General features: G+C 41.8%; 3 protein-coding genes across 5 annotated transcripts; 2 read left to right on the top strand and 1 right to left on the bottom strand.

Moving 5' to 3' along the window:
- Positions 1–9,956: 9,956 nt before the first annotated feature.
- LOC117505816 (G2/M phase-specific E3 ubiquitin-protein ligase-like) lies at positions 9,957–22,546 on the top strand. The gene is made up of 7 exons (XM_034165352.1): positions 9,957–10,500; positions 10,647–10,742; positions 11,013–11,326; positions 11,635–11,816; positions 11,926–12,095; positions 18,497–18,711; positions 21,123–22,546. Exons 1-7 carry the CDS (start codon positions 10,232–10,234, stop codon positions 21,353–21,355), a joined length of 1,479 nt encoding a protein of 492 aa, XP_034021243.1. The 5' UTR covers positions 9,957–10,231; the 3' UTR covers positions 21,356–22,546.
- pex11b (peroxisomal biogenesis factor 11 beta) lies at positions 20,410–50,143 on the top strand. Its single transcript, XM_034165357.1, has 5 exons — positions 20,410–20,413; positions 29,995–29,997; positions 35,960–36,075; positions 36,145–36,346; positions 49,731–50,143. The coding sequence occupies exons 3-5, from the start codon at positions 36,057–36,059 to the stop codon at positions 50,119–50,121; spliced, it is 612 nt and encodes a 203-aa protein (XP_034021248.1). The 5' UTR covers positions 20,410–20,413; positions 29,995–29,997; positions 35,960–36,056; the 3' UTR covers positions 50,122–50,143.
- A 645-nt stretch (positions 50,144–50,788) lies between these two features.
- Positions 50,789–94,476, bottom strand: ilf2 (interleukin enhancer binding factor 2). Of its 3 annotated transcripts, none has more exons than XM_034165356.1 (15): positions 94,330–94,476; positions 94,023–94,082; positions 89,497–89,539; positions 85,839–85,943; positions 85,683–85,760; positions 74,646–74,748; positions 73,975–74,040; positions 64,178–64,294; positions 59,359–59,437; positions 59,193–59,280; positions 58,388–58,449; positions 58,198–58,312; positions 57,578–57,668; positions 57,030–57,193; positions 50,789–50,983 (listed from the first exon to the last, which is right to left on the bottom strand). In XM_034165356.1, the coding sequence occupies exons 1-14, from the start codon at positions 94,332–94,334 to the stop codon at positions 57,042–57,044; spliced, it is 1,164 nt and encodes a 387-aa protein (XP_034021247.1). In that variant the 5' UTR covers positions 94,335–94,476; the 3' UTR covers positions 50,789–50,983; positions 57,030–57,041. The 3 variants fall into 3 exon arrangements, with proteins under 3 accessions (XP_034021247.1, XP_034021244.1, XP_034021246.1); XM_034165353.1 differs by having other exon boundaries at positions 50,789–50,953; XM_034165355.1 differs by having other exon boundaries at positions 50,789–50,950.
- Between the last annotated feature and the right edge of the window lie 28,027 nt (positions 94,477–122,503).

Below are 122,503 nucleotides of genomic sequence, written 5' to 3'. Positions count from 1 at the left end.
TGTGTGTGTGTGTGTATATATATATGTGTGTGTGTGTGTGTATATATATATGTGTGTGTGTGTGTATATGTGTGTGTGTGTGTGTGTGTGTGTGTGTGTATATGTGTGTGTGTGTGTGTGTGTGTGTGTATATATATATGTGTGTGTGTGTGTGTGTGTGTATGTGTATATATATGAGCCTGGTTCTGCTGGAGGTTTCTTCCTGTTATAAATAAAATTGATTTGATTTGATATGTATATATATATTTGTATTTGTATATGTGTATGTGTATATGTGTATATGTATATGTATGTGTGTATATGTATATGTGTATATATGTATGTGTGTATTTGTATATGTGTGTATGTGTATATTTGTATATGTGTGTATGTGTGTGTATATATATATATATATATATATATATATATATATATATATATATATATATATATATACGAGGTCTGTTTAGAAAAGTAATGGACCTTTTTATTTTTTTCAAAAACTATATGTATTTGAATCACGTGTGATTTCATTGCAAAGAGGAGAAATTCGCAACGGAGCCGCTCATGGCGTGGGACGAAAGCACCTCCGTGTTGGTCTCATAGGACAAGCCCTAACATGCTCTTGCACCATTCGGAAAATTCAGACGGCTTTCGGTGGCTTTTCAGTCGTGTAATTATCCAAGAAATTGTGGACGAGCTGGACATGACACAACATGTCCTGTGAGGCTTCATCACGGCGTTGCTTTTTGTTCTGTGCCCTGCTCCTCCGTCCCGACGCGCGAATTTCTCCGCTCCTCTTTCCATTACAAAAACTCCTGTAACAGTGGAATGTGCTGAACAAGTGCTATGTCCAGCTGTCTTGCCATTTCTCTGGTAGTCAGACAACGTCCCGGATCAACAAAGCGTTCACTTTGGAAATGATCTGGTCGTTTGAGCCTGTCGATCGGTGCGCAGCGCGCCAACCGCCGCTGTGGGCCGTCTTTAATCCAGTTGTAATTGTCCTTAATCTGTGTGATCCCCATAAGATCTTCACCGAAAGCCATCTGAATTTTCCAAATGGTTTCCACTTGGCTGTCTCTCACACTTTCTGAAAACATTTTGATGAAGCAAAGCGGCAGTCGATCAGCCAATTTCCTGACAATGAAAATCCGACGAGGGGGCTGGACCACTCCTCCCACAAGGTGTGCTACAGGCGAATGACGCAACCAACAGGTGTGGAAAAACTCATGCATGCGCACGAAGGTTCAAGCTTGGCTGATGCAATCACACATGATTCAAATCCATATAGTTTTTGCAAAAAATAAAAAGGTCCGTTACTTTTCTAACAGACCTTGTATGTGTGTGTATATATACGAGGTCTGTCCATAAAGTATAGGTCCTTTTTATTTTTTTCAAAAACTATATGGATTTCATTCATATGTTTTTACGTCAGACATGCTTGAACCCTCGTGCGCATGCGTGAGTTTTTCCACACCTGTCGGTGACGTCATTCGCCTGTGAGCACTCCTTGTGGGAGGAGTCGTCCAGCCCCTCGTCGGAATTCCTTTGTCTGAGAAGTTGCTGAGAGACTGGCGCTTTGTTTGATCAAAATTTTTTCTAAACCTGTGAGACACATCGAAGTGGACATGGTTCGAAAAATTAAGCTGGATTTCAGTGAAAATTTTAACGGCTGATGAGAGATTTTGAGGTGACACTGTCGCTTTAAGGACTTCCCACAGTGCGAGACGTTGCACAGCGCTCTCAGGCGGCGTCATCAGCCTGTTACAAGCTGAAAACCTCCACATTTCAGGCTCTATTGATCCAGGACGTCGTGAGAGAACAGAGAAGTTTCAGAAGAAGTCGGTTTCAGCATTTTATCCGGATATTCCACTGTTAAAGGAGATTTTTTTAATGAAAGACGTGCGGATGGGTCCGCGCGGCGGCGCGATGCTCCGCCACAGGAAAAACACCTCTGTTGGAAGCCTTAAGGACAAGTTGGAACATGTCCAGCTGTTAAACAATTTCTCATATACTCACTCCACTGAAAGCCATCAAAAGCCGCCTGGATTTTACAAATGGTTATCAACACGGAGGTGTTTTTCCTGTGCCGCCGCTCCGTGCCGGCTGCGTGCCGGCTGCTGAAACCGACTTCTTCTGAAACTTCTCTGTTCTCTCACGACGTCCTGGATCAATAGAGCCTGAAATGTGGAGGTTTTCAGCTTGAAACAGGCTGATGACGCTGCCTGAGAGCGCAGCGCGACGTCTCGCAGCTTAATTTTTCGAACCATGTCCACTTCGATGTGTCTCACAGGTTTAGAAAAAATTTTGATCAAACAAAGCGCCAGTCTCTCAGCAACTTCTCAGACAAAGGAATTCCGACGAGGGGCTGGACGACTCCTCCCACAAGGAGTGCTCACAGGCGAATGGCGTCACCGACAGGCGTGGAAAAACTCACGCATGCGCACGAGGGTTCATGCATGTCTGACGTAAAAACATATGAATGAAATCCATATAGTTTTTGAAAAAAATAAAAAGGACCTATACTTTATGGACAGCCCTCATATATATATATATATATATATATATATATATATATATATATATATATATATATATATATATATATATATATATATATGGCATACCAAACACGAAACTGAGAATATTGAATGAAAACTTGAATATATTGAATGAAAACCCGAATATATTGAATGAAAATCTGTATATATTGATTGAAAATCTGAATATATTGAATGAAGCTTAATATTGAATGAAATTTGAGAATATTGAATGAAAACCTGAATATATTGAATGAAAACCTGAATATATTGAATGAAAACCTGAATATATTGAATGAAAATGTGAATATATTGAATGAAAACCTGAATATATTGAATGAAAACCTGAATATATTGAATGAAAATCTGAATATATTGAATGGAACTTGAGAATATTGAATGAAAACCTGAATATATTGAATGAAAATCTTTATATATTGAATGAAACTTGAGAATATTGAATGAAAACCTGAATATATTGAATGAAAATCTGAATATATTGAATGGAACTTGAGAATATTGAATGAAAACCTGAATATATTGAATGAAAATCTTTATATATTGAATGAAACTTGAGAATATTGAATGAAAACCTGAATATATTGAATGAAAACCTGAATATATTGAATGAAACTTGAGAATATTGAATGCAAACCTGAATATATTGAATGAAAACTTGAATATATTGAATGAAACTTGAGAATTTGGAACCGACTTTCAACCCACTCCTGCCACCTGTTGTTTGCACTCGGTAATGCTCAGTCAACTCAGGTGAATGAATGGCACGGCAGCAAAATGAGTGAGTCAGCAAAAAACTTCGTGGCAGCAATCTTAAATAATGAGGAAATAATTAACGCCTTAGCAAGTGCATGTGCTGCCCAAACTAACAGAGGTAACCAAACGGAATGTCATTCTACGGATGAAGAAGTTTATTCTCTCTTTCGTCGTGGAAGGCCTGTTAGCCGTGGTGTTAGCCATGTGTGTCCGGCTGTTCCTGCTTCTCAAAGTTTTGTTGGTACTAATGTCAGTGAAATGAGCATGCTTCAGCCGCCTTCCGTGGGAGCTCCTGTCTACAACCTTTGTCCTGTCACACGACGTGGACCAAGACAGAAGAGGTAAGAACATAGAAAGCATTATTTGTTAGACAGTTGCAAAACATGTGCGATTTGAGGGTCATTAAATTGTTTATATGTAGCTCAGTTGTACCCACAATATTTTAAATATTTATTCTCAATGTAATATGATCTTTATCTTTTATAACTAATATTGTCGCACTTCAAATGAGTTAAATTTAAAGCTTGCTCTTTATTTTCTGACCGGATTATTTAAGGTGGTCGCAGTGAAGTGAGCTGTGTGATTAAGCAAATTTTTGTGTTCCTGTCACTGTGTTCGTTCCTTTTAGAGCAACACTGGAAATGTAAGTAATACATTTCAAACTATAACTTCTTAATGGCAAATAGAATCCGTCTTCAATGAGGCTGAACACGGTTTGCTAGACTATTCTACCTTCAACGTGGCGTAACGCCTGCAGGGGACAGGGCTCAGTCACTTCCAATGCCTCTGATCCTTTCTCATGAATCATACAAAAGTTTGACTGTACCATATTTAGAGGACCATCATAAAAATGACTAAAAATGATCAATATCCAGATGCATGGCTTGATAGTTTTCCTCTTTTTTTTTTTTAAAGAGCACTAATTACACAGTGGTACTTTTCACTATAATGGCAGGTGATTTAAACTAGTAACTGACAGCTTTCGGTGTGCATCACAAACTGATTCCAATATGAGTTGCCTTAAATTGTACTCGCATCTAAATTTTTCAATGAGATAAGGTGAGACTATGTAAAGGAAACTTAAAGAAATTAAAATAAATAAATAAATTAAGGAAAATTGTGAGCCATACGACCTGGTCGTCTCCCTTGGGAGGTCTTCCAGGCATGTCCAACTGGGAGGAGGTACTGGGGAACACCCAGGACATGCTGGAGAGATTCTATGTCCCACCTCAATTGGGAATGCCTCAGGATCCCTGACAAAGTTGGGACTTTATAGAGTATAAGGAAGTGTGGGTGGGCTGCTTGGTCTACTGCCACCTTGACCACTTACCTGGATATCTGGCAGAAAATAAATTAATGAATGATTAAAAGATTCTGAGCAGCAGAGTAAGATAATCTTTAAACCAGGGACCATCACTAACCTCAATCATAATCCACATAGCTCCTTTTGAGTTGCAGTGTCTGCAGACAGCGGGACAGACACACAGGGATGACAACACACAGTCAGTTCCTTCCTCTGTCAGTTAGTGGCAGGAATTACATCACAAAATGAAAACAATTAATTTACAAAACTGGATTTTTTTTATTTTTTTTATTTTTGTTTTATTTCTTCTTTTCAAAGGTTTCATGGAGTTTCAAACAGTTACCATTCTGTGTCACAATCATTTACAAAAGAGGTGGTCCTTCTACCAGAACATGCACTCAACAAAAATATAAACGCAACACTTTTGGTTTTGCTCCCATTTTGTATGAGATGAACTCAAAGATCTAAAACTTTTTCCACATACACAATATCACCATTTCCCTCAAATATTGTTCACAGACCAGTCTAAATCTGTGATAGTGAGCACTTCTCCTTTGCTGAGATAATCCATCCCACCTCACAGGTGTGCCATATCAAGATGCTGATTAGACACCATGATTAGTGCACAGGTGTGCCTTAGACTGTCCACAATAAAAGGCCACTCTGAAAGGTGCAGTTTTATCACACAGCACAATGCCACAGATGTCACAAGATTTGAGGGAGTGTGCAGTTGGCATGCTGACAGCAGGAATGTCAACCAGAGCTGTTGCTCATGTATTGAATGTTCATTCCTCTACCATAAGCCGTCTCCAAAGGCGTTTCAGAGAATTTGACAGTACATCCAACCAGCCTCACAACCGCAGACCACGTGAAACCACACCAGCCCAGGACCTCCACATCCAGCATGTTCACCTCCAAGATCGTCTGAGACCAGCCACTCGGACAGCTGCTGAAACAATGGGTTTGCATAACCAAAGAATTTCTGCACAAACTGTCAGAAACCGTCTCAGGGAAGCTCATCTGCATGCTCGTCGTCCTCATCGGGGTCTTGACCTGACTCCAGTTCATCGTCGTAACCGACTTGAGTGGGCAAATGCTCACATTCGCTGGTGTTTGGCACATTGGAGAGGTGTTCTCTTCACGGATGAATCCCGGTTCACACTGTTCAGGGCAGATGGCAGACAGCATGTGTGGCGTCGTGTGGGTGAGCGGTTTTCTGATGTCAGTGTTGTGGATCGAGTAGCCCATGGTGGCGGTGGGGTTATGGTATGGGCAGGCGTCTGTTATGGACGAAGAACACAGGTGCATTTGCATATTGATGGCATTTTGAATGCACAGAGATACCGTGACGAGATCCTGAGGCCCATTGTAGTGCCAACATCCAAGAACATCACCTCATGTTGCAGCAGGATAACGCACGGCCCCATGTTGCAAGGATCTGTACACAATTCTTGGAAGCTGAAAATGTCCCAGTTCTTGCATGGCCGGCATACTCACCGGACATGTCACCCATTGAGCATGTTTGGGATGCTCTGGACCGGCGTATATGACAGCGTGTACCAGTTCCTGCCAATATCCAGCAACTTTGCACAGCCATTGAAGAGGAGTGGACCAACATTCCACAGGCCACAATTGACAACCTGATCAACTCTATGCGAGATGTGTTGCACTGCATGAGGCAAATGGTGGTCACACCAGATACTGCCTGGTATCCCCCCCCCAATAAAACAAAACTGCACCTTTCAGAGTGGCCTTTTATTGTTGACAGTCTAAGGCACACCTGTGCACTAATCATGGTGTCTAATCAGCATCTTGATATGGCACACCTGTGAGGTGGGATGGATTATCTCAGCAAAGGAGAAGTGCTCACTATCACAGATTTAGACTGGTTTGTGAACAATATTTGAGGGAAATGGTGATATTGTGTATGTGGAAAAAGTTTTAGATCTTTGAGTTCATCTCATACAAAATGAGAGCAAAACCAAAAGTGTTGCGTTTATATTTTTGTTGAGTGTACATCAACTGAGGTTCCAAGGCCTGACATGAAGGTTTGGCTGTTTGAAAATGGACATCAATCAATCAATCAATTTTTTTTTTATATAGCGCCAAATCACAACAAACAGTTGCCCCAAGGCGCTTTATATTGTAAGGCAAGGCCATACAATAATTATGTAAAACCCCAACGGTCAAAACGACCCCCTGTGAGCAAGCACTTGGCTACAGTGGGAAGGAAAAACTCCCTTTTAACAGAAAGAAACCTCCAGCAGAACCAGGCTCAGGGAGGGGCAGTCTTCTGCTGGGACTGGTTGGGGCTGAGGGAGAGAACCAGGAAAAAGACATGCTGTGGAGGGGAGCAGAGATCGATCACTAATGATTAAATGCAGAGTGGTGCATACAGAGCAAAAAGAGAAAGAAACAGTGCATCATGGGAACCCCCCAGCAGTCTACGTCTATAGCAGCATAACTAAGGGATGGTTCAGGGTCACCTGATCCAGCCCTAACTATAAGCTTTAGCAAAAAGGAAAGTTTTAAGCCTAATCTTAAAAGTAGAGAGGGTGTCTGTCTCCCTGATCTGAATTGGGAGCTGGTAAGTAATGGTTTAATTACTGCCACCTTAAAAGCCTGTGGTACATAGCCAACTAACAAAGATAGATTGATCATATTTAAGATCGAAGCATTAAATAATAGTAGGGCTTCCTTGAGCAGCCTGGTAGGAATGGGGTCTAATAAACATGTTGATGGTTTGGATGAAGTAACTAATGAAAATAACTCAGACAGAACAATCGGAGAGAAAGAGTCTAACCAAATACCGGCATCACTGAAAGCAGCCAAAGATAACGATACGTCTTTGGGATGGTTATGAGTAATTTTTTCTCTAATAGTTAAAATTTTGTTAGCAAAGAAAGTCATGAAGTCATTACTAGTTAAAGTTAATGGAATACTGAGCTCAATAGAGCTCTTACTCTTTGTCAGCCTGGCTACAGTGCTGAAAAGAAACCTGGGATTGTTCTTATTTTCTTCAATTAGTGATGAGTAGAAAGATGTCCTAGCTTTACGGAGGGCTTTTTTATAGAGCAACAGACTCTTTTTCCAGGCTAAGTGAAGATCTTCTAAATTAGTGAGACGCCATTTCCTCTCCAACTTACGGGTTATCTGCTTTAAGCTACGAGTTTGTGAGTTATACCACGGAGTCAGGCACTTCTGATTTAAAGCTCTCTTTTTTAGAGGAGCTACAGCATCCAAAGTTGTCTTCAAAGAGGATGTAAAACTATTGATGAGATACTCTATCTCACTTACAGAGTTTAGGTAGCTACTCTGCACTGTGTTGGTATATGGCATTAGAGAACATAAAGAAGGAATCATATCCTTAAACCTAGTTACAGCGCTTTCTGAAAGACTTCTAGTGTAATGAAACTTATTCCCCACTGTTGGGTAGTCCATCAGAGTAAATGTAAATGTTATTAAGAAATGATCAGACAGAAGGGAGTTTTCAGGGAATACTGTTAAGTCTTCTATTTCCATACCATAAGTCAGAACAAGATCTAAGATATGATTAAAGTGGTGGGTGGACTCATTTACTTTTTGAGCAAAGCCAATAGAGTCTAATAATAGATTAAATGCAGTGTTGAGGCTGTCATTCTCAGCATCTGTGTGGATGTTAAAATCGCCCACTGTAATTATCTTATCTGAGCCAAGCACTAAGTCAGACAAAAGGTCTGAAAATTCACAGAGAAACTCACAGTAACGACCAGGTGGACGATAGATAATAACAAATAAAACTGGTTTTTGGGACTTCCAATTTGGATGGACAAGACTAAGAGTCAAGCTTTCAAATGAATTAAAGCTCTGTCTGGGTTTTTGATTAATTAATAAGCTGGAATGGAAGATTGCTGCTAATCCTCCGCCCCGGCCCGTGCTATGAGCATTCTGACAGTTAGTGTGACTCGGGGGTGTTGACTCATTTAAACTAACATATTCATCCTGCTGTAACCAGGTTTCTGTAAGGCAGAATAAATCAATACGTTGATCAATTATTATATCATTTACCAACAGGGACTTAGAAGAGAGACACCTAATGTTTAATAGACCACATTTAACTGTTTTAGTCTGTGGTGCAGTTGAAGGTGCTATATTATTTTTTCTTTTTGAATTTTTATGCTTAAATAGATTTTTGCTGGTTATTGGTAGTCTGGGAGCAGGCACCGTCTCTACGGGGATGGGGTAATGAGGGGATGGCAGGGGGAGAGAAGCTGCAGAGAGGTGTGTAAGACTACAACTCTGCTTCCTGGTCCCAACCCTGGATAGTCATGGTTTGGAGGATTTAAGAAAATTGGCCAGATTTCTAGAAATGAGAGCTGCTCCATCCAAAGTGGGATGGATGCCGTCTCTCCTAACAAGACCAGGTTTTCCCCAGAAGCTTTGCCAATTATCTATGAAGCCCACATCATTTTTTGGACACCACTCAGACAGCCAGCAATTCAAGGAGCACATGCGGCTAAACACGGTCTGATTGGGGAGGGGCCCAGAGAAAACTACAGAGTCTGACATTGTTTTTGCAAAGTTACACACCGATTTAATGTTAATTTTAGTGACCTCCGATTGACGTAACCGGGTGTCATTACTGCCGACGTGAATTACAATCTTACCAAATTTACGCTTAGCCTTAGCCAGCAGTTTCAAATTTCCTTCAATGTCGCCTGCTGTGGCCCCCGGAAGACAATTGACTATGGTTGCTGGTGTCTCTAACTTCACATTTCGCAAAACAGAGTCGCCAATAACCAGAGTTTGATCCTCGGTGGGTGTGTCACCGAGTGGGGAAAAACGGTTAGAGATGTGAACGGGTTGGCGGTGTACACGGGGCTTCTGTTTAGAACTACGCTTCCTCCTCACAGTCACCCAGTCGGCCTGCTTTCCCGGCTGCTCGGGATCTGCCAGGGGGTAACTAACGGCGTCTAAGCTACCTTGGTCCGCACCGACTACAGGGGCCTGGCTAGCTGTAGAATTTTCACGGTGCGGAGCCGAGTCTCCAATTCGCCCAGCCTGGCCTCCAAAGCTACGAATAAGCTACACTTAATTCAAGTACCATTACTGCTAAAGGAGACCGAGGAATAACTAAACATTTCACACCCAGAGCAGAAAAGTGCGAGAGAGACAGGAGAAGCCGCCATGCTAAATCGGCTAAGAGCTAGTAGCTACGCTAAGCTAGCGGATTCCTAAAAACACGCAAAGTGAATAATGTGTAAATAATTTAGAGGTGATTCAGCAGAAGGAGTGCTTTAGTTAAGGCATGTCAAGATTACACTGGGAAACAAATCGTAATCTAGATAACTAGATCAATCTAACTGCGCAGATTAAACAGCTAACAGATACAGAAAAACACCGCTGTGCTCCGGAACAGGAAGTGATACAATACCGCAGTGAGAGCCAACCACCAGTAGAGGCAAGCCCAAAGTAAACAAAAGTACTTTTGTTCTTGTTCCTGCAGCTCTAAGCAGTGCACCTCCTGTTTCACGATGCTGTCCCCCCCAACTACACTGTAGCAACACAGCTCTTCTCCAGTGATACTCCCACACACCCAAAAAATGACCAAGTCACCTGGTATGGTGCCACCCAGGCCTTCTGTCCTACACCTGCCATGTCCCCTGGCATCCAAGTCTTGTCCAGTGGATCCACTGCCGTCTCCACTGGAGAAAACTGTGCCTTCTATAGTGACACAGCTGACCTTTCCAGTGAAAATGATTGCGTTGTCGTAACTGTGTCCACCTTGAGTAATGCTGCAAACTCCATAGCTGGCAACAGTGGCCAAACCAATCCCATCACAAATACAATTGTTGGTGCAACTGGCTGTGGTGTGTCCTTGATCTCTGAGGCACCTGTCAGCAGTCCATCCAGCACACCCTACAGGTTAAATATCTTTTCTTTGTTTTTTTTTAACTAAATGCTGTAATGTTTCAATGCAACAAAACTGTTACTACAGTGTTTATCTTATCCTCAGCTCGATGAAAAATATTTCAGTGTGTGGACATAAGTTTTATTATGTTATCCTACAGAAACTATCTGGACCTGTTTGAAGAAGAATATGATTCTGATGGTCCTGGTCTGCAGGAAGCTATTTCAAGGTCTCTGAATACTGGAACAAGTGAAAGGTTAGAAGGCAACCACATTATTTACAGAAGCATGTACAGCGTTGACTAGCAGGTATTTCAGTGACTGTATTTCCAAAAGGCTCATGCGTGTCAAGCTGTTATTGTAGGTACAACATGATCAGGTTGTGGTGTACGCATAGTGGCATGGTTGAGTTGTTGCATCCCTATGGAATGAAACTTTTACAGCAAATTAGTTAGTGTTAATGAGGCTACTTATCTAGCATTAAGTTATTGCCATGACCATTAATACATGTATTTGTATCTTTTTAGTGATACAAGGATAAGTTTACAGGGAATACTAGAGACTATTGCTTCAAGAGTAAACAATGGAGACATTGTATGCTTCAATATAATAAGAAAAAATGTCTGGGATGGAGCATCAAGGGCCATGTGCAGGTCTAATTTCTCACCAGAAAAGAAGATGGATGTCAAGTTCACAGATGATTATGGAATATCAGAGGGTGCCGTTGACAATGGTGGGCCCACCCGAGCGTTTTTCCGGTTGTGCCTATATGAAATCAAGGATAAAATTGGCATCTTTGAAGGCCCACCCAATGCCAAAGTCCTCACATGCAACTGTAAAGGTGATTCTTCTTCTTTTCATGTACATTTTTTAATGTTTTTTTTTCTTACTGAAAGTTACTCAACTAGACAGTTTGAAGTAAGCCATTATTTTTCAGATTGCCACAATGCAGCACTTAAATGCAATCGGTTTTCAACTGGAACTACTGGGTTAAACGTCTTACTTAAACCTGTGCAAACAGTGTTCTAGTGAAGAGTAAAATGTTACAAATTTTGAGCTTTAAAGTATAGTCATTCTGGAATGGATGTGAAACCTATCAAAACATTTTTATGACTAATCTTTCATGTGAATACCCCCCCCAATCCACAGCAATGAAAGAAAATAGATACTTCCATGCTGGCCAAATCATGGCAATGTCAATTGGCCATCGGGGACAGAGTCCATGTTTCCTGTCTGATGTCTTATATGAGTGTCTTCAAAAAGACCCAGACAGTGTGGCTGTAACCACTGAATGTATTACTGATGTGGAAACAAGGTCCCAGGTGCAGTCGGTAAGGAATTTTAAATGATTGCACTGAGGCACAAATCAGTAATTGGTTGTGTCATTTGCATGTAGTTAGGCTGTATTTTTAATATTCTTTCCTGTTTTAATATTTACAGATCTTAGAGGCTCAAACACAATCAGAGTTGCAAAATGCAGTGTGTCAGGCAGCCAGTTTAATCAGTCTTGCTGGTCATAATGTCTGTATAACACTTGACAACAAACAAGAGACTGCCTTGGACTTGGCTCAGTGGTATGTCCTCCAACGGACCCGTGCATCCTTTGAAAGGTATGACTATGATGGAAAACATGCATTTGTGGACCGAAATTTACATAAGCATTAGCTGAAAAATTTTACTGTTTTCCCAAAACTGAAACTATTCCATTTAATCATATATAGGCAAATAGGCTCTTGCTTGCCTCTACTGGTGGTTGGCTCTCACTGCGGTATTGTATCACTTCCTGTTCCGGAGCACAGCGGTGTTTTGCTGTATCTGTTAGCTGTTTAATCTGCGCAATTAGATTGATCTAGTTAACTAGATAACAATTTGTTTCACAGTGTAATCTTCACGTGCCTTAACTAAAGCACTCCCTCTGCTGAATCACCTCTAAATTATTTACACATTATTCACTTTGTGTGTTTTTAGGAATCCGCTAGCTTAGCGCAGCTACTAGCTCTTAGCCGGTTTAGCATGGCGGCTTCTCCTGTCTCTCCCGTACTTTTCTGCTTTGGGTGTGAAATGTTTAGTTATTCCTCGGCCTCCTTTAGCAGTAACGGTACTTGTAATAAGTGTAGCTTATTCGTAGCTTTGGAGGCCAGGCTGGGCGAATTGGAGACTCGGCTCCGCACCGTGGAAAATTCTACAGCTAGCCAGGCCCCTGTAGTCGGTGCAGACGAAGGTAGCTTAGCCGCCGTTAGTTTCCCTCTGGCAGATCCCGAGCAGCCGGGAAAGCAGGCCGACTGGGTGACTGTGAGGAGGAAGCGTAGCCCTAAACAGAAGCCCCGTGTACACCGCCAACCCGTTCACATTTCTAACCGTTTTTCCCCACTCGACGACACACCCACCGAGGATCAAACTCTGGTTATTGGCGACTGTTTTGAGAAATGTGAAGTTAGCGACACCAGCAACCATAGTCAATTGTCTTCCGGGGGCCAGAGCAGGCGACATTGAAGGAAATTTGAAACTGCTGGCTAAGGCTAAGCGTAAATTTGGTAAGATTGTAATTCACGTCGGCAGTAATGACACCCGGTTACGCCAATCGGAGGTCACTAAAATTAACATTGAATCGGTGTGTAACTTTGCAAAAATAATGTCGGACTCTGTAGTTTTCTCTGGGCCCCTCCCCAATCGGACCGGGAGTGACATGTTTAGCCGCATGTTCTCCTTGAATTGCGTGTTGTCCAAAAAATGAGGTGGGCTTCATAGATAATTGGCAAAGCTTCTGGGGAAAACCTGGTCTTGTTAGGAGAGACGGCATACATCCCACTTTGGATGGAGCAGCTCTCATTTCTAGAAATCTGGCCAATTTTCTTAAATCCTCCAAACCGTGACTATCCAGGGTTGGGACCAGGAAGCAGAGTTGTAGTCTTACACACCTCTCTGCAGCTTCTCTCCCCCTGCCATCCCCTCATTACCCCATCCCCGTAGAGACGGTGCCTGCTCCCAGACCACCAATAACCAGCAAAAATCTATTTAAGCATAAAAATTCAAAAAGAAAAAATAATATAGCACCTTCAACTGCACCACAGACTAAAACAGTTAAATGTGGTCTATTAAACATTAGGTCTCTCTCTTCTAAGTCCCTGTTAGTAAATGATATAATAATTGATCAACATATTGATTTATTTTGCCTTACAGAAACCTGGTTACAGCAGGATGAATATGTTAATTTAAATGAGTCAACACCCCCGAGTCACACTAACTGCCAGAACACTCGTAGCACGGGCCGAGGCGGAGGATTAGCAGCAATCTTCCATTCCAGCTTATTAATTAATCAAAAACCCAGACAGAGCTTTAATTCATTTGAAAGCTTGACTCTTAGTCTTGTCCATCCAAATTGGAAGTCCCAAAAACCAGTTTTATTTGTTATTATCTATCGTCCACCTGGTCGTTACTGTGAGTTTCTCTGTGAATTTTCAGACCTTTTGTCTGACTTAGTGCTTAGCTCAGATAAGATAATTACAGTGGGCGATTTTAACATCCACACAGATGCTGAGAATGACAGCCTCAACACTGCATTTAATCTATTATTAGACTCTATTGGCTTTGCTCAAAATGTAAATGAGTCCACCTACCACTTTAATCATATCTTATATCTTGTTCTGACTTATGGTATGGAAATTGAAGACTTAACAGTATTCCCTGAAAGCTCCCTTCTGTCTGATCATTTCTTAATGTTTACATTTACTCTGATGGACTACCCAGCAGTGGGGAATAAGTTTCATTACACTAGAAGTCTTTCAGAAAGCACTGTAACTAGGTTTAAGGATATGATTCCTTCTTTATGTTCTCTAATGCCATATACCAACACAGTGCAGAGTAGCTACCTAAACTCTATAAGTGAAATAGAGTATCTCTTCAATAGTTTTACATCCTCATTGAAGACAACTTTGGATGCTGTAGCTCCTCTGAAAAAGAGAGCTTTAAATCAGAAGTGCCTGACTCCGTGGTATAACTCACAAACTCGCAGCTTAAAGCAGATAACCCGTAAGTTGGAGAGGAAATGGCGTCTCACTAATTTAGAAGATCTTCACTTAGCCTGGAAAAAGAGTCTGTTTCTCTATAAAAAAAGCCCTCCGTAAAGCTAGGACATCTTACTACTCATCACTAATTGAAGAAAATAAGAACAACCCCAGGTTTCTTTTCAGCACTGTAGCCAGGCTGACAAAAAGTCAGAGCTCTATTGAGCCGACTTTAACTAGTAATGACTTCATGACTTTCTTTGCTAATAAAATTTTAACTATTAGAGAAAAAATTACTCATAACCATCCCAAAGACGTATCGTTATCTTTGGCTGCTTTCAGTGATGCCGGTATTTGGTTAGACTCTTTCTCTCAGATTGTTCTGTCTGAGTTATTTTCATTAGTTACTTCCTCCAAACCATCAACATGTCTATTAGACCCCATTCCTACCAGGCTGCTCAAGGAAGCCCTACCATTATTTAATGCTTCGATCTTAAATATGATCAGTCTATCTTTATTAGTTGGCTATGTACCACAGGCTTTTAAGGTGGCAGTAATTAAACCATTACTTAAAAAGCCATCACTTGACCCAGCTATCTTAGCTAATTATAGGCCAATCTCCAACCTTCCTTTTCTCTCAAAAAGTCTTGAAAGGGTAGTTGTAAAACAGCTGATCATCTGCAGAGGAATGGTCTATTTGAAGAGTTTCAGTCAGGTTTTAGAATTCATCATAGTACAGAAACAGCATTAGTGAAGGTTACAAATGATCTTCTTATGGCCTCAGACAGTGGACTCATCTCTGTGCTTGTTCTGTTAGACCTCAGTGCTGCTTTTGATACTGTTGACCATAAAATTTTATTACAGAGATTAGAGCATGCCACAGGTATTAAAGGCATTGCGCTGCGGTGGTTTGAATCATATTTATCTAATAGATTACAATTTGTTCATGTAAATGGGGAATCTTCTTCACAGACTAAAGTTAATTATGGAGTTCCACAAGGTTCTGTGCTAGGACCAATTTTATTCACTTTATACATGCTTCCCTTAGGCAGTATTATTAGATGGCATTGCTTAAATTTTCATTGTTACGCAGATGATACCCAGCTTTATCTATCCATGAAGCCAGAGGACACACACCAATTAGCTAAACTGCAGGATTGTCTTACAGACATAAAGACATGGATGACCTCTAATTTCCTGCTTTTAAACTCAGATAAAACTGAAGTTATTGTACTTGGCCCCACAAATCTTAGAAACATGGTGTCTAACCAGATCCTTACTCTGGATGGCATTACCCTGACCTCTAGTAATACTGTGAGAAATCTTGGAGTCATTTTTGATCAGGATATGTCATTCAATGTGCATATTAAACAAATATGTAGGACTGCTTTTTTGCATTTACGCAATATCTCTAAAATCAGAAAGGTCTTGTCTCAGAGTGATGCTGAAAAACTAATTCATGCATTTATTTCCTCTACGCTGGACTATTGTAATTCATTATTATCTGGTTGTCCTAAAAGTTCCCTGAAAAGCCTTCAGTTAATTCAAAATGCTGTAGCTAGAGTACTAACGGGGACTACAAGGAGAGAGCATATCTCACCCATATTGGCCTCTCTTCATTGGCTTCCTGTTAATTCTAGAATAGAATTTAAAATTCTTATTCTTACTTATAAGGTTTTGAATAATCAGGTCCCATCTTATCTTAGGGACCTCATAGTACCATATCACCCCAATAGAGCGCTTTGCTCTCAGACTGCAGGCTTACTTGTAGTTCCTAGGCTTTGTAAGAGTAGAATGGGAGGCAGAGCCTTCAGCTTTCAGGCTCCTCTCCTGTGGAACCAGCTCCCAATTCAGATCAGGGAGACAGACACCCTCTCTACTTTTAAGATTAGGCTTAAAACTTTCCTTTTTGCTAAAGCTTATATATATATATATATATATATATATATATATATATATATCAGGTAACCCTGAACCATCCCTTAGTTATGCTGCTATAGACTTAGACTGCTGGGGGGTTCCCATGATGCACTGAGTGTTTCTTTCTCTTTTTGCTCTGTATGCACCACTCTGCATTTAATCATTAGTGATTGATCTCTGCTCCCCTCCACAGCATGTCTTTTTCCTGGTTCTCTCCCTCAGCCCCAACCAGTCCCAGCAGAAGACTGCCCCTCCCTGAGCCTGGTTCTGCTGGAGGTTTCTTCCTGTTAAAAGGGAGTTTTTCCTTCCCACTGTTGCCAAGTGCTTGCTCACAGGGGGTCGTTTTGACCGTTGGGGTTTTTCCGTAATTATTGTATGGCTTTGCCTTACAATATAAAGCGCCTTGGGGCAACTGTTTGTTGTGATTTGGCGCTATATAAAAAAATTGATTGATTGATTGATTGATTGACTCACTTGGTGAGATTTTCAATGGGTTACATACATAAACTGAGATGACTGCCACTTTAAACAGCATTGAGTATACCAGCATAATGGAATTGTTAAATCTTCTGAATGACTTGCAGAATGAGTTTATTAGGGGAACTTTGGCTGTTTTTAAGGGCCACTCTGGAGAACCAGTGCCTCATTGTGTTTCGGTGGGGGGGAATCTAAAGGTGTGTAGGATTTAGTGTCATCCAGTGGTGAAGATGCACATCGTAAGAAACTGAAAGCAACTTGCATATCTTCCCCTTTTCAAGCAGTGGCTATCAGATTTGATCATGCTCCCAAGTGAATCATTTTAGTTTTTCAGAAATTATATATTTACAGTGTTTCCCAGATGCTTACTTTTTAAAACTTGTTTGCTGGTGCTGTGACATATTTCAAAGTAAATATTTAAAAAAAATACTGCATTACCCCCTGTTACCAGTTATTCCTGTATACTGATCTGAATGTGGTACAGTCTCACTCCTGAGCAGAAGGTGGTGGTAATGCCCCATTAAGATAGATGCCAGCTACGGTAGAACAAAAAGATCTGAATGAGAGTATTCGCTAGTGCTCCATGTTGCTGCAGCCATGACATGACCAAGCTGCCTTGTTCCCTGGATGGAAACCACCCAGGCAGACAACCAGTCCATCTCCATATCATTAAAATAACATCAATCTACTGTAGCCAGGTGAAAAAGGGGCATCCCCTTAGTTCTCTGCATGACTTCACCCATAGAGTCATTTTGAAGACCTAAATTTTCTGCTCTGGGAACCTTACTCAGCATTTGTATAAAACATGTATTTTGGTGCTGCCTAGCAGATGGCATAGTGACCACTTGTCGCTGTAAAATACCCAGATTGATTGAAAATGATTAATAGCTGGTTGCTTTTCTTCCAGCTCTTGTAGCTAATGTGACCAAGGGGCTAAAGGTAGATTTCACAGTTCTGTCTTGCACTGCATCAGTTGGGCAGTACAGTCTCATTTGAGGGCGGGTGCTAAAGGGTTAAAATATGACACAGTAGTCATACATCTGGGGACAGCCCTCATATGTCCCCATCAGAAACGTGGCACTTCCTGAGTTTTTGGGCACATTACATGCAAACAAAGTGAAAATGGAAAGAATGATGATGCAGTGGAAATCAGACGTGTTGCAGTTTGTTTGTGACCCGGAGCTCAAACATGTCGAGGCGGTTGTTCGGGTGACAGACGACAGCTACTCTGTCAAGGTGTATAGGCTAAAACCTACCAACACAAGCTCTTCAATTTGTCTAGTCTTCCCTTCTCCTCTGGGGGAACAAAAAAAAAAAAAAAAAAACTGCACTTTTTGTGACTGCTTTGGTGAGTGCTGCCAAAAACAAAACAGTACACCATCTTTCTGTGTGAAGCGATGCTGTGTTTGTGTTCCACAATGGCAGGCTGTCCCCAGAAGTGGGCACATCCCGCCATATCATGCAGAAGTTTAAACAAGACTGCACCGCCCTATTGTTTCATTGTGGTTCTAAGGTTCTGATGGCCCTTTAGAAGAGTCATTCATTAATTTCCATATTACTGCTTTCCTCAGTGATGTGACTCGTGTATTTGCTGTTGTTGCTATTTCTAGGTTCAGAGAAGGCTTAAAGTCCTTAGGTGTCTTAGATGCTCTCCAGAAATACCCTCCACAGTTAAAAGGACTCTATGTGAAGACTGAAAAGCCATTAACTGCAAGTGATGTGGAAAACCTGTTTGACACTGTTCATGCGGAAAAGTGGAGCAATGTATTTGAACAGGAATGCCGCACCCTTGCATTCTGGCAGGACTATCTTCAGGATGCTGAATGTAAGTTACCTGTGGCTACCACCTCCATACTGAATTTTAAAATAAAATGGAAATGGGTTGCACAAATCTTCAGTATACTGTGGGGAAAAAATCTTTATCTCTAAATATTTTTCAGACTAGTAGTTGGTGTTCTTCCCAGTCTACTCTTCAAATACATAAGTACATTTGTGTGATGTTTAAAGACAAACAGTGCCCTGTTCTTGCCACACTGTTGTTCATTAATTCTCTTTGCTGTTATAAGGGTGTCTGTTTGTGTGTGTGTGTGTGTGGGGGGGGGGGGGGGGGGGGGGGGGGTGTATTCTGTAAAAATAAACCATTCTGAGTCTTGTCATGTATGATCTGCTCATTAAAATAGAGCTGCAAGCAGCGATTTTGGGTGTCAAGCAGGAGGCCCTTAATGTCAGATGACATCAAATTTGTTGTGGCCCTCATAATGGAGCCCCATGATCAAGTACAGTTGTGTTCAAAGTAATAGCATTGTGTTTCAAAAAAAAAAAACAAAAAACTAAAGCTCAAAATCCTTATAATTCATTTCTACACACCCAAATGCATTGGGAATACTGTACATTTTAATTACTTTTCAGAAAGTGGGGGGAGGATTAGGATGTTCAAAAAAATAGCAGTGTCTGCATTGTACTTGACCATCTCAAACATCTACTGTATAAACTGAAAAATGAGTCATTTTTCCCGTGAATGACTGAATATAACCACTGTTTCTGAGAACTGCTTCACATCTGTGTTGTATGGAGTCGACCAACGTCTGGCACCTGTGAGCAGGTAGTTCAGGACAATTGGACTACATTCTACAATTTCTCTGCATTTCTTAGGGCCCCTTCACACACAGTGCGAATTTGGTCAATTGTAAAGTGCACATGAAGCAGGAATTGTATGCAAAACGTGTAGAATTGTACCTGCATCTAAGGCCTCGTACACCTGTTGCTGCAACTATTTGCGCACACCAGCAGCTATAATTCTTCCTTCACTTTCTGTGAAGTACTAACAAATTCAATTTTTTTTTTAATGTTTTGATTTGGAACAGAATCTGCAGTGTTCACAATGCATGTGTGTATGGAAATAAAAGCCATTACAATTTTGGGCTTTACTTCTTTTAAAACTCTGTTACAATGTTATGAGAATACATGCACTACAGTAGGAGAAGTAAGAGAATTGGATTTGACCAGATGTAGACTAACTAGATGGGGACTGGTGAGGGTTGAGAGCTGAGGGAGCCAGTGAGCTTCCATAATCCTTCAGAGCCTGTATAAAATGAAATCTTGATCCAGGATCTGGATCACCTCCAAAATTTAGTGGCGTCTTCCATGGCCTAATATCTATCTGTGGTGAAAATTTCATCAAACACTGCAGTAGTTTTGACGTAATCCTGCTGACAGACAGACTGACAAATAAATAAGCGCCAGTGATTTTAGTACGTCCTTGGCGGACATAAGTTTACTCAGTAATTCAACAGGCTGGGTATGGCTGGGGTAACAACAGGAAATCAAAATACATGGCAGACAAAATCCTTGAAGGCTCAGGCAAAAACTCACATTCAGGACAACATGGTCAAAGACAGGACAATAATAAACAGGCCAAGATCCAAAAACCAAGAAGTCAGATAAGGAACACTGGCGAGAAGGCTACAAATTTTATAAACTTGATTCAAACTATATTAATTACAAGTTTTCTCATTTAAGAAACTTGTGTTTAACTTCAGAATATACAGTAATCAGAAATTGATCTTGAGGTTAAAAAATTTTTTAAGGATTTTCACTGCTGTGTATAAATTGGTAGTTGTGATGTTCCTCTGACACATTTCTGCACTCTCTTCCGTGTTTTGGCCTGGATGCCTCGTTTCTATTGGACATGTGAAGATGCTTCACATTGCGCAGTAATGAAAATTGAATTGAACTTTGACCGGGGTGAGTTTGATTTTTGTGCGAAACTTCTCATTGAAAATAACGGGTTTTAGAGTGATGCGCACCACATTTGCACTCTTGGTATGAAAGGCCCTTTACAATCTAGCGCTGATTCACAGTAGTGTGTGTATTAAGAAGACCGAGGATGAATCAGAACAGTGACAGTAGCTGTGTAGAGAAAATGGGTACTCAATTAGTGAAACTCTGAGGCACGGAGAGAGGTTGCACCATAGCACTATTATTTTGAGCACAACTGTAAAATTTGGCTTTAGTACACCAAAGCCTTGCTGAGAATGCTGTAAGGTAGGTTCTTAGTCATCCATGTGAAATATGAGAATCTTCCTAAAGTTTAGACGAGGCAGCTGGACTTCTTGTTTAGCTGCCAAACGTTTCAGCACGCATCATCGGTCTGGGGTAATATAGATGTTCCCTAACCAGTAATTGTTCTTGCCCTAGGTTTGTAGTAGATGTAATTTCATTGTGTTTATTTCACAGTTGAAAAAAACATTCTTCTGGAAGAAATCCTGATTTTCTTCACTGGCTGTGACAACATTCCTGCGCTTGGCTTTTCCCCAAAACCAAGGCTTGAGTTCATCTCTCATTCTCAATTCCCAGTGGCCAACACTTGTGAAAATATTCTGCGTATACCTATCCATGCGGAATACAGGGCTTTCCAATCTGATATGGATTTTGCAATCCGCAATTCACCAGGGTTTGGAAGGGCTTGAGAGGACAAATTGTGATTGAGTTCAGTGCAGCAGATGCTGTTTTTGCTTGTTTTGTTTTTAGGTTTTTTTTTTTTAAGTTGGTGCCATGTAGGCCAGTGAAACATTTTAACATTCCTTCTATACATGTTTAACAATGTGGCATTGCTAAATTTTCAAGTTAAACATTCAGATTTTGTCCACTTTATTGTGTGCAGTGTTACAGGATGTGGCAACTCGAAGAACCAGTGCATGTTTCCAGACATCTTATGTGGAATTGCTGGATTTGTTTAGTGCAATGTTGACATGAGTATTATAAGTAGCATGCCAGATGTGATTAATGTAAAGGCACAAAGGTTTGCACACAGTGATTTTATTCAAGTGTGTGTGTACAGTACCTTGAAAAAGAATTCATGCATTTTAATGTTTATGAAATTTCAGATACAAAAAGTTTTCCCAATATAAAAAAAAATCTAAAGTTATCTTCCTTGAACTCAAAGCAAATCTCTACAATTTGATATAAATTAATTAATATTTTTTGCATAACCACTCTTAGCTTTCACCAAAACAGATCAGATCTAGGCTTGCATCTTAATGTACCTTCTGGTAATTTGTAGCTAAACTTTCAGGTCTTCGTTTTAAGAAACTCCTCCTCTATACCACTTCATCATGAAGTGGTATAGAGGAGGAGTGATACAAACTTTGCATTTTGTATCACAAAACTGCATTTTATAAATTCAGATTTGTAGTAGTGATTTACACATCTACCCCACTGAAGCACTGATTTTTGTTATTCCCATTTTGCACAAAGATTTATATTATGTATGATTTTTTTTTTTATGTGAGCAGCATCTGAGTTCAGACATGTTGCCGTTGTTCATGGTTTGAGAACTGAGTGTCAACATGGTGTTGGCTGGTTGCAGTGACTTTTTATATGCTGAAATGGTTTGTATTTTTGAAAGTTTCCAAAATAAAAAATATATTGTTCCATAACTGTACATGTGCTTAGTGAAAATGCAGCAGTTGTGATGTAAGATGTTAAATAACATACATCTCTCTTAAATGTAGTGTATTCTGTGACAGCTGAATAATTATGCCTTTTATGCCATGAAAAGTATTTACTGGTAGATAAGTGGCTAATTTATCTTGTACCTTTTCAGATCTTGTAGAAAAGGATAATGCTTTTTTTCATTTAGAATGCAAGATGCATACATTAAAAAAATCAAATACTCTGAACATAGATTTTAATCAATATTGCTCAGTCACAGTATATGACAAATTACATGTGTTTTTTACAAAACATATTTGATACCCAAGACTTGCTGAAAATGCATGGTCCCCACCTTCATCCTACGCTATGCCAATAAAAATCTAATGCACTTTTTTTTTCTTACTTATTAGGGTGGTACTTATGTTGCCAAGTTTTGAAATTTAATACTCTGATCCCCTAAATAGGTTCCAGTTGATGAAAAAAAACATGCTTGTAAAACTATACATTTTTAGAGGTAGCTCAAAAGCTTTGAATTTTTTCTGTTTTATGCTATATAACGCTATACAAACTGAAGCTTAATGGTGCCCTAACCCATCCTAAATAACATATCAAAAGTCCTTATGCATCCTCCAGGTGCTCACTTCGAAGTTCAAGATGACCTCCACAGGTGATTTTCAAGCTTTAGTTTGTATGAAAATGTCAAAAGGTCAATGCCTTTGAACTCTAAAAATTAATTTATTACACACAAAATTTTACACAGCATGTTTTCTCATCAGTTGGAACCTATTCAGGGGGGTTAGAGTATGAAATTCAAAACTTTGCAAAATAAGGACCACCCTAATACTTATATACTAGTCAATTATCAAGTTACAAAATTATGGTAATTAAGATTGTTAGTGTACTGCCCAGTACAGGGAAAGACATATTTGCATATTATTACACAATTGCAAAATCTGATTAAATATAACTTTAAAAATGTGAGACCAGTGATGAGACCTTCACCCAAATGATTGACATCTGGCTGACCTTGCCATGGAATTTCTGGAATATTTTTGATGCTTTGGGGTTCAGGGTCCTTTGCTAAGGGCTATCCGGTCCCTGTACGGCCGCTGTATGGGACCGTCGTGGTGAAGAGAGAGCTGAGTAGGGGGGCAAAGCTCTCGATTTACCGATCGATCTACCTTCCGATCCTCACCTATGGTCATGAGATTTGGCTCATGATCGAAAGAACGAGATCGCGAGTACAAGCGGCTGAGATGAGTTTCCTCTGCAGGTTGGCTGGGCGCTCCTTTAGAGATAGGGTGAGGAGCTCGGTCACTCGGGAGGAGCTCGGAGTCGAGCCGCTGCTCCTCCACATCCAAAGGAGTCAGTTGAGGTGACTCTGGCATCTTTTCCGGATGCCCCCTGGATGCCTTGCTGGAGACGTGTTCCGGGCACGTCCCATTGGGAGGAGGCCCCAGGGAAGACCCAGGACACGCTGGAGGGACTACATCTCTCGGCTGGCTTGGGAACGCCTTGGGGTTCCCCCGGAGGAGCTGGGAGAGGTGTGTGTGGATTGGGAGGTCTGGGCGGCTTTGCTTGAGCTGCTGCCCCCGCGACCCGACTCTGGATAAGCGGAAGAAAATGGATGGATGGATGTTTTATTATACTGCACCATGGCTGCTCAACATTTAAGATATTGTCCTATAACATACCTTGGCCTTCCTTGATGAGATGTGCTCTGTGTGGTCATCCCAGCAGCTTGCCTGGTTGTTTCTTCTTGTGTTAGTTGTAACAACCTTCCTCTGGTGCTCGATTGCTCATAATATCTAAGAACAGTGCAATTACTGAAATATGATCTTCAAATTGCCATGATGTACGTTCCAAAGTATTGACATCACCTGGAATCTGATCAGCTCCAGCCAAAAAGCTTTCTAATTCATGAAAGTACTGATATATTTCCTCTGCTGACATCTTTTGGTATGTGTCCTTTCTTGCAATGTCACAGATATGAGAACTGCTAAAGGCTTCAGTCAAAATTTCAAGTTTGTCTCCATTCCATATGCTCAACATTCATTCAATATCTTCAGATTTTCATTCAGTATATTCAGGTTTTCATTCAATATTCTCAAGTCCCATTCAATATATTCAGGTTTTCATTCAATATATTCAGGTTTTCATTCAGTATATTCAGGTTTTCATTCAACATTCTCAAATTTCATTCAATATAATCAGGTTTTCATTCAATATATTCAGATTTTCATTCAATATATTTGGGTTTTCAATCAATATATTCAGGTTTTCATTCAATATATTCAGGTTTTCATTCAATATTCTCAAGTTTTTTTTTCTTTATTTCATTCATTTAAAAGAAAACGACAGAAAAGCAGAAATGAAATTTACAAGACTGAATGAAAAGGAGCAGAGAGAAGAACAAGTCCTATATTTTCTGCCCCTTTTTACAATACAATCTTCAATTTTAAGTATCATTATTCAACATTATTAAACAGATTACATTTTTGACTTGTCACATACCACTGATTTATTTCATAATTTTAACCATTATTTAAAAGATTACATCCCTAACAGGTTACATTTTAAACTTAAAACATTCTAGACATCACTAACAGATCACACCCTAGGCTTTGTCATAGCCCACGGACTTATTTCATAGTTTCATACTTAATACATCTAATTTAATACATTTTTTTAAATAATTTGAGCGACCTTGATTCTTTGATTTCTTTGTTGAGGTTGTTCCATAATTTTACACCATTCACTGCAATACTCCGTTCCTTTACTTTGGTTCTGAATCTTGGTTTTTTAAAGACTTCTATTCCTTTCAAATTGTAACTGCTTACTCTTTTTTCAAACATATTTTGAATGTTTATTGGTAAGGTATTTTTGTTAGCTTGATACATTGTAATATTTTCAAATCAACTAAATCATGAAATTTAAGTACCCTATACTTAATGAATAATGGATTAGATGGATCTCTAAAACGACTATTACTAATCATTTTTAAAGCTCTTTTCTGCAGAATAAATAATGGTTGTGTATAAGTTGTACATGTTGATCCCCAGATTTCTACACAATAAATTAAATATGGGACAATCAATGAATTGTACAATGTTAATAAACCATAACTATTTAATGAAAATTTTACGTTATGCAAAACAGCAATGGCTTTCGCTATTTTTCCTTTTATGTAATTTATGTGTGACTTCCATGTAAGATCTTCATCAATCATGACTACTAGAAATTTCATTTCTTTTACCCTTTGTATGTCCATTCCATCTATTTTTAATGACACGTCATTATTTCCCACTCTGTCATTAAATAATATGAAATTAGTCTTATTGAGATTTAGTGACAATCTGTTTATATCAAACCAACGTTTAACTTTTTCCAACTCTGTATTTATCACTTGTACTACTTCCTGTATATCTGATCCAGAGTAAAATAATGTATCATCAGCAAATAATATGCTGCCAAGTACTTTAGATACATTCACAAAATCATTGATATACAAAATAAGCAGTTTGGGTCCAAGTACCGACCCTTGTGGCACACCATAAATAATGTTACACAATTCTGATTTAGTATTATTTATCTGAACAAACTGTTTTCTATTTTCTAAGTAGCCACTGATGTGCAATACCTCTACTTCCATATTGTTGTAACTTGTGAAGCAATCTTGAGTGGTCGATAACGTCAGAAGCTTTTTTCAGGTCAATAAAGATACTTACAAAATAATCCTTATTATCTGTTGTTGATATTTTCTCTGTTAATTCCATAATTGCCATAGCTGTTGAATGTTTTGTTCTGAATCCATACTGAGCATTATTTAAAATGTGATGTTTCTCAATGAATTTGTCCAACCTTGTCACTAAAACTTTTTCCATAATTTTAGAAAACTGTGGAAGCAATGACAATGAAGTCTCTGTTCTCTCACGACGTCCTGGGTGAATTAAGCCTTAAATTAGGATGATTTCAGCTCGAAACAGGCCGACGATGGCGCCTGGAAGTGCTGCACGACGTCCCGCTCCGTGGGAAGTCCTTACAGCGACAGAAACACCCCATAATCTCCCATCAGCCGTTAAACTTTTCACCGAAAACCAGCTTAATTTCTCAAATAGTGTCCACTCGGATATTCCTCACAGGTCCAGAAAAAATTTTGAGAAAGCAACGCAGAGCAGCGTGTGAAACAAAGGAATTCAGCCGAGAGGGCGGGACCACATCTCACTCAAGGCCTGCCCACAGGGAAATGACATCACCGACATGCGTGAAAAAACTCACGCATGCACACGAGAGTTCAAGCATGATTGGTGTAATCGCACGTCATTCAAATCCATATAGTTAAAAAAAAATAATAAAAGGGTCGGTTTATTATCTAATAGACCTCGTAGTTCTGTTCACCTGATATTTCTTTTTCAAATTCTCCCATTTTTTGCATCCAGCCCTATTTCCTTTAGAAATTTCCTTGACAAATAATATCAGTCTGTCAGGACGTCAGGTTGTGTTACACATGTACATGTGTGTGTAGATATTTTCCAACTTCTCATTTTCTGCCTCATTTTCTTATTAGGAGTCGAGTGTGTTCAGGGCTCCCTGTTTGTTTACTAAATACACACACGTGTTACAGACCTTGAAGTCCAACAGCAGGGGGCGCTATTATCCAAAGATTTATGAACATATAAATTAACCTGCTTATCCTTTATCATGATTTTCTCCGTTGTGAGATATAAAAGTGTCTTATTGTAGCGTTCGTGTGTATGTGCATTATAACGCCTCAGCGCACGAGCAGTTACGATATTCTTCAGAACGACAATATACACAACATGCATCCAGCAGCAGACATGTTACTGTCATAGACAACTGCCTGTAAAGTTTTTTGGCAAGTTATAACTTTCTAAATTGTAATTTGTAATGAAAGCCGCTTCATTTGTGCGGCTCTTTCGGCGCCATGTTTGTTTCTGTGGAGACAGCGGTAAGCTCCTCCTACCCCTCTAAACGGAGTGTGCATCCAGATTCACTCCGTTTGGAGGGGTTTGAAGCCCTCCACCTACCCCTCCACCTCGCTCCAAAAAGAGAACTGAGACACCCCTCTGTCTCTAGTGCCTGCGTAAAACGGAGGGGAAGGGCCGAGGGGTAGAATTGAGGTTCAGCCTAAGTATTCAGTCTTTGCCATGAAGCTGTCAATTGAGCTCAGGTGCTTCCTGTTTTCACTGATAATCCTTGAGATGTTTCTACAGCTTAATTGGAGTCCACCTGGGGTAAATTCAGTTGATTGGACATGATTTGGAAAGACACACACCTGTCTACATATAAGGTCCCACAGTTGACAGTCAGAGCACAAAACAAGCATGAAGTCAAAGGAATTGTCTGTAGACCTCAGAGACAGGTTTGTCTGGAGGCACAAATCTGGGGAAGGGTACAGAAACATTTCTGCTAGAGTGTCCAGACAGAAGCTCCAGGGTTCTCCCCAGACAATGGGATAATGGCGTTGTGCTATTCTGCTGTCATTATAGTGCTGTTATAGTGTGCCCTGCTCTCAGACAGGGATGGGGAGTTTTCCAGTCCTGCCAAGCCGCCTGTTCTCCTCTGCACGCGGCCCACAGCGCTGTGTGGCTGCAGCTCAGAGCAGAGCACAGCGTCTCTCAGTGAAAGAAAAGAACTCCATCAAATCTTTCAATAAATAATCCAGAGCTGCTCCCATCTGCAAAATTAATGGTTTATTTTACAGCTGAAAGTCTGTGTGTTTCGAAAAAGCTCACAAGTTTGCTTGAAGAAGCCGCAAAGACGGTGTGAGTGACGAGGGGAGGGAGGGAAAGAGAGAGAGGAGGAGGGGCATGACGATCATCTAGGACAGGGGTGTCCAACCTTTTATGAACCAAGATCTATTTTAAAGTCGACAGTGTATCAAGATCTACCGAGCCATATGGAACGCCACAGCGCAGCCACAACATATTGTGCACCAATATAATAACACAATAATAACACAATTTTCTGGCAGGTTTTACCAATAATAATGCATCATTGAAGTAAATGTGCATGGTGGAATAGAATAAGCACAAGTAGGCCTAGGACTGGCCACAAGTTAGAAAAGTTGTTCCCTACCTTAATGGGACTTCTGGCCCCGAGAGGAGGAAGCTGGTCTCTCATAGTCCGGACAGTAGGAGGTACTCAGACACTCTCTGTCTGCATTTGAGTCCAGATTTGGACATTCATGTCAGGTGTTGTTCTGGATTTGAGCTCAATGTCATTTTTCAGTGTGAGGATCCAGGTTGAAGAGTGATGCCACTTTAGATGATATACAGTCCACAGTTCAATGATGATGTTGAAGTGCTTGATTCAAAACAGTACTGTGCAGCCCTTTTCTTTTTGGATATGTCCAAAGCTGTTGACACAGTCAACCATGAAATGTTGAGTCAAAGGCTTAAGGACATTGGTTTCACAGACCAGGTTGGTTTTTAAACTATTTGACTGGTCAAAAACAATGTGTACAACTCGGTGGCCAGACATTGGGTTATTTGGATATAACAAAAGGAGTCCCCTAAGGATCAATTTTAGGACCTACTTTGTTCACCAGTTACATGAACAACCTGGGTCATGGTCTTAAAGATGCAGCTATACATCTTTATGCTGATGATTCTGTGATATACTGTCATTCCAAATCCATTGATTGTGTTTTTGAAAACTTGCAGTCTTCTTTTGACATGTTGCACAGAACGCTGCTGCATTCATGTCACAACATTCATTCATAACATTCATAACAGGACTTTTTTTGTTGTTTCAAACTCAGCAGTTGCTTGTGGCAGGAGCGTGGTTTTTGTTTTATTTTTGGTAAAGTTCATTGTATCCACACAAAAGATTAATTCTGGCCTATATAAGGTCTGAGCCCGGTGAAGCTGACCCCCCCCACCCACCCACATAAAAAAATCCAAACAAACGGGCTATAATTTGCAACAGTACCTGAATGCAGCAGCAGCAGCAGTGATCTGCGCGGTGTTCACACAGACTGATCAATTTACTGCTCTAATGATGATGATGATGATCTTTACACTTCTATTTATTCCCCTTTTCACAGTTTTGTGTTATAAATCAGTATATGTGTCTTAGTAAAGTAATACAGTGATACAGCAGCCACCACGGCACACCAGCATTTTTTGTTTTCAGGCCTCTGTACACACGTGTGATATTTTTGGCTCCTGCGCCTTTGAGCGAGCAGAGGGGATTTAGCCAGGTTAGCATTAGAAGTTAGCATCGTATTTCTTGTGAATCGTCTGAAATGCTGCTCCAAATTCCCTTTCTTCAGTAAAGCCACATTTACACTGCAGGTAAGACATATGGATTTGTCATTCGAATAAATGAAAAAATAATGCAAGATGAAAATGATCATTTGTCTTATCCACCACAGAAGAAGAGCTCTTCTTCTACTGTGGTGTTTAATGGCAGACGGCATCCTTGCTGCCACCTGCTGCATTTTCAGCTTGGGACTTCGATGAGGGCGGTCGCATCTCCTCCACTCTCCCTTATCTCTGTTCTCTGCTTTAACCTTCAAGTCCCTACTTCACCAGACTGTGAATTCCTCAAATTATATTGGAATCTGGATCTATTGGACTACTATTGGATTAACCATGGAATTGATCAGCTGGTTTCTGAACGTTATTGACACCATCTTTTCTACAAGAAGGTCAGAACCGGGGGATCCTACCTGCCCAGATGGAATGTATCCTGCGGGCTATGTTCTCGACTCCTGGGGGTCTTGGCGTGTTGCATGCTTGGCGCCTTTCTCCGTTGAGGATGTCGAGGATTTATTCATTTTTGGTCTTATGGTAGCAGGGCTGGTACTTTCTGGCTTATGTGCTGCCCTGATCTACCGGAAAATTGGAAAGACGGCGGCATCAAGAACCACGGGCCCTCGCTTGTCCCTCATGATTAGTGAGGTTGGCAAGGCAGTGCATTCTCAGACTGCGATGACTCTTGAACTCAGGCACAAATTGGATCACATCTTGGAGCATATGCGTGCCTTGCAGATGAAGTTGAAGATTTCGGAGGCCAGTGAATATTCTTAATTCATAATTGGGATTTGGTTTGTTCAAGTGGAACTGTTAAAAGTGTTTTTCACTGCTCAAACCACAAGACGGCGGGCTTGTCAAGCCTGAAGGACAAATTGCCTGACTGTTTTCCTCTAGAGGAATTTCTTCGGCCTGGGGATCATTTGGCTGTTTCTTATCTCAACTCACAAAGACAATAAACTGTTTTCATAGGACTGAAGCATGCTCAATAAGTATGTATGTGCTGTCTTTAATTCTGATGTGTGCCATTATTACGGTAAACTGTTGGGAAGGTGTCGTGACACGGACCCACAACAGGGGGTGTTAATGAACGGACAATGGATAAGCCAAAAAGTAACAATTTAATGTTGTGAATCGCACAATGAATTACAGACAATAACAATATTGTGGATTGTCAATTATACACAAGGTGACGTGTGGGCAGGCTCGAAGACGTCTGGCGAGAGAAGACGCACACAGCTTCCACCACCAACGGATCTGAAGAACACCGGAGCCGCCAAGCCCTGCGCCCCAGGTGGCCACTGTCTTCAGCAGTCAGACCCGGTACTGCTGGCAGAAACAGAAACAGTTAGTGGTGGGTGTGTGAATACACACCCAGCAATCCTCCGGTGTTTGAATCCTCCAGGAGGGAAAACCTCCACCTCCAATCACACACTCTTGCAGCTCCTGTCTAACCACTTATCTGGTTGGGGTGTGAAGCGAAGCCGTCGCTGATCACACCAAACGCCAATCCCACAGATAAGGCAAACACCACAGGAAAACGGCTGCAAAAGAAGTTCAGACTATTACACAATGTTTTGTTCAGCAGAGAAAATTAGCTGAATGGTAGCTGATTTCTCGGCAGGGAGGTGGAGTTGCAGTCCGGCTTTTATGGAGGATGAAGGTGATGAGTGACAGCTGGTGTTGATGATGTGTGACAGCTGTCACTCCAGTGGTTCCGACGCCCTCTCGTGCTTGAAGCCCACACTCCAAGCAGGGCGCCATCTGGTGGTGGTGGGCCAGCAGTACCTCCTCTTCAGCTGCCCGCACAACAGTAAACAAGTAATACTTGTGGACTAATTGCTGTCTGAGTTAACTTGAGTGTAAATGTCATTTCTCCACTGTGAAATCAATAAAGTATATCTCATCGGTCTGTTGTGGCAGCACTAAATCCTCTCGAGTCTAGGGACAGATTTCTTTTTTTCTTCATACGATTGACTGGAACTCGGTCGATTGTGGGCTAAGTCGACTGGATGGTTACACCAGATCTACCACCAAAGTCTGTATTCTGTCAGTCACTTGTTCATTTGGGCTTGCTGATGGCCTACCAGAACTCTGATTTGTGTTATGCTCATGGCATCATCAGCAAAATTTTGCAAATAGTTTGGGTATCACCAAACCTTTGGCAAAATTTGATGCAATACCTTTGCAATATAAAATAGTTACAGCAATGTTTTAAAAAAATTCAGTTTAATAAATAAATAGAACATAAAGGAATCGGGCTGTCACTGTGTTTCCGTGGTTAGTGCCGTTGCCTCCCAGTGAGAAGGTTCCAGGTTCCCACCTGTGACCTTTCTGTGTGGAGTTTGCATGTTCTCCCCACGTTCACTTGGGTTCCCTCCGCGAGCTCCGGCTTCCTCCCACAGACACAGACATGCAGCTTCAGAGACCGTTTGTGTGGTGCTGTGAGAGAGAGGAGTCCTGTCCAGGGGGAACCCGACCTCTCACCCTGTGACCCCCCCCCCCCCCCCCCGATCATCCTTGATTGGAACAAGCAGGTTTAGAAAAAGAGTGAACTGAAGCTTTGAATTGAAGGTGGGTTTTTTCTCAGCGCGTGGCAGAGTTGATTTTGATGTGCTTGAAATGTTCAGTATCTCGAAAAACACAGGTGGTGGATCAAGACTCTGTGTCATCAGATAGTGGATTATAACTGGATCAGGACTCTGTGTCATCAGATAGTGGATTATAACTGGATCAGGGCTCTGTGTCAGCAGATAGTGGATTATAACTGGATCAGGGCTTTGTGTCAGCATATAGTGGATTATAACTGGATCAGGGCTTTGTGTCATCAGATAGTGGATTATAACTGGATCAGGGCTTTGTGTCAGCAGATAGTGGATTATAACTGGATCAGGGCTTTGTGTCATCAGATAGTGGATTATAACTGGATGAAGGCTCTGTGTCAGCAGATAGTGGATTATAACTGGATCAGGGCTTTGTGTCATCAGATAGTGGATTATAACTGGATCAGGGCTTTGTGTCAGCAGATAGTGGATTATAACTGGATCAGGGCTTTGTGTCAGCAGATAGTGGATTATAACTGGATCAGGGCTTTGTGTCAGCAGATAGTGGATTATAACTGGATGAAGGCTCTGTGTCAGCAGATAGTGGATTATAACTGGATCAGGACTCTGTGTCATCAGATAGTGGATTATAACTGGATCGGGGCTCTGTGTCAGCAGATAGTGGATTATAACTGGATCAGAGCTTTGTGTCAGCATATAGTGGATTATAACTGGCTCAGGGCTTTGTGTCAGCAGATAGTGGATTATAACTGGATCAGGGCTTTGTGTCATCAGATAGTGGATTATAACTGGATCAGGGCTTTGTGTCAGCAGATAGTGGATTATAACTGGATGAAGGCTCTGTGTCAGCAGATAGTGGATTATAACTGGATGAAGGCTCTGTCAGCAGATAGTGGATTATAACTGGATCAGGACTCTGTGTCATCAGATAGTGGATTATAACTGGATCAGGGCTCTGTGTCAGCAGATAGTGGATTATAACTGGATCAGGGCTTTGTGTCAGCATATAGTGGATTATAACTGGCTCAGGGCTTTGTGTCAGCAGATAGTGGATTATAACTGGATGAAGGCTCTGTGTCAGCAGATAGTGGATTATAACTGGATCAGGACTCTGTGTCAGCAGATAGTGGATTATAACTGGATCAGGGCTCTGTGTCAGCAGATAGTGGATTATAACTGGATCAGGGCTTTGTGTCAGCATATAGTGGATTATAACTGGCTCAGGGCTTTGTGTCAGCAGATAGTGGATTATAACTGGATCAGGGCTTTGTGTCAGCAGATAGTGGATTATAACTGGATCAGGGCTTTGTGTCATCAGATAGTGGATTATAACTGGATCAGGGCTTTGTGTCAGCAGATAGTGGATTATAACTGGATCAGGGCTTTGTGTCAGCAGATAGTGGATTATAACTGGATGAAGGCTCTGTGTCATCAGATAGTGGATTATAACTGGATCAGGACTCTGTGTCAGCAGATAGTGGATTATAACTGGATCAGGGCTCTGTGTCAGCAGATAGTGGATTATAACTGGATCAGGGCTCTGTGTCAGCAGATAGTGGATTATAACTGGATCAGGACTCTGTGTCATCAGATAGTGGATTATAACTGGATCAGGACTCTGTGTCATCAGATAGTGGATTATAACTGGATCAGGGCTCTGTGTCAGCAGATAGTGGATTATAACTGGATCAGGGCTCTGTGTCAGCAGATAGTGGATTATAACTGGATCAGGGCTTTGTGTCATCAGATAGTGGATTATAACTGGATCAGGGCTCTGTGTCAGCAGATAGTGGATTATAACTGGATCAGGACTCTGTGTCATCAGATAGTGGATTATAACTGGATCAGGACTCTGGGTCATCAGATAGTGGATTATAACTGGATCAGGACTCTGGGTCATCAGATAGTGGATTATAACTGGATCAAGGCTCTGTGTCAGCAGATAGTGGATTATAACTGGATCAGGACTCTGTGTCAGCAGATAGTGGATTATAACTGGATCAGGACTCTGTGTCAGCAGATAGTGGATTATAACTGGATCAGGACACTGTGTCAGCAGATAGTGGATTATAACTGGATCAAGACTGTGTCAGCAGATAGTGGATTATAACTGGATCAGGACTCTGTGACATCAGATAGTGGATTATAACTGGATCAGGGCTCTGTGTCAGCAGATAGTGGATTATAACTGGATCAGGACTCTGTGTCATCAGATAGTGGATTATAACTGGATCAGGGCTCTGTGTCAGCAGATAGTGGATTATAACTGGATCAGGACTCTGTCATCAGATAGTGGATTATAACTGGATCAAGGCTCTGTGTCATCAGATAGTGGATTATAACTGGATCAAGGCTCTGTGTCATCAGATAGTGGATTATAACTGGATCAGGGCTCTGTGTCAGCAGATAGTGGATTATAACTGGATCAGGGCTCTGTGTCAGCAGATAGTGGATTATAACTGGATCAAGGCTCTGTGTCTGCAGATAGTGGATTATTACTGGATCAAGGCTCTGTGTCAGCAGATAGTGGATTATAACTAGATCAAGACTGTGTCAGCACATAGTGGATTATAACTAGATCAGGACTCTGTGTCATCAGATAGTGGATTATTACTGGATCAAGGCTCTGTGTCAGCAGATAGTGGATTATAACTGGATCAGGACTCTGTGTCATCAGATAGTGGATTATTACTGGATCCAGACTGTGTCATCAGATAGTGGATTATAACTGGATCAGGACTCTGTGTCAGCAGATAGTGGATTATTACTGGATCCAGACTGTGTCATCAGATAGTGGATTATAACTAGATCAGGGCTCTGTGTCATCAGATAGTGGATTATTACTGGATCAAGGCTCTGTGTCAGCAGATAGTGGATTATAACTGGATCAGGACTCTGTGTCATCAGATAGTGGATTATTACTGGATCCAGACTGTGTCATCAGATAGTGGATTATAACTAGATCAGGATTCTGTGTCAGCAGATAGTGGATTATAACTGATCAGGACTCTGTGTCAGCAGATAGTGGATTATAACTGGATCAGGACTCTGTGTCAGCAGATAGTGGATTATAACTGGATCAGGGCTTTGTGTCATCAGATAGTGGATTATAACTGGATCAGGACTCTGTGTCAGCAGATAGTGGATTATAATAACATACATATACTTGGATTAATTGGTTAAATTAGTTTACTTGCTGTGCAGTAAGAAAATTTGACCTCCAACTTGCCCGGAATGGTGAGTGACCTCTAGTGCCAGGTGTGGAGCCCGGTGTTCCCGTACTGTGACCTCAGACGTGAAATGAAAAGCAGCTTAGAGGAAATCAAAGCCCACAGTTCAGTTAAAGATTTAAACAGACCACACATTCAGATCATTTGTTCGAGTTGAAGTGCATCACTTCCCACTTGAGAACATCTTGAAGGCGACGCCTCGCTGTGGGGTTGACCTGTGTGACCTTTGTGACTGCTTCACCTCTGACAGCAATGTTTGAATGGTCTAAAGTTATCAACAGCATCATTGGCAGAATTGAGTGATACTCACTGAACTTTGACCTTGACTGATCAATACATTAGCATTAAGTATGTGGGCGTGGCAGACAGACAGGATGGAAGTTTGGACATCCTCTGTCCCATTCCTGTCTTCATATTGAATCTGTTGTTACTGTTCCTAAGCAACAGGCCAGTTATCATTTAGATAAGTGGACACACACGCACAATGCATTTTATGTACATGCAACTTTTATTTCCTAAATAAAGATGACCTCAAACAGACATTGGTGCTTTGTTTCGGACAGAGCGGCTCAGTACGCCTGCACCTTGCTGGGCTACACTCTGCAGAGGGGCGGCACAGCAGCTGACCTTCGAACGACCATTAGTCAGCTGGAAGGTCACATGAGCCTGACAAGGAAATGTGAGTAATGGTGATTATTCCAGTTTCATTTAGTGAACTTTGTTCAAGTATTGTGTGTTTTTTGTTCAGTGTTGCGCCTGGGGAACTCTGTGGAGGCGCTGGAGTCAGCCAAGCGGACCATCCACCTGTCTGATGGCGTGCTGAGGCTGTGTCTCACCATCAGCCACCTCAACAGAGCCATGTACTTTGCCTGTGACAACGTGCTGTGGGCTGGAAAAACTGGCCTGCTCTCCAGTTTGGACCAGCACAAATGGTCTCAGAGATCTTTCAGGTATTTTTACCAGTGTGAGCAAAAGGAGGAGGGACGGAGGTCCTGAGCAGGTTTATGTTCCACCTGTTCCAGTGGTCTGCAGTGACATCGTTCACTGTGATTTGGTTTCTGTGGTAAAGTCCTTTACTCCAGGGCCCCTTTACAAAAAATCAGGTTCCCACTGTGGACTTGGCTGAAATACAAACTAATACCCAAAATTATAAGTTGACCCTAAAAGGTCAGAGTGCGTTCCACCGCTGTGTACAGCTGTCTGTCTGTCAGCAGAATGCAGCATACTGTATTTGTGCATCTGAGGGCCGAGGGACCGAGCATCAGCCTGCCCCCTTTTTTGAAGAAAGTTTGTTAAACACCCACCTGAAATTATATTATTCATTTATTAAATAAAGTTTATTAAACTTCCACCTATAATAAATTTATTTAGCATATTGTAAATCAATCAATCAATTTTATTTATATAGCGCCAAATCACAACAAATAGTTGCCCCAAGGCGCTTTATATTGTAAGGCAAGGCCATACAATAATTCCGTAAAAACCCCAACGGTCAAAACGACCCCCTGTGAGCAAGCACTTGGCGACAGTGGGAAGGAAAAACTCCCTTTTAACAGGAAGAAACCTCCAGCAGAACCAGGCTCAGGGAGGGGCAGTCTTCTGCTGGGACTGGTTGGGGCTGAGGGAGAGAACCAGGAAAAAGACATGCTGTGGAGGGGAGCAGAGATCAATCACTAATGATTAAATGCAGAGTGGTGCATACAGAGCAAAAAGAGAAAGAAACACTCAGTGCATCATGGGAACCCCCCAGCAGTCTAAGTCTATAGCAGCATAACTAAGGGATGGTTCAGGGTCACCTGATCCAGCCCTAACTATAAGCTCTGTCTCCCTGATCTGAATTGGGAGCTGGTTCCACAGGAGAGGAGCCTGAAAGCTGAAGGCTCTGCCTCCCATTCTACTCTTACAAACCCTAGGAACTACAAGTAAGCATGCAGTCTGAGAGCGAAGCGCTCTATTGGGGTGATATGGTACTATGAGGTCCCTAAGATAAGATGGGACCTGATTATTCAAAACCTTATAAGTAAGAAGAAGAATTTTAAATTCTATTCTAGAATTAACAGGAAGCCAATGAAGAGAGGCCAATATGGGAGAGATATGCTCTTCTAGTCCCCGTTAGTACTCTAGCTGCAGCATTTTGAATTAACTGAAGGCTTTTCAGGGAACTTTTAGGACAACCTGATAATAATGAATTACAATAGTCCAGCCTAGAGGAAATAAATGCATGAATTAGTTTTTCAGCATCACTCTGAGACAAGACCTTTCTGATTTTAGAGGTATTGCGTAAATGCAAAAAAGCAGTCCTACATATTTGTTTAATATGCTCTTTGAATGACATATCCTGATCAAAAATGACTCCAAGATTTCGCACAGTATTACTAGAGGTCAGGGTAATGCCATCCAGACTAAGGATCTGGTTAGACACCATGTTTCTAAGATTTGTGGGGCCAAGTACAATAACTTCAGTTTTATCTGAGTTTAAAAGCAGGAAATTAGAGGTCATCCATGTCTTTATGTCTGTAAGACAATCCTGCAGTTTAGCTAATTGGTGTGTGTCTTCTGGCTTCATGGATAGATAAAGCTGGGTATCATCTGCGTAACAATGAAAATTTAAGCAATGCCGTCTAATAATACTGCCTAAGGGAAGCATGTATAAAGTGAATAAAATTGGTCCTAGCACAGAACCTTGTGGAACTCCATAATTAACCTTAGTCTGTGAAGAAGATTCCCCATTTACGTGAAGAAATTGTAATCTATTAGATAAATATGATTCAAACCACTGCAGCGCAGTGCCTTTAATACCTATGGCATGCTCTAATCTCTGTAATAAAATTTTATGGTCAACAGTATCAAAAGCAGCACTGAGGTCTAACAGAACAAGCACAGAGATGAGTCCACTGTCTGAGGCCATAAGAAGATCATTTGTAACCTTCACTAATGCTGTTTCTGTACTATGATGAATTCTAAAACCTGACTGAAACTCTTCAAATAGACCATTCCTCTGCAGATGATCAGTTAGCTGTTTTACAACTACCCTTTCAAGAATTTTTGAGAGAAAAGGAAGGTTGGAGATTGGCCTATAATTAGCTAAGATAGCTGGGTCAAGTGATGGCTTTTTAAGTAATGGTTTAATTACTGCCACCTTAAAAGCCTGTGGTACATAGCCAACTAATAAAGATAGATTGATCATATTTAAGATCGAAGCATTAAATAATGGTAGGGCTTCCTTGAGCAGCCTGGTAGGAATGGGGTCTAATAGACATGTGATGGTTTGGATGAAGTAACTAATGAAAATAACTCAGAACAATCTGAGAGAAAGAGTCTAACCAAATACCGGCATCACTGAAAGCAGCCAAAGATAACGATACGTCTTTGGGATGGTTATGAGTAATTTTTTCTCTAATAGTTAAAATTTTATTAGCAAAGAAAGTCATGAAGTCATTACTAGTTAAAGTTAAAGGAATACTCGGCTCAATAGAGCTCTGACTCTTTGTCAGCCTGGCTACAGTGCTGAAAAGAAACCTGGGGTTGTTCTTATTTTCTTCAATTAGTGATGAGTAGTAAGATGTCCTAGCTTTACGGAGGGCTTTTTTTTATAGAGCAACAGACTCTTTTTCCAGGCTAAGTGAAGATCTTCTAAATTAGTGAGACGCCATTTCCTCTCCAACTTACGGGTTATCTGCTTTAAGCTGCGAGTTTATGAGTTATACCACGGAGTCAGACACTTCTGATTTAAAGCTCTCTTTTCAGAGGAGCTACAGCATCCAAAGTTGTCTTCAATGAGGATGTAAAACTATTGACAAGATACTCTATCTCACTTACAGAGTTTAGGTAGCTACTCTGCACTGTGTTGGTATATGGCATTAGAGAACATAAAGAAGGAATCATATCCTTAAACCTAGTTACAGCGCTTTCTGAAAGACTTCTAGTGTAATGAAACTTATTCCCCACTGCTGGGTAGTCCATCAGAGTAAATGTAAATGTTATTAAGAAATGATCAGACAGAAGGGAGTTTTCAGGGAATACTGTTAAGTCTTCAATTTCCATACCATAAGTCAGAACAAGATCTAAGATATGATTAAAGTGGTGGGTGGACTCATTTACATTTTGAGCAAAGCCTATAGAGTCTAATAATAGATTAAATGCAGTGTTGAGGCTGTCATTCTCAGCATCTGTGTGGATGTTAAAATCGCCCACTATAATTATCTTATCTGAGCTAAGCACTAAGTCAGACAAAAGGTCTGAAATTCACAGAGAAACTCACAGTAACGACCAGGTGGACGATAGATAATAACAAATAAAACTGGTTTTTGGGACTTCCAATTTGGATGGACAAGACTAAGAGTCAAGCTTTCAAATGAATTAAAGCTCTGTCTGGGTATTTGATGAATTAATAAGCTGGAATGGACGATTGCTGCTAATCCTCCGCCTCGGCCCGTGCTACGAGCATTCTGACAGTTAGTGTGACTCGGGGGTGTTGACTCATTTAAATTAACATATTCATCCTGCTGTAACCAGGTTTCTGTAAGGCAGAATAAATCAATATGTTGATCAATTATTATATCATTTACTAACAGGGACATAGAAGAGAGAGACCTAATGTTTAATAGACCACATTTAACTGTTTTAGTCTGTGGTGCAGTTGAAGGTGCTATATTATTTTTTCTTTTTGAATTTTTATGCTTAAATAGATTTTTGCTGGTTATTGGTAGTCTGGGAGCAGGCACCGTCTCTACGGGGATGGGGTAATGAGGGGATGGCAGGGGGAGAGAAGCTGCAGAGAGGTGTGTAAGACTACAACTCTGCTTCCTGGTCCCAACCCTGGATAGTCACGGTTTGGAGGATTTAAGAAAATTGGCCAGATTTCTAGAAATGAGAGCTGCTGCATCCAAAGTGGGATGGATGCCGTCTCTCCTAACAAGACCAGGTTTTCCCCAGAAGCTTTGCCAATTATCTATGAAGCCCACCTCATTAAAAGAATGAGTTTTCATGCTTTTGTTGTCATCCGTTTGTCCTGTGCTCTTATTGTGAAAGACTCTTGTGCAGGAAGTGTTCTGTGACAGTGTGGCTAGCTTTGTGCAGGCAGCAACAAACTGATTACTTAAGTGCAGAATTGCCTGGATTTAAACATGTATCTTTTTTAATCTTCCATGAGAGCCAGAGTTTTCCGTTTTAATATAAATGCTGTGCAAAATGTTTCACCGAAGTAAATTATTGTCTGTGTGTCACTTTTTATGTTGCTCCGCCAGACATCAGCTGACAAAGAACACAGTTAATACAAGGTCTGTTACAAAAGTATCCGACCTTTTTATTTTTTTCAAAAACCTGATGGATTTGAATCACGTGTGCTTGCATGAGCAAACCTTGAACCTTCATGCGCATGCGTGAATTTTTTCACGCCTGTCGATTGAGTTAGTTGCTGGTAAGCAGAGGTGTCAAGTAATGAAGTACAAATACTTCGTTACTGTACTTAAGTACACTTTTTAGGTATCTATACTTCATTACTTATTTTTCTGCCTACTTCCGACTTCTACTTATTACATTTTCACACAAGTATCTGTACTTTCTATTCATTACAGTTTTAAAACAAACAGCCTCGTTACTCTTGGCTTCAGCGCCGGTGGATGTGCGCAGTGCAGTGCAGCGCAGCGCACATCCACCGGCGCGGCTTTACCGAGGTGCCAGCGCGGAGTTATCTGACCATGGGTCCGAAGAAGGCACTGACGGCGGAGGAGGGAGACGATATCAAGAAGTCCCTGGACTTTTTGTCTGAGGAAATCTCTGTTGTTAAAATGTAGCAGAAATCCATTATGGAGCTGGTGGAAGAAGTGAAGGCTCTCCGGATCCAGAATGCAGAGAAAGACCGGCGTCTGGTGCACCTGGAGAACCATGTTGCGGAGTTGGAACAGTACACAAGGATGAACGACGTTATTATTACAGGAATTCATATTAAACCTCGATCCTACACACGGGCGGTGTCAGAAGACAGCGGAGGGGAGGCCAGTGAGCAGGAGGCCAGCTCAGTGGAACAACAGGTGGCTGACTTCCTGCAATCTAAAGGTATTCAAATGGACTGTAATAACATTGAAGCGTGCCACCTCCTGCCCAGGAGAGAGGATGGAGACAAGCGAGCAGTTATAATGAGGTTTGTCAACAGAAAACATAAAATGGCATTGTTAAAACAGGGACGGAAACTCAAAGGAACAAACGTATTCATCAATGAACATCTGACCAATAGAAACGCAGACATCGCCAGGAAAGCTCGTCTCTTAAAAAAGCAGGGAAAAATTCAACAGACATGGACATCCAACTGAAAAACATTCATCAAACTGAACGGAACACCAGAACAAGAGAAGGTTATGGTAATCAGGAACATCGAGGAACTGGACAAATACGATCAATAAGGTATGAGGACACAAACACATCACAACACCATGACACAGACCAGAGGAACCTATTCATCTACTACATCATCTACATCTGGAGACAAGAAGGATATAACTCAAAGGATTGATGATCATGGAAAAGTAGAACTGAGAACATTTAAATACACAGACCACAATGTACTGGACTTGGAGCACGATATAGACCCGGACAATAATTTCTTCTCAAATATTAATGACAGTTGTTGCTATTATACAGATGAACAGTTTAATTGGATCATTAAAACGGATAACAAATTATCAATAATCCATTTCAACAGCAGAAGTCTGTATGCAAACTTTAACAACATTAAAGAATATTTAAGTCAATTAAAAAAAATTTTTAACATAATTGCTATATCAGAAACATGGATCAATGAAGATAAAGGAATGGATTTGAATCGATCAAAGCAGTGGTTCACAGATTGAAGCAATGCTTCGACCTATTTCGTTTATTCTTTCTTTCTTTCGCTTAATTTTCCCCCGCTAAAACCCTAAAGAGCATACTTCTGTGAGTATTATTTACCTTTTCTATGTTAAACCGACCTGTTATGGTCTTCTGAAACAGTTGATAGATTGATAGATTTTATAACTTAAAAACGGGAGCGACGCTAACGCGTTAGCATGTCTATGGCATTTTCAATGTTAAAAGTTAGCATGAAGCAGTTCCAGCTGTCTTCACGTTCGGGTGCATTTGTTTTCAAATTGGAATATTTCTTAAATTTATTTTTGTTTATATATTAATAATCAAATGATTATTATATACAATTTCAGAGAAAGAGACAAAAAGAATCTGAATAGAAACACAACAGAAAATAAAATATAAAAGCAACTAACAATGAACATACATACAGAAATAAATGTTTCCTGTGAACACCTAGTGACTCTTACACCTCCATTTCATCCCTGTTTAATGACAGTTTGTTTCGGTCAAACCATATTTTTAGTTTGTTAATTTCTTCAGTGATTTCCTCCAGAACTATCTGACAAACTAGAAAACTGCTGCATCCTAGTAAGAGCAGAATACTACTGGAATGAATCTGAATAAGGAAAGTTGTTTTTTTTTTTTTCCTTCACTAAATGGATGCTGCACTCACTGCAGTTTATTGTCTGGAATAGTCCCAGATTGCATTTCAGAGCTTCTAGAATTGAAACATTTTCATGCAGGTGGTGTTGGGGGGTAATTTTGGGTTTTGGGCCACATGCAGAACGAATCAGTTTTTAAATTAAGCTTTCAATTCATATAGTGGCATCTACCTTTTTTTTTTTAAAGGTTACTTTATACTTTTATACTTTAAGTAGGTTTTGGAGCACATACTTTTTCACTTTTACTTGAGTAAAGAGGTCAAGTTGATACTTCAACTTTTACCAGAGTGTTTTTAAACTGCAGTATCTATACTTCTACTTAAGTAACAAATGTGTGTACTTTTGACACCACTGCTGGTAAGCAGCCTTTGTGTGAGGATGTGTGTTGTGCTCTCGTCGGATTTTCATTTCAAGGAAAATGGCGGAACGACTGGAGCAGCGCTGCATCAAATTTTGCCAGAAACTAGGCGACAGCCAGGTGGAAACCATTCACATTATTCAGACGGCTTTCGGTGAGGATGCTTTGGGCATCACACAGAATAAGGAGCGGTACAACCGGTTTAAAGACGTCTGCACAACAGTGGAGAGCGCGCCGCGCTCCAGTCGGCCATCAACATGCTGAAATGACCAGATCATTGACAAAGTGAACGCTGTGGTGATGTGGGACCGTCATGTGACTATCCGAGAAATTGCAGAAGAGGTGGACATCAGCACTTTTTCGGCACATTCCACTGTGACAGAAGATTTGGCCATGAAAAGAGTGGCGGCGAAATTCATGCTGCTGCTGATGGCGGTGCAAAAGCACCTTCGTGTTGAAGTCTCACAGGACATGCTGTGACATGCCCACCTCTTCCACAATTTCTCGGATAGTCACACGACTGAAAAGTCACCAAAAGCCGTCTGAATCATCCGAATGGTTTCCACCTGGCTGTCGCCCAGTTTCTGGCAAAATTTGATGCGGCGCTGCTCCAGTCGTTCCGTCTTTTTCCTTGCAATGAAAATCCGTCGAGAGCACAGCACACGTCCCACACAAAGGCTGCTTACCAGGAAATGACGCAATCAACAGGCGTGAAAAAGTTCACGCATGCGCACGAAGGTTCAAGGTTTGCTCATGCAAACATGTGATTCAAATCCATCAGGTTTTTTAAAAAAAATAAAAAGGTTGGATACTTACTCTAACAGACCTCTTAAATGATAGGATAGGGGGAAAAACAGACACAGACAGGTGGTCTGACAAACAATATTTGGCCATGTTTGTGCAAATGCCCACCCCCACTTCAAGAAGAACTTCGTGTGGAGCGCCCAGGTCACTGAGATGCACGAATACAATTATTATTCACTGTGCAATAATTCTGATCAGAAATTACTGCCCATTCACTTCGTAACTCCTGCTGGCCAGAACTTTATTTAATAACTCCATTAAAAAACCAGGTGAAATAATTAAAAAACAATGGTGAATATCCTTTAATTTTTAGTACATTTATTTTAACAGTCAGAGATTTGGAGGCTTCACCATCTTTCCACTAGTTTAGAAATGTCATCTATTGTTGGACTATAGTTATAATTTACCACAAATCAAATCAATTTTATTTATATAGCACCAAATCACAACAAACAGTCACCCCAAGGTGCTTTATATTGTAAGGCAAAAGCCATACAATAATTACAGAAAAACCCCAACGGTCAAAATGACCCCCTGTGAGCAAGCACTTGGCGACAGTGGGAATGAAAAACTCCCTTTTAACAGGAAGAAACCTCCAGCAGAACCAGGCTCAGGGAGGGGCAGTCTTCTGCTGGGACTGGTTGGGGCTGAGGGAGAGAACCAGGAAAAAGACATGCTGTGGAAGAGAGCAGAGATCAAGCGATTTAAATTCCTAAATAAGTAAAATGATGAGGCGGGTGTGTTTCGGGGTATTCGCCCTGTCTGAGTTCAGAAACATTATAGAGGATTTTGAATTATTAATTTTGTAACTAGATATATATCCAAATTTCTCAATTAAGTCTAACAGACAGATGTTCTCAGATTTTTAAGAAACAGAATAATATCATCAGCATAGAGAGCTTTTCAATGGTCAAGCTTTGCAATTTTTCTACCCATGGTCATAGCATGGTCCTTTATAGTGATTGCCAGTGGTTGAACAAATAATGAGTGTTTGAGTTCAGTGCTGTGATTATTTCACCAAATGACATATTTGTATGTCTGTATCTAACGCTCTGAGGTGTCGGGGTGCTCCACAGGCTGATTCACTGAGCCCTTTGTAGGAATAACCTTGACTTCAGCATCAGGATGTCTAGTGCCTTCAGGATCCAGGTTTCAGGAAAGTAGTCTGCACTGTCTGTCACCCACCATGTTCTCTGGTAAATCCATTAGGTTGGTTCTTGTGGACCTGGTTTCCCAGTCAGTTATCTTGTCCTCCATGTCCCTATTAGCTCTCTTCGATCAGGGTTTCTGCCTCAGGATATTTAAATATGCCAACAGTTGAATATGCAATTACAACAGTTTGAGAAGGAAAGAGCATCTTCTCATGTTTGACTGACATGAACAAAGCGCACAGCTGTAGTCAGGCCTGGTATTTTTCCGGCCTGAGCCGGATTTCCGACTTTTGGCTATAATGCCGCGGAGGTGACAGGTTGCCATGTAATCCCTATGGAAGGACGCATTGTGGATATGTAGTGATGTGGAGATGTCTGTCTGGAGTTTATACTTGATGTGGACATGTCTTACTGTTTAATTGCTGCGTGTACGTATTTATCTCCGACGTGAAAATGTGCCGGTTGTGGATCACTGAAGCAGCAGCCTTGTGTCAGTAGTTGTGAGTCATGTGGACTTTGGGGCTCATCTCAACATGACCAATGGGCATGAATGTGGGGGCTTTTACTTTTTAATTCGGGAGAAATCTCACCTCCACACTTCATTATTTTTTGCTTGTAAAAACGTTTAACGGCGCCTTTCGAAACTAAGTAATTTGTCATTTAAAAAGTATAATTTCTATCATTTTGTGTTCAGACACATTGTCAGGCACAGTGTGTATCATTCTGCATTAGAAGGGCTCCAGCCAGATGCCAGGAATGACCCCAAAGTGACGCAGAGTGTTGTGATCCAGAACCGGGCAAAGTGATCCATTTCTGGAAAACGTTTGCACCACACATAATGTGGCTTCACACTTTAAGTAGAAGGACTACTCCATCCAGACTGTTTCAGCTAGATAACATCCACATACACAATACACAATAAAGGATATTCAGCTGCATTACGGCTCTGTATAGCGGGACTTTAAAAAAGGTGATCCGGAACTGGGCAACTGACTGTACCGGTTGTTTAATAAGAGCCGTGAAATAGACCCTGTTCTTTGTTTAATAACACGATTTTTCATTGGTCGAGCTCGATGTGATAACCAATCAGTGAACATGTTTTAATGTGGCTCGATCTGTATCAGAACAAAAATCTTTTCTTAGCATTTTGCAGGCGCCTGTTAGACTAAGTGATCAAATTGAAGAAAGAGATTATTTAGTGCCAATAACTGCTGGTAATCTCATTCACATAAAATCTTTGGAAGATTGCTTTGTATCAGTGAAATTTGGATGTCTAGTAACTTCCTAATTTTAAACTCTGATAAGACAGAAGTTATGGTTCTTGGTCCAGCGAGGTATCGGCATCAATTTGATCAGCTAGCACTTAGCATAGGTTCGTGTGTTATACATCATACGGACAGTTTGGGGACCTAGATGGCCCCCAAACCCCTCCACAAATTAGTATCAGGCTTAGCCATATTGCCTCAATGCCAGCCCTGTGTAGCGCAAGTGTATGTGAAACGCGTGTGAGCACACCTCTCATACTGGATTACTGAACAGGGTTCATGCACCAAATGCAGGTATAGGCTAAACATTCTCTAGAGTCTGTTTGTGATTGTTACCATCTGGACACAGAACTCACATCCTGCATGAGTGACGGTGAAATTCATTGTTTTCTTTCACTCTGCTGTTCTAGAACCCTCCGTGGTCCTTGATTAAAGAAATGCTGTATATCCATCTGAGTTCAGAATAGTTTTTTCACTTCTCACTGTCCTTCACAGCTGAGTCCAGTTGTTACCGAAGCACATTCACTGGATTAAAAAAATAGATTAGACACCTTATCTTGTAATTAATGAGATCAGGAAAGGTGCCACATTAAGTGAGTTCCGCCACTTCGCTCAGAACCACTTACCGCACGTCCACCAGACAAACGTCCGCGGCACGCTCCATTTACTAATAAAATGAATTAAGAGTAAAAAGCGTTGTAACATACTGTACCAGTATGCTAGTTATACGAAAGGGAAAATAAGTGCATCTTAAGTCTGGACTTGAAAGTCTCCACAGAATCTGACTGTTTTATTGATGCAGGGAGATCATTCCACAGAACAGGGGCACGATAAGAGAAAGCTCTGTGACCCACAGACGTCTTATTCACCTAAAGCAGTCCTGCACCCTGAGAACGCAAAGACTAGGCCGGTACGTAAGGTTTAATTAGGTCCGCTAGGTAGGGAGGTGCCAGTCCATGAATAATTTTATAGATTAGTAGCAGAACCTTAAAATCTGATCTCACTGGGACAGGACGCCAGTGAAGAGACACCAAAATGGGTGTAATGTGGTCAAACTTCTGCCATGACACCACTTTTTCCAGAATTTTAGAGAAAAACGATAGATTCGATATTGGCCGATAGTTTTTCAATACACTAGGGTCAAGATTAGGTTTCTTAAGTAATGGTTTAGTCACTGCAGATTTGAAACATTTAGGAACAGATCCAAAGATTAATAACTTCCAGCACAGTCGGCCCAAGAGTGGACCACAGGTCCTTAAACAGTTTTGTTGGTATGGGATCAAATAAACAGCTCGTAGTTGTAATGTGAATTTGTGTGCCAAAAGGTGGCGTGTGGCCACTAAGATCTTAAGGCTTGTATGAATTATATATAAATATATAATTATTCAAAACCTTATAAGCTTATAAGGTTTTGAATAATCAGGTCCCATCTTATCTTAGGGACCTCGTAGTACCATATCACCCCAATAGAGCGCTTCGCTCTCAGACTGCAGGCTTACTTGTAGTTCCTAGGGTTTGTAAGAGTAGAATGGGAGGCAGAGCCTTCAGCTTTCAGGCTCCTCTCCTGTGGAACCAGCTCCCAATTCAGATCAGGGAGACAGACACCCTCTCTACTTTTAAGATTAGGCTTAAAACTTTCCTTTTTGCTAAAGCTTATAGTTAGGGCTGGATCAGGTGACCCTGAACCATCCCTTAGTTAATGCTGCTATAGACTTAGACTGCTGGGGGGTTCCCATGATGCACTGAGTGTTTCTTTCTCTTTTTGCTCTGTATGCACCACTCTGCATTTAATCATTAGTGATTGATCTCTGCTCCCCTCCACAGCATGTCTTTTTCCTGGTTCTCTCCCTCAGCCCCAACCAGTCCCAGCAGAAGACTGCCCCTCCCTGAGCCTGGTTCTGCTGGAGGTTTCTTCCTGTTAAAAGGGAGTTTTTCCTTCCCACTGTCGCCAAGTGCTTTCTCACAGGAGGTCGTTTTGACCGTTGGGGTTTTTCTGTAATTATTGTATGGCCTTGCCTTACAATATAAAGCGCCTTGGGGCGACTGTTGTGATTTGGCGCTATATAAATAAAATTGATTTGATATGTGGCATCAAACTGTGTGTGTGATGCACTGGCATAACAAATTGGGTACCGCGGTCTTGTTTGAGGGCGGGTGCTAAAGGGCTAAATTTTTCTACACCAGAGGACAGCCCTCGTATGTCCCCATCAGAAAAACGCCACTTTCTCTGAGTTTTTGGCCAAATTACACAGCAAAGTGAAAATGCAAAGAAAAAGTGACGATGCGGCGGAAAGTGAACGTATTGCAGTTTGTTTATGAGCCGGCGCTCAAACATGTTGAGACGGTTGTGCAGGTGAGAGAACGTAGCTGTTCTGTCTACGTGCTTATCGACACAACCTCTCCCATTTGTCTCGTCTTTCCTTTTCCACTGCGAACCGAAAAACACTGCACTTTTCACGACCGCTTCTGTGCTCGCAGCCGAAAACAAAACCGTGTACCATTTTTCTGTTAGAATGCTGTTTGTGGGGACAGACTAATCCCTGGGCGGAGTGACGGATTGTCAGCCCAAACCATTCGGAGGATGGCGGTTTCAGCAGAAACCATTTTAAAGCGGCAGATCCGCTACGTGGCAGTGAGTGACAATACGATGTGGTCTAATCCCACGATAGCGCACAGGGATTCAAATGAGACTGAGGGCCGCGCAGTCAAATTTGTACAACTGTCAAGGTGCCTTTCATTGGCCGAGATGTGATGACAACCCTCCCACCCCACCTGTCTCTAAGTGTATTCGGAGTCAGTGGACTACAGGCTTTCAGAAGTCCCCCCCCCCGCTAGTCCTTTTCCATGCGGCCGCCACACCAGATTTGAGGTGGATCTGCACATTGATTTGGCTCAAGTTTTAGGCCGGATGGCCTTCCTGACGCAACTCCACATTATAAGGAGAAATGTGGCAGGGTGGGTTTTGAACTGGGAACCTTCCACAAACCAAGTACACTAACCACTTGTCCACCACACAAGGAAATAGTAATAGTTGTTCACTTGCCCAGCCTGAATTATAGATCTAAAAGCCTGTTCAAACGAGTCAAACCATAAAGTAGCAGCTTGAAGGTTTTTGTTGGGAGCACTAGATTGGTTTTAATGGTTCTAAGGTGCTTCTGTGCAAGTCCAGGATCACGATCCTGGATCTGCAGATACTTGTGTGTATGTCACGGTCCAGTTTAACCATCTGTACCCTTGTGTTCACGGTCTAGGTACTACCTGTTTGTTCTGATCCTCAACCTGACTCGCGATGTCTACGAGCTCCGCCTCCTCATGGAGTCAGAGGCGCGGTCCCGGGCTGCAAAGTCATCGTGTCCTGTCATCGCCCTGCCTGAAGAGAACTTGTCTTTGCCATCCTCACCTGCTGGTCCACCAGCTGTGTCCGTGTGGTTCCACAGACAGCTCCACCTTGTGGCCACAGTGCTGTACAACAACCCGCCGCTGCTGTTGGACCTGTTGAAGAACAGCTGCGACATCTTCATCCCTCTGGACCGGTTGGGGATTTACCCCACAGGTTCTGGTTTTGTTGGGGCCTGTGGCCTGGTGTCCTCCATCCTGTCCATCGTCACCATCGCCCACCCCTGGCTCAAACTCAAACCATGAGCCCTCCGAGGGAACGCCCCCCTCACCAGCTCCGCCACCACATAGAAGCAGCAAACTGAAAATCCTCTTGTCACAGGCAGCACACAGGTAGCTCCGCCCCCTCAGTACCTGCAGTTTGAGACTCCAGAAACTGGTCCTGATTGATGTGATCATGTATATTGATTAGTTGACAAAAATGAGCATGTACTGATGAAGTGGACAACTGAAGCTAGCCTATGTCACAGCAGGCTGAAGCACCAAGTGCTGGTTTTTGCAAAGCGCAATGCTAACCCAGTTTTAACAAAAGTTTCCAAACTATACAAACCTAAATCCCAAATGTACACAGTGTGAGAAGAACTAATACTGGGACATTCTGGCCCTGCATCTCTTGTAGCTGCTGCTAATCGGGCGCGTGGCAGACAGACTGGCTCCGTGCGTTGTTACCGTGTGGTGATCTTGCCGTCCGTTCACAGCAGCATGTTTGTAAATGTGGTGCTGAGGATGTGGATCCTCGTTGGCCGCTCTGGTCCCCTCCTGAACTGCACGAGCCCCTGAATGCTGAGCATTAAAGACTAAAGATGACAAAGATACTGAGTCCGGGCATCTGTACGTTTCACTGCTGAGCTCAGCAAACCCTCAAGTTCTGGCAGTGACGATTTTGTTGACTCACTTTCCAGACAAATGACAATCCAGAGAAAAATCAAAGACACACTTTAATTCAGATTATTACAATTACAAAAACATGAGTCAACAACGTAGAACTAGACTTCAGGTTCTGGAACATCTGTGGCATTTTGGTCCAGGTCTCATGATGGTTTGAGTGAAGGTGTCTCAGACGCATCAAAGGGAACTGCTGAGAGAGAATTTAGAACATCAGTGACACCTGGTGGTGAACACAGGAAGTCCTGTTTAGGATCAGGCATGTATTGAGACTATAACACAAAAAAAACTACAGTATGTATACACCAACCACACGTGGCACCCAGAAGATCCTTGGTTCAAATCCCCATCAGATGAATGGCTGTTGGGCAAAGACCTTAAAACAATTTGCTCACTGTGTGTGTGTGTGAGATCAGTGTAAACTTCTGCTCGAAGAAACAACAGAAATGAAGAATGGAGTCAGTTTACACGCTACACTTCCACGGCCTTCTGAAGGCTCACATCCGCCAAAGTCAGATTTGAGGATAAAACACTGACAGCAGCTTCTCGCTCCATCTGAGTAAAATAAAAACTCCCACATCCTTGAATAACCCACTTCTCCTCCCGTGTCCATAGCTGCTGATAAATTCAGAAATTATCTTCAACTTAAAGGCTTTCTATTTCCAAAACGTTCACCGTTTTCTCAGACAAGAAAACAGTAGTTTGAAGCGGCAGGTTCACATAAAAACACAAGTTATAGCTTCCATGTAACTATTGTTTAAACTCTTTACAAATGACCGTGTGATCATTTATAAATGGGGGACTTCAGCGCTAAATGCTTGTTAAAGCAGCACCTTAATGATCTTAAAGGCTGAGTCCCTCTGACGGACAGGAGGATTACAGGTGCTGGTCACATGATCAGAATATCATGAAAGTTTTTCAGTAATTCCATTCAAAACGTTAAACTTGTATATTCATTCATTACAGACTGATTTTGACACTTTTTACTGCAGGCAAATATCAGCCTGCAACATCTGTACCTGCCTCCTAACCTTGTCAATAACCAGTACCACAGATGCACCGTGTGTCTCAGTGCACTTTTAGTCATGTTTTTATTAAGTGGTGGAGTTTTCACTTCCTGAAACTACAAATTGAGCTGTAAAAGCCATCTCTCCTCTACATGATCTCTGATTGGTGCTGTGAAAAGCTGAACTCTGCTGCTCAAATACACCACAAGCAGGACACAGCAGGTGAGGCTGGGGAGCATCACATTCAGCACTGACATCCCTCAGGGGTGTGTGCTCTCCCCACTGCTCTTCTCCCTCTATACAAACGACTGCACCTCAGGGAACCCCTCTGTTAAACTCCTGAAGTTTGTGGATGACACCACCATCACTGGTCTCATCCAGGATGGTGGTGAGGCTGTAGACAGGAGGAGGAACATTTGGTCCTCTGGTGTGTCAGAACAACCTGGAGCTGAACCCGCTCAAGACTGTGGAGAGGATAGTGGACTTCAGGAGGAATCCACCATCACCCCCCCCCACTCACCCTGAACAACACTATCTACTGTGGACACTTTCCGGTTGCTGGGATCTGAAGTGGACCTCCCACAGAGTCCATCAGGAGAAAGGCAGAGGATGTACTTCTTCAAACAGCTGAGGAAGTTCAACCTGCCCCAGCACTCATTTTGGTGAGGGAAAAAAAAACCCACTTTCTTTAAAAAAAAAAAAAAAAAAAAAAAATCACTCCTAGGAGTATTTTGTCCTCAGTAGGACTAGAAAATCAGGTGGAAACCACACATGAAATATATATACAAACCAAACGATCAAGAAGCATTTCAGTTTCTGGATCATAAATCACTCTGCACTGTTCCACCGTCTGACCGGATTTCAAACTGTGGAATTTGACTCATATTGGAACAAAATATGGCTCAAGTCTCAATTTAATTCAAATTTATTTTCTATCTTGTATGTTTTGTCAGACCAGAAACAAAACTAACTTTTTTTGTCTTTGGGCTTCAGGGTCAAACGTCACCCCCCCCACCAAACGTCCCTCATTTGTTTCATGCTGATTCATGGCAGCACGTGAATCCAGGCTACTTTTTGTATTCAGAAAAAAAAAAAAGGCCTAAATAAGACTAAAAAGAACAAAGTGATGAATACAGTGTGTTGAAAATAGTGTTTAAAAAAGTGAGTAAAGCTCAAAATCCTGATCTTTTCTTTCCATTCACACAAATCCAGTGTGAACACTGAACATTAGAAATCAACACATGAAGACAAATGATCAAATCTGTTCTTTAGAAAAAGTAACTGTTCAAAAAATATCAGGGTGTCATTTTCTTTACAAACTGATCCATGACCCTGGCGTGTGATCAAAAGACCCGACACCAGTGTGAGATGCTCCACAGTGGACTGTGGCTTCAATACACTTTTGGGGTCGTGACCCAAAAAGAACCTTTGGTTCATCAGTCCACAAAATGTTGCTCCATTTCTCTTCAGTCAGCGTGTTCTCTGTCGAACCTCGTCACCACACGTGGTTTGTTCCACAGTGGGAACAGGACTCAAGTCTGTCTGTCCGAGTCTGTTCTTTGATCCATTTGAATGCTTTTGTTTTTCTGTTTTATTCCACCTCTTTCTGGTTTGTTTCCATTTTAAAACATTTCAGATCATTTTCTGCACTAATTTGTTTTCTCTTCTCCAATCAACTCTTTAATCAAAGTTCTCTGTTCTTCTGATCGATGTCTGAACGACCCGTTTTACTCAGATTTTCAGAGAGAAAAACACGAGAACCAGCCAGAAGAACATTTACCTTCTTCATCCTTAAACAAGAGTCACAGAAAGAAAAGAGTCAAACTTTTACTTCACTTTCTGTAAAGAAAAAATTTATTGATTTCTAATAGAAGTCTTAGTCCAGTCAATCTAAGCCATTTTGGGGCTGGACCTGGACAAAATTGCAATAGAAATTATTTCTGTTGTAACATACCTAGGAATATGTCCTTGTTGACATACTAAAAGTTCATGAAAATCCGAATGGTGGAAAGGTGCCTAATTTGCATATTTCAAAATGGCTGCGAGAACCCCTATTTGGTCCTCTAACTTTACTTTTAGGCCACATAGAAACATGATATTGGTGTCTATACCCATATTTTGAGGTATAGGGAATCCAATGGTGATGACCAAAATGCATTCTTGATGGCAGCCATCTTGGAATTTTGAAATGGCTGCCAGAATAGCCTTTTTTTTTACCCCATTTAACCTCATTTTCGGCCAGATAGAGACATAATCCTGATGTTAAAGTCTGTGACAAGGGGCAAAGGAATGACAGAAGTACAGAGAGCAACTTGGTTGCTAGCAATGCCTGCATGCTCAACTATGAACAGTGCCATGCAAGAATGCACTGGGGTGTCTTATAGCACTAGTGAGCAGCATAAGGAAAGCGCACCAACTCGGGTTGAGCGTGACAGTAAGGACATCCAAACAATTATCAGTTAATTTGCAGAAAGAAATCCATTTGATCAGAATGACCCAAGTCTCAGGAATATTGCAACAGGGGTCACAGCTGATGTCACTACAAATGTGGACAATTCAAGAGAAGTGGGAATGAAGGTCCTACAAAAAAATGAATGAAATGGCTGTGAGTGATTTCAGTTTCAATCTGTTACCCTGGAAGCTAAGAAGACAAAGACCAAACAGCATATGCCTCAAATACAGCCTGAACTGCTGTTTCGGAGGTACATGACTGCAGCTGACAAACTTGAGGAGAAGAATGTCATTTTCAAATATGAACTGTGTTCCCATCCACCAGCATTATTTGAAAGCAATGGTGTGATGCGTAAAGCAGCTACGCCTGCCCTTGCAGATGCCTTGTGGAAAGCCTCTCCGGGTACTGAGAACACCAATGGATGTCATTATGTGCTTGACGGGGGATCATTGTTACAGCGCCTGCAATGGCCACGAGGAAGCACATACAATGCTTTAGCCATAATGTATGCAGATCACGTAATTCACAAGTATGGTAAGGCATCTGTAGTCTTTGATTGGTATGAAGGCCCATCAACAAAGGACGCTACACATGAAAGACGTTACAACAGAGACACAGCACCAGAGGTGCATTTCACCTCTGGAATGGTTTGCAATTCGAGAAAAGATCACTTCGTAGCAAATCCCACCAAGAAACAGAGGATGATTGAGTTGATAGGAAAACAGCTTCAAGACAGAGGATGTGATGTGCACTATGCTGATAATGATGCAGATCTGTTGATTGTGCAAACAGCAGTCACTCTTTCAACTGAACACAATGTAACAGTTATTGGGGAAGACAGAGATCTACTGGTACTATTGTGCTATCACTGCAAGCCTCAATCTCACAATGTATACTTCTGATCAGATAAAAACCAAAGAAACCAACTAAGAAAGGTTTGCGTGTGTGGAATATCAAACATCTGCAACAGAAAATTGGTCTGGACACTTGCAATGCCTTACTGTTTTGCCATGCCATTCTTGGTTCTGATACAACCTCTGGAGTGTTTGGACTAGACAAAGGCTCTGTCCTTAAGGTCATGAATGATGATAAAGAGTTCAAAGAGCTAGCAGATGTATTTGCTTCAGACACATCTACACATGAGGTATGCTCTGCAGGTGAAAGGGCTATGGTGAAACTGTATGGTGGGAAGGAAAGAGATACCAGTATAAATGATCTTCGACAAGAAAGATTCTATCAGAAAGTGGCTACCAGCAGCATGTTTGTGCACCCACAAAGTCTTCCACCAACTGCCTCTGCTTTGAAGTATCACAGCTTTAGGGTATATCATCAGGTTCAGGAATGGAAAGGAAACACCAGCAGAATTGGAGATGGCAAAAGGTTGATGGACAGTTTATACCAAAAATGGCTGACGTGGCCCCTGCTCCTGAAGAACTGCTGGATGTGGTTAGGTGCAAGTGCAATGGGGACTGCACTGGCACTATGTGCAGCCGCTGAAAGTATGGCATAGAGTGCACTCTGGCTTGTGGCGTGTGTAAGGGAGTGAGCTGCAGTAATGGACAAACTCCAGATCTTACTATTGATGACTAGAACGGGTGAAACCAGGGGCACTAATACATGTATAACAGATCATTTTATATTTTTTGCAAACCAATACTAGTATAAGATCATGTAGCTACTTATGCTAGATTATTACAATCGATAGAACTATGTGAATGCATTAAAATGTATCTAGAAAATGTATCAATCAACATATGCTTAAAGTGACATGTATGTATTATTCTCAATACATGTTACATGCTAGTTTCAACTAATAATATTGCAGTGTATTTTATTATATTACTATATATTTTTCTTTGAAAGTTAACTGATAATTTTGTGATAAAAAATTCTAAAAGTCCAATGTGGCTACGTTGTGCTAGTAAATATTATGTACTTTCAGACAAGTTTATCAACAGAAGTAACCATGTGTAGTTTTGAATTTGGTCAATATTTTGAAGTAGAACATGCCACAAACCCTCAAACAGGGGCATTGTTTTACCCCACGAAAATATGCTTAACTTATTGGCATGAGTGTAAGATCATGTCATTATGTGGCCCACTATGAAGTTTGATCATAAGGAAAACTGGTATATAATAATAGTAAAAGTGGCAGCCATATTGAAAATCCAAGATGGCTGCCATTTGGAAGGAATTTTAATCATCATCATTGGACTCCCCATACCTGAAAATATGGGTATAGACACCAAGATCATGTCTCTATGTGGCCTAGAAGTAAAGTTAGGGGACCAAATAGAAGTACTTAGTGGCCATTTTGAAATATGCAAATTAGGTGCCTTTCCACCACTCGGATTTTCATGAACTTTTAGTATGTCGATATGAGGCACTAAAAGAAATACATGAAAGTGAAATAAATTCTATTGCAATTTTGTCCAGGTCAAACTTTATTTTGACTGGACTATCTTCACAATAGATTTGTGTGAATGGCAATAAAAGAGCACCCTTTTTACGTAATTATTGTATGGCTTTGCCTTATAATATAAAGCGCCTTGGGGCAACTGTTTGTTGTGATTTGGCGCTATATAAATAAAATTGAATTGATTGATTGATGGCTTTAAAACACCAGAACTCTGATGGTGCCTCAGTGCATTCTGGGAAGCACAGGGGAATTATGGGAAATGTTAGAGTCCTGAATATTGTTTTTATGACCTGAAGACTTTGGTAAAGCCTTTTCTAACACCAAAACAGCCTGTCCACATGAATAAAAACAAATATTCACCAAAGATTTAAATCATGGATGTGGTTCTCACCTGCAGCCACCCTCACTCCTGGGTTTCCATACTCTCTTCTTCTCCATCACCTCCTTCCTCCAGAGCTTCATCCTCCTCCTCCTTCCTCTCAGGAGGCTTCTCATAGGCCTTCTCTGACGGAGTGACAATCACACCGTCCCACGTCGACATCTCTGACACCAAATCTGGACAACAACAAACAGCCCACAGTCAAGACACCCACCGCCCGAGAGGAGCCGGCCCACAGGTCAACAGACCTACAACAACATGTCAAGATTCAGATTCTCTCCAGCTCAACTTCAAAATGCTGAAGCAGATATCCCAAGTTTAGTGAACAAACTAACGCTTTGACCACCAAATTTACAGAAAGAAAGAAAGAAAACGGCAAATGTACACTTGACAGCTGGTGCCTCAAGCAAAATACAAACTGATGACAACCTGATGATCACATGACCTGAATTAGCCAATGAAGGAAGGTCTTCCTACATGACAGCCAGCTGAGCATTTTGTTTCTCCATCAGTGATGAAGATGAGAACATGAGGAACGCTGTGTGGGTGTGACGTCTTACAGCTTGCATCTCCTTCCAGGCCCAGGATCTTGCGGTATCCTCCGTGGGACAGAACCCTGACCAGTGTCTGAGCCGTGAAGCACACCATGTCCTGCAGGGACAACAAGTCAGTCAAAGTCCTGCTGGACCCACATGTGCAAAAAAAAAAGGAAACTTACTGACTTTTCCGTATCAAAATCGATGAAAACAAGAGTCAATACACTGCATCAACGCACCAAGAAAATCACATTGTGCCCAGATTGTACAGAGAAATCATCGTAGTCCAATTAAATTGACATCTGCCAATAAATTAAAATAAATAAATCTTGCACCCACATTGTATCGAGGAATTCTCAACTGACCCAGTATGTAAGACCTGAACTGCCCAAGTGCCCCAACAAAAATACAAGAAGGTTCTTGTTATCCAGCACAACTTGACTGTCAACAAGAGTCAGTCAGGAATCATGAGCCATCACTCAGAGCTCCAGTGAACCCTGGAAACAGACAACCAGGGCAGAAATGTCCCATCCTGGACCACACGAAGAAAGCCAGGTAAAACTGGCTCCCGTCAATCAGAAGAAACAGAAGTACAGACAGACCTGAATGAGACCAGTCACGTCACAGGTTCCACTGATGCTTACCTGCTGTTCCAGGGTCATGACCGTGTGCACTCTGAAGTTTCCACTCTCACAGGGATCCGTAATACCCACAGAACCCGGCAGAAAGAGACCTGCAGCCAGCATCTGCAGACAGCGCCTTCAGAAGACAACACAGACATGAAGGAACAGACACCGGGTGAGCCAGCGGCGGCACGGCGGACTCCAGACCCACCTGTAAGCCACGTTCAGAGATAGAGGCTGCCTGGACGGGTTGTTCATCACTGCCGAGTGACCCTGGAACAAAACACACTTCAGCACTCACTGCAACGCTTCTCACAAAAACGCGGTTCAAACGGACACGTGAAACAGAACGGGTGTCTGACCCCACTCCACGGGCTCCATGTCCGCCTGTTGCCCACACAGCTGACCTGGTGTTTCCCCAATCTTCACTGGATGAGTTACCTGAATACCTGCTGACTGCAGGCACCGGTGGATGTCTAGCCCCGCCCACAAGCCACTGTTACAATTGAAAACTAAACTCTTGACAGCACGTGTCACAGCCAGTGGTGGCGGCTTTAGCAACCCCATACACGACTGGCTTGAGCCGGATTGGATTTGGACAAGTGTAAAAGATTAACCAGATTTCATAAATGGTCTTAACACTACCAGCTAGAAAGTAATCCAGACTGAATCCAGCTCAAAGCGGGCTGCCGGCCTGAGCGGCGTCTTACTCCGCCTACGTCACAGTGAAGCCACTGATGGACAAAGTGGCGTGTGGGTGACATGCTGCATGACCAGGGCGGCAAATGAGGTCCACACGCATCTCCACCTTCTAGCTACCAACAAGCTAACCGCAGGCTGGGTGAGAGTCATTTTTGTGTCAGAAGAATACAGTGCTGTGATTGGTCGCACTCTTCTCTTCCTTTTAGCAGAAGTCGAATCACTTTAGCTTTCTTTGTGTATTCTGAGTGACAAAATCATACACGTGGACTCCACCTTAAAATATATACAGGTCTGTTACTGGGACAGAGTCTCACCAACAGGTCCAAGATCCAAGGCGTGAGGGGTTCAAAGCCAGGGAAGCGTAATCTCAAGTCCTTCAGCAGGCGTATCAGCACTTTGACCCTGAAAGTTAAAAAACACAGAACAATTAAACAAGTGTGTGTCAGGGAGAGAATATGGGTCACAGCTGAGACCACTCACGTTGACTGTGATGCGTTCTCCTCAAACCATCGGGCATGGCGGATGGCAGCGAGAGCACTTTGGAGCACCTTGATGTCCACTGATGGAAGAAACAATAACTTGATGATGTCCACGTGACCTCAGAGGGGGCAGGAGGCCCCCCCCCATCCACCAACATCTTACATTTTGTCATCAGAAAATGTTCCCACACTGAAGCCAGACTCCATAACCCAAAACAGCAGTTTGTGTTTGAGCCAACAGGCCTCCTGCTGACGGTTTTATCCACTTTATTTTAAGGTCAGATCTTACTTCTGTGAAGCGCCTTGAGGCAACTGTGCTGTGATTTGGCGCTATATAAATGAAAATTGAAATAGATGCTGAAGTCTGTGGGTGTGGTCGGGTGTCGTGGCACAGAGGTCAGAGACAGGTCCTCTGGACTGGTGGTTTCTATCTTTAAACAAAAGCACAACAATACTTTTTTTTTTTTTAAATAGCAAAGAAAATCACACCAGCAATGGAGGTAAAATACAACAATACTTTTCATGCCAAAGTAAGCTGCTTTAACGTTTGTCATTGTTTTATCACAAACACGGGAGTTTGTGCGTTTACTGACAATTCACAAAACGCTGCTTCAGCTTTAGCGAGGGTTAATTAATCAGCCCCACGGAGCCTGAAGACAGTCACAAACTGTCTGATTAACCATGTTCTTCTATTTGAGCCTAACACTTCAGGAAGCTCCAGCCCAGCCACGCTCCACTTCTCATCCACAGCACGGCTGTGGAGGTGGTCAGCAGTGTTACGTTCCCACATCAGTGCAGCCCCTGTACTTACTGTGCAGGATGAGGAGAGCCCGCCTGGCCCTGCCCATCCTCACCACAGAGGCCATTCTGACCTGCTGCAGTCTGTGTGGTGTGGAGGCTGCAGCACCTCTGACTGGAAGAAGGTGAGGACAGCAGAGACAAATCATCCCTCCATTCAGGACATCGCACCCATGTCCTGAGCCGGGAGCGTTCTCATGGAGCGCTTTCTCTGCTGGCCTCTGGAACCTCCAGGACCACCAGGATCTTCAACAGCTTTCCCCCAGGCCATCAGACCGCTGAACTACTCATGAAAACATGCTGCTCCTGTCTCAACATTCTCATTAGGAATTGAGGAATGGTCTATTTGAAGAGTTTCAGTCAGGGTTTAGAATTCATCATAGTACAGAAACAGCATTAGTGAAGGTTACAAATGATCTTCTTATGGCCTCAGAGAATGGACTTATCTCTGTGCTTGTCCTGTTAGACCTCAGTGCTGCTTTTGATACTGTTGACCATAAAATTTTATTAGAGATTAGAGCATGCCATAGGTATTAAAGGCACTGCACTGCAGTGGTTTGAATCATATTTATCTAATCGATTACAATTTGTTCATGTAAATGGGGAGTCTTCTTCACAGACTAAGGTTAATTATTTAAGATAACATTTTAAAATTAGTTTAAATGAGTCAACTCCCGAGTCACACTAACTGTCAGAATGCTCGTAGCACGGGCCGAGGCGGAGGATTAGCAGCAATCTTCCATTCCAGCTTATTAATTAATCAAAAACCCAGACAGAGCTTTAATTCATTTGAAAGCTTGACTCTTAGTCTTGTCCATCCAAATTGGAAGTCCCAAAAACCACTTTTATTTGTTATTATCTATCGTCCACCTGGTCGTTACTGTGAGTTGCTCTGTGAATTTTCAGACCTTTTGTCTGACTTAGTGCTTAGCTCAGATAAGATAATTATAGTGGGCGATTTTAACATCCACATAGATGCTGAGAATGACAGCCTCAACACTGCATTTAATCTATTATTAGACTCTATTGGCTTTGCTCAAAATGTAAATGAGTCCACCCACCACTTTAATCATATCTTAGATCTTGTTCTGACTTATGGTATGGAAATTGAAGACTTAACAGTATTCCCTGAAAACTCCCTTCTGTCTGATCATTTCTTAATAACATTTACATTTACTCTGATGGACTACCCAGCAGTGGGGAATAAGTTTCATTACACTAGAAGTCTTTCAGAAAGCGCTGTAACTAGGTTTAAGGATATGATTCCTTCTTTATGCCATATACCAACACAGTGCAGAGTAGCTACCTAAACTCTGTGAGTGAGACAGAGTATCTCGTCAATAGTTTTACATCCTCATTGAAGACAACTTTGGATGCTGTAGCTCCTCTGAAAAAGAGAGCTTTAAATCAGAAGTGCCTGACTCCGTGGTATAACTCAAACTCGCAGCTTAAAGCAGATAACCCGTAAGTTGGAGAGGAAATGGCGTCTCACTAATTTAGAAGATCTTCACTTAGCCTTGAAAAAGAGTCTGTTGCTCTATAAAAAAAGCCCTCCGTAAAGCTAGGACATCTTTCTACTCATCACTAATTGAAGAAAATAAGAACAACCCCAGGTTTCTTTTCAGCACTGTAGCCAGGCTGACAAAGAGTCAGAGCTCTATTGAGCCGAGTATTCCTTTAACTTTAACTAGTAATGACTTCATGACTTTCTTTGCTAATAAATTTTAACTATTAGAGAAAAAATTACTCATAACCATCCCAAAGACATATCGTTATCTTTGGCTGCTTTCAGTGATGCCGGTATTTGGTTAGACTCTTTCTCTCTGAGTTATTTTCATTAGTTACTTCATCCAAACCATCAACATGTCTATTAGACCCCATTCCTACCAGGCTGCTCAAGGAAGCCCTACCATTATTTAATGCTTCGATCTTAAATATGATCAATCTATCTTTATTAGTTGGCTATGTACCACAGGCTTTTAAGGTGGCAGTAATTAAACCATTACTTAAAAAGCCATCACTTGACCCAGCTATCTTAGCTAATTATAGGCCAATCTCCAACCTTCCTTTTCTCTCAAAAATTCTTGAAAGGGTAGTTGTAAAACAGCTAACTGATCATCTGCAGAGGAATGGTCTATTTGAAGAGTTTCAGTCAGGTTTTAGAAGTCATCATAGTACAGAAACAGCATTAGTGAAGGTTACAAATGATCTTATGGCCTCGGACAGTGGACTCATCTCTGTGCTTGTTCTGTTAGACCTCAGTGCTGCTTTTGATACTGTTGACCATAAAATATTACAGAGATTAGAGCATGCCATAGGTATTAAAGGCACTGCGCTGCGGTGGTTTGAATCATATTTATCTAATAGATTACAATTTGTTCATGTAAATGGGGAATCTTCTTCACAGACTAAGGTTAATTATGGAGTTCCACAAGGTTCTGTGCTAGGACCAATTTTATTCACTTTATACATGCTTCCCTTAGGCAGTATTATTAGCATTGCTTAAATTTTCATTGTTACGCAGATGATACCTAGCTTTATCTATCCATGAAGCCAGAGGACACACACCAATTAGCTAAACTGCAGGATTGTCTTACAGACATAAAGACATGGATGACCTCTAATTTTCTGCTTTTAAACTCAGATAAAACTGAAGTTATTGTACTTGGCCCCACAAATCTTAGAAACATGGTGTCTAACCAGATCCTTACTCTGGATGGCATTACCCTGACCTCTAGTAATACTGTGAGAAATCTTGGAGTCATTTTTGATCAGGATATGTCAATCAAAGTGCATATTAAACAAATATGTAGGACTGCTTCTTTGCATTTACGCAATATCTCTAAAATTAGAAAGATCTTGTCTCAGAGTGATGCTGAAAAACTAATTCATGCATTTATTTCCTCTAGGCTGGACTACTGTAATTCATTATTATCAGGTTGTCCTAAAAGTTCCCTGAAAAGCCTTCAGTTAATTCAAAATGCTGCAGCTACAGTACTAACGGGGCTTCCTGTTAATTCTAGAATAGAATTTAACATTCTTCTTCTTACTTATAAGGTTTTGAATAATCAGGTCCCATCTTATCTTAGGGACCTCATAGTACCATATCACCCCAATAGAGCGCTTCGCTCTCAGACTGCAGGCTTACTTGTAGTTCCTAGGGTTTGTAAGAGTAGAATGGGAGGCAGAGCCTTCAGCTTTCAGGCTCCTCTCCTGTGGAACCAGCTCCCAATTCAGATCAGGGAGACAGACACCCTCTCTACTTTTAAGATTAGGCTTAAAACTTTCCTTTTTGCTAAAGCTTATAGTTAGGGCTGGATCAGGTGACCCTGAACCATCCCTTAGTTATGCTGCTATAGACAGACTGCTGGGGGGTTCCCATGATGCACTGTTTCTTTCTCTTTTTGCTCTGTATGCACCACTCTGCATTTAATCATTAGTGATTGATCTCTGCTCCCCTCCACAGCATGTCTTTTTCCTGGTTCTCTCCCTCAGCCCCAACCAGTCCCAGCAGAAGACTGCCCCTCCCTGAGCCTGGTTCTGCTGGAGGTTTCTTCCTGTTAAAAGGGAGTTTTTCCTTCCCACTGTCGCCAAGTAATTGCTCACAGGGGGTCGTTTTGACCGTTGGGGTTTTTACGTAATTATTGTATGGCTTTGCCTTACAATATAAAGCGCCTTGGGGCAACTGTTTGTTGTGATTTGGCGCTATATAAATAAAATTGATTTGATTACCTCCTTACTACTGTGAACTTCACAGGTCACTTTACTACTGTAACTATTCTTTTATACCGTGATATATTACAATATATATTTTTTTTAGATATTTTAATCCTGTGCTGAGCCAGTTTCAAAGACATTTTGTTCTGTGAATGAGAATCTAAGTCTGTCCAAGTCTCAGTCACGAGTGTTCACAGCATAGAGTGCTGCTTGATGAGGAAAATAAGCTCATTAATGACCACGGACGTCCCACATCATACAGGACAAAGACAAGACAGCGATTAGAGAGGTCAGGTGTAGCTCACAGTGCAGCTCCGTGTCCAGTTTGCGCAGGTTGGGAGGAACAGTGGTGATGAGGATCTTGACAGTGGCATCAGCAGAACTGATTTCAAATCCAGTCTCATTAGTCAACATGGACAGCACTGAAAACAAAGTCCAACAATGACATCACATTAGCCTTCAAACACAAACAAAACCTCAAAAATTCAGCATCACAAGCTGATCCTCCCTGACCACCAACAACCAGTAAAAATCTATTTAAGCATAAAAGAAAAAAAATAGCACCTTCAACTGCACCACAGACAAACAGTTAAATGTGGTCTATTAAACATTAGGTCTCTCTTCCAAGTCCCTGTTAGTAAATGATATAATAATTGATCAACATATTGATTTATTCTGCCTTACAGAAACCTGGTTACAGCAGGATGAATGTTAGTTTAAATGAGTCAACACCCCCGAATCACACTAACTGTCAGAATGCTCGTAGCACGGGCTGAGGGGAAGGATTAGCAGCAATCTTCCATTCCATCTTATTAATTAATCAAAAACCCAGACAGAGCTTTAATTCATTTGAAAGCTTGACTTAGTCTTGTCCATCCAAATTGGAAGTCCCAAAAAACACTTATTTGTTGTTATTTATCGTCCACCTGGTCGTTACTGTGAGTTCCTCTGAATTTTCAGACCATTTGTCTGATTTAGTGCTTAGCTCAGATAATTATAGTGGGCGATTTTAACATCCACATAGATGCTGAGAATGACAGCCTCAACACTGCATTTAATCTATTATTAGACTCTATTGGTTTTGCTCAAAATGTAAATGAGCCCACCAACCACTTTAACCATACTTTAGATCTTGTTCTGACATATGGCATAGAAATTGAAGACTTAACAGTATTCCCTGAAAACCCGTTTTTGTCTGATCATTTCTTAATAACATTTACATTTACTTTGATGGACTACCCAGCAGTGGGGAATAAGTTTCATTACAGTAGAAGTCTTTCTGAAAGCGCTGTAACTAGGTTTAAGGATATGATTCCTTCTTTGTTATGTTCTCCAATGCCATATACCAACACAGTGCAGAGTAGCTACCTAAACTCTGAGTAAGAGATTATCTCGTCAATAGACTACAGCTCTTGCTTGCCTCTACTGGTGGTTGGCTCTCACTGCGGTATTGTATCACTTCCTGTTCCGGAGCACAGCGGTGTTTTGCTGTATCTGTTGGCTGTTTAATCTGCGCAGTTAGATTGATCTAGTTAACTAGATAACGATTTGTTTCACAGTGCAATCTTCACGTGCCTTAACTAAAGCACTCCCTCTGCTGAATCACCTCTAAATTATTTACACATTATTCACTGTGTTTTTAGGAATCCACTAGCTTAGCGCAGCTACTAGCTCTTAGCCGATTAAGCATGGCAGCTTCTCCTGTCTCTCCTGCACTTTTCTGCTCTGGGTGTGAAATGTTTAGTTATTCCTCGGCCTCCTTTAGCAGTAATGGTACTTGTAATAAGTGTAGCTTATTCGTAGCTTTTGAGGCCAGGCTGGGTGAACTGGAGACTCGGCTACGCACCGTGGAAAATTCTACAGCTAGCCAGGCCCCTGTAGTCTGTGCGGACCAAGGTAGCTTAGCCGCTGTTAGTTTCCCTCTGGCAGATCCCGAGCAGCCGGGAAAGCAGGCCGACTGGGTGACTGAGGAGGAAGCGTAGCCCTAAACAGAAGCCCCGTGTACACCGCCAACCCGTTCACATCTCTGTTTTTCCCCACTCGACGACACACCCGCCGAGGATCAAACTCTGGTTATTGCCGACTGTTTTCAGAAATGTGAAGTTAGCGACACCAGCAACCATAGTCAATTGTCTTCCGGGGGCCAGAGCAGGTGACATTGAAGGAAATTTGAAACTGCTGGCTAAGGCTAAGCGTAAATTTGGTATGATTGTAATTCACGTCGGCAGTAATGACACCCGCTTACGCCAATCGGAGGTCACTAAAATTAACATTGAATCGGTGTGTAACTGTGCAAAAACAATGTCGGACTCTGTAGTTTTCTCTGGGCCCCTCCCCAATCAGACCGGGAGTGGCATGTTTAGCCGCATATTCTCCTTGAATTGCTGGCTGTCTGAGTGGTGTCCAAAAAATGAGGTGGGCTTCATAGATAATTGGCAAAGCTTCTGGGGAAAACCTGGTCTTGTTAGGAGAGACGGCATCCATCCCACTTTGGATGGAGCAGCTCTCATTTCTAGAAATCTGGCCAATTTTCTTAAATCCTCCAAACCATGACTACCCAGGGTTGGGACCAGGAAGCAGAGTTGTAGTCTTACACACTTCTCTGCAGCTTCTCTCCACCTGCCATCCCCTCATTACCCCATCCCCGTAGAGACGGTGCCTGCTCCCAGACCACCAATAGCCAGCAAAAATCTAAGCATAAAAATTCAAAAAATATAGCACTGTTTGTGATTTGGCGCTATATAAATAAAATTGATTTGATTTAATCTGAGGTTTTTCCAGAAAATCTGAGTGGGACTTCATGACTGAAACCACGAATCACAGCAGCATCAATTCTATCACATCTGGATCAGAAGAGTCAACATTAACCCTCTGGGTTTTTTCCTCCATTTTACCATTTCTGCATTGCACGTTCATAATAATCTTAGCTTTCTGACTGAGACGTACATTTATACACCATAAGATAAAATGTGGCTCATTACTCATCTTCAACCGCTTACACAGGTGCTGGTGAGAAAAATAAAAATCTGTCTGAAACGTTTTGCCGTAGGGTGGATTGTGCAGCGGAGTGACACAGGCACCAAGTCCTCCAGATGGGTCCAGGGACATAACGCCCCAAAACGTTTTTAAAAATGGTGCATTCTGGTTGATTTTTACTTTAAAATCAAAAGTGTTCTCGGTTATATTTAAACAAGATATAACCCCAGAAAGTGATTTTAGTGTTCAGAATAATAGTAGTGCTATGTGACTAAAAAGATTAATCCATGTTTTGAGTATATTTCTTATTGTTACATGGGAAACAAGGTACCAGTAGATTCTCACAAATCCAACAAGACCAAGCATTCATGATATGCACACTCTTAAGGCTATGAAATTGGGCTATTAATAGAAAAGGGGGTGTTCACAATAATAGTAGCATCTGCTGTTGATGCTACAAACTCAAAACTTTTATGTTCAAACTACTTTTTTAGCAATTCTGTGAATCACTAAACTAGTATTTAGTTGTATAACCAGTTTTTCATGATTTCTTCACATCTGCGAGGCATTAATTTTGTTGGTTTGGAACCAAGATTTTGCTGGTTTACTAGTGTGCTTGGGGTCATTGTCTTGTTGAAACACCCATTTCAAGGGCATGTCCTCTTCAGCATAAGGCAACATGACCTTTTCAAGTATTTTGACATATCCAAACTGATCCATGATACCTGGTATGTGATATATAGGCTCAACACCATAGTAGGAGAAACATGCCCATATCATGATGCTTGCGCCACCTTGCTTCACTGTCGTTACTGTGAACTGTGGCTTGAATTCAGAGTTTGCCCCTCCTTGGTTATCCTGGCTGTGTGCTTCAGGTCATTGTCATGCTGTAAGACCCATCCACGACCCATCTTAAATGCTCTAACTGAGGGAAGGAGGTTGTTCCCCAAAATCTCGTAATACATGACCCCAGTCATCCTCTCCTTAATACAGTGCAGTCGTCCTGTCCCATGTGCAGAAAAACACCCCAAAGCATGATGCTTCCACCCCCATGCTTCACAGTAGGGACGGTGTTTTTGGGATGTACTCAGCATTCTTCTTCATCCAAACACGGCGACCAAAAGTTCTATTTTGGTCTCATCTGACTACATAACTTTCTCCCATGACTCCTCTGGATCATCCAAATGGTTATGGGCAAACTTAAGACGGGCCTGGACGTGTGCTGATTTAAGCAGGGGAACCTTCTGTGCCATGCATGATTTTAACCCATGACGTCAGTGTATTACCCATAGTAACCTTGGAAACAGTGGTGCCAACTCTCTTCAGGTCATTGACCAGCTCCTCCCGTGCAGTTCTGGGCTGATTCCTCAACTTTCTTATGCCGCGCTCACACCGGGTGCGACGCGAGCGACTGCAGCCACAGGTTGCCATGTAATCCCTATGTAAGGACGCATTTTGGTGCCAAACCGTGCAGCACGATGCGAGTGAAGCGATTTTGAGCATTTTGCGCGTTTGTGGCGCGATATTGCGTCGCCTCACGTCGCGTTGCCCTCCTCCCCAACTTGAAAAATCTGAACTTTTTCATGTTGTCACGCTGCGATGACCAATCAGGGACTGAATATGTAGTGACGTGGAGATGTCTGGAGTTTGACTGAAGAAGTTAACATGTCCTGTCTCTGGTAGCAGCCTGTGAGCAGGACTTGTGTCTCTTTTGTCCTTTATTTCACAATTATGAGAGTTTTGGGAGCGAGCAGCAGCACCACAGCAGGGGGAGCAGTTTCTTTTTATTTTACGTGCGCGTGCGAGGGAATCATCCATGGAGATTATTTTACTTATTAACTACACAGATGTATAATAAAGCAAATGGCGACTGGTTTCTAAAGACAATTATGACAGTTTTTTGGGGGAGGAGTGAGCTGCAGCAAGCAGCGGAGTTTCTTTTTTTTATTGTTTACATGTGCGCGCGTGAACGGGACAGTTGGTCCTCAAACTGGGTCCCGCAGAGGCGGAACGACCGCTGAAAGCGGTCATCCAGACACAGCTCCTGCAGCAAATAATGATACTCTCTTTATTGGGAGCTTTTCACAACAACTCGCTCCGTCATAATGACTCGACGCCAAGCAGAATGGAAGCTCCTCCTATTTGATGACGCACCGGGGCGAATTTTCGCAGCGAAAGTCCACCCAAGCAGAGCGACACCGGGCGAAGGAGGCGCGTCCGTCGCCACGCGACCCCCACAAATTTGTAGCGTCTGATCGCGCCCGGTGTGAACGCGGCATTAGGATCATTGATACGCCACGAGGTGGGATCTTGCATGGAGCCCCAGTCCGAGGGAGATTGACAGTCATGTTTAGCTTCTTCCATTTTGTAATTATTGCTCCAATAGTTGATCTTTTTTCACCGAGCTGCTTGGCAGTTGCCCCGTAGCCCTTTCCAGCCTTGTGGAGGTCTACAATTTTGTCTCTGTGTCTTTCGACAGCTCTTTGGTCTTAGACATTTTAGTAGTTGGAGTCTTACTGATTGTGTGGGGTGGACAGGTGTCTTTATGCAGCTAACAACCTCAAATAGGTGCTTCTAATTTGGAATAATAAGTGGAGTGGAGGTGGACTTTTTAGAGGCGGAGTAACAGGTCTCTGAGGGCCAGAATTTCTGTTGCAGGGTGTTCAAATACTTATTTTCCTCTCTGTATATTAAAAATAAATTAGCTAAATGAATATGACATGAAACATGAGATTATCGGACTTCAGTTCACTCTGATATATTCAATATCTACTCAGTTTCCAGAGTTTTTCTGTAAAATCATATTTTAATCAAAAATAGTAAACTGAATTAAATATGAATGTAAATTTTTGCACATATTTTTGTGGTGGTATTAAGCACAGTGCTTTACTTTGACCTCAAAATAGTTTATTTTACAAAATATATGTAATCATTTTTTAGTCTATTAAAGAGTAAAAACTGAAAGAAGGCGTAACAGTGGTTCTTGGTGGAGAAGAAAAGGCGAGGAGGTGGGAGACGTTGTGTGACTGAAAATGATCACAAATCATTTGTGATCATTGTCAGTCACATTGACTCCAAAACACATTTTGAGTTTAATATACTGTTGAAACTGAAACTTACTGTTGGAACAAAGAGGTTCTTAGTTTTCTGAAGACCACACATCAACTGTCAGTGTAAACCAGATATTAAAGTCAACCTCACTGTCACTGAACAGTGCAGAGAAAAAAAAAAGTGTCCCACTGCACGAGTTCTTGTCATGTCTGTGCATCACTACATTTGTATTTTCCACCACTTTTTACATTTTTTGTGTTTTTCAGTTCTTTTTTCTTATTCAGCGAGAGAAATCTGGTCTCTGTTGATCTTTAACAAGTGTATCAAATGTGAAACAGCTGAAACATGATCAGTGAGAGAGGACTTGTACCTGGATTTATTCAACTTCATCAAATAAGGCCTGGTCACATGACCACAGGAGGACAGCTGAACGAAGGAGAAAGTCAAAAAGCTGGGAAAAGGTGGATGAATGATCTGCACCTTTCCCATCACCGAAAAGCACCAAGAGTGAACGCTGTGTGGCGGACATGATGGTGCCGCGCCAAGCTGTGTGGCGTGGTGTGATCACTCCGTGCCAGGCTCTGGTATTACGCGATGGCACCATGCCAGGCTGTGTAGCAAACATGATGGCATAGTACCAGGCTGTGTGGCGCGGGGCGATCACTCTGTGCCAGGCTCTGCTATACTCCGGAGGACACGCACACGCAGCCACAAGCTGCTTGGGAGGTGGACGAAGGTCACACGCAACACTAACACAATAGAATAGTAAATATTTTATTCTTTAATTTCCTGGTATTTGCGGGCCAATCTGAGTCAGACAAAGGGCCGGATACGGGCCGCGGGCCGTATCCAGGTACACAATAAGAGAAAGCTCTGTGACCCACAGACTTTTAGTCACCCTAGGGACACAAAGTAGTCCTGCACCCTGAGAACACAGAGCCTGGGTCGGTACATAGGGTTTCATTAGGTCAGCTAGGTAGGGAGGTGCCAGTCCGTGAACAATTTTATAAACTAGTAGCAGAACCTTAAAATCTGATCTCACTGGGACAGGAAGCCAGTGAAGAGACGCCAAAATGGGTGTAATGTGGTCAAAATTTCTGCTTCGTGTCAGAAGTCTGGCTGCAGCATTTTGAACCAATTGGAGAGCCCTAATGCTGGACTGTGGTAAACCAGAATATAGAACATTGCAGTAATCCAATCTAGAAGAGATAAACACATGAATCTGTCTCAGCAGCAGCCATAGACAGGATGGGACAAATCTTCACGATATTTAACAGGTGGAAGAAAGCAGTCCTCGTAAATGTGTCCAATGTGGAGGTCAAAGGACAATGTAGGATCAAAAATTACCCCAAGGTTCCTCACTTTGCCAGTGTGATGTATGACACACAAGCCTAGGCTAAGCGTTAACTGGTCAAATTGATGCCGATGTCTCACTGGACCAAGAACCATCATTTCAGTCTTAGAGTTTAAAAGTAGCTTCTCACTGATCTTCGAAGGCAATCTTCTAAGGATTTTAAGGATATAACTGAGTATCATCAGCATAGCAGTGAAAGGTAATCTCAGTATTACTATTATTCTCAGTAAGATAGTCTACGAGCTGCCGTGACACCACTTTTTCCAGAATTTTAGAGCAAAATGATAGATTTGATATCGGCTGATAGTTTTTCAATACACTAGGGTCAAGATTAGATTTCTTAAGTAATGGTTTAATCACTGCAGATTTAAAACATTTAGGAACAGATCCAGAAGTTAAAGAAAGATTAATAATTTCCAGCACAGTCAGCCCAAGAGTGGACCACAGGTCTTTAAACAGTTTTGTTGGTATAGGATCAAATAAACAGGTTGTGCTTTTTGTTGACATTACGAGTTTCGTCAGCATGCCTAGTGAGATACTATCAAATTCTGTAAATCTAGGTAATACCTCAGTAGTGGCGCCCACATCAATATCAGGGTGTAGTGGCTGGGTTAAGGCATGCTGGGATATGTTTAATCTAATGTTATCTATTTTCTTCCTAAAGTAATCCAGGAAATCTTGTGCTGTAAAAGGAGCGCGAACTACAGGTGGTTGTCCATGAATAAGTGTTGCCACCGTGTTGAACAAGAACTTTGAGTTATGCTTGTTTTTGTTGATCAAATCAGAGTAGTCCACTTTGTAGCCAGTAATACATGCTTATAGTCTAAGATAGCATCACACCATGCAAGGTGAAATACTTCTAGGTTTTGAACTACGCTGTTTCTGTTCTAGACCTCTAGCCTTATGCTTGAGGTCATGCAAGTAATCACGGAATCAAGGTGACTGTGTTTTGGGTGTGCGTGGTTTTAAAAAAGGTGGTGCAATCCCCCAAGAATGGTGAGTTTGATCAGGGTACCACAACCGGGCACCAAGCCCTACGCGGCTTCCTCCGCCTAACCAGTCTGAAAGCCGTCCTCCACAGCCAGTGTTTCTAGGCTGATGCTAATGGGCACGCTAGCCGGCCCAACACTAACCTCGTCTGGAGTGCCCGTAACATCTACTGAGCTATTAAGTTGTTCTCGCTTATGGACACGGCTCTCTAAAAGAGCCACCTTATCTGCCAGCCTCAAGCAGGATTTAAGTGAAGTGTAGTGTACTTTGTGCACCAGAAAATTCAAAAGTATAGCCAAGCAAGCACAAGCTAACCGCTAACCACCCCTAAGGTTCACACAGGGGTAAATTAATGAGCTAAAATTCACAGCAGTTACACTGAACAATGAACAGAAGTATTAGACTGGTAAAAACAGTAATGAAAGAAACCAGGAGGTTTCTGCTAGGGAAAGCTAACCACTTTCTGCTAGGGAAAGCTAACCGCTAGCGATTTACAACAGGAGGACTGCATTTAAATAAGATTCACAGTAGACACTTAAAAACCAAAAGAAGCGTTAAACATAAATGAAACAAAGGAATATAACTGTGTAGAGATTAGAAGAGTATCAACAGCAAACAATCTGTCTGAAGCAAGTTGCCAGATCTATGAGCCAGCATCGGTGTTGCAGACGCGGCTCCTTTCCTCTATCAGAAAATGCCGCAGGTTGCATCGCTAATTTCCGATACATGAACTACATTGGCCTCAAAAGCCGAACCGACCAGCCCCATCCTTAATTGATATAACATTAAAGTATTGAGTTAGAGTCGAAGTAATGAATGAACATAAAAATGTGGTTATGTATCGTGACCAATAGCATTTTCACACAATCTACAACATTACATATTTTCAACTGACATTATTACACACTGATGTACAATTTACTTCATATAATATAGTACTTTGTAAGTGAAAGACTTTGCTGAACCTTTTTCTAGCACCAGCAGTGTTCTGTACAAATAAGCTACATTTTCTGAAAGCTGAGATTCTCCTCAACACTTTGATCTGCAAGACCTGGCCATGACATACATACATACATACATACATATATACATACATATACATATATATATATATAGCACTACTTTGTGTGAGCCAGAGACTTTGGTGAATACATTTCAAGCACCAAAACAGTTTGTCCACATTACTAAAGGAGTGATTTGTCAGCTTTCAAGCCAAATTATTTCTCTTTCTAGTATTCTAGACCAGCGGTGCTCAAGTTTGGTCCTCGAGATCTACCTTCCTGACACTGCTAGTTGCCTTCCTGTTCCAACACACCTGAATCCAATGAAAGGCTCGCTAGCAAGCTTTTAATGAGCCTTTCATTGGATGTCAGGAAGGTAGATCTCGAGGACCAAACTTGGGAACCCCTGTTCTAGACAATTATAGGACACATTCTGAAAGCTGAGATTGTTCTGAACATTTTGATATTCAATGCATGGGCATTATAATAAAAATGAGTACCTTAAAAGAGGACTTAATCTCAGTGGGGTACCGAACGGTGACCAATTAAATTACGGTGCCTACAGAGCAGGCCTAAACCAAAATCATCTTTCATTTTTATTTAACAGCTACATATGAAATATTTTTCAGTCATGGATACCTGTACCCAACCAGTGCAAGTACGATTGTAAAGTATTACAAAATTCTTAATAAAAAAGGAGACAATTAACAGCGACATCTCTATATGTTACCTTCAGTTGGGTCTTGAGTGCGGAGAGTTTCTACTACTTTGTTGCCAAGAGCAGCAACTGCCTCTACTGTAGAGAGCAATAAGGAGAAGAAAATCACATGGGTATCAACAGGTCATGATGGAAAATGTTGGACTGGTATGAAGGGCCAATGGTGCCACTATACAGGGAAGGTGTGGAGGGGGGGCCTCCCCCAAGAAAATTTTATAAAATGGGGACTTCTAGGAGCAAATCTGGTCATAGCTGAGGTCGAAGTCCAGAGTAAGAATAATATTTTTAGGACTTTTCTTTTTTTAGTGTTTGTTTATATATATATATACACACGAGGTCTGTCCGTAAAGTATAGGTCCTTTTTATTTTTTTCAAAAACTATATGGATTTCATTCATATGTTTTTACGTCAGACATGCTTGAACCCTCGTGCGCATGCGTGAGTTTTTCCACGCCTGTCGGTGACATCATTCGCCTGTGAGCACTCCTTGTGGGAGGAGTCGTCCAGCCCCTCGTCGGAATTCCAGATATATATATATATCTGCTGATGTTGGAGCCACAGAATGAGCTTCATCATGTAACCAGCTTACAGAAAAGCTCATACCTGCACTCTACAATGAAGTTTGCCTTTTCTACACATCCCACATTGCTTTGAAAAGCGGGCGATAAATCACTGACACTCACATGTAGGAAGGATCTTGAGAATGACCACCAGATCAGCAACGTTGTGTCCCGTTGTCATGGTGCCCTTCTTGTAAGAGCCAACCTGGCGCACCTCTTCAATTTGCTACAGCAAAGAAAGGCACATGATTACTCGTGTGTTCATTTCTAGTAACCAAGCCACAAAGCTGACTGTAAATGGTTAGCACATCGACTATTATGGAACAACAGATTTTAGGGGGAAAGAAACAGGACATCAGGCCTCTGCGAGGGTTTAAGGCCGAGCCCACACACCGATAAATTGATCAGCTATTCACCCTTTCATCCACACTAATCCAGTTTTCCCACCTCAACACAGCACTGCTCCTTGGAACACTGTTGGGCTGGCAACAGCGTTAAACATATTTTGTTTGAGCTCTTGTCAAATTTTTCTTACTTTAAGATAGTAAGTGCGCTGCGTAATAATCAAACTGCTCTGAAAATATTTTCAAAGCTGGGTGAAGGTATATGTTTGAGTAAATGGTGATGAATCTGCACAAATTTAAATTCAATGGAGCAGCGACCACGAGGCTCGTCACCACCTCAAGCCACCCTGGTCCCGCCGCCCTGGCAGAAGAGCCTCCAGCTAAACCAGAGATGGACGTGGAGTCTGGAGTCAGACGCTCAAAACGCTTTACAATAATGCCTCACATTAACCCCGATATCAGGGTGATCCAGGACATGAAGACCAGACTGTCAACATGGTCAGATGAGGTGGTGACTTTACAGACTACAGTAAATACTCTGAAGACTGAGGTGGCAAGACACGGAAGGAAGAGCACCAACATCAGAATACTGGGAGAGCCTGAAACGACCGGTCTAAGCTCCACGGCATCGGTTTCAAAGCTGGTGCCAAAGTGCTGTAGCTGGATGAGGCGGTGCGCTCACAGAAACCTGATGGAGACATGTGTAGTAGCCAAATTCCATTACTTCTGAGACTGTTGAGATACTGAGCTGGGGTGCACGCAAGCCCCACTTCGGTCCAACGGGGAGGCGGTCGCTATCTTTCCGGATTATACTGCAAGAGTCGCCAAAGACAGAGCCACGATCACAGAGATCAGAAAGCTACTCTGCAACCGCCAGCATGTCCGGTTTGGTACACTGTTTCCAGCCCGTCTTCAGTTTTTTTTCCCCCCCATCCGCATACAGTAGTGTTCAGAATAATAGTAGTGTTATGTGACTAAAAAGATTAATCCAGGTTGAGTATATTTCTTATTGTTACATGGGAAACAAGGTACCAGTAGATTCAGTAGATTCTCACAAATCCAACAAGACCAAGCATTCATGACATGCACACTCTTAAGGCTATGAAATTGGGCTATTAGTAAAAAAAAGTAGAAAAGGGGGTGTTCACAATAATAGTAGTGTGACAGTCAGTGAGTTTGTCAATTTTGTGGAACAAACAGGTGTGAATCAGGTTCCCCTATTTAAGGATGAAGCCAGCACCTGTTGAACATGCTTTTCTCTTTGAAAGCCTGAGGAACATGGGACGTTCAAGACATTGTTCAGAAGAACAGCGTAGTTTGATTAAAAAGTTGATTGGAGAGGGGAAAACTTATACGCAGGTGCAAAAAATTATAGGCTGTTCATCTACAATGATCTCCAATGCTTTAAAATGGACAAAAAAACAAAAACAAAAAAAAAAGACGCGTGGAACGGAAAGCAACCATCAAAACGGATAGAAGAATAACCAGAATGGCAAAGGCTCACCCATTGATCAGCTCCAGGATGATCAAAGACAGTCTGGAGTTACCTGTAAGTGCTGTGACAGTTAGAAGACGCCTGTGTGAAGCTAATTTATTTGCAAGAATCCCCCGCAAAGTCCCTCTGTTAAATAAAAGACGTGCAGAAGAGGTTACAATTTGCCAAAGAACACATCAACTGGCCTAAAGAGAAATGGAGGAATATTTTGTGGACTGATGAGAGTAAAATTGTTCTTTTTGGGTCCAAGGGCCGCAGACAGTTTGTGAGACAACCCCCAAACTCTTGAATTCAAGCCACAGCTCACAGTGAAGACAGTGAAGCATGGTGGTGCAAGCATCATGATATGGGCATGTTTCTCCTACTATGGTGTTGGGCCTATATATCGCATACCAGGTATCATGGATCAGTTTGGATATGTCAAAATACTTGAAGAGGTCATGTTGCCTTATGCTGAAGAGGACATGCCCTTGAAATGGGTGTTTCAACAAGACAATGACCCCAAGTACACTAGTAAACCAGCAAAATCTTGGTTCCAAACCAACAAAATTAATGCCTCGCAGATGTGAAGAAATCATGAAAAACTGTGGTTATACAACTACATAATAGTTTAGTGATTCACAGGATTGCTAAACAAGCAGTTTGAACATAATAGTTTTGAGTTTGTAGCATCAACAGCAGATGCTACTATTATTGTGAACACCCCCTTTTCTACCTTTTTTTTAATTAATAGCCCAATTTCATAGCTTTAAGAGTGTGCATATCATGAATACTTGGTCTTGTTGGATTTGTGAGAATCTACTGGTACCTTGTTTCCCATGTAACAATAAGAAATATATTCAAAACCTGGATTAATCTTTAGTCACATACAGTGGTGGGCACAGATAACCAAAAAATTAACTTCGATAACAGATAATCAGATAACTGAAAAGTTATCTTCGATAAAGATAAAACAATAAACCACCCAAAAATGTATCTGAAGTTACAGATAACCGATAACAGATAAATTCCAATATTACTTCTGACACATCTACAACTAGTAGTAGAACAAATTTAATAGCTTATAATAATAAAAATAAAAACAGACCACAACAATGAGAGACCACACTTTTCCTTCAACATTTGGCCCCTGCTGGAAGCTCTTGTTTACTACAGAGCTCCCAGCACAGAGACACTCCGAGAACAGCCATAAAGCCAACTCTATCAATTATGACACTCAGGCGCAGGTCTTGAAAAATAAAGTCATGCTGACTTATGGTTTTGATTATGAATAACATTAATACCGATAGAATAACTCCATTAATGTCAATTATGTCATTTGTACAAAGTTAAAATATAACATATCTTTTAATGTTGAATAATGCACTAATTCTGAGGTTTTGTAACAGACAGATCGCAAAGGATTCTGGGTAAAAGTGCCTCTTTTTGGAGCGAGGCGGAGGGGACGGAGAAGGGCTACAAATCCCTCCGTTTGGAGGGGTAGGAGGAGCTTACTGCTGTCTCTGAAAAACAAACAAACATGGCGCCGAAAGAGCCGCACAAATGAAGCGGCTTTCATTACAAGTTACGCTGTTTAGAAAGTTGTAACTTGCCAAAAAACTTTACAGGCAGTTGTCTATGACAGCAGCGTGTCTGCTGCTGGATGCATGTTGAATGAATGAATGAAAACTGTTTATTTCAAACATTTGATACAACAACAATTACAAGATAGATCAGTAAAGACAACAACAAAAAAGTTCCTACTGTGTACCCAACATGTCCGAAAAGGGGTAGGGTGAAGCATCAGCTTATTTAACCCTACCGCTTCTTCCCCACAACCAGTAATACCCTTTGCCACATATACACAGATTCCTACACACCTAAACCGATATCAATATATATACACGAGGGCTGTCAATAAAGTAACGGTCCTTTTTATTTTTTTCAAAAACTATATGGATTTCATTCATATGTTTTTACGTCAGACATGCTTGAACCCTCGTGCGCATGCGTGAGTTTTTCCACGCCTGTCGGTGACGTCATTCGCCTGTGAGCACTCCTTGTGGGAGGAGTCGTCCAGCCCCTCGTCGGAATTCCTTTGTCTGAGAAGTTGCTGAGAGACTGGCGCGTTGTTTGATCAAAATTTTTTCTAAACCTGTGAGACACATCGAAGTGGACACGGTTCGAAAAATTACGCTGGTTTTCAGTGAAAATTTTAACGGCTGATGAGAGATTTTGAGGTGATACTGTCGCTTTAAGGACTTCCCACGGTGCGAGACGTCGCTCAGCGCTCTCAGCCGCCGTCGTCAGCCTGTTCAAGCTGAAAACCTCCACATTTCAGGCTCTATTGATCCAGGACGTCGTGAGAGAACAGAGAAGTTTCAGAAGAAGTCGGTTTCAGCATTCTATCCGGATATTCCACTGTTAAAGGAGATTTTTTTTAATGAAAGACGTGCGGACGGGTCCGCGTGTCGGGACGCGGTGCGGCGGCACAGGAAAAACACCTCCGTGTTGATAGCCATTTGTAAAATCCAGGCGGCTTTTGATGGCTTTCAGTGGAGTGAGTATATGAGAAATTGTTTAACAGGCAGGACATGTTCCAACTTGTCCTTAAGGCTTTCAACAGAGGTGTTTGTCCTGTGGTGGAGCGTTACTTTGACAGCCCACGTATATACACACACACATATATACACACATACACAAACATAAATACACACATATATACACACATACACAAACATAAATATACACCTACACATACCTACTTACACTCAACAAAAATATAAACGCAACACTTTTGGTTTTGCTCCCATTTTGTATGAGATGAACTCAAAGATCTAAAACTTTTTCCACATACACAATATCACCATTTCCCTCAAATATTGTTCACAAACCAGTCGAAATCTGTGATAGTGAGCACTTCTCCTTTGCTGAGATAATCCATCCCACCTCACAGGTGTGCCATACCAAGATGCTGATTAGACACCATGATTAGTGCACAGGTGTGCCTTAGACTGCCCACAATAAAAGGCCACTCTGAAAGGTGCAGTTTTATCACACAGCACAATGCCACAGATGTCGCAAGATTTGAGGGAGCGTGCAGTTGGCATGCTGACAGCAGGAATGTCAACCAGAGCTGTTGCTCGTGTATTGAATGTTCATGTCTCTACCATAAGCCGTCTCCAAAGGTGTTTCAGAGAATTTGGCAGTACATCCAACCAGCCTCACAACCGCAGACCACGTGTAACCACACCAGCCCAGGACCTCCACATCCAGCATGTTCACCTCCAAGATCGTCTGAGACCAGCCACTCGGACAGCTGCTGAAACAATCGGTTTGCATAACCAAAGAATTTCTGCACAAACTGTCAGAAACCGTCTCAGGGAAGCTCATCTGCATGCTGGTCGTCCTCATCGGGGTCTCGACCTGACTCCAGTTCGTCGTCGTAACCGACTTGAGTGGGCAAATGCTCACATTCGCTGGCGTTTAGCACGTTGGAGAGGTGTTCTCTTCACGGATGATGCGAAGGAGATGTGTTGCACTGCATGAGGCAAATGGTGGTCACACCAGATACTGACTGGTATCCCCCCCCCCCCCCCCCAATAAAACAAAACTGCACCTTTCAGAGTAGCCTTTTATTGTGGGCAGTCTAAGGCACACCTGTGCACTAATCATGGTGTCTAATCAGCATCTCGGTATGGCACACCTGTGAGGTGGGATGGATTATCTCAGCAAAGGAGAAGTGCTCACTATCACAGATTTCGACTGGTTTGTGAACAATATTTGAGGGAAATGGTGATATTGTGTATGTGGAAAAAGTTTTAGATCTTTGAGTTCATCTCATACAAAATGGGAGCAAAACCAAAAGTGTTGCGTTTATATTTTTGTTGAGTATACATACAAAATACTATATATTTACAAGCCGAAGCAAAAAACAAAAACACCCTAACCCTCATTACCCTTCCTCCTCCCTATACCTAGAAAAAAACATTTTTGTACCGCTGTTTGAACTGGTTCATGCTTGGACATTGCTTGAGCCCCACTCCCAATCTGTTCCACATCTTCACCCCACAGACAGAAATACAGAAACCTTTTAATGTTGTTCGTGCCCACTGATGCTTTAAATTAAATTTCCCCCTCAGACTCCCCCCCTCCCTGATCTGTTAAAAAACATTTTTAATATTTGCTGGAAGTAAATTGTTTATTACTTTATACACGATTTGTACTGTTTGAAAATGAACCAAGTCTGAATTTTAAGAATTTGGATTGTAAAAATAGTGGATTTGTATGATCTCTATAGCCAGTATTATGAATAATTCTTATAGCTCTTTTCTGCATTACTGATAGTGATTGTGTTGTACCTTTATAAGTATTACCCCATACCTCTGCACAGTACTGTAAATATGGTAAAACCAGTGAGTAGTAAAGAATGCGGAGTGAGTTGTGGTCCAGAATATGTTTCGCTTTGTTTAGAACTGAAATGCTTCTTGACAGTTTACTTTGTATATGTTTTATATGAGTCTTCCAGTTTCTTATCTATTATCACCCCCAGAAACTTATTTTCATGTACCCTTTCAATATCTACCCCCTCGACTTGTAACTGAACCTGTATGTCTGTATTACAATAGCCAAATAACATGTATTTTGTTTTACTTAAGTTTAATGATAATTTGTTTCTGTCAAACCATATTTTCAATTTTCCCATTTCTATACTGATCCTCCTCAGTAACTCCTGCAAATCCCCCCCTGAACAAAAAATGCTTGTGTCATCTGCAAATAATACTAATTTTAATATTTTGGAAACATTGACAATATCATTTATATAAATTAGAAACAGTTTTGGACCCAATACTGACCCCTGTGGGACGCCACAAGCATTGTCCAAGCATGATGATGTATATTCCAACTTCACAAACTGTTTTCTGTTACTTAAGTAGCTTCTCACCCAGTGCAACACCAACCCCCTAATCCCATACTGTTCAAGTTTACTGATTAATATGTCATGATTGATTGTATCAAAAGCCTTTTTAAGGTCTATAAATATTCCAACTGAATGTAATTTGTGGTCTATGGCGTTTGTAATCTCAACTGATTCTATTAATGCAAGTGATGTTGAACTATGTGCTCTGATATATTGACTATCAGTAAGTAATTTATGTTTATTTATGAATTTGTCTAATCTATTATTGAATAACTTTTCTAATAATTTGGAGAATTGTGGAAGCAAAGAAACAGGTCTATAATTTGTGAAGTGGTGTCTATCCCAAGTCTTATACAGCGGCACAACCTTAGCTATTTTCATTTGATTGGGACATTTACCGGTTTGAAATGATAAGTTACAGATGTATGTTAATGGTTCTACAATCCATTCAATGACCTGTTTTACCACCACCATATCAATTTCATTTAAATCGGTAGATGTTTTATATTTACAATTATTCACAATGTCTATAATTTCTTTTCCATCCACTGCTGTGAGGAACATTGAACAGGGATTTCTTTCTATGAAATTATTATCCCAATCCTCAGGTTGGGAATTGGGAATTTTTTCTGCCAAGCTTGGTCCAATATTTACAAAAAAATTATTTAAACCGTTGACTACCTCATCCTTATTTTCCTTATTGACATTATTATCAATGAAATACTGAGGGTAACTGTTTTTTACCACCATTTTTGATAATGCTATTTAATATATCCCATATTCCTTTAATATTGTTTTTGTTATTATATGTTACTATAATATTCCTTCCTACAAACCCGTAATTTCTTATATCTATTTTCTGCCTCTTTAGTTTTATGAATTCTCTATACAGTGTATTTTTCTTATTACATGCATTTCGTAACCCTTTCGTCATCCATGGTCGAGCTTGGATTTTTTGTTTTCTGTAGTCTTGTTTAATTGGACAATTTATCATATAATGATGTAAATATTTGTAAAAAAAAGTTTCATATGCACTATCAACATCACTTTCACTGTATACCTTTTCCCAGTTTTGCTCCTGTAAATCCTTCTTTAGTGTGTTCATGTTTTCCTCTGTCCGCACTCGCCTGTATTTTATTTTCTCCTCTGGCTGATTCCGCCGATGTTTTCTATTATAAACGATGAAAACTGGTAGATGATCACTAATGTCATTGATTAATAATCCACTCAGTGTTATTCTCAATATCATTGCTGAATATATTATCAATTAAGGTAGCACTATGGGATGTTATTCTGCTTGGCCTGGTGATTTTTGGATATAAACTCATACTGTACATTATATTGATAAATTCATCTGTTATTTTATGCTTATTTGGATTGAGCAGATCAATATTTAAGTCACCACAAATGAACACAGTTTTTTTTTTTTTTATTAGTTTTTAAGAACATTTTTCCCATACAGTCAGTGAATGTTTCAATACTAGATCCTGGTGCTTTATATATACAGCTGACTAATACATTTTTGCTTTTTTCTTCACATATTTCAATAGTTATACATTCTAATAAGTTATCAATCACAGTTGTCATATTGTCTACTATTTTATAATCCATGTTCTTATCCACATACACAGCCACTCCTCCTCCACTCTTATTCTGTTTACACAATTAAATTCATATCCATCCAGTTCAAAATCCATTCCTTTATCTTCATTGATCCATGTTTCTGATATAGCAATTATGTTAAATATTTTTTTAAATTGACTTAAATATTCTTTAATGTTGTTAAAGTTTGCATACAGACTTCTGCTGTTGAAATGGATTATTGATAATTAGTTATCCGTTTTAATGATCCGATTAAACTGTTCATCTGTATAATAGCAACAACTGTCATTGATATTTGAGAAGAAATTATTGTCCGGGTCTATATCGTGCTCCAAGTCCAGTACATTGTGGTCTGTGTATTTAAATATTCTCAGTTATACTTTTCCATGATCAGCAATCCTTTGAGTTATATCCTTCTTGTCTCCAGATGTAGATGATGTAGTAGATGAATAGGTTCCTCTGGTCTGTGTCATGGTGTTGTGATGTGTTTGTGTCCTCATACCTTATTGGTCGTATTTGTCCAGTTCCTCGATGTTCCTGATTACCATAACCTTCACTTATTCTGGTGTTCCGTTCAGTTTGATGAATGTTTTGCAGTTGGATGTCCATGTCTGTTGAATTTTTCCCTGCTTTTTTAAGAAACGAGCTTTCCTGGCGATGTCTGCGTTTCTTTTGGTCAGATGTTCATTGATGAATACGTTTGTTCCTTTAAGTTTCCGTCCCTGTTTTAACAATGCCATTTTATGTTTTCTGTTGACAAACCTCATAACAGCTCGCTTGTCTCCATCCTCTCTCCTGGGCAGGGGGTGGCACGCTTCAATGTTATTACAGTCCATTTGAATACCTTTAGATTGCAGGAAGTCAGCCACCTGTTGTTCCACTGAGCTGGCCTCCTGCTCACATACTCATGTTGCGTATGTTGTCGTTTTGAAGAATATCGTAACGTCGCTCGTGTGCTGCGTTATAATGCATATACACACGAACGCTACGATAAGACACTTTTATATCTCACAACGGAGAAAATCATGATAAAGCGTAAGCACGTTAATTTGTATGTTCATAAATCTTTGGATAATATCAATCCCTGCTGTTGGATTTCAAGGTCTGTAACGTGTGTGTATTTAGTAAACAAACGAAGCCCTGAACACACTCATCTAATAAGCTTTCAGGCAGAAAATGACAAGTTTAATCAATGGGAATAAGTTGGAAAATACACACACACACACACACACACGTATATGTGTAACATCACATGACGTCCTAATAGACTGATATTATTTGTCAAGGAAATTTCTAAAGGAAATAAGGCTGGAGCCTGGATGCAAAAAATGGGAGAATTTGAAAAAGAAATAAGGTTGTAATTCCATTAAAAAAGTGAAACTTGTATAATGTATACATTCATTGCACACAAAAAAAGCCATTTGCAAAGCCAAAAAGTTGATTTGACAATCATCTGACATAACCGGGGTCAAAATAAATAGAACACTGCTATCTACTGGTTCCCACATGCTTAGTGAACACTACTGACCAGTAGATGGCAGTAGAGGCCTTGAAAACAAAATTCCAGATACAGTAATCCCTGTCTGCTACATTTAAATTGCGTGGAATTTAACAAACGCAAATAAAACCAACATCTATAAACGCAGAAAATATATTCGAGAGTTTTAGGCACTAGAGTTTAATGCTGTTGTCTGTGGAGCCTGAACAGAGTGTCTGAAATGCATTTGTCCTGTCGTGATGTACTGAGATTACATCATCCTACCCAAAATGCACTGCGGGTCACAGGATGTGCTCACAAAACCTTAAAAATTAGCACATTACTTTAAAACTAAAACATATCTGATATTTTCACTTAATAAAACTTCAGACATGACAGTAATTTTAAACAACTTGTCCAAAATTTGCTTGGTTAAAATTTGAACCATAAGTTAAAAACGTATGCCTCTGGATGACTTAGGTGATATTGGCAGCCTATTGGTATGGTGTTAAAAGAAATTTTTTTTTTTTTTTTTCTTTTGGGGCCGTTTCTCTTTTGTTTGCCGAGGATTGAGATGCTTTTTATACAAGCGACTCTCTTCTGTTAGCAAAGGTTATAGCTGTGCGTCTGTTACAAAGTTTTTAACAGGTGAGTGCTAAACTAATTTTAAAAATGCTTGTCGCTTTTCAGCTTTGTTTGTTTATCGGTTTAAAAGTTATCTGACAAAGATTAATCGGAAGATAATTGGTCCGATAATGTTTTTTAAAGTTATCTAAAAAGATAATCCGATAAAAAAAAACCATCTTTGATAATTATCTGTTATTGGATTATCGGAAGTGTGCCCACCACTGGTCACATAGCACTACTATTATTCTGAACACGACTTTAAGTCCCTTCGGCTGCTCCCTTGTTTGCACTCGGGGCCACCACAGCAAATCCAAGGTGGATCTGCATGTTGAATTGGCACAAGTTTTACGCCGGATGCCCTTCCTGACGCAACTCCACATGACATGGAGAAATGTGGCAGGGGTGGGATTTGAACCCGGAACTTTCGGAACTGAAACCAAGCGCATTAACCACTTGGCCACCACCCCTGCTGGATCCTGCCGTATCTATCAAAAATAAGCCAGAAACATTCAACCATGAAAGTAAAAACCCATATTTCTGGGAATTCCTGGAAAACTTCCATTACTGCACATCCTGACGTAACGTAAGCACCAACACTGAGGAGCTTCTGGACATGGTGCTTTACAACATTTGGAAAACACTCATCTTACCACTAAGTGATGAATGTGAAGACCTGTAAAATGTTTTGGTTTAACTACATATCACAAGGACTCACCACTTCGAAGTTCCCAGGTGCAACAATAAGGTTGTCGATGACGTTATTGATCTTTGTCACAAGCGACAAGATGGAGGACTGAATCCAAAAAGAGAAACACAGTCAAATGCACAGCATCAGAGAGTAACACACACACACACACACACACACACACACCTGCTCCGCGGGAGTGGGACTCAGATCCTGGTTCCTTTTCAGCAGACACTCGCTGAAGGCGCTGTCATCAGGTGCAGGCTTCACTCGAGGAAAGGCCATCTCACACTGCCAAAAGGCACACAATCAACAAGTCTGCCACCGCACAAGGAGACAGGAAACTACCAAATACCAAAGTCCCACACAGGCCTGACTGTTCCTTAACCAGCCCAACCTTCTTAGTCTTAGATGGTCATTAGGGCTGTTCATGTTATATAGTGAAAAAAATAAAAGTTGTGAGACTCTTCAGGTCACATGTTTTTGTTCCACAGGTGCAGACCAAAACTGAACTCAATCATATAAGATTTAGAGGTCTCCCAGAGTGACACATGTTCCTCTCCCTCTTTATCTTTTATTTTATTAGTGGAACAAGAACATGTGACCCAAAAGATTTTGAAACATTTGACATTTTGAACAGGTCTAATGGACATAAGTTCACTTGTAAGCCGTTCTATGCAACTTTCACAATAAAATTTGCTGAAGAATGTATTGCCTCAGAAAATAGTATACAAATAATAAATGTTCATGAGTTCAATGGTACGGTTATTTCATGAAGTGAAAGATGGAACAAACCATTCAACAAGTTTGATCCAGCTTTCACCAAAGTAAATATTCATTCCATTCAAAGAATGTAAAAACATTCATTATTTGTTTTATATAACGGCTAAAACAGATCCTTGTCATAATATTTTATTAATTTATAAACAGAAAAGGGACTTAGATTTTGGTGTTCCACTGTGACATGTAGTCCAGTGATGCTGTGCACCAACTTCAGACTTCCATAAAAAAAAAAAAAAAACTGTCGTTCCTCAGTCCAGCCAAAAATCATGCCAGCTTTTCATCTGAACAGCTCTTCATGCATCCAGATGGCTTACAGCAGCGTGTATTTTGTGTGTATCTTACAAGCAGAGCCAGTTAGCTCAAATCAAATCATCGTGTTGTCGCCCGCTGGCGTGCACGCACACCCGGGATGGTCGACTGTGTACATCCTCAGTGCAGTGAGAGAAAAAAAAAAGAATTAAAAAAAATCACGTCATGAGTCCAGCTTTTCATTCTCCCTGCTGACAGCCTCCAGACAGCACAGTGGATTTGTTTTGTGTGTGTGCGGGAGCACATACACAATCACGTGCACGATCACACATGGGCGCGTGCGTGTAGAGTGCAATGGTGCCAATTGTATGGAACCAAATTTGCACTCTAAATGCAACCCAACACAAATGGGACAAATTAATCCATGTAATGTGACATACAAAGCACCAATCAAATGACAAGGATCCACTCAGCCATTATATAATTAAAAATAGTAATATGATATTACTGGTCATTTTGAGACCATTTTATGCGATTGATGGAATATGGAAATATAAATTATATAATGCAAGTACAACCTAATGAACTTTTAATTCTTCATTCATTGGAAATGAAATGTGAATAATATACATACATAAAAATCTGTGATTTATATTTCCAAAGGATGTATGAGCTAACAGCCCCGCAGTGCCTTGTCAAACATCAATGGGCCTATACAAAGCAGAGGAAAATAAACCTCGTGTCACGCTATCTATTGGAAAAGCCACAACTTCACCCAATTCAAGTTAAATATGGTGCAAATATTATTTTATGTTAAATTTCAAGTCGTTTGATGTTCCATATAGGTCAAATTATGATTTAAAATCCTAAAAACACAATATTGGATGGACATAGAATTTGCTCCAGTGCTCCAATCTTACATACAGTAGCTTTAATCTGAGCTGAATCAGACACTTTAACACTGTGACAGAGTGTAAATATAAACTCTTTGGGAGGAATTTGTTGTGGAGCGTGTCCTTTGCAAATTTCAGGGCAGGTAGCCATCAACAGATGACTCACCCTGTAACCTGTGACTGACCTACGTAAGGTCCAGGAGGCACAAACTCATCTGCTTCACATCATGGACTCTGGGCACAAACATGGTACCAATGGGCTCTAGTGCCTGTATATTTCACATTTACCACCATAGTTTCCAGAGCATAAAGTTTCATTTACCACTTCATTCATGAAGAACTCAACTCTATCACTGCATTATTTATTTATAAGGCACATGTAGGGGTGCACGATATATACGCTTTAATCAATTCATGGTATAAACTTGGCCGACGGTGAAGATTTGGACTCTACCGACCAATCGTGATAACGCTTATTCATAATGTCATCGTATTTTCATAACGTCATTGTATTTTCCTCAGTGTGGAAATGGCTGCAAGCACAGAGACCATGGAGCAGGAGGAGCTGGTTTAAAGAAGAGTGCTGCTACATCAGTTATTTGGACTTGGTTCAGATTTAAAAAGTCAGATAGTGGGGGGGGGATGTAATTTGCAAGATGTGTCGAGTGACAGTGCCTGCAAGCAAAGGTAACGAGCAATTTCTTCTCTCATTTAAGAACAAAAAGGCAATTCCACGAGATCTGATGTCCGTTTCCACTTTCAGTGGCCCTATTGTGATCCAGCCGTCTCAGGGAATTCTGGCTTGACCATTATTTATTAATCCAGCTGAGAATCATAAGTCTTTGTGACAGCTCGATTACAGCAGGACCATTGAAAGTGGAAACCAGGGGGTGAAATACATTTAACCTACTTGCACTGGTGCTAGTAACAAAAAAAATTACTTGCACCAAAAAAAAAAAAAAAAAAAGAGGATAGCCTCTGCTATCATATTAGCCTATGAAAGAGGTGGATTTGATTTCAGTCTTTATACCGACCATCATCGTTTCATAATTAATGATTGATCATTACACGTGAATCACTTTTTTCTTTTTAAGGCCACAAACAACCTGTTTGTGAATTTCTTTTGGATATGGAATGTTTCCTGAAGTGAATGACAGCAGTTCAACAAAAAGGCGAGTTCAGCTCACTGGTATTTATCCGTCACGGTTTACGCCCCGTTTCTCCGCTGTGCGCCGCGGCAGCACACAGGAACAGACGCCCACTTAATCTTTTGTTTGTATCATTCAACAGGACGCTTTGCTGTTTGATAGACATTTTTTTCATATTCATTTGCTTGAAATGAGTGCGAGTGCTAACTGTATTTCATCTGTAGAGCCCAACATAAGAAAAGCTCAAAGTAGTGATGCTATCACAGTTGCCGGTATAACGAAGACTCTGCGACCCGACTGTTTTACACCCGTACGCCCTGTTAGAAAGTTTCCACCTCTCTCATTTGTGATTCACTCAGTTTGTGATTGTAACTTGTTTCCCCAGTATACAAGTCACACCGCCTGTAAGTCACAGGACTTCTCAAACTAGTTAAAAAAAATAATAATAAAAGAACCACAACAACAAGACATCCTTCTGAAAATACAGTAGTTGTCTGAACCATGAGCCGATCTGCAAGTGTAAAGAAAATTTAGAGCCTGTAATAAATCATGAAGCGTGTGGGCACATGAGCAGGATTTCTTTTTTCCTTTTTTAATTCTGTTAATAGTTAGTTTTACAGTGAAAGGTGTTTCATACTCTGGTTTCTCCTGTTGCAAGTAACATACTGTGAAGTACTCCAAGTATCTGCTTTAAATATATTTAAGGATTTCATACAGTTAACATCTTCAGTCAACACCTACCACACACCAGTTTATTTATTTTAAACTTACCACATAAAAGTCAAACGGGATGTGTGGAACAAACGGACGATACCTGAAAAAGAATGAACAACCACGTAAGTATTTTCCACTTGTTAAAACACCACACAGCAGATATTCTGGTAAATGAGCTGCACACTCAGGTCAAATGAAATAAAGACGCTATTTTACAGGTTTCACATTTAAAAGCATGAAAAAGAATTCTAGCACTCGCAGACCTGTAAAATCCAGAAACCTGTCATTCGGAGCACATTCCTCAAGCATAAATTTATATTTAAAAACGGGGTGCAGCAGTTTCGTCCTGTGCCCTTCCTTTCACAATAAGGGTACACCAATAGATATCTGCTGTACTGTGGTGAAGTCTGATGTAGACACTGTCATGTCAAGGTTTCTGGAATAACCAGTGTCTGTGTGGTTGGGGGGGGAGTCAAAGACCACTGCCATTCTTTGTTCATCTGAACTGTCACAATGATTGATCCGTGATGCGTCGTTACACCCACACTGCACTGACTTCCCACAGAAAGTGATGTGAACTGTGACACAATCCTCCCCGACTGCACCGGCAATGCAGTCACACTCAGGATGCACCGATCCAGACACCTCAATTTTATTATCTGCCGATACTATTCGATACCAGCGCTCCATTTGCTTTATTAGGGCCAGAGTAGGAAAAAGTCCTACGAGGACCCTATTGTAATTGCAAAAACTCAAATTCTGCAAAGTCGTCCGGTCAGACCAAAAATTTGATATTTTGGGGGTTGCGCACATGGTCGCAGCAAAATCGCGAAATAGCACCCCCTAGAAATTTTCAAAAAACCCTCCGCATAGGCGTTTTTTCGTCGTAGCCTCACGAAATTCAGTACACATATTTACCATGCTGGCACGCTCAAAAAGTCTCAACGTCATGGTGAAATATCGACAGGAAGTCGGCCATTTTGATTTTAAGTTTCGAATTTGAGGTATTTTTTGCCATTTTTGGCCATTTCCACTACTTACATTTGAACTAACTCGTCCTAGGGATTTCAACCAATCGTCTTCAAATTTGGTCAACATCATCATGACACCATGCTGATCAAAAGTTATCAAAAGAATTTCTGTAGGTCAAAAGGCGTGGCTGCTAGGGTTCGTCAAACTTTGGCAAGCGTTTCGGAGCACGCCGTTTCACTTCGAACGGCTGTCACGCCCACATACTTCATTGTAGATCCTTCAAACTTGCTGGACATAATGACGGCTCTGCCCTGAACATCTGCATATATTAACTTCCCACCTCCACCATAGCCCCCCCCAGGTGGTAACAGGAAATGTCCTATTTTTACTTTAACAGGTCCTGATGTCACATAGTAAACCCAATCAACTTCATTCCACTTCTAAAAACATGCACAACAAGTTGGTGAATGCAGGCAATGATTGCCGTGATGTTACAAGTAACGGTGTCCGTGTGGCAGCGTGCTGAATATCGACCCTTCGCCATGAAATTACGTTCTTCCTTTTGATGGCTTTAATTTTGTCATATCATCATGAAAATTGATACACAGGTCAAGCACGACAATTCATTCTTACAATTCATAGGGGCGTCGCCCATGGGCGGGGCAAAATGCATCAATAGTGCCCCCTTGAAACTTTCAAAAACCCCTCCCCATAGGGGTTTTTTTTGGAGGAGGGAGATGAAAATTGGTATACATGTGTGACTTGCATAGATGTACAAAAAAAGTCTCTTGCACCACCACGTCTACTCCAAACAGGAAGTCGGCCATTTTGAATTTTCCTCTCATTTTGACGCGATTTACACACGTATTTGAACGAACTCCTCCGAGGGATTTTGTCCAATACACTTCAAATTTCTTTCACAGCATCCAGAGATGATACTGGTCAAAAGTTCTCGAAAGGTTTTCTCTATGTTGAAGGGTGTGGCCGCTATTGCACTGCCATATTGACCCTTCGCCATGGAACATCAAGTCATGATAACGCCTTCGTGCTTTGCCTGATTGACTTGAAACTTCACATGTGTGATGATGGTTGGCCCCTGAACACACATAGCCCCTCTGTTTGTGCTGAGCGCCCCCTAGTGGATGAACCATCAACATATCATAACTCCTCCATGCATTTTCTGATTTGCTTGAAACTTGAACTGTGTGATGAGTGTCATCCTCTGTACGCACCTGCCCACATCAGTTCAAAGGGGATGCGGTTGCGTGGACACAAGGGCTCGTAATAGGACTGCTTGCAGTCCTAGTTATGATTATCATTATTGTTAAGTTGAAAACTTTTCTAGGGCTGAAACGATTAGTCGAGTAACTCGAATAATTCAATTACAAAAAATGTTCGAGGCAAATTCTGTGCCTCGAAGCTTCGTTTAACGTAGTACATATGCCAGGCCTGTGTGTGGCGCTGCAACGGCCACAGGAAAAAAACAGAAGAAGACTGGAGCATAACAGCTAATGAAATTAGCAACGATAGCTACCGCTTTCCAGCGTGACAGAGTAAAATAAAGGCTTCTAAGCGATAGATGGTCCACGCCGATCATCTGAAATAGACTTACTGTGCATTTAAAGCGAAGCAGTGCGTTTGTCTAGTTTTAAAAAACACACGGTCTGCTCTACGTGGGGAGGGACGGTGGCCGGCTGCTCTCTGCACGGTGTGAGGGGCTCTCAGCCCGGCGAGTCACAGCTCTGGCCCCGGCTACATTGACAAACAGCAGAAGTCCACTCTTTGATGACTCACACTGTTTGACTTTTTAATTTTTTGCTTTTTTGGACAACACACAACACTTCACAAACACGGTGACTTAAATAAAATAATAATAATAAAAAATTTTAAAAAAAAACGACTGCAAGGCTCCATGTTCAAACTCCAGCTGAAATGCATCTGCTGAATTGCAGAGAAATGGGGGGGGGGGGGGGGGGGGGGAGAATCATCACAAGGACCCAGTCCATCAACCTTAATTAAAAAAAAAAAAAAAAACTTAAGTGGTTACATTTTACAAGTTGGAGAAAACAAAACAGAAAGCCACATCCCATCGCCATTTCAGCAAAATGCCAACACTTTGGCGCAGTCACATTGTGCCATTGCTTAAGGAGAGCCCTGGACTATCGATGTTATTTAAAAACACAAAAGTACTTTTTATCCGATTATTACTCGATTAATCGCCAGAATTGATAGAATACTCGATTACTAAAATAATCGATAGCTGCAGCCCTAAACTTTTCTTTAGAAAACTATTTTTAGACAAATAAAATAGCATGAAAAGTAATGTGTACATACGAGCATAGTTCCACCTTAGAATTGGAATATAAGATATACCTACTGAATTTTCATGTAGTAATGGTAGATTCATTCATTGAGTCAGCAAATGTATGTTTCTGATGTGGGTCAAGAAATATATTTCTTAAAATATAAAGAAACATGAAACAGCACTGTACTATTTTCTTTGCTTACTTAATGGTCAAAAAAAAAAACTTCAAATAAAAATAGGTCAAACACTCAGCTCGACAGTGATTGATTCTGCAGCTAAAAGCCAATTTAGCTGATAAACTAAGCAGAGCACTAACATCACATAATATTTTCACCCACCTCAGACAAATCTGCTCTTGAAGATTGAGTCTGTTGCTCAAACTCAATCTTCTGGTTTTGACTCGCAGATAGACTGAAATTCTTGTAGCAATTTTAGCAGCTGACGGCTCCACCCGTTAGCTCCACTTAATGTAATTACTGGAGGAAAAAAGCAGCTCAACTTTTAATGTCCACAAAAAGTAAACAGTCAGCCTTTCGACTGATCATCCAATCATTGTGCAGAACTCCTGCGCCCAGGCCCGCCCACAGCTCCATTCACCCCCGGGGGTGGGACAAAATCGTGGCTTTATCCAATGAGTGTCGTGTTTCGTAGCAATGAAAAAAAACCTTTCCAGGCAGTCCCACTGAAGTGAACAGACGCTCGGCTTCTACAGGAAAACGTACCAACCACAGACAGAACGAGAAAAAAAATTATGAGAAGTTAACAAAATAGAGTCAATGGATTTGTGATAAGTAGCTGATTCTGAACGAACTCATCTTCAAGATGAACGTGTTCTAACACATTTATAGTCGACATGATAAACTGTACGCGTTTGACTGTTTAATTTTTTTGACATTTTAGAGAAAGCTGAGCTTCACTTGCAGTCTGAAACGCCTCTGGTCTCTAACGAGCTCTAACCGCCTGGAACACAGATTTATACACCACGATGACCTGAAACAAACTTCTGTACATTACACTGATTTTATTGACGAGTCTGAGCCCTTTGAAAAGTGATCAAATTACACGAAATGGTACCGAGATCGGCGATGTTTTCGCCGACCAAAAACGTCCATCAGAGGGCGCTGAGGTACTGTCCGCCTCAAGAATGGGCTGTTTTCTATGTGTATTAATTGTGCGGTTACGCAAAACCTGATCTTAACCCTAAAACTAACGCGAACCATCACGTGGACAACAGCCACTTACAGCATAATGTCAGCACGAAGAAGAGAGTACAGAATGAATGAATGAATGAACGAATGGTTCTCACCCCTGTACCGGTCCTCCGCGGGCCCCGAAGCGGCCTCCTCGGCCTCTGCCGCGGTCTCCTCTGCAGGCAAACACACGGTTAAATAAAACAAACACACGGTTAAATAAAACAAACACCTGCTAATACTGCCAGCAAGTCCTCCGCCTTCTACACAGAACCGAACCGTTAACGTATAAACCAAATAATGCGGATCAAATGACCAAACAAAAGCACAGAGTAGCAGCTAACAGCGTGATCCATGCTAATGCTAACAACGACACATTATGGACCAAACAGAACATTTTAAAACACCATAAAACAGTTATACCTCATTGCGTACGACGTTTTGGTGATTAAATGGACCAAACACAAGAGAAAATCGAACCGAACCAGCTTCTTTCCAACGCCGACTATTCTTTGGGTGAAACTAAAGCACGGGTTGAGCGTGCGAAGTCGGACAAACTATTCTGAGGAAGGAGGAGTCAGCCACAGATCTGAATATGTTACTGGATCGCTGATTGGTCCATACTACTGATCTGTATATATTACTGGATCACTCATTGGTCCATACCACTGATCTGTATAACATAAGATAAAACTTTATTGATCTCACAGAGGAGAAATTCACATGTTACGTCAGCTCTTAAAAAACAGGATGGGTGCGAGTAGAGGAAACTGTGCATCAAACAGCGTGTGCAAGGATAAGCAATAATAATAATAATAATAATAATAATAATAATAATACTTGTAACAGTACAAGACATAAGAAAATGAGGTAGAAATAGAATATATATATATATATATATATATATATATATATTCTATTTATATGGATGGTAAGGAGTCCAACATGGAGAAAACTTTTCTGAATCCAATATTTCTCTATGTTGGACGACTTGCCATCCATCAATTGTTATGTTCTCCACCCCCCTCCCAAATTAAGCAAACAACAAAGAGTCAAATAAATTAGATCAATTTATTTTGTTGTGAACAGCATATGATTGATTCAGAGTACCTTCTTAGTGTTTTAAAATTAGAAAGGTCTAAAATTAGAAAGGTCTTGTCTCAGAGTGATGCTGAAAAACTAATTCATGCATTTATTTCCTCTAGGCTGGACTATTGTAATTCATTATTATCAGGTTGTCCTAAAAGTTCCCTGAAAAGCCTTCAGTTAATTCAAAATGCTGCAGCTAGAGTGCTGACGGGGACTAGAAGGAGAGAGCATATCTCACCCATATTGGCCTCTCTTCATTGGCTTCCTGTTAATTCTAGAATAGAATTTAAAATTCTTCTTCTTACTTATAAGGTTTTGAATAATCAGGTTCCATCTTATCTTAGGGACCTCGTAGTACCATATCACACCAATAGAGTGCTTCGCTCTCAGACTGCGGGCTTACTTGTAGTTCCTAGGGTTTGTAAGAGTAGAATGGGAGGCAGAGCCTTCAGCTTTCAGGCTCCTCTCCTGTGGAACCAGCTCCCAATTCAGATCAGGGAGACAGACACCCTCTCTGCTTTTAAGATTAGGCTTAAAACTTTCCTTTTTGCTAATGCTTATAGTTAGGGCTGGATCAGGTGACCCTGAACCAGCCCTTAGTTATGCTGCTATAGACTTAGACTGCTGGGGGGTTCCCATGATGCACTGTTTCTTTCTCTTTTTGCTCTGTATGCACCACTCTGCATTTAATCATTAGTGATCGATCTCTGCTCCCCTCCACAGCATGTCTTTTTCCTGGTTCTCTCCATCAGCCCCAACCAGTCCCAGCAGAAGACTGCCCCTCCCTGAGCCTGGTTCTGCTGGAGGTTTCTTCCTGTTAAAAGGGAGTTTTTCCTTCCCACTGTCGCCAAGTGCTTGCTCACAGGGGGTTGTTTTGACCGTTTGGGTTTTTACGTAATTATTGTATGGCCTTGCCTTACAATATAAAGTGCCTTGGGGCAACTGTTTGTTGTGACTTGGTGCTATATAAATAAAATTGTTTGATTGATTGATTGGTTTTTGGCATCCTTGGAGTTCAATATTTCCACCAGTTCCTCCTCTGTGAACTCAGCAAGACGATTGTGTAACTGTGAAATCGGCAGACGATTTTCTGCTGTTGTTGACATGTTTGTTGCCATTTTTTCAACCAGCGTCTGTCAGCAAGTTCCTGACCTTTCGTATGCCGCGCTCTGATTGGCTAGCTGTTGGCAGTGAGCTCTAACGCTATTGGTCAGTGGGAACCGATCCAATATAACTTTTGGTCCTAGCATTTGGTCAAGGCATTCCTAGCCTTTTTGGATCCAACATAACTTTCTGGCACCAAGCATGGCAAAATACAGGTAAATGATGGACAGAAAGGCTAATCTGTGATTGGCTATTGCAATCACAGATATATATATATATATATATATATATATATATATATATATATACACACACACACATACATATGCACACACATACCTATACACATACATATACATATGCATATATATATATATATATATATATATATATATATATATATATATATATATATATATATATATATATATGTACGTACATATATAAGTACATATGCATAGTGAGGAAAATAAGTATTTGAACACTCTGCGGTTTTGCAAGTTCTCCCACTTAGAAATCATGGAGGGGTCTGAAATTTTCATCTTAGGTGCATGTCCACTATGAGAGACATAATCTAAAAAAAAAAAAAATCCGGAAATCACAATGTATGATTTTTTAATAATTTATTTGTATGTTACTGCTGCAAATAAGTATTTGAACACCTACCAACCAGCAAGAATTCTGTCTCTCACAGACCTGTTAATTTTTCTTTAAGAAGCCTCTTATTCTGCACTCTTTACCTGTATTAATTGCACCTGTTTGAACTTGTTACCTGTATAAAAGACACTTGTTCACACACTCAATCAGTCACACTCCAACCTGTCCACCATAGCCAAGACCAAAGAGCTGTCTAAGGACACCAGGGACAAAACTGTAGACCTGCACAAGGCTGGGATGGACTACAGGACAACAGGCAAGCAGCTTGGTAGAAGACAACAACTGTTATGATTATTTATCAGAAAGTGGAAGAAACACAAGATGACTGTCAATCTCCCTCGGTCTGGTATTCCATGCAAGATCTCACTTTGTGGGGTAAGGATGATTCTGAGAAAGCTCAGAACTACACAGGAGGACCTGGTCAATGACCTGAAGAGAGCTGGGACCACAGTCACAAAGATTACTAACACATGATGATTAGTAACACATGATGCTGTCATGGTTTAAAGTCCTGCAGGGCAGTAAGGTCCCCCTGCTCACGCCAGCACATGTCCAGGCCCATTTGAAGTTCACCAGTGACCATCTGGATGATCCAGAGGAGGCATGGGAGAAGGTCATGTGGTCAGATGAGACCAGAATAGAGCTTTTTGGAATCAACTCCACTTACCATGTTTAGAGGATGAGAACAACCCCAAGAAAACCATCCCAACCGTGAAGCATGGGGGTGGAAACATCATACTCTGGGGCAACTAAGGAGGGGCTCCGTAAGAAGCATTTCAAGGTCCTGGAGTGGCCTGGCCAGTCTCCAGACCTGAACTCAATAGAAAATCTTTGGAGGGAGCTGAAACTCCAAACCTGAAAGATCTAGAGAAGATCTGTATGGAGGAGTGGACCAAAATACCTGCTGCAGTGTGTGAAAACCTGGTGAAGAACTACAGGAAACGTTTGACCTCTGTAATTGCAAACAAAGGCGACTGTACCAAATATTAACATTGATTTTTACAGGTGGTCAAATACATATTTGCAGCAGTAACATACAAATAAATTATTTTAAAAAATCATACATTGTGATTTCCGGAATTTTTTTTTTTAGATTATGTCTCTCACAGTGGACATGTACCTAAGATGAAAATTTCAGACCCCTCCATGATTTCTAAGTGGGAGAACTTGCAAAATCACAGGGTGTTCAAATATTTATTTTCCTCACTGTATATAAACATGATTGGGATTGAAAGGGAGATAGGAGCATCTTATTTTCAATATGTGAAGTGGAGTTTAGATGTGGTAAGGTGACATTAGTGCAGGGATTTGTAAACGAGTTGTTATTGCACATGATTTGTGGACATATTAATATTGCACGTGATTTGTGGACATATTATTGCATGTGGTTATTTCACGGTGTTATTGTACAGTCTGACAGCAGCAGGGAGGAACGACCTGCGGTATCGTTCCTTCTTGCACTGAGGTTGCCTCAGTCTGTCACTGAACGTGCTGGTCAGCTCCACAGAGAGTAAACTGAGCGACCTTATGTCAAAAACTGATTTATGGCCTTGTCAGCTAATCAGAATCGACTATGTCACCAAGCCCCGCCCCTAACCCCGCCCCTTATGACATCACATCCAATCAGAATCGACTACTATGTCCCGCCCCTAAGCCCCGCTCCTAACCATGCCTCTAGTCCCGCCCACAGGCCCTGCCCCTGGCTCCTCCCCTAGCCCCACCCCAAAGCTCCGCCCCTAGCTCCTCCCCTAACCCTGCCCCAAGCTCCACCCCTAACCCCGACCCAAGCTCCGCCTCCAAGCCCTACCTCCCCTCCCACCCGGGTCTAATATTTTAATGTCATTTTATTTCATGAATTAAAGAACGATTAAAAAAATACCTAGATCTTTTTAATGTATTAAAGAATTAACTAATTCTGAAATAATTAAACATAAATCAGTGTCTAATATTTAATACCCCTTTAATATTTGTTAATTCTTAAATTAAAGCGCGTCCTTTTATGGTTTTTAATGCCTCAATTAAAGAAGGATTAAAAAATACCTGTATCTTTTGCACAATTATGGGAGGTTTTCTTCAATTTAGTGATTAAACACTAAATTAATGCGTCTCCATTTCTGTTTTTTAATTCTTAAATTAAAGAAGGATTTAAAAAATACCCGTATCTTTTACACAATTATGGGAGGTTTTCTTCAATTTACTGATTAAACACGAATATTTTAATATGCGTCTGCTTTTCTGTTTTTTAATTCTTAAATTAAAGAAGTGCTAAAAATAACCGTCTTTCGGCTGTAAGTCTTTGCAGCAAGACGGTCAAATACCCAGGCATAGAGCTCCTCACAGAAACATGACCCCACGGCTGTAATACCTGTTGCAGACGCTAGCTGTGTGTGTGTGTGTGTGTGTGTGTGTGTGTGTGTGTGTGTGTGTGTGTGTGTGTGTGTGTGTGTGTGTGTGTGCGTGCGTGTGTGTGTGTGTGTGTGTGTGTGTGTGTGTTTCGGAGCTGTGTGTGTGTGTGTGTGTGTGTGTGTGTGTGTGTGTGTGTGTGTGTGTGTGTGTGTGTGTGTGTGTGTGTGTGTGTGTGTGTGTGAGACCTGCGCAGCGGGGGTGTCACGCCGGATGGTCTTTTATAACATAGTAGAGAAGCTTGAATCTTTGGTTGAAGCTTGAATGTTTTATTACATCCGATTTCCTGATGACGGGGTCGTTCACTGGGCTTGTTTGAAGACGGAAAAACAAAGCTTATTCTTAGTCACGATAGATGCAGTTTCTTTTAAGATATTACCCGGTCGATCAGGGGCTGCGGGACACCCGCTGATCGGAGATGCCGCCCGAGGTGATGAAGGCGGAAAAAAAGTTTCTTCTCAGTCATGCCGGATGGTGTTTTTATTCATCCGAGGCATTGAATTAAGCCCAGCGGGCCGAAGACAGGGTTTAAAAATCCCCTTTTCAATGACAGGGTGACATACAGCATTCACCATGGCGAGATGAACTCCGATCCTCCATTACATCTGTGAGACGCCCGTGAACATCACCATGATGACAGAGGGCTCACTCGCTCCAAAAAAAGCGATGATGTACGTCAGCCGCTTGAGTCAGCCGATACCGGAGGAAGATTTGACATACGGCCTGGAGGGGTCCGAACGTTTAACTTACACGTTCAATCCGTATTTCACCCAAGTAAGTTTCTTCACTCTGGCTGAGGGTGAGACTGCCACTCGAGGAACCCCGCGGGTAGCGCTTACTTCCGCCGATTGGGGAGTGTTCTCTGCGGCTGCAGGGTCGATGATTCGTGACACGGTCAACCCTGAGCCTCCAGGAGACGGACGCCAGAAAAGAGGAAAACTCACTTCCAACTCACCTGGCTCAGCCCCCAGGGGTCGCGCTATAGGGTGATATTTCAGCGGGGACCTCCTGATGCTGACTCTGAGGGTGAAATTAAATTGGAGAGAGTTAGTGCCAGCGGCCGCATCAGATCCGTCACAGCCGCGGCTGAGAGTTGGGACGAGTTGTTCAACACCTGCAACGAGAGGATTACGGGCCTTTTTACAAGGTGTCTGGCCTGGAGGGATGTCACCGAAGTCCGAAAAAACTTGGCGCATTTTTTTACTTAAAAAAAAAAAAAACCTCTGCCGTAGCTCCTCCCCCGCATGCACGGGGATTTCTATAAAAAAAAAACAGCGGACCACATCTCATTTAAGCATCGGACGATGGACCAGTATGAGCTCCTCAACCTCCCCCATCACACCGGCGGATGACATCACTTGTGACTGCGCACTCGCCTGTGGAAGAGACCCGCCATCCCCGGGGCAGGCCTGGACGAGATCCGCCGAGCCGGTCGTGAACCAGAACCGGCGCCAGAAGGCTTCACGGACCCGCTGCGGGTACGAGACCCCGTGGGGAGTTCAGCTCAAACCGGTCTGGGGTGAGATCCATCCTTCTCAGGCGCTTTCTAGCCCGGGAGGCGTGGGCTCTCTTCCCGCTGTCACGGAGGCCGCGAGTCCGGGGGAGTTACAAGACCTCGAGCGGGCTGAGAAATACGCCACATCTTACGCATCAGACCGGCCAGACGGGTTCCTGTCAGAGGAATTCCTGAAAACGGTGAAAGTCGGCGTGGCCCACTTACTTTTGGCTGTGATCAAAAGTTACAGACAAAAACTCTGTTATGGGTGTGAGATCGATCACCCCAGCCAGCGCCAGCATGAGTGCCTGGACCCATTAAATGAATATTTCTTTACCGGACATTTTGAGAGATTAATGGTGAGACTCTGGAGACCGACCTTCATTCCGGCTGTGGTAAAACTCCTAGCCCAGCGCTTCCTCAACCCATCAGCGGCGAGGGTCCAGGGGGCGGTAGAAAACATCCTCACTGAGCTGAAATACACTGATAATTTTGAAGCAAATATCAACGAACTGTACACATGTTTCGGTGAAGATGCCGATCTCGACCTGGAGGGGATTTTAGCTGTCTAAACCCCGACGGCTGAAAAAAAACCTGCATTTTTTTTTTATATCATCATTATATTGTTTACAGTCATGGGTAATTGTGTGATGAGTCTCTTTCAAAGCCTGCGGGAAGTTTATATTATACGTGGACTCTCGTATAAGCTGGAGCAGGCCGTCATTCGCAGGGTGGAGACCCCAGACACCCCGCCTTCATGCGTTATGGAGAGGGTCTTCGACGTTATCAGACATCGTCCCGAAGTCTGGGCAGAACATATCTACAACGCGGCTCTCCATTCATCTGAAAAATCTCTGTACAACGTATTACTGAAAATCTCTGTTTTGACCACCGACGATTTTACACGGTGTAATCCGCTGCACCTGCTTACATCACATCCTCTGTTTGCGGATGTGATGGCGTGCTGGGTGAAACAGCTGGAACTGCCCAGAGGGGAGATTGTTCCTACACTTTTACAGCTGAATACTGAAATAAACCGTAAATGCGGGGGAGATGTATTACTCAGAGTTTTCCAGTTTTGTACGTGAACGTATACTTTTTTCCTCCACGTATGTTGTGCTTAATAAACATGAACAATTGTTTTTTTTCTCTGTGTGTGACTTTAATGAATGTAATAAAGCATATATTCTAAAACTTAGACAGTCTGTGGTTCTTTCCAATAATATTGTTGAAAAAAGGGTGAAATGTTTTCAAATCAAATTTATTTATATAGCGCCAAATCACAACAAACAGTTGCCCCAAGGCGCTTCATATTGCAAGACAGTCATACAAAGGGTTTTAACACAGTCTTATTAAAAGGCCGAGGCTGATCTGTGAGCGCTGTCCGCGGTGCTGAATCAGAGTTCAATTTAACGTTTCCAAGAGCGCCTCTCTCCTTTTATCTGTTTATCAGTTTAGCTTTATAAAAGATAACTTTTCAGTTATCTGATTATCTGTTATCGAAGTTAACTTTTAGGTTATCTGTGCCCACCATTGCCCTGTGGTAAATTTCTGCCACCTCCTGCTTAAAACCCACAAAGTCTGACGGATCGTGAGGCGCCGCTTTCACAGTCTGTATTCAAACTGAAATTCAAGATCAAGCGAGCTTTTGCCCTTCTGCTTCACAGGAGGTTTCTGTCCTCCCTGAGCTCACCTTAAGGGACACCTGCTTTTCACAGGTGCACCAGACTTCCCACCTGCCACTGCCCCGGAGCGGGTCACACCCACCAGGGCCGGGCGCTTGACATCAGAAGAAAGAGCGCGCTTAGTGACCCCCCCTACACAAATTTTTTTTTTGCGGAGATAGGGTTTGCGATCAAGATTTCCTGAAATAATTGATTCATAAACTGAAATTCGTAAAGTAATTTGTGTAAATTTTCATTAATGGTTTGCGGATAATTCACGATTTGCAGTAGATTCACATTTTCGGGTTCAACACAGACTTATTCCGAAATGGACAAAATTCTTCAGCATACTGCTGTGTAGGGGAGCAAAAACTCAGCAGAGAGCTACTTAAACTCAGCATAGTCGGTACGCCGCAATATGCATCTCTACATTGGCCCCGGTGTGAAAGGAACTTTAGCAAAAGGTACCCAGATGAGATGAGACAAAGACTGAACTCTTGCGTGAATGGCAGACATCATGTTTGGAGGAAACCAGGCACCATCCCCAGAGTGAAGCATGGTGGTAGCATCATGCTGTGGGGATGTTTCTCAGCAGCAGGAACTGGGAGACTAGTCAGGATTGAGGGAATGATGACTGCAGCAATGTGCAGAGACATCCTGGATGAAAACCTGCTCCAGAGCGCTCTTGACTGCAGAATGGGGTGTTAACCCCCAAAACATGAATAAGCTGTAAATCTTGAATTATCCACAAACCATGAACTGCAAAACATGAATACTGAAGAAATATCTTCTGAAACGTGAACGCACATCTTGCAAAATGTGAATTTCTTCATGATTTTGATGTATGTGCTTGGCCAATGCTGCAAAGGTATCATCTGTGGGATTATGACTGTGCGCCTCTTACTTTCATTGTACCATGGGGCTTCACACCACCCATTGAATCGCGTGCGTATTAGACTCTTTCACGTTCCCTGTTAGTGGGTGAAGAATCCAACACTTGATGAATTCTGCTTCATGATTGTCAGGGATTTGGCTGGGTCAGGGCGCTGAGCCCTTGTTTTTCCCTTTTTTGTGGCTTCCCATCTGCTTTGGCTTTGATTTATTAGTAATTATTTTCATCATGAGTTATTCTGTTATGTTTTTCTTATCACTTTGTTACTTTTCATACTTGAGCCATTGTCCAGTTCTGTTCTAGTTCTGTTCAGCCGGTTTGTGTTTTCATTGTTTATCATTTAGCTTTCATCTGTATATGTCAGCTGTTGTTTTCTGTTGTACTTTTATATTGGGTTTTGATTTCTGTTTATTAGTCTGTTCTTGTTTAATTTTGCTTTCGTATTGATTTCCTGATCAGTTCTAGTTGCTTTTGTTCACATGCTCATGTTTGATTTCCAGTGTTGGGGAAAGTAACTTTGGAAAGTTACTTCATTAGTTAATTTATACAGTTATATTTTACAGTTACTTCATACAGTTAGTTCATTAGCAGCTGTGGACACCTTGTCAGCAGCTGCTGAATGTAATTAATAAAGTTACTCATAATCTAATTTGGTTATTTTTAAGATTTAGTACTCAGCAAAGTAACTATTAGTTACTTTGCTGATTAGTTACTTTGCTGATTGCTCAGTCTTACGAGTAACCAAGTTACATTACTCGTTACCTTATTAGTTACATTACTTATTAGTTGCAAGTTTTCGGCAGATTCTAATAAAGTAATTGCATAAAGCTGCTAATGAAGTAACTGCATAAAGCACCTGTATAAAGCAAGTAAAAAAGTAACTAAAAAAGTAGCTTGTCAAAGTTACTTTTCACAACACTGTTGATTTCAGTTCTTGTTTTTGTAGTTTCACATTCTGTTAGTTTATTCCTCCCACCCAGCTTATTATGTTCACATCACTGCACCTGCCCCATGTCTTTGTCTCCCACCTTGTTTATGTCTGCTTTGCGCTCACTCCCACTTTTGCTCCAGCTCATGTGTCTTTGTCTGTTACTTCACTCCACTCTGTGCTTTCCTTCCTTCACTATCTTGTACTCTGCACAACCTTTGTCTCCCCCGGTCACACCCTCTTCCAGAGACTTCCACACACATGCTTCACATCACCCTAATTTGTTTGCTCCTTATTTAAACCATCACAGTCTCACAGACAGTTTGTTGTCTCATACACATTCTAGCGCCCTGTGTCAGTTCTGATTTTTGCTTTGCCATGCATCGTACCTCTGCTCTGTTTTCCTCAACCATGCCTTTTGCCTCATCCCGGACAACTATGTATGCTCGTGCCTCTGACCCCTGCTCAACCATGACTGCGTTTTTGCCTGATCCTGATTGTACCTCTGCTCCGCTGCTTGATCACATGTGTACCAAACCAGAGCCTGGAATGAAGACCATGTTTTCTCCTACACCTAAGCCAAGTCCGGGAGCTTGCATTGCAGGTCCAGCCACCATGGTAGATGGGTTCCCGCCCGCTCTGACAATGATAATAGGAAGAGTCGACATTGAAGGATCAAAAAATGACATTGCTGTGAACGCTTGGTCGCCACAATCCAGTTCTCCCTGTGGTAACTTCTCTGACACCTCCTGCTTAAAACCCAAAAAGTCAGAAGGATCATGAGGTCCCGCTTTCACGGTCTGTATTCATACTGAAAAATCAAGATCAAGTGAGCTTTTGCCCTTCTGTTTCATGTGAGGTTTCTGTCCTTTGTGAGTTTGCCTTAGGACACCTGAGTTACCGTTTGACAGGTGTACCGCCCAAGTCAAACTCCCAACCTGCCACTGTCCCTGGAGCAGGTCATGCCGGGCAGGTCTGGTGTCAAGCCGGGCACTTGACACCAGAAGCGAGACCCTGATTGGTGCTCGCCTCCCCAATTCACCAGTAGAGATAGAGTTTGTGATGAAGATTTCCTGAAGTAATTGATCCGTAAACTGAAATGTGTAAACTACTTAAACTGAAAGGGAATATATATCATGAATGATATTCACGTTTTGCGAGAATATTCAGTTTGCATGAATTTTCATGAATGGTTTGTGGATAATTCACAATTTGCAGCAGATTCACGTTTTGGGGGCCAATAGCTTTCATCAGAACTGCCACACTCTTCACCATTCCAGCTAATTTTGTGGTCCAGTATCACACCCAGAAATTTATTTACACTTTCTCAATAATAACATTTTCTATTTTGAGTTACACCTCTACATCTATGCCACAATTTACAAATAACATGAATTTTGCTTTGTTTAAATTGAAAGGCCAACAGGTCTGTAGATGACACCATAAACCTGGCCCTGCACTCCATCCTGCAGCACCTGGACTCCCCAGGAACCTACGCTAGGATCCTGTTTTTAAAACCGTTGACTACCTCATCCTTATTTTCCTTCTTGACATTATTATCAATGAAATACTGAGGGTAACTCTGTTTTTTATTACCATTTTTGATAATGCTATTTAATATATCCCATATTCCTTTAATATTGTTTTTGTTATTATATAATATGTTACTATAATATTCCTTCCTACATACCCGTATAATATTAGTTAATCTATTTTTGTATTTCTTATATCTATTTTCTGCCTCTTTAGTCTTTAGTTTTATGAATTCTCTATACAGTGTATTTTTCTTATTACATGCATTTCGTAACCCTTTCGTCATCCATGGTCGAGCTTGGATTTTTTGTTTTCTGTAGTCTTGTTTAATTGGACAATTTATCATATAATGATGTAAATATTTGTAAAAAAGTTTCATATGCACTATCAACATCACTTTCACTGTATACCTTTTCCCAGTTTTGCTCCTGTAAATCCTTCTTTAGTGTGTTCATGTTTTCCTCTGTCCGCACTCGCCTGTATTTTATTTTCTCCTCTGGCTGATTCCGCCGATGGTTTCTATTATAAACGATGAAAACTGGTAGATGATCACTAATGTCATTGATTAATAATCCACTCACAGTGTTATTCTCAATATCATTGCTGAATATATTATCAATTAAGGTGGCACTATGGGATGTAATTCTGCTTGGCCTGGTGATTTTTGGATATAAACTCATACTGTACATTATACTGATAAATTCATCTGTTATTTTATGCTTATTTGGATTGAGCAGATCAATATTTAAGTCACCACAAATGAACACAGTTTTTTGATTAGTTTTTGAGAACATTTTTCCCATACAGTCAGTGAATGTTTCAATACTAGATCCTGGTGTTTTATATATACAGCTGACTAATACATTTTTGCTTTTTTCTTCACATATTTCAATAGTTATACATTCTAATAAGTTATCAATCACAGTTGTCATATTGTCTACTATTTTATAATCCATGTTCTAATCCACATACACAGCCACTCCTCCTCCACTCTTATTTTTTCTGTTTACACAATTAAATTCATATCCATCCAGTTCAAAATCCATTCCTTTATCTTCATTGATCCATGTTTCTGATATAGCAATTATGTTAAATATTTTTTTAAACTGACTTAAATATTCTTTAATGTTGTTAAAGTTTGCATATAGACTTCTGCTGTTGAAATGGATTATTGATAATTTGTTATCCGTTTTAATGATCCGATTAAACTGTTCATCTGTATAATAGCAACAACTGTCATTGATATTTGAGAAGAAATTATTGTCCGGGTCTATATCGTGCTCCAAGTCCAGTACATTGTGGTCTGTGTATTTAAATGTTCTCAGTTCTACTTTTCCATGATCAGCAATCCTTTGAGTTATATCCTTCTTGTCTCCAGATGTAGATGAATAGGTAGTAGATGAATAGGTTCCTCTGGTCTGTGTCATGGTGTTGTGATGTGTTTGTGTCCTCATACCTTATTGGTCATATTTGTCCAGATCCTCACTTTAAGAAACACTATTGTTCATATTTGTCCAGCTCCTCGATGTTCCTTATTGCCATGACTTTTGCTTGTTCTGGTGATCCGTTCAGTTTGATGAATATTTTACAGTTTGAAGTCCATGTGTGTTGGATTTTTCCCTGTTTCTTCAAGAAGCGTGCTTTCCTGGCGATGTCGGCATTCCGTTTGGTGAGATGTTCATTGATGAATACGTTTGTCCCTTTCAGTTTTCTTCCTTGTTTTAACAGTGCTGTTTTGTGTTTTCTGTTGATGAATCTCATGATGACGGTTCGTTTATCACCGTCATTTCTCCGGGGCAGAGGGTGGCACGCTTCAATGTTATTTAAATCCATTTCTATACCTTTAGATAGGAGGAAATCAGCAACCTGTTTTTCCACAGAGCTGACCTCCTGTTCACTGGGCTCCCCTCCGCTCTCATCTGTTACCGCCCGTGCGTAGGACCGTGGTTTGATATGAAGACCTGTGATGATGACGTCGTTAATTCTGGTGTACTGCTCCAATTCAGCCACTCTATTTTCCAGCTGCACCAGATGCCGGTCTTTCTCGGCATTCTGGAGCCGTAATGCCTTCACCTCCTCCACCAGATCCATGATTGATTTCTGTTGCTGCTTCACAACAGAAATCTCCTCTGATAAAAAGTCCAGAGATTTTTTAATATCGTCACCTTCCTCCGCTGTCAGAACCTTCTTAGGCCCCATGGTCGGCTCATGAGCAGCTTGTCGATCGCCGATGTTAACAGCCTGCGTTGTTTGTCACCGGGATGGATCTGCACTGCGCTGGTGCCGCGCGGCCTCGGTGTTTCCGCGCTGATGGATGCGCGGTGGCTGCACGAGGCCTCGGGGAAGCGGCACTCGTGACGCGCGGCTTTAATGACGCAGCGCGCGGCCTCAGTGAATTCGCCACGTTGGGCCTCGGACGTTGTTGCTGTCCAGTCGCTGGGCTAAGTTGCCGGTTGAGGTGGTATTCCCACTGTCCGGGTTGGCAAACACCGGCGTGGCAGATGGCAACTACAAACACCACCTCTGAAAACTCAGGTACAAACTTTTTGCAGCTCGCTCTGACGACACGCAGCTCTGACTGACTGATAGGATAGAATACATCTTATATCCCCCTATAGTGTAAGAGGAAACATTAGTCTTTTAACTATTATATTGCAAGCAAGCAAAAGAGTTTGTCGGGATTATTCAGATGCACGCCAGAGCTGCCTCATGATCACCGTAGGAGAGTGGGACTGTGATGACGTTACCATTCCCGCTGTAGCTGAAGGAGCTGTACGCGGGAAGCAAGCATCATAGGTCGTAAACCATAACAGCAGGAGTAGTTGACTAACCATGGACAGCCAGTATAAAGCTGATAATATTCCCCATCCTAAGGCCCAAATTATGATAAGTCCAAGTTTGTAGAGCCAGGGTTTCTTGCGTTGTACGGCTCCAGTTAACGTAGCTATGTACGCCAATAGGGTCAGGGCCATCACAGCTTCGCACACAATGTCAGCTATCACTGCCGGGCGTAAAAGATTGCTGTCATATCTATCACCATCCAAATTGTAATTGATGTGTACTGCCATATTCCCCAACAGTCAAACTGGAGAGTAAAGCGACCGAGGACGTGAGTGATAAATAAAGACAACCCTAAGTCACTCTGACCATAGTGCAGATTGAAGATCGCCAATCTGACACATCCATGTAGTAGCGTTACTATTCGCAGTGGTTGTCGTAAGTCCCAACGGCCGACACAGCAGTATAGCAGCCACGTTAACAGTAGTGCAATAAACTCCACTCTACTCATTTTGAAGATGGTGTCATTTATGCCGCCAGTATTGTTGGACATTGTGCTCTCTTATTCTTTTTACTTATCTCCTTAAGTTAGTATGCTGTTATGTAGATGCTTCTTCTTCCTTCACTACCCGAAGGCAGAATGAACAGGGCGTGTCTCAGCGTCAGGCTTTGTAGGCTCCATCGCTCCTCCCCTAACGGAGGAGGGGCTCCATTTCACTGCTTTGTGTGGTCCTCCCACACAAGCGCAGGGCGGCTGCGAAACTTCCTTTTATCAAAACATATCCAATTACTGCAGCAATAATAAGTCCTATTATGATTAACAGATAGGGCCAAAGATATCCAAACAAATGTCCAATCCAACCAGTCACTACTTCGAGACCTTCTTTAATGACTTCTCCGGTCTCTGCTGCAAAAGTGGTGATGATTCCTCCAGCGATTATTTGCGTTCTTTCCCACCAAGAACATTCATGCCGACGTCTTCCTTTTCCACAGCTTAACCAATGTTCTGCAGGCGATTCACATGTACCATTATTGTAAATCCGATTGGGTCCCAACCATTCGTAACCGACAATTTCTTGTCCTTCGCATAGACTTTTCTTGAAGGCATATCCTTCTTCAAGCATTATCAAAGCATCTCCAACAAATGGCACTATGTGGCCTAGGATCTGCTTCCTTTTCGACATTCCATGTCCCAAGACAGCCTTGGCATATCCAACGTTGGGTGGAAAAGCTCTTACCCATTCGCTAGCACCGTTCTTCTCCCAAACTGTTTGATGGCCATAAGTGTCATACTGGCCGTCATAGTAAGCATCACAATATTCTTCCCAGCTAGGAACGTTTCTACAATTTTGGCAGGCAAGGCTTATTGTGCATGTAGTATTAAGTTTATTACAAATCATTTTCCATGGCCGTGGCATAACATAAGGATTTAATCTCCAGAGTACACTAGACCAAGTAGCTCTATCTCTGTAGTAGACCGTGGCGATGTATTGATATTTAACCCAATAATTATTACTTTGATCTAAACAGGGGAATACCCAATCTTCAATTTCATATTTCTCCATTCCCCACCAGGTGACGTCCTTACTACGCTTAACTCCTTCCTGCCATGCTTGAAGGGTCCCCTTAATGGTTGGAATCTGTAACAACTTTGTACAGTTATATACCCATCTTAGCCAATTCCCTGTCTTAATTTGGTCTATGGGACATCGGGGGGATTTACCAGAACCTTCAGCCAAATTATTATGGTATTCTGTCTCATGTAAGCTTCCATAGATTTTATTCGCCACGCATTGATCAATTTTGCTAAAATCATCCCGAGGTACTGACCTTAGCTCATCAGGCTTTGGTAGTTTTTGCACATAGAATTTTGCTTTATGTGGACCCCGCAAACTATGCCCAGTCCACGTGTTTCCCTTTGGAAAATTCCCCTCAAAATGTATCAGTGGAACGCTCCAGACCCACGGAAAAGTGTCGTTAAGCCATTCATCATGTTTTGCCTCTTGTTTTTGTTTCCAAGTAATCCTGTCTATCAAATCAATAACTGGTGTAAGCACCATGTAATTTTGAGATTTACATCCAATAGATCGATTCCAATAACATCTGTCTAATTTTGCTACTTTTTCTTTTACACAATAATCATGAATCTTCTTCCATCTATTTTTAACCGCATTATCGATACTTTTAACTTTTGGTTCTAATACTTGCTGGGTATCTTGTGTTGGCGATTTAGGGAGTGGCTTAATTTTTCCCTGTGTTGGTGATATCTTTGTGGACCCCACCAATGCTACTGGTGATATGACGGTTGGTTTGGAATAAGATATCCCTGCTCCCATGTCAGTAGTGTTGTTTAACGGAGGGATTATTGTAGATGTATTGTCCACTTTCGGCACTCTGCTGCGGGTGTTGTCACAGGTGAGGTTATAATTTCCCCAATGTTTCCAGGTAGGCATTATCATTCTGAAAACATCATGTCTTGGTAATGCTGGAAAAACAGCTTCTTTTTCCCAATATCCTGCTCGATAGCCCAGTAGTACTCTGCATCCCCATGAGCAATACCAGGCTGGCTCGCCAGGTTCAGGTCTTATCCAAGTACAACCTACTTCTCTTCGCTTTCTTTGTTTTAACCGTAAGATGGTCGCCACGATAATCTCTTTCTCCCTCACTTGTAGGTTTTGAAGGATGTCTGCTCCAGTGGTCAGGTTGTGATTGGTAGTGACGGTTGGAAATTCCCCACTGTCGTTCAAGTATTGCAGCCACTTGGTCTTTTGCATCTGCTGAGTTAGGTTCTTCATCTTTACCCATGTCTCTGTAGAATTCTGGTCCCATATCATGTAGATGTTTCTTGATTCAACTCCCCAACATGTCTGTTGGAAAGTTTTAGTTGTTGCGTACTGGACCCTGATATGGGTTAAGGTCCAGGGCGTACTACCATAGTGGTACAGGATAGCTAGAAGTACAGCAATGCCGACTAATAATGCTGTAAGTCTGGCCATCCAACTCCAACATTGGAGGCACTTTTTCTTCCAAGGCCGCTTTTGTTGCTGCTGCCTTATTCCAACATTTTCGTAGTAGAATTCACTTGGTACTGGTGGCAGCGGCTCCTGCTTTTGAGGTTGTCGCAGTAGTGGCATTTCTATGCCAGATTCTCCTTCTCTTGGTCTGTCGTTGATTCTTTGAGGTTGGGTGGTGATCACGTTGTCTTCCTGTGGTTCTCCCATCTCGGAGATAGATGATCTTAGGTGCTGTTGTTTGTCTCGTGCTCCCAACAGAGACACTTGATGCTCGTTGCTGAAGAAGAGTGTTTAACAAGGGAGATGGCCATGGGAGTCTAATATCTAGTCCTCGCCACTCCCATTTCCAAGTGACAACTGTCACCTCCTTCATTTCAGGCGGTGGTCCCTGGGGTGTGAAGAAACATTGTGAAGATGCAGGATTCAATTCTCTACGTAGGTGCAAGATATCCTCATAGGCGTTCCAATATGCCGCTCCATTGTAGACATACTGTGCCATCACAGAGTACAGAGGAGTCGATCTCCAAAATAATCCTCTTCCCGACTTTATGCCCAGTTGTATCAGTATAGCCTTTGGGGGTTGCCAAAGCCCCACTAGTACTCTGGTTCGCCATCCACTTCTAATATGCGGAACACTTCCGCCTTTTTCGATGTCAAGGTACTGTACTGTCGTACATATTGGCAAAGTTTGGTTCTCAATCAAATAAAAAGTTGAACGTGCCTCTTTTTGTTGAAGTCTTTTAAACATATAGGGACTACTGGTCCAAATCTGGAAAGATCCGAGCCAAATATCCACATACATTCCTTGTAATGGATCAACATAATTAGGTCCCCATCTTATTTTAAATATGTAGCCTCTTTTCTGTACATACACCACGTTAAGATGCAGGGGTATAAGTCTGGACATCGGGGAATTGGGTAAAACTTCCATCCGACCCCGGGGCAATTCCAGTGTTGTCCAACTTTGTCCACGATAGCTTCTAGAGGAGTATATATTCCAGGCGCTGCAAGGTCAGCAGTTCTTTTATATGAGTCATTATCTACAAAGTATCCTCCTGTTCCCAGCAACCATCCTTTTTCTTTGTAATCCTTTTGCGGCCAGCTTAAACATATTTTCTTGTAGGGTAATTCCAAATATGGTGTAAGTCCTCTCGGCCCGGAGCGTAGACTATTTACATTATTTTCATGCAATTTGAAGGTCCGCAGCATGATTCAGTGTTGTGAAAGTGTAGGAACACGGACCCACAACAGGGGGCGCAAATGAATGGACAATGGAGAAGGTGACTAACAAGGTTTTACTGTTGTGAAACGTGCACAACTAATACAACAATTGACAATGTGGAGGTAAGCCGAATTCCACTGGTGTCGTGTGGGCAGGCTCGAAGGTAGGAGACGTCCGTCCAAGTCGAACCGGAACCACCCGGGTTTCCTCTGCCACCGAACCCTGGAAGTACTGGAACCGCCAAGTCCCGAATTCCCAGGTGGCCACTGCCTCCGCTCGTCGGATCCGGTACTGCTGGCAAGAAAACAGTAGACACACAGGTGTGGGTGAGGCTGCACCCAGTAACACAGAGGAGGGGAGAAGTCGCCTCCACCTCACGTCACAATGCTGCAGGAAGGTGAGTACTTATCTGAAGCTACGGCTTCTTGTAAACAGCTGTCCTGCAATGCTCAACAAGAAAGACAATATAATAATGTACGAAGTACAGCAGAGAACGTTACCTTTATCTTAAGGCGATATCTCGGCACTGAGGTGGAGACGCCGTCCTACTGATATACCTCCGTGCTGAGTGGAACAGCTGTGTCCAGTGATGGGTGACAGCTGTCACCCAGGCTGCTCCCATAAGGTGGCAGCGCCCTCTGGTGCCTGGAGCCCGCACTCCAGGCAGGGCGCCCTCTGGTGGTGGTGGGCCAGCAGTACCTCCTCTTCAGCGGCCCACACAACAATTCAGAGTGAGTTGTTACTCCGCCATCGGTCTCCTTCTCTTCCTGCCAAGATACACCACCATAGGGAACAGTTGTTGTCTCTTAGAGAGATGTGTGTAGATGGGAGATGGGTGCTTAAGTTCTGAATCCATTCCTTTCCACGCCCACTTCCACATCGTAACAATCATTCTGTCAGGTTTAGGGAGGGGTCCCTCAGGGATCCTCTGTGCTCGATGTAGGGGTACATAGTCCCATAGATCTTGCCAATGCTGCCAAAACTGGTATCCAGAATACCTGGTTTGTGATAGGGCTAGATAAAGGGGAACTATAGGCTTGTCTTCTTGATCCTTGGGCTCAATTTGAAGCTGAATTTTTCTTGCTTGACTACAGTTCCAGACTCCTCTTCTATACAGGTAGAAGAAGTCTTGATTTACAAAAATTGTTGGTATGGTTGGGGGTAGGCAGCTCATACAGGCCAGGGGTTGATCGATAACTCTCAAATTTAATGTCTGGTTATCTAATACGGGATATCTTGGGTCTTGCAGTCGTCTGTTCAATTGACGTTGCATGTTGGGGCTTGTCGTCCAGATCAAGCACTGGTTAAGGTATATTTCAACATAGACTCCTTGAAGTGGCTCGACATAATTAATCCCCTATCTCAATGTGAATCTTAGATCTCTGAGTTGTAGGTAAACCACATTTAATATCCATGGGTAGGTGTCTGGACATTTTGGAACCGATTGGGGCATTCTTCGTCGTCCTTTCACGTACCAATGCCGCAGACCTACATCGCTTAGCACTCGTTCAGCGAGTAATTTTTGTCCTGTTGTCTCTGTTAATTCGGCATCTCTTTTATATTCATAATGTGTGACAAAATATCCTTTAGATGCTAGTTCCCAGTCTTCTTCTTCAAAATCTTTTTCTGGCCAATTTAAGTATAGTTTCTCAGCGCCGAGGTCACTTTGTATGTAGGGTCCAAGTCTTCCTTGACATTTTGCAAACAGCCGCCTCTTTTTACTTCTTCCTTGTCCCGCGGAAAATGGAGGGAAACATCCAACGACTCCGAGACTTTCTTGATTTTTCCTCACCTTGAGTCAGTTGGTCTAACGACTGCTGCTGTTCCTCCAGGAGGTCAACGTGTGCTCCGACAGAATAAACCCCCACATAAGGAACCAACACCATCAGCACTGTGAGCCACACCTTAATTGTTTGGTCCGGCCTACTAGGAGTGTCTGCTCTGCTAGCCACTCCCCCTCTAGATTGTATCCTCCTTTTCCTCACCCATTCTTCGGGTGTCAAGTGGTACTCGGCTGACTTGTTCTTCGGTTTTGCTGCTTTATTTCCCCAGGCGTCTAATCCAGTGGTAAAATAATACATAAGGGTTTCTCTGCGCCCTTTTTCTTGTGGCACCTCTTCTGCATCTTCCAGTAGAATTTCTGGGGTTTTTAGAACTTCTTCTATCAATTTTGCCCAAGTTGTCAATTCCCAAGGGCCGATCCATCCTTCTTCGTGGGCTTTTTGCTGTTAATCATCTGTCAGTCCTTCCATCATGTCTGTATATCCGGGTCGCTCCGGATCTCTATACACTCTGAACACCAGTGGAATTTGTACTGCATCTATTGGAGGGTCATAAGTTTGCCCATACTCTGGACCCTGAGACCAACTTTGATGTATAGCTTCATGCAACAAAGACAGCTTTCGCTCACCACCTCCTGCAGCTTGGTCACTTCCTCCTGCTCTAGTTGTGTCCAACATCAGATAGACACTTGAGGCCGTTGGACTCACGTCACCGCTGCCTTGATTCCCCTCAGCTTGATCAAGCGCAGTTGTTGCTGCAGGATTAGCCCAACAGGTTTCATCGGTGTGAAAGGTCCTCAGAGGGTCTAAAAACCTTCTCACTTGCCATCCATCTGCTTTTGCCACATGCAGTAGTCTTCCCATATGAGTTCTTGCTTTACACACCAGGCAATACTCAATGTCACGTCCATTCCAATATCATGAACACACCTGCATATCCACATTGTCTCCATGTATCTCCCACTGGGTGTAAAAGACCATTCTTGGCAAGTGGGTTAGTCGGCATAACCCACATACAAGTGCATCCAAAACCTTCACCGGCTTGTGAAGTAATTGCTTGAATTCATTTTTTGCCCCATTTGGAATTGGGGGTTTTCTAACCCCAGGTCCCGACCATTGAACCGTCAGCTGTACTTCTCCACGGCAAATCACACAGTGATTCTCAACTTTTTTCCATTGTAATAACTCCTTTTCATGAGATAAAAATCCTTTCTTTGCATGATATAGTATCCTCAGGGCTCTGCCTGCCCAGAGGCCTTCTCTTGTTCTTCTTAAGGCAACCACCCCATTGACAGTGGCCATTCTGATGAAGGGTGGAAGATCTTGGGTGTTTTTGGCCATGTTTAGCTCCTGGTTTCGTCTAGTTAGGAGTTGGCTTCAGGTGCTCCACTCCTTGGATTCCTTTCCTCTTCAGCTCTACTGTGTTACTGTCCAGTATCTTCACTACTGTATCTGTGGTCTCATACTTGGGTTTAACAGCAGTGTTGGTTGGGTGATCTCGAGCTCTCACCCACACCTTCTGTCCAACCTTGAATGGGATCTTTGGTTCTGGTTCTCTGGGCGTTGGTTCAGTTCTTGCGAAGGGGTGGGCCTGCCGGCACGTTGGCGGTCATTCAGGGCCTGTCCAATTTCCAGGGCCTTAGTACTCCATTCCTTCGTGTTAGCATTTTTTCCAATCCAGTTTTTCACCAGTCCAATAGCCCTTTCCACAACTCCATTTGCTTGTGGAGTGTATGGGGGTGAGTAAATTCTCATTACTCCATTTTTCTGGCACCACTGGTCGACCTGAGCGTTACGGAAATGTGTCCCATTGTCCGTTCTCAGCTCCTTAGGTATCCCCAGATTTGAACACACTTGATCCAACATGCTGATCACACTGCTGCCGTTGGCTTTTCTCACAGGCTTAACAGTCACATAGCCTGACATAGAGTCCAAAAGCACCAACAGATACTTTTCTCCTTTCTTACCGGTCACCCCCATGGGCCCGGCCACATCCATGCATACTGATCCCCATGGAACAGTACTCTTTATGGTGAAACCATCCACCCTTTGTCCTCGTCGTCCTGCATTGTATCGACCACATACTTCACAGTCTTTGAGGACTTGGCAGACTTGGTTTCTCGGAATCCAAAGTTGCAGCTTCTCCAGCTCCTTCCGTGTGGGAATGGTGCCTGCATGGCCAAGCGCTTCATGTACGGCCAGCACCACTTCTTTCTTTTGGAACTACCCTTCCCTTGGGTGTCTGTTCCCACTTCTCGATCCCGACAACGATGACTTTTCTCAGCTGCACATAGCGGTCCACTTCTTCGTTCCCGCTCCAATGTGCTCCTTCTTTTACATGGGCCTTCTGATGTACCACATCTAAGTCCATTGTTAGCCTCAACTCGGCTATTTTCCTCCACAAATCCATATGAGCTACAGGCTTCCCCTTAGCTCCCTCGAATCCATTTTCTTCCCAAATGGATAAGTCCTCTTTCAGGGCTTGTGCGCAGTAATGACTGTCTGTAACCACTTTAGCCCTTTTTACTTTCCTCTTGTTTAACTCCAAGAGTCCTTCCAGTATTGCTGTAACTTCTCCAGCTTGGGCACTCCCTGGCGTTTGACCTTTTCGACAATATTTCTCCTTATCTTGATACTTCAGAATATAGCCCCAATAAGCTATATTGTCTGTACCCTTCTTTGATCCATCAGTGTACATAGTCCAGTCATATGGCTCCATAGGGAGTTGCCTCTCCTTCTGTAACTTTTTTGTCGCCGACTGTTTTGGCCCAATTTCCAGCTCAGGGTCTAGCAGGATGTCCTCCCACCTTCCCCATCTGGCATTTGTGGCTTTAGTACTCTCAATAGTTCCTTTCCTTAGGAACCGGTGGACTTGGCTTTGAGTGATAACTTTTATTCCCTGACCTTGTGCAAGTTCTTTTAATGCACTCCAATATCTAGCCAGGACTGCCAGTTCTTTTTCTTCCGGTGGATATTTTCTTTCAATCGAAGACAGAGAATAGCTCCACAATGTTACTGTTGGAGTTATTCTGTAGATACACTGTTTTATTTTATCATGCATGTTTTGTGTTCTCCGCTCTGGTAGAATGTAGTTCTCTCTGCTCTGATAAAGTGTACTGTACTGATGTGATGGGTGAAGGTTACTTAAGATATGTGACATGACGTGCTTCTGCAAGTTGTGGTATCTCTGTGTGCACGCTAAGCTCTTTTTCAGGACATGTGAAGATGACCCAGGCAGAATGCAGCCATAAGCAGAGCAGTGAGATAAAGAATAGAGAATTGAATGTTCCAACCACAGTGTGATTATGATACATTAGTCCTTGTGTCAGAAGAAGTGTGATTAATCGTTAGATGTCTTAAACACATCTTAATCGAGCCCAAGATTAAAAAGGTTCTGAAAGTCCTGAATGTATTGTGCAATCAGCGGTTCTGCGGCAACAGCTCACGCACTATCACTCCTCCCCTTAGGAGCTGTACCGCCCATGTATGTAGGGAAGTCCTAAATAAAAGAGCAGGAGCGCAGGCCAGACTTTAGTGTAGCTTTGGTGTACAGCCTGACTTGCACTCCTCGCGAGCTAAATTTGACTTTCTGTCTCACTGGTGGTTCTTGACTCTGTTTGTCTTGTTAAAGGTTTTAAGAATGTTTGGAGGCGAAAATACCCAACATTGACTGGGGGCTACGTCCGGGATCTCAACAATACCGGAGGTGTCCGGCGGGGGTCGCCAAGTCCAGACGTAAATCCTTGGCCAAGGTCCGATCGATTGATCGTGTCTGCAATTGTCGACCGCCGGTGGCATCGTCTGGTTGACGAGATTTTCCCGAAGAAGACAGACAGGAAGTCGAGTCAGTGAGTAGAATTTCTTTACAGTACTGAGTGAATGGTGATCAGATCACATAAACAGTTAAATTCCGCAAGCGATGATACAGAATCGTCTGTTAATGAAACACAGTTAAACTCTGTAAGGAGGTCGGACTCCTCTACGATGGCGAGGAACGCACGTAGTTAAATTCCGAAGGAGGGTGCGGACTCCTCTGTTTATATACGCGTACTGGTAGGGAATAAAAGTGTGATCACATAAACAGTTAAACTCCGTAAGCGATGGCGTGGAATCGTCTGTTAATGTAAAGCAGTTAAACTCCGCGAGGAGGGCGGACTCCTCTACGGTTGCGAGGGACGCACGTAGTTAAATTCCGAAGGAGGGTACGGACTCCTCTGTTTTAATACGAAGTAATACCGGTTTTTGAGAATAAAAGTGTGAAAGTGTAATACTTTGGACAACGTAAGTGACAACCGTGTGTGTGGATGCAGAGGCAAGTGATTCCGCTTCCTACGGGGAGGTGAAAGGAATCAACCACACGACGGCAAATTAATTGTCACGTCCAAAGAAAGTGAAAACTTCAGATTTAGAACACCCTAGGTGTGCCCCCGTCTGAAGTCCAAATTATAACAAGGAATAATAAAAATGGGGGGAAAGACATCTAAAAATAAGGAAAATTTATCAACTGACGACTGGAAATTTATGGAAGCAAAAAATCCAAAAGCAACAAAGAAATTGGAGACCTGGATAAATACACATGACTTTGACGGACGACTAAACCTGACTAGTATTCAAAAACTGAAGGAAAGGTTGGAAAAGGAACATAAAGGTGATAAAAAAAAGAAGCAGAAAGTAGGGGCAGATTTAGTGGCATTTTGGGAGGAGGAAGCAGAGAACAGACGGAAGGGAGCAGAGAAGCGACGATTAGAGAAAGCAAGGAAAAAGAAAGCTGTAGGTAAGGCAGAAGAAGATGTGATAATTCAGCACAGAGAACCTGAACAACCTCAGAAACCACCGACGGCTGGACCGCCGGCAACAACGCATTTGTACCCTCCTCTACCAGAGGATGATGATGTGCCGCCACCACAGTATGATATGGCGGTGCGACCTAAAGTAAAAAGTGAAAAACAAGAAAAGCCACAAACACGCAGTCAAACAAAAGTGCCTACAGCTCCTCCCATGGAGGAACACAGTGACCAGGAAGGTACCTATCCTTTGATAGAAGTACCAAATCCTCGTGCAGGAACTCCAGGGCACCGATCAACCATGCTCGTATATCGAACATGGAATGCTGATGATATCAAAGCAGCAGTTGACATGATACCATCACCTCATGTTGACACTGAGGGATTCATGCAAGACATAGAAAACATTAGAAAGTCGTATCACCTAGATGGAACTGTGGAAGGTGTAACTCCCCCACGAGAAGATGTAGCCCAGTACATTATTGACGTAACCGCTTTGATTAAATCCTACAATCTTAGAGGGGATGAAGTTCAACAAGTCATAATGGCAACTGTGACAAAGGATTGGGCTGATGTAAAAGGAGATTGGGATCCTGCAGAGGCAGACCACACTCCATTAGCCCATGATAGCCAGGAATTGGAAGATCGATTGGCCGCACTATTGCTGAGAATTAAGCAGAAATACCAGCAGAAGTCAAATTACACAGAAATAAATCGCACAAAACAGAAAGATGATGAACCATTCAAAGACTATCGACATCAAATGGAAAAAGTTTTTAAAGTGCACAGTGGTCTTCTACCACTGAAAAATGATAGCGTGTATGAACAACAATTGAAAAATGCACTCCATGCCAACTCCAGATCAGATATCCGAGCATGGGTAGACAAACACATGATAACGTTCCCAACAGCTGGGTTACAAGAGTATGTAGACCACGCCATACACATTGAAAGAAATCTGAAAACAAAAAAGGCAGCCCGCTACTGTATATACAAATTTGGCCCAGGCCTGGCAGTACTCTTTGGATCTGTCGGAGTTGAGACAAACTGAACAATTATTGAGGAAGGTCTGATGACCTGTGAAAACAGAGAACATGTAGTAATGATGTCACCTAAAGATCTACACATAACTATACTATTCACTCCACGAAAGGATGAAAGGTATGGAGCAGGATTTCTGAAAATTCCATCAGAATTACAGACAGTAGAACACCTATACACAGACAGAAAAACCACCTCTGTGTGTAGTGTAGTGCTGACCCAAAGTGCAGACAAATGGTACAGAGGAAAACCTGAGGCTGTGCCGCATATTTCACTGATAAGGGCAGACACTCAGTCCTGGAAGGACCTTGGAAGAATTGTTAAGATAGCTGAGGAAGCAACTGATTGGCATGAAGCAGATGCAGTGTCGGTGTGGGATTTCAGTCCATCCACAGGCTTGTATCGGAAATACAAGTTTGTAAGTGCTTGAACGACACCGGTGATACATGAAGTAGATCTGGATGATTGAAACTTAACAACATCTGTGTTGTTGACACAGGAAGATGAGACTTTATTGGCCAAACTGCCTCCTCATCTCTGGGTGAATGCACCCACAGATGTAGGACTGTTGAAAAATATTCCGCCAGTCGAAATTAAGCCACGATCTGATTGGAGACCACGGATCAAACAATATCCGTTAAAACCTGAAGCAGAAAAAGGAAATGATGACTTTTCTAGGTATCTGTAATTATTGCAGAGCCTAGATTCCATGTTATGCAGAGATGGTGCAGAAATTGCAGGATTTAATACACTCTATACCAATGGATATGACTGACAAAATACAGTGGAATAAAGAAGCTGAAGAACAGTTTACAGCTCTTAAACAAGAACGTGTGAGTTCCACAGTATTATCTCTGCCCAATTATGCCAAGCCATTCACTCTCATGGTGGACACAAAACGGGGATTCATGTGTGCAGCTACAACAACATGGTAATAAAAATAAACCAGTTGGCTATTATTCCAAACGTTTGGATACATTCTTATCGCCTGCCAGACAGACAATGAACCATTAATAGATTCTGACCTTTTATTGGATATGCAAAAACAGGCACCAGCGCAGGAACGACATTTGTGGTTGAAAAATGGGGCAACCCCAAACCCCAAAGGACTTTATTGTGTACATAACAAACCCATCCTACCCAAAAGCTTATTCAAAGCAGCTGCAATTGCGACACATGGGTGTGTCGACAGGGGGGATGATATATATGGTAGACCAATACTTTACTACCTATGGATTTAATTTATACTCAAAAAATTTTTGTAAAGCCTGCGTTACCTGATTGAAACACAACCCACAGGGAAGTATAAGACCCCGGAGAGGGCAATTCCAAAAACCACAGTATCCTTTTCAAATTGTCCATATGGACTTTATTGAACTAAATCGATGTGGACCTTATCAATACAGTCTAGTATTATGGAATACCAGAGACATTGTACAGTGATAATGGAACACATTTTGTAAATGAAGTTGTACAAAGAGTAGCAGAACACATGAAAATTAAGTTAAAACATCATTGTGCTTACCACCCACAAAGTGCAGGATTAGTGGAAAGGACAAAGGGCACAATAAAAATAAGATTAAGGAAATGTATAGAAGAGACAAAACGAACCTGGATTGAATGTTTGGACCTAGTAAAATTGTATATGAGAATAACACCAACACCATCAGGGTTAACACCATTTGAGATACTTTATGGACGACCATATCGTCTACCAATTTTGACATGGATACTAAAACAGCAAATGAGGAACAAACATTAGCAAATTTTATGAAAAAGACATTAACACAGAAAGAGATAACTTAAACACATTTACTGCCGAATAATTTTGATCTTCCACAGGACGGCCTTCCAGTAGTCTAGCCAGGAGACTGGGTGTTCATCAGAGTGATTAAGAGGAAGAACTGGTCCAGTCCTCGTTGTATGATCCCCAAAGCTTCCAATTCTTTCACTATTTTATCCATTTCCTCAACCGCTCCAGGGTTCAAGGGATATTGTCGCACTGGTGGATGTACTCCCCCTTCGATGACATGAATGTGTTTAGTCCCAAAATCTCCACAATCATTTTTAAATCGTGCTACTTTAACTTCGGAGATAATTTCCCTCAATTTTTCTTTCCCTGCTTCAGAGAAATCACTTTCTTCAATTTTTTCTTCTTCTTCTTGACTGATATCAAATTAAAGGGGCCTTTTAACCAAACTATCCCTTTCCA

Source organism: Thalassophryne amazonica, unplaced genomic scaffold (assembly GCF_902500255.1).
Source record: "Thalassophryne amazonica unplaced genomic scaffold, fThaAma1.1, whole genome shotgun sequence".
Taxonomy (NCBI): domain Eukaryota; kingdom Metazoa; phylum Chordata; class Actinopteri; order Batrachoidiformes; family Batrachoididae; genus Thalassophryne; species Thalassophryne amazonica.
This window is presented reverse-complemented; position numbering and strand designations above follow the sequence as displayed.

Bases quoted from the DNA above. Each gene is read 5' to 3' on its own strand.
- LOC117505816 (XM_034165352.1), top strand. From the start codon at position 10,232: ATGTCCCCTGGCATCCAAGTCTTGTCCAGTGGATCCACTGCCGTCTCC. The intron at 10,743-11,012 runs GTTAGAAGGCAA...GTATCTTTTTAG, and splicing joins AATACTGGAACAAGTGAAAG to TGATACAAGGATAAGTTTAC. The intron at 11,817-11,925 runs GTAAGGAATTTT...TAATATTTACAG, and splicing joins CAAGGTCCCAGGTGCAGTCG to ATCTTAGAGGCTCAAACACA.
- pex11b (XM_034165357.1), top strand. The intron at 36,347-49,730 runs GTATTTTTACCA...TTCACGGTCTAG, and splicing joins TGGTCTCAGAGATCTTTCAG to GTACTACCTGTTTGTTCTGA.
- ilf2 (XM_034165356.1), bottom strand. The intron at 58,450-59,192 runs GTGAGACTCTGT...GTTTTGTTCCAG, and splicing joins CTTGGATCTTGGACCTGTTG to GGTCACTCGGCAGTGATGAA. The intron at 58,313-58,387 runs GTGGGTCTGGAG...TGTCTTCTGAAG, and splicing joins TCTCTGAACGTGGCTTACAG to GCGCTGTCTGCAGATGCTGG.